This window comes from Urocampus carinirostris, chromosome 9 (genome assembly GCF_059441175.1).
Source record: "Urocampus carinirostris isolate Australia breed hairy pipefish chromosome 9, RoL_Ucar_1.0, whole genome shotgun sequence".
In the NCBI taxonomy this organism is placed as follows: Eukaryota; Metazoa; Chordata; class Actinopteri; order Syngnathiformes; family Syngnathidae; genus Urocampus; species Urocampus carinirostris.
In genome coordinates, this window is record NC_142357.1 from 20,138,480 (window position 1) to 20,282,658 (window position 144,179).

Below are 144,179 nucleotides of genomic sequence, written 5' to 3' on the forward strand. Positions count from 1 at the left end.
GTTCCTAGGCTGAGGAACAAGACCTATGGTAGGTACGGTGTGGTTCAATAGCTAAAAATCCTGAGGCCATCTGCTGCTATCCTCATCAGTGTGGATAAGCATCCCTCAGGTCCCTTTCCTCATGCGGTTAGTCTGTGCCTTGCCATGATCACATTTTATTTATTGTACTATTTATTTTTTTGTTATTGTATTTTGACCATTGTGTGTGTCTGTGTCTTAGTTGTTTCGGGATGTTGGGCAGGGATAAAGGAGGGGATGTTATTATCTAATTTTACGGAGAAAAAAATTTATACAGCACTGAGTGGCAATTTACTGACTGAAAAGTGCTCAACAAAGATGTTTTTGATTGGATTTGTTCATGCTGAAGCTATACTTTTCCCGCTGTTCATCAAATGTGGCCACTGGCATCACGCTACACGATTAGGGTTTACTATGATGTCAATTTAGCTTATTAGAAGCTCTGTCTGTGCAATAGACGGACACATTCAGCATCTTCTTCTCTCGAGTCATCCCTCCAGCTGAGATGGATGTTAAAATACAGATGCTGAAAGTGCTGATTAAGTCATTGTTGTGAACCAACTACAGTCAAGTGCAGCTGTCCATTTTGTGGGGACCACTATTCTTATCAACTCTGGATTTTTTTTTTTTAAGTAACAAAGCTTTGGGATACAGGGTTCATTAGAAAAGATGTTGACTGGAATACATACTGACCCTTTTTGCAGAAAATAATTATCATGGTTTAAAGTTAAGCCAAGATCCTAACTTGTTTTTCCCGCAACAACTGGAAGACAACGCTTAAGTTCTTGTTTATCTTTCGTTACTTTGGAGACACGGGTCCCCAGCAAGCTCAGTGAAACTTGAGTCACGGTCTTTCTGTCTCACCTGACTTCCACAGGAGTACATCAATTAAATGATAAAAGGAAATCCGTGTTAGGAAAGTCAAAGTGTTATAACTTAACATGGTGAAATGAATAATAATCCAGTAATATTCATATTTTACTTGCTTATACTTGTTTGATTTTAGCCATTGGAGCTAAATAAGATTACATTTGTTTGAATCTACAGTAAAAGATTCCAAAAGACTACAAAAAGAAAATGATTAAAATGTTAACAATTCATTTTAACCTTTGTGGTGAGGAATAACCATATACACTTAAGGTATTTTGACCATGGAATATTCAAGTCTTTTGCGATGTTATGACTTTGTCATTTTAACTTTTTATTTATTTATTTATTTTAACTTCCAACCACTCCAAATGTTCAGGAGGACCTTAGCTACGCACACATATCTGGTGTTTAATGCACTCCGTAGTCTATGCTATTTCTGTGATAACTGAAAACTCGAAACTTTTAACAAGACTAATTTCACTACATGAGTTTGGCATAAGAATCTCACTTGTGGTTAACATCCTATTTTTTTTAAATATAGAAACGACATGTGGTCAACAAAACAGCTCCTTCACATTTCTAGTGTGCTTTTCATAAGAGAATATCGAAAGATATATATTTTTTATAGCTTGGACGTTTTTCAAATAAACAAGATTTGCATTCATTTTAGTATAAATGAATGCTTTAATACCTGTTCATCTGTGAGGCAGACGCTCTTAGTTAACAGTTTAAAACACTAATACGTTTAATGTTTTTAATTGTCGTTTTCTTTGGAAACTTGCATCATACTTTGGCGACATCTAGCGGTCTAATGCGGTTGTTCCAAATTGTAAACGTTAGGAAGATCCCACTGAAGAACTACCTACCGGTAATCAAATTGTTACTTTCAAATACATGTCTGTTTAAATGAAGATTGGTAAAAATAAAATATGAATGTTTACAAACAACTGACTAAAATTGTAATATCAAAATTTTATTGTTAAAACGGTAACATTCTCCCCATTTTTTTAATTGACAAAATAAAATCATTAAAAAAAACTTGTTCCGAGTTACAAAGTTACTATGAAAATCACAAAAGTACAAAGCAAGATGTATTCCCTTCTTTGAAAGCATCTTTCAATTACACACTTTTTTCCTAGTTTTTGTATTTCTGTAACAATATACACCAACTTATTTTTGCAGTGATTCTCGGGCACTAATGGAAATATCCCAGTTTCACTACACTGGTCCAAAAATATTTCACACTTTATTAGAAAGAAATTAAATAGTATTTGGTTGAGTTTTCACCTTTTGGCTTAGCTTTACAGAACAAAGTGCAAAGAACATTTAAGACCAAGAACTTAAAGGCCAAATGATATGATCTCAGCAAATATCAATATTTACTTGCCACTGGCCATTTGGATGATGATGTCTCGGGCATCCTGCAAACCTGAGCCGATTTCTGTTTCGCCCTTTTTGACGCATGTTCCTATCAGGAACATCTTGCGCTCTCCCACATTAGAAAGGTCCAGAGCATCGTGCAGGTCGGTGATGCTGCATGCACCCGGAAGATCCTGCAAGACAACACTTGCTGATTTGCATTTTACTAGTAATTTCCTTTTGTTTATCATCGGTGTTGGGACTAACACGTTACACAAAGGAGTTACACACTGAGAATGGGCCTCACAAGTGGTAATAGTTATAGATGAACAATGTCCGAAAGTCCAAAAAGGATAGATTACAGCAAATTGTGCCTAATGCCAAACATGCTAAAAGTGGATCAAAACATGGACAGGTACCAAGAAATAGAGATCTTTAAGTGGTTTAAATCCCAGGGACAATATGCATGTGGACTCAGTGTCTTGGTTAAGTAATTGCTTGCAAGAACTTAAGATTGTACAAGCCAAGAAATATAAAAAGGTTCACTGCTTCCACATCTTGGTGTACAAATTTTCTATTTTTTTCAATATGTTGCTATTTTAAAGCAGTTTTGGGGGGTTGGCTTATATGCGAAGGAGGCTTATATGCAAGTATATACACGGTAACAAACTACTTTCAGAGTAACACACTACTTTTTGGTGTCAGTACTTCCTAATCGTGAAATGAAATGATCTGCATTTATATAGCGCTTTTCAAGTCAATGACTTCCCAAAGCGCTTTACATTGTGCTTCACATTTCCCAATAGCGACCGTGATCTGTGCAGCCATGTAAGGCGCTAACCTGCTTATTGGGGGTATTGGGGTTTCAGTGTCTTACCCAAGGACACTTCGGCATGTAACACGGACAAGCCGGGATTCGAACTGGGATCCCTTAATCCTAAAACGATCGCTCTACCTCCTGAGCTACTGCCGCCCCAAATCGTCAAAATTTTAGAACCAGATATTTCATCCCCAGTGAGTAAGGATTTGGTATCAGTATTGTCACACGCCGCTGCCCGTCGATGCAGAGGTCCAGCTCATCTCTAAACAGCAGGATGACACTTTACATTGAAAAACAATGGAGACATGATGATAAACGTGCTGTATCGGAGTCAGCTCGGCAGGCTTCACCTGCTAATGGTTTAGCTGCCCCTGGAAACTATGGAAAAACAGTACTATCTGCTTCATGTGGGGAAGCAGACTGTTACATCAAAAAACAGCCTGGAGAGGTATGGGTCCCGCCAGGCTGTACTTGCCAAAGACACATCTCAAGAGGTGGTGCCTATATGGACGCAGTTGGTTAAAGGATCCGTGAACCGTGAACTCAGGGGCTTAGCAGAATTACTCTTCAAATGATGTAACTGTAACTCATAACTTTTTTCAGCAACACGCCCAACACTGTTTATTATGACATCATACAACTCACCATTATTATTTTTTAAGTGACTATTAGACTTTTTTGTGCTCAAGACAATGATAAAGTTCTATTTAAAATGAAATGTATATGTATTTGTTTGATAAAAGATTTTAAAGTACCTAAATGGCCAAATTGACAGCAACTGTTGCTATGGTGTTCTCTGGGTTGAGAGCCAAGATAAGGCATTCATTTCTTTTGAGAGTTGTCATCCTCACCTGCTTGTTGGCCAGCACCATCAGAGGCAGGCTGGGGTTAGCTTTGAGGAGCTCGTGCAGTTGCACCCTGGCAACAGCAAAGCGCTGCGGCTTTGACGTGTCCACCACAAACACCAGCATCATCGCCTTGGACATGTACTTTTGCCAGTAAGGCCTCAGTTCTGCTTTGCCGCCAACTGAAGGCACAAGACAAAGCTGTTAAATTGACAAGCAGCCCTCACTGCTACTTCTGAGTTGAGTTTGATAAATACATATATCCAAAATCCAAATTAGCAAAGAACATTTCATTTATGAGTAGATACCGAGATTTATTTGACCACATGATCAATACTTAATTGATTTTGCCGTATTTAAGTTACTGTATAGAGACTTTGGAAAATATATATGAGTGCAATATAGAATCACTTATTCAATTACAGGAAAAAGCTATTAGAATTGAGTATAACGCTTGGTATGAAAGACATACAAACTTTATAAAATCCAACATACTAACATTTGCAGATGTAGGTAAACTTAAATCCTTCTTAGTAAAATACAAAAAAAGTAAGCGCCAACAAATGTTTAAAATCTGTTTCTCTATACAGAGCAGACATTACTTATTTCAGAGGAATCCATAACTCTAAGGTCCAATATTCTCATACAACCTTAAAATTATATTGCACCACATGTTAAGGTATCCATTTATGGGATAATTTAGATGATCTTACAGATCCCAGTAATTTACATTAAATCCAAAAAAAAAATTAACTCAAAAAAATAAAAAAAATCACATACTTTACATACCGGGTGGAAACACATGTTGGCCTGGAGAGGAATGGGTGCCACCAGGCTGTACTTGCCCAAGAGACCACAGGAAATTGTGCCCCTACAACCCTAGTGGTTAAGGGATCCAACCAACCATACTATTTTATCAAGAGTTTCTTTGGGTATTATATGTTGCGGGAGTCACAAGCAATACTACAGTATTATATGTTTAAAAGTCATTTCTTTGTTTTCTAATTTTTTTGGTGGGGTAAGGTTCGGTTTTCTGGTTTTGATTTTGAATAGGTCTTCCCTGCAAGGAAAAAATACAATGGGGGTAAGCACTTAACAACCTCTTCTTCAGACCCCTTTGGGCCCATTACGTATTGAACAGCTATTTTTTGTGCAAATAGTTTATGGTTTCCTTTTGTTAATTCATGATTGATGTTTGTTTTATGTGCTGTAACTAAAAAAGCCACAAAAAACATTTGACAAAAAAATACATACTCTCAAGGAATTCAATTTGCAGATCTTCTCTGTTAATGGAGACGGCGTTGAAACCCTGCGTCGGTTCAATGTCCGCATCGAGGCTGCCAATGGCCAAACAGTATAGCAAACTGGACTTCCCCGCTCCATCCAGACCCAGCACCAGCACCTGGGTACCCTGTGGCTTCCCTGTTGTTGCCTGCTGTGTACAATAGCATAAACCAGATTGCAAATTGTCACAATCATGTGAAAATACTTCATCTCCAATGTTTCAAGTCAAGTCACATTTATTTGTACAGCCCTTAATCACAAAAGTTCTCAAAGGACTGCACAGGTTAAAATTACACCATCCCCTAAACTTAAAACAACATGCCGGCATGTACAAACTCAATACATCAGCACGAGGAATATATGAAACCTTGAGAAGGGGCCACGCAAGTGGTAATCCCCCTTAGATGATGACCAGGGTGCAATAGATTCAGCGTTGGGTAACAGTACACAAATCAGAGTGAACATCAATTAAAAAACAGGTAATATTTAGTAATTTTTACAGAAAGTGCATGACAGCAACAAAACCTCAAGCCTGTAAAATTCGGAAATCAACAATTAATTTAACATTAACAGATTTTAAAAAAATAATAATATTTAAATAATTATTTCCACAAACATTTGAGGTATGATTCAGATCACATATGTCAAAGCCACGGGCAACATGCAGCCCCCGAGAAGGCTTTGTTTTTTTTTCAGCCCATGAGATGATCTAAATTTATTCACTAGGAATCATTGTATTAGGTTTTTATTTCGGGCAGGGGACACCATGAACTGGTTGCCAGCCAGTCGAGCACAGAGAAAAAAAAATTGTGCACCCACTAGGGTTGTAGGGCTTTGGAATCCATCCCAACCGTCTGTGGGAAGTGAGTATGAGACACCCTGGACTAGTTGCTAGCCAGTCACAGAGAGACACACACACATTTTCAAACATATCACACACATTCATTCATCGAAAAAATTTGGTTGGAGTCACCAATTAACATGCAATGCATGTTTTTAGAATGAGGGGGGGAAACCCGAGTGCCTGGAGGACACCCAAGCGAGCACAAGGGAAAACATGCAAACTCTGTGCGGGAAGGCCAATAGCTGGAATTGAAACAAAGACCGACGTGGTGACAACTCATCCATCGTGCCACGCTGCAATTTATTTCATTATAGTTTATGAAATAATTGAAAATTACTATTTCATCTTTGAAGTCATTAAAGTCCACCTTTTACTTAAATAATTAAATAAAAAAGGCTAATGGTGATGCCTGAATAAAACCAGCTTATTGTATTTAATTTTCATGTAATGTGGATGTTTATATCAAGAAAATTTGTCTTTTGTGGCTGTTGAAAACTGAAGATTGCCTACAGGCCCATAAGAATATATTGCTTTTTTTATCTGATCACAAAGTTGTTAAGTTTTTCACAAAACTATAGGCATCATTTTTAATAACTTTGACGTCCGATCAGTCGGGATGTATATTCATTCTTTCATTCGGCCCATCCATCAGTTTGAATTTGGCATTCCTCAATTTTGGTAATTACAAACACGAATTAAGGCGACCGTTTTTTATCACACTGCAGCGACAAAATTAATGTTGCAAATGGGATAGATTATAAAGCTCCAGTTGTACGTTAAGGAAATAAGGTTAAAACTTTTTTTTTTCAGATTCGGGGCGATTATTGTCCTTACCATTAGGCAATTCCTCAAGTTGATATAACCAAAAGCTTCAATAAAAAACAAGCAAATGATCGATGGTAAACGGTCGCTCAAAATATTTATTTTTACTTTGATCCCAATAACTTGAAAGTGTTATTAGAAACTTTGATGCAGTTAGTCGACATAAAGTTTGACTGCTCGTCCCTTTGAGACATCAGCGATATGTGTAGAACGCTTCTGCGCTGGTGGTGACGCCTACCTCGAATACTTTTTGAGCTTCCCTCGCGGAGCTAACACCGTCAACGTGAGCAGAGGAGACATTTTCCTCGCAGTTTTCCGCGTCCACTTTATCCTCCTCTCCCTTTTCTTCGGCAGACTTTAGCTTCTCCTGGCCGCTGTCGTCCGCGTCTCGCGGGCGACTTTCACCGGACTCCCTGGAGAAGAGCGGGTACTTCCAGACGACATAGGCCAGTCCCCCTGCCAAAGCCACGGAGACGCCGAGGACGCCGGCTTCTCTTAAGCCTATCATGGCGTTCCCAAAAACCAAAAAAGTTTATTTTTATGGCATAAATATGTCCATTGAAGTTTCAATGAACCTTCGTTGTCGCCCTCCTTTTATCAACAAGTGGATTACTAGACCGGAAGCGCGGACGTAACGCTTATGTCTTACTTCCGGCTTAGAATTATTTTATTTTTTTAATGTCCGTTTTAGTGACAGATAGCAAGACAATACTGGCTCAAATTAGAAACGTTCAAGTCAAAGTCAATTCAATGGGCAAAATATCGTTTCACACTCTCCCATGGACAGACATTGACAATAATAAACAGCAGATGCACGGAACAGTCTTATCTATCTATCCATCTAACACAAATAAAGGGTAAAAAAGTGCATTTAGTAGTCTAACTGCCTTGTTGATGAAGCTGTTAGTGTGTCTAGAAGTGTGGGAGCGGAGGCTTCTGTATCTCTTTCCAAAGGGCAGGAAGTGCAAATCAACATGTCAACTTTCATGAATATTTTTTCAGCAGACCTGTCAATGTATACGTTTTACCTGCACTGTATACGTTTTATGATCATTTCAAATTGTGTTTGCTATATAAAAATGTTGTACAGGAATTGCATTATCATTATTTTATTTTAAAAAGTCATTGTTGTTTGACTGCTCTTGTCTTGCCCATTTTGCCTCTACTCTGGATCGTTTTGGTCACAGGCAGCAGACGACAACGTCATTGTATGTTGCTAATATTGTCTGTCTTGATGTGAGTTAATATGTGCCGCTTGGTGTTTGTAAGGTTTATTATTTGATTGAATTGTCTTTATCATCACTATCAGAGGATCACAATCAATAAGTGTAGCAAGTGGCTGAGGTGGACAAGTATGCTAAAGTTATGTCCATGTTCATGGTGAAGAAGGAGCTGAGCCGAATCCAAAGCTTTCAATTTACCGGTCGATCTACATTCCTACCCTCACTTCTGGTCACAAACTGTAGCTCATTCCTGAAAGAACAATATTTCGGATATAAGTGGCTGAAATGATTTTCCTCTGCACGGTGGCTGGGCTCTCCCTCAGAAAACGGGTCGGAAGCTTGGTCATTCGAGAGGGGCTCAGTGTAGAGCCGCTGCTCCACCACATTGAGAGGGGCCAGTTGAGGTGCCCTGGGCATCTGATAAGGATGCCTCCTGGATGTCTCCCTTTCTGGGCATGTTCCACCGTCAGGAGGCCCCGGGGAAGACTTGGCACACGCTGGAGAGACTACGTCTCTAGGCCGGCCTGGGAACGCTTTGGGATCCCGTCGGACAAGCTGGTTAAAGTGGCTGGGGATAGGGAAGTCCGGGCTTACCTGCTGCCCCTGTGACCTGATGCCTGATAAGCAGAAGAATACAGATGGAGTGATATTTTATGTATATTTTTTGCACGTTTGATACATACTAGGACTTGTTGTAATATTGACATAAGTCACTGGATATTTAGTCGTAATTATGTGAGTTTTCCATTCATATACTTGAACCATTTTTTAAGTACCACATCATTATCTTAATCAAGTTAATAATTTTGTGGTAGTTAATCCAATTTATGATTATCCACATATTCAAATGTAATTATCCATCTATTCCCTGCTGCTTATCCTTACAAGAGTAGCAGGTGTGCTGGAGCCCGTCCCAGGCATCTTCGGGCAGTGGGCATGGAACACCCTGAACGGGTTGCCTGCCACCAAATAACCTGACGTGCATGTTTTTGGAATGAGGGAGGAAACCCATGCAGGCACGGGAAGAACATGCAATCCCCGCACTGAGAGGCTGCAGTAGCGGGAATTAAACCCTGAACCGTGCATCTGCGTGCTGACCACCCACCCTGCCGCCCTTGTTATTATTTATTTGTATTAAATCTTATCTATTCTCATAACATTTTTTTCAGGAAAAGATCTAAATGTTCTTAATATGTCCAGAGACATGTGTTCTGATTTATCTGTTGCTTAAAGAAAGTAGTATCTTGGGTTGTCCAAACCCCAGAATATGTTATCAGGCATTTATTAATGTATTTTTCAAATCTTAAGCAGGTTGTATGTTGGTTATCAGATTTTTAAAGTTGATCTACATACTTGATCACTCAGAAAACATTTTCGGGTAGAGGTCTTTATGTTTTTAGTTTGACCTTTTGGACCAGGGGTCTCAAACTCATTATAGTTGAGGCCCACGGAATTGGGGTCTTGGTTAAGTTGGGCAAAGTCTTGTTTTCCACAAGTCAAAATAAAGCTGTGATACTGATTCCACTTCTCTTAAAATTACTAAAATAGACTACACAAAATAAGAACATAAACATTAGTAATTAATATTAAAAAGTATTAAATTTATAATTTGCATAGGCCACTTACCTTAGATTGAATTGTGGCCACACTTACCTTAGATTAAATTGTCTTTATTGTTGTTTATAACAGAGACTAGACATGGAACTTCAGGATAGAAACATAATTAAGATTAAAAGGAGAAAAATAAGATGAAAGAATGTCAAGATAAATAGGCGAAACTATTTACAAAATGATCATTTATTGCGTCTTGGTGTATCCATTAATTTAGTCATTAGACAGTCTGTACATTGTCCCAAGTGGTCTTCTGATTTACTCTTGCGTCGGAAGCCTTGAGTCCTATCAAAGCTACCTGCAGTTGTCTGTCTGGACCAATGACTGGTGTGAAAATGGGATTTAGGGAGTTTTTCGTTGAATTGTTACATTAATTATCATAGCCTGCCGTATTCCCCCCCCTTTGGTCTATAAATGATTGTAAGCCATTTTGAAAGAGCACTTGGGAAACCATTATGGCGTTGTGTGCAGGAGCTCAGAATATTGTGTTTAATTTCCTCGATTGTAATAAAAAAACTCAAATTCCTCAGTCCAGTGCTTGTTTTCCCCAGTCTCATCTTACAACTTGGATGCTGATTCCAAAACACAGAGGAAAAGTCTGTCCTCTTCCGGGTTACGGATGATAAAGAATATTTAATGAATCATACCTATACAGCCAATAGATCAACTTAAAATGATTGATTTAAGGAAAACAATTACAATTTCAGTGTTTTTTCTTCAGACTGCCCTTTTACATAAAGCGTCGGACGTTTCTTTTTTTAGATTAGAACTGTGTTGCCATGCAATGTGATCTGAACATTGAGCGAAAGAGGATTCTGAAATCAGGCCCAACAATATAAGACAATGTTAAACATTCTGTATGAAATATAAATTTTATTTCTTACCCCAAAAATACAACAAATAAGCGCAACTGACCATTTCTATTGCTTGTAGTAGCTTTTGTGTGTCCAACTTAATAGGACATTTTCATGGTTTGGGGCTCTCTGAAGCAAACTCAGATTTCTTTGTGTTTTTCTCCGAGAGTCCTTAAAGTGCGGGCCCTCAGTGAAAGCTTTTCAGGCTTGTTGGGAGCTTGCTGCTCAGGTGCTGAGCTCGCCGAATCTTCTGCCGATGTGGTCACCTCCTGGCAAGATCCTCTCCACCTGGGGCCCCTCTGGAATTTCTCAAATCCCCTCTTCTTGATTGCGGCGAGCAGGGCAGCTCGACTCTTTGAGGCACCCTCAGCGGGATCACTTTCCTCCGCAAGCTCGTCTTGCGTTTGGTTTGACGTCTTTTGCTGCCATGTGAGAAACTCTTTCACAACGTCTTCAAGACGAGAGGAAAAGTCCACATGAGTCATGGTGGCCTGGAGGCGGACCTGCAAGAGGGAACAACTTTAGAACACCGGACCAGTTTTAAAAGGCAAGGTGCATTGTTTAAGGTTACATTTTTTCTCTATTAAGTATGTGTTAACAATGCCCAACTGAGTTCAAAGACCCCTTGTGCTTTATTTTTCAATGTGACCATCAAGATTGAATCTCAGGGGACAGAGCATTACACAGCACCGGGGCCCGAAAGGAGAACGCTCTCGAACCTGCCAATCTCTTCTTGGCTCTTGGGATCACTAGTAGACCAGCATTTTCAGAGCGAAGGCTCTTTTTTTCCCTTTCAATGGATTATGAGTCTTTGACTATAACCCTCGTGGCATGCATTTTCATGTTTTCAATAAAGAGAGAGCATTAAAGAGTAAACACTTGGGAGCTCAAATTTCCCACGTGTATTGAAAACATTTCGATGTTCATAACGGCATTGTTATGTGATTTATACGTTATTGGATTAAGGAGCCAACCACATTCTATACACAAAGCGTGCTTTGTACATTATTTGGACCTATAGACCTACATTATGATTCATAATCTTTGACTTATCACAAACCTGGTTTATTTCAATTAATTTTCCGGGATTTTGGCATTATTTTCTTGAGTGCCGTGGAGTCAATTGTAAGTAAAACATTTTGTTGAGTGGCGCCAAAGTCAAAATGTTGTATTGACAATGATGTCGCTCGCAAGGTTAAAACTGTTTTGTAGTTTTTTTTGTATTCTCGGTTTTTTAATTATGTATTATTTTGATTTATGTTTCTAGTGTTTATCAGGGATAATGCATTTCACAATTAGCTTTTTAGAACGGTATGGTTTTATTCTTATCTTATGTAGTTTATCCGTTGCTGCTGTGAGGTCAATATTTTTTGATTGGCTTTTTGTTGTGCCTTTTCTCTTTTTCATGGATGTCATTTTGGTTAATTTCCTTTTTTTATGGAAATGTGTAGTTCATGGATTAAAGCAACAAAAACAATCTTAAGATCCGTTGGGGAGCCAAAAGAGACGGATCTTTTGAGTGACCCGAGCCGAAAGACCCGCTTCTTTAAAGGGAACAAATTTATTTTACTACGACAGAGGGATATTAACACCTCCCTGCTGGGAGGGCGTAAGGTGGGGTGCATTCTTTGAGGAGTCCTTAAAAACTTAATAAAATTAAAATAGGGCTGCTCCATGGGGACTGATGCACAGTGTGCTGTGGAGTCCACAGTACAGTCCGCAGTGCCCTGACTGCAGTATTCCCTCCAGTTATCTTTGGGTCGGCAGAGCATGGCCGTTGGTCAAGCCACAAGCATCTAATGATGCACTCTACCTTTAATTTACTTTAAATAAATACAATTTTATATTGTGCTCAATTCAGTTTGTAAAATACAAAATGGCCAACCATCAATCATTTTAGACATGTATCGGAAAAAACAAATGCAGGGTAGGTAAAACATTTATTCTTTTGTTTCCATGAACATGCATGTCTTAAATTCAAATTCACTAAAAAAAGTACTTCTCAGTTACTGTAGAAATCGCAGTATTACTGACCTCCGCTAGCTGGCCCTTGAGCTGGTGGTAATGGTTCTGAACGTTGGCGATTTCCTCCAGGCAGTCCTCAGTGAGCAGCTCATGCACGGCGGTCGCCCTGGCCAGCATTCCCTGGCAAGCCTCCTCCTTTTCGAGCTTCTTGGCTCGCTGGAAGACCAGCAAATGCGGCATGGCAGTGTACTCCATCGCCTATTAAGAAAGTATTCGCAAACATATATTTTTTCTTAATTAGGCACGTTCAGTCTTACTCCTCACGATTATGCAGATATACTGCAAAATATTTTACACGCCGGGGGTTTCAAGAAATGTAGTCTCAAAAGTGACCCATCTGGCTTGTTTCCTATAGAGATGTGACGAAATTGACGGAAATCAACGCTATAAATGGTGAATCCAGTTAACACAAGATGTGAGGGCGGTTCTGAAACAGACAACGACTGTAGTAAACAGCGATTGCATACCACTTCTGCTTGGAGGTAGGTGATTGTGGCTTTGTGTTTTTTGATGCGTGTGTCGCGGTAGGTATGATTGTGTTTGGGTAACTTCTTATTAGCATCCGGGCTGCTAAGGGCTTTCCAGTTTTGTTCTTACTCCCAGTTTGCTGCCAACAGTTTGTTGTTTAGTTCGCTAGCCAGGCATTGGCACCAGTTTTGCTTGGCCCTTTGGTTTATTCCTGGCCGGCTTCGAGTTTATCACCATAACCGTTGCCTTTTATCGTTATCTGCTCAGGGTTGGCCTAGCTGCATTTTTCTGCCGAGGTTGCAGCCACGTTTTATAGATTGACAAAAAAACAACAACAACAAAACCGCATAGCTGTCAACAGGACCAATTAGTTAAATTTTGGCTGCTCACCTTTTGTTGCACTTTTACTGCATCCACCTGTGACCCAACACCTAGGCATTCCATACAAAAACTACCAAAACTTTGCTTAAAAACACTCGTAAGCCCTTTGACTAATCAACAAATAGAACAATATGGCGATTGGCTTGCTAGGGAACTGGTGTTTCTTCGATAACATTACGGTTTGGGATGACAAAGACATGAGGTCTTCAAATGCATTATCTCAGATATAGATAGATAGATAGAGATAGATAAGGGGAGACATGCAACACAGGTAACAGTGTTACATAATTAGGATGCAAAAAATGTAATTGTATTCTATAACAGAAAAAAAACTTAATTTACATGTATATTCAGTAAAAACAAAGATTACATTTTATTTAAAAGTATATTTACATATACACAATATGCCAATAGATGAATTGTGTATCATATTTCAGTAAGAGCTGGTGGCATATTGCAGCATAGAAATACAGTTGTATGCAAAAGTTTGGGCACCCCTGATCATTTTCAATATTTTCCTTTATAGATCATTGGTTGTTCGGATCAGCAATTTCAGTTGAATATATCATATAGCAGACAAACACAGTGATATCTGAGAAGTGAAATTAAGTTCATAGGACGAGAAAGGGTTTTTAAGGCAGCCAGTTGCAAGTTGTTCTCCTCTGCATCTTTTCTGAAGAGTGGCAATATGGGAGCCTCAGAACATAATGGTTTAGGGCAGGGGTCGGGAACCTTTTTGACTCAAAGAGCCATAAAAGCAAAAAATATTAATTTTATTTTGGGAAAGAGCCACACCATATATTATGAGACAAATTTACTAAATTGCTAAACCCGCGCCCCAGACAAAAGCTTAGTCTTCAGCACATTTATTTTTGATGATTTGATAAAAATTATGAAAAGAGAATAATGCCAGAGCCCCTGTCCCAAATTCAACAAACAGACCACTTTAAACTTGTCTCTTTCTTGCAATTATTCAAGATCGGTTAAACTCCTTTTGACCCTTTTTTTCATACATATTGGTTTCAAAACCAGATGCAAGCATTTATTTTGTAAAAACGTCACAACATTCTAAGAATAGGGAGCCTTATGTGCTTACCTTTGGCGAGAGATGGGAGGGAATGCTTGTACTTTTTGCATAGCTCCACCCATCCCTCCCACTCACCCAATCAAATGACTAAGTTATCTTCCGGTGTTTTGGCGTATTTACAGTTCTGTGGATTCATCATAAAGTATCTGAACACTGAACACAGATTATATAGTGAACTTTTAAATAAAGGATTCTTTAGCGTTGTACAGCCAAAACGAGTTTTTTTCCCCCCTTTTTTTGTGTGACACCTTGACTGTAAATTGTAGTGAAAAACGTGCCCTATATATACTGCGAAGTGTTTCCTTTGCATTTAGCTTTGGTTTGGCTTTACGTGTACCTGAATAGCATAGACGCTCCCGGTTTTGAACAAGATGGAGAAATTTTGCATGCAATCAAATTGGTCTCTGAGCCATAGGTACTCATAGAAAGAGCCATATATGGCTCGCGAGCCATAGGTTCCCGACCCCTGGTTTAGGGGAAGGATACAAAAAGATAGCTCAGAGATTTCAGCTGTCAGTTTCCACTGTGAGGGACATAGTGTGAAAATGGAAGCCCACAGGCACAGTTCTAGTTAAGGCCCGGAGTGGTAGGTCAAGATAAATCTCAGATAAGCAGAGGCGAAGGATAATGCGAGCCGTCAAACTCAACCCACAGACCAGCTCCAAAGACCTACAACATGATCTTGCTGCAGATGGTGTCACTGCACATCGTTCAACTATTCAGCGCATTTTGCATAAGGAGATGCTGTACGGGAGAGTAATGCGGCTGAAGCATTTTCTGCGCACATGCCACAAACAGAGTTGCGTGAGGTATGCTAAAGCACATTTGGATAAGCCATCTTCATTTTGGAATAATGTGCTGTGGACTGATGAAACTCAAATTGAGTTATTTGGACATAACAAGGGGCGGTATGCATGGCAACACAGCATTCCAAGACAAACACTTGCTACCCACAGTGAAATTGGGTGGTGGTTCCATCATACTGTGGGGCTGTGTAGCTAGTGCAGGTACTGGCAATCTTGTTAAAGATGAAGGTCGAATGGATTCCAGTCAGTATCAGCAGATTCTTTCAAACATTGTTCTAAAATCAGTGACAAAGCTGAAGTTGTACCGGGGCTGGATACTTCAAGACAACGACCCCAAACACTGCTAAAATTCTACTAAGGCATTCATGCAGAGGAACAAGTACAATGTTCTGGAATGGCCACCTCAGTCCCCAGACCTGAATATTATTGAAAATCTGTGTTGTGTTTTAAAGCGGGCTGTCCATGCTCGGAAACCATCACACCTAACTGAAGTGGAGATGTTTTGTAAAGAATAGTCAAAAATACCAGAATCCAGACCCTCATTGGAAGCTATAGGAAGCGTTTAGAGGCGGTTATTTCTGCAAAAGGAGGATCTACTAAATATTGATGGAATTTTTCTGTTGGGGTGCCCAAATTTATGCACCCGCCTACTTTGTTAAAGAAATTATAGCACATTTTCTGTTAATCCCATGAACTTCATTTCACTTCTCAGATATCACTGTGTTTGATATATTTAACTGAACTTGCTAATCAGAACAACCAATGATTTACAAAGGGAAATATTGAAAATTATCAGGGGTGCCCAAACTTTTGCATATGACTGTAGTTGTGGCTATAGATACATAATTTGCCGTGGCATAGGAGACCACCGATCAGCTCATGGAATAGTAGTTTCAGCATACATGCCTAGTGATTCTGAATACTGTCAAGAGGTTTGGATCCCCCATTTCGAAAAAGTAAAACTTCAACTTGGACACAAAACATCCCAGTTTGTTGGTTGTAATGTGCTAAAATATAAACTAGAACAGAGCATATATTAACGGTCACGTGAAAGCTCATTTAACTGTATACCATGTGGTTAGAATGAGATTTTTTGTAGGACTAGAGGCAACTACCTGACCTTGGTTTCCTTTAATTCTATTTCAAGGTTTCATTGTTCCTTTATCTTATGCAAAATATGCATTATCTGCACACCTCATCCTCAGTGGGGCCGCAGGGGTGCAGGCAGTGGGAAGGGGACACCCCAGCACACCGCAGGGCACGCAGGGACAGACAACTCACTTGCTCATTCACACCTAGGGACAGTTTGGACTCAACAATTAACCTGACATGCATGCACGGAGGAAACCGGAGTGCCTGGAGGAAACCCACGCAGGCACGGGGAGAACATGCAAACTCAACACGAGGAGGCCGGATTTGGACACTGAACTTTTGCACGCTGTGTGCTAACCACCAAGCTGACGTGCCTATACAAGTAATTGAAAGCAATCAACTTATATTACTGCAATATTAATGTAAAATATTCAATATACTAATTTCTAATAACTGTATTGGATTACATTTCTATAGTAACCCTTCCAACCCTTTATATAAATTTCATGCAGAAAAAAAACCATTTCCTCACATCTTGCATGTCTAAGAATTTAGGATTACCTTTAAAAAGAGCAGCTTCCGGTACACGTAAACCACGTCCAGGTGTCTAAAAGCCACCGATTCCTGCACGAATTTCTGCACGTGGTCCCAGTCCCGAAGAGCCATGCGGATCCGAACCGGACGGGCGGCAAGCTGCGCGTGGTAGAAGGCGTGCATAAAGTAGAGACCCCCCACCCGCACCTGGTAGCAATACGGCGGCAGAAAATACTTGACCGCTGTGTTCATAGCCTGGCGGCAAAAGAGTTTCATTTCGCTCTTGCTGGGAATGCCCAAGAAAATATCTGAGAAGCGGGCGTCCCTCCACAGAGCCGTGAAATGCTCCAGGCGGACCGAGTCGCTTTGCTGGAAGCGGGCCAGGAGTTCTTCCATGTCCTCTGCCAGAGGCTGGTGAAAGTTGTCAGGGTATTTGGGACGACGCATCGTGGGTATGTGTGTTCAAGCGAAGCGTGGCACGGACCTTTTGATACTTTCTGGTAATGGGCGTGTCCCAATTAGGAGCAATCAACTTTTTTAAAGGTATTTTTAGCGCCTCCTAGTGGGAAAGATTTTATTCATTAAGATAAGATAATATTGATTTAAAAATAAGCAAATATCACAATTCACATCTCTTAAACAATTCCTGTGGTGTCTTGGGCCAATACAGCCTAGCAGCACCCATCCCTACCTCATTTTGGGCAGCGGTTGCTTTCCGAAATAAAATACTGGTTTCCATGGTTACTAGTAGCAGGAGAAGTCAATCAATCTGACTCAGGTACAGGATCTCCATCATCCGGTTGCTGTTGTTGTTGTTGAGTCATTCAAGGCGCCTAAGGTAATCCTGGAAGGGGGATTACCTCATGTGCGGTCCCTTCTCAACGTTTCATTTTCCTCATTCACTGAAGAGCCAGATCTTGATTTTATATCGTGTGCCTATAAAACCCAATAACCTGAGAGTTACTTTTCTCCTGTGCGGTCCCTACTCAAGGTTTCTTCATTTTTCTCATGTTGAGGTTTTTGAGTTTTTCCTTGCCCTCATGTAGGTTTTAGATCAGGGGATGGTGTAATAATAGTCTGTGGTTTGCAATAATCTGTGGTCTGTGCAGCCTTTTGAGACTCTTTGGGATTAAGGGCTTTACAAATAAACTTGACTTTATGAGGATAATTAGTAAAAAATTGAGTGAAACGCATCGATTTAGCACAGACTGAACCACAGTGAGGTATATAAAATCAACTAAAATGTGCTGGAAATGACCATAAAATTAATGATTATGCGTTTCCCACTCTAGTTAAAGTACTGTACAGTATTAGGTTTTGGAGGATATATTTTAATTCTTACAATGCATTTGTGCCCATATGCAATTTAAGTTTGTGATTTCACCTACAAGCAAACTAAAGCACCAAAACACTACCTTGCCTTTCTCTTTGGTAGGGCCGAGTGTGTCAAAGTCCCCTCAAACGATTCCCAGTTCATATCAATTGAAAATAATTGTTGCTGCGGGGCCCTTTTGCTGAAGCAAGCTTGGGCCAGGGTCTTTAACATTCAAGTTTCAGTTTATATATTGTTGATGACGATGTAGTTTTCCTTCACTTCTAATTTAGACTGATTTAAGTATTTTTTTAACTGCATGCTATATTTAGTACAAAAATAAAACACATGCAAAATCAAATTTGTTTGCGATTTTTTACTTAAAATTTACAAAGCTTTGCTAAAGATGTATTTAAAAGTAGTGTTGGAGACTAGAGATACCCTGCACTTTATCAAGTAATAATTTGTCAATAATTACTGTAATAATAAATTGTTATGAGCACTGTAATATTGACTCAAGAATTGCTGATAGTGCATATGAGAATGATTATGGGTGTTTATAATGCCCCCAAAAGTTACTGTTTGAACAGTTTGCAGATGTCTAATAAGTCCCTTATTTTTCAGATAAAATAAACTTGGGCTATAGTAAAGTGTGTATTCAACCTATCAGTAATGTTAAATTTGACAAAGCTCTATAAGTTGAAACCATGAATTATCAAAAGAATGACACCCATGATGTTTTTATTTATTTATTCAATTGTATCATTTCAATATAATTTGTCTTGTAACATTGTAACGTCACAAGAAAAAAAAAAAAAAAAACTTGCTGAGATGTGTATTTTCATGTCATCAGTACCCCATCACAAGTCCGTTTCGTGCCATATCCTGTTCGGTCAAAGTAAGACTTAAAGTGGAGGGAAGTTGGAGATTTCGTTTGTTTATTAAAATAAAATTGAATGGGAAAGACAATATTTGAACCGGATAACGGTCCTTTCCTTCTATGCTACCAGCCTCCTTTGCCACTCTTTTTCTTCTTCTGTGGTGCTTTTTTGCGCGTGGCTCCAGACGATGCGGGCTTTTGTTGTCGCGGGGGGACCACGTTGGTGGGGGCTGAGCCGGATGCGGAACCTGGTCGGGGAGATGTTGGGGGGCTGCTGGCCGTTTTGCTTGCATCCCTGGCAGATAAAGAATCCCACATTTAATCAGTACAGCGAAATGAACAACACAAAACATCAAGACCGGCTTCCTTTTGACAAGGGCTGCAACTAACAACTATATTAATATTAGACTCAAATTGAAAATTAATAACAATTAAAAACAGTGCTCAATCAGAGACAGAAATCAATAAACCTCATTCCATTTTTGAGTGGACAGGAAAACAAAAGTATTTAAACACATTTTTATCCAAGAACAGGCTCATTAGCAGCAACAGAAAATAAAACAATTTCGTGCACTTTGTGAAGCACATTCAGTGGTCAACTAAAAAGTCTGTAACAAAATAAATTAACAATTCTCAACAGTTTGATTTTAAACGGTTTTAACGACTGATGTTTGTTTTTTGGTCTTCATCCGATTACTTTCAAATATGATTGTCAGGTACAGTCAGGCATAATGCTCAAATCCAAATGTAATTGTATGGCACTTTTCAGACACTCATATGCAACTAAGTGCTGTATAAAAACATTCAATAATTTACAATAAAACAGACAAGAACATGACAGGGGGAAGAATCCAGGAATGTTGAAATACCTATGATTTCTAACTGTACAAAACATGAAAGTAAGAGTATGCAGGGGAAACATTCACATTTTGTTCGAAATTTTTTTCCAACGCCAACCAGCTCCAACATAAAACATTAAAGACAACGCAGGATATGTTGGAAGACAAACTCGCTCTAACTGTATAAAACATGAAACACACACTCTTCTATGGAAAAATATACGCATATACTATGTAAAATGCATGTTATCAAAACCATATTGGCTGAAACATTACTTTAATCTTACAGAGGGGAGTCGGTTTGTTGTATTCAGGCTAAAATGCTCCCAAACTTTAGAAGTTTTAGTATAAATACTTCATTTTGACGCCGTTGTTTCTGTATCTTACAGCTTGAGACAGAGACGCTACTGCGCGTGAGCAACCCTGAGCTCATGCAAGTCGCCTCGCTCTGTCTGGTGACAATGGTCGAAAAGGGACTTAATTGTCAGTTAACCTGTAAATGTTTATTCGACATTGTTAACTACTCGTTGCACTAGTCTTAACTAACATTTACTTACAGCTCTGACGAGGCTCCTGCCATTGCCCCCTGTGTGCCTTTCCCAATCTGCTCCTTCTTCTTCCCCTTCTTCTTGCCTCGGTAATATGAGCGCTCTCTCATAGGCAGCCACCTCTCTGGGTCTGGGGTGGCTTTGGGGTCATAGTTCTTAGGTAGTTTGCCTTTAAGTAAAAAGAGGAAAAATGAGGCGGTAGGAACTTTAGATTATCCAGCTGGTTTCCAAACTGTTTAGTCATCACGAGTGGTCAAAACCAACCCTTCTTTTTCTTCTTCTTCTTTTTAATATCCCCTTTTCTGAAAAAGAAATATAGATATTGTCCTGGGTTGCATTTTTTGAATCCTTCTTTTTAATTCTTGTGCTTTGCACTCTCTTTGATATTTATTTATAGGTAAACCATTTACAGTGGCAAATAACAAATGGTTACCCTTCTTCTTTAGGAAGATTTTCTCCAGGTAATTTGGCTGCTTTTTTCCTGACGTATGTGGCCCCATGTGAGTTCTCCAAAGCGTCCACGTCCACCTTGAAGGTCATTTTGTCGGCTGAAGGGAGATGTTTGCTCAGGCTGCAGAGCAAATGCTAAGGAAAACACAAACTAAAAAGAAAAAAACAACTCATGCTCGCCAACCTGAAAGGGAAAATGTGATAAGCTTTTGAAAGATACGATTTGGCTTTCTCAGTGTCCACCAGGGAGTAAGCAGAGATTAGCTGCGCCAAGTTGTGAATGTCCTTTGGGTTTTGCCTGAAAAAAAAAAAGAATTAAACTTTAAACAGTTCAAACCCAAAATAGAAGATTACATCTATTATTGGACATGACATTTATTAAGACACCAAAAAACTGTCGTTTCTGTTAAGGCAACCACCAAAAACTGAGTAATTTTGAGAATTTTGTGTTTACGAAAGAATATGCACATACAATATTTGTGTAAGCAATAATACATGTAGAATTTTTGATCTAATTAAAAGTAGTGGATTGGTAAAAGTGGTAATTGGTCTGCATTTACATATCACTTTTCAAGTCAATGAATCCAATCAAACTCAAATATTTTCAGCTAAAAAACAACTAAAATATTTACTTATTATGTGAGTTATATTTACATAGTACATTTGTGCTTTGTGGGTATAAAGCATCTATTTTTGCCCGCAGTATGAACTCACTTCCACAACTGCTCCAGATCACTAATAGCTTCCTTTTTCCGGCCATACTTCAGCTTGAAATTGGCAGCTTCTCGTACTAGAGCCAAGTGGGCTGTTGACTGCGCCTGTGGATGATGATCAGAAGGAATCAAATGACACCACTTTATGCAGGAAAGGAAACAAAACATTTAAGAAGGAACAAACCTGTTCGGACTGATAATGCTCGATGGCTTGTCTGAAAACGTCAATAGCGCCGTCAATGTCTTCTTCATGTGAGTACATCGACACCAAAGCAGACACCTGAAGAGTCATCATTGTGTTTAAACAAGGGTTTTATGAACATGCTCGATAAAGCCTTGAAATGTTGGAAGTCAGACCAGTCTGTGCTTGAGTGGTTTATTACCATGCCTGCTTTGTGCTTGAACTCTTCGATGGACCTTAGTACATCGCAGGCCTTTGTGACGTGCCCTGCGCACCAGGAAAAAGAAAATTGTCATTATCGTACAACAAGCTGCCAAGTGATTAAATACCGATCCGTACCTTGAACCAAATAGAGCTGTGCCATCGTCAATTTGATGCCCGACGCACTTTCTGGATGTTTATCAGAGAATTTCTGCAGACAAAAGAGGGAACTTTTTTTTATCATCTCAACAGGTATCATACTTGTGACCCAAAAACCTGACCTACTTGGAGTAACTCAAGCGCTTTGCTGTGCTGCTTTTCCCTGCACAATTGAGCCACGTGGATCAGGACCGCTCTTGAATGACCCGGGTTTTGAGACTGAAGACTGGAAGCCAGCTTTCTGCACTGGTCACCCTGTTAGATGGCGAAACAAATCCAATTAAATAATATAAAACGAAAACAAAGGACATCACAATGAATTCAGAGATATCTAAACTCACTTGGTTAGTGTACATAGCAAGCAATGCTGTGTTGAATTCGATGGTCTGCAGCTGTTTTTTGGCCAACTTGTATTCAACCCCTTTCGTGTTTGTCAGCTTCACCTTTTTCTTGGAGTCAAACACATTTTGGTCCTATGGAAAAACACTTTCATTAATGGGAAAGTTGGCCTGGAATTGTCGTCTTTTTTATGATCATTCAATGAAATGCTGCTTATAATCTAATGTCTGCTTTTCTGTAACCTTCCAAAATAAAATTAACAGGATTGCCATATGCCCACCTTGTTTATTGAGATGATGTTGTTGGCAGTCACAGCAAGCAGGCCTACATCGGAAGGTCTGAACCAAGCAAAAGCAACCACCGCACATTGAATAAAAACACACAAACTCAATGCAAACACAGACTTTTTTCTTTCCCAGTAGATAAATTAAGCTTACTTGAGCTTGATGACCTGATTGTAGAGCTGTAAAGCCTCATCTGTACGACCCTGCAACTGCATCACGTACGCCATTTGAGAATGGATGACAGCCAGCTCTGACTCTATGTCCTCCTCAGTCATGTCCTGCAGGAGGCAACAGCATTATGACGAAAGGGAAACAAAAGGAGAAAAAAAGCATGGGGAAAGACTAGTACGAATGTAGTAAAATCTGACAAGTAGCTAACTCATTTACTGTAGGAAAATAATACAAAGCCCTAAATGATTCCACAACTGGTATAAATAGCTATCAATTGCATTCTCTTAAATTGGGAAAAAAATGGCATTTGTTCACTGCCACAAGTCAGCAATAATAAATATTAGCACAAATACCAAAGAAAAAAACAACTCACTGAATCATCAGCCAGTGACAGTCGGCAAAGCTCTGAAACACAAAAAAATAAAACAACCTTTGAAACCTCAATCAACTCTCACTTAATATTTTCCCGTTAAAAAATAATTTTATATATATATATATTGATCAAAAGCTGCACCCAGAAAAGGAATAAGCCTGACCTTCAGCTTGTTGAAGTTTATTAAACGCTGCTGTTAATTGACCCAGGCCAATCAACATGCAGGAGGCATTATAGCACAACTCATACGTTGTCTCAGGAAGACCCAAGTCTTCCTGCAGAGTAAAATAAACAACAACAAAATATTAACAAAAGCCTTGGTTCAGCAAAATTCCAAACGAATGTGAGACCCTTAGGTCTTTGAATGCTTACCAATGGAGCCTTGTCCCACTGGCTCATGGCAGCCACGACAGCTGCGAGGTTAGTTTTGCGCTCTTCTTCGTACTCATCCTGGGAATTTCTGATCAAGTCTTTGTAGACAGACTTGCACTCATCGTAGCGCTCAAGTCTATACAACTGGACAAAGAACAAAATATATATGTACTTGCATGATGTTGGTTTTGTTTAGATGCAAATAAAAAAAATAAAAGAACAATAAGGCTTTATTCACCAATTGTTTTCAAATGGTTAGATGTTTTACATAATTTACAATACAGTATTAAACGTTTTACTACATTTCTAACACAAGTAAGTAAGAATAAGAACATTAAATTACAAGTTTATTAATCAGTTAAAGAACATATTTATTTGTGGATAACACGCACCTGTGTATAATACCAACCACTATTTTGATTAAAAATCTATCAAATTTATTACACTTTTCCTTAACTCAAACTTAGCATGCAAGTGAAAAACGTGTTGAGTAAGAGCGGCCATGATAGAATTTCATTTATTGACAGTGCAAATAATGAACATAAAACCAAAATAGATTTGACAATATTAATTTATTGTTCTTCAAAGTCATATTCAAAGAGGTGTTTCCTTTGTCGTGCTTTTTGGGGTTTTTTATTTATTTTCAGGACAACGTTTTGTTTTTTTCAGTCTCAAATATTAGTCGCGAGCATGACAAATTTTAGGCTAGCTACCCGGTTTCCGTATATTACAGCATGATCTGCAACTTTGAGCTTAAAAGAAGGGTCTTATGGAGAACGTTTCCTCATCACAGCCCAAGTTGCCATCTAACCGAAAGATATTGGTAGTTGTGCAAAACAGAGGCCAGAAAAGAAATAAAAAGGTGCCTTGCCTCTGCGCACGTGTCATCAAGAATAACCGTAGTTATTCTAAGATGACTGTAGGTGTCTTTTAGATAGATAGATAGATAGATAGATAGATAGATACTTTATTCATCCCCGAAGGGAAATTCACTTTTCCAGCAGCATCCCTAAGCTGAGAACAATCGAAAATAACTGAGAACAATCGAAAAATAACACGGGGACAAGAAATGTGGTTGCATTCAATGTTTTGCAACAGTGATCACTTATATCTTTGACTGATCAAGCATTGCGCGAAAACAATATAAACCTGACCCTACCGTAACACATTGTGTCTAACCCACCCAAACCTGGAGTTATGTGGTTGTAAAAAATGAATAGATACGTGTTCATGCACAATAAATATGGTACTTTATTATAGTTTCCTGCTGGCAATTTTGAGCCATTTTCTAGTTTCCCTGACGTGCAATTGAATCAAGAAGCCTCACCACTTGACCGTAGAGCTCTTTCAACTTGTCCGTTTGCTCCGGAGCACTTTCAATGGTCTTCAGAGAACTCTCAACTCTGTTCAAACGGTACTCGCAATAGGCTTTCTCAAAAACAAGCTCACTGGAAGAGGATTTTTAAAAAGACAAGGTTGGGGCTACACTGAATGACATACATTTTCAAACGTAGACAAACATTTGATGCATCCATCTCAGATGGTCGTGATTTACCTTCCAATTATCTTGTTGTGACTGTTGATGACATTTAAAGCTTCCTTGAAGGTGCCATTCTGAATAAGGCACACAATTTTACAGTGAAGGGCCGTTACATCATCCTTATTTACTTGCAAAACTGAAAAAAGAGTAGAAAAGGGAAGCATGTTACAAATTATTTGAAGAAGCGACAAAAGTACTTTTAGAGCGCGGGAATGCTTTTAGTGTGTCCAAAAATAAACTACGAGATGTCATGGATTGGACACGTCACTACGATAAGACAACAGTACAGTGCATTATTGCATAAGGATACATCTACATGTCAGGTTACATATATGGAATGAGAATCATATAAACGCAAACACATATATGCAGAATCAAGCAAAGAAAAAAACGTCCGGTTTATTTAGGGCACGTAGCCTAGCCACATGCTAACAGCTGGCCGGGAGTTGAACTACTCACTAGCTTGGAGCCACGGAGCGCGACTGACAGGAGCTACAAGTTAGTCCACGCTCAAGCCACGAGTCAGAAACATGTCCAGTTTCACTATTAGAAATGACACTTACTTTTTGTTAGCGCTTTTAAGGCTCTTGTGTAGTCTCCATTCTGTCCGCAGCGGTTCACTTCAGTCCACAGCAGCGCCGTGGACGGCCCGCTGCTCGCCATCTTTGATGAGTGGACCACTGGAAGCCGGAACTAGATGGTGCACTTCCGGATGAAAACAAACTTGAAAACTTATTTCAGAATAATTTGCATTAAAATGATTTATATTGTAATTGTTGTGTTTGTCTAAAATATCCGCCAACGAGTTGGTGCAATGTTTTTAATGTTAGTCGATTGACGACGGTGTTTCAGTTTTACCAGCTTAACACATTTAAAACCACACCTGACAATTTTACGAATACGTTTTTTTCTTATAAAATGCATACCAGTTTTATGCGAAATAGTTAAGAACAAAACCTTTTTTATTAAAAAAAAAGAACGATCTCGTTTTTGGCTCAATTTGGATCGTCTCGGTCACCGGTAGCAGAACAACATCATTGTTGCTATAATTCATGGTATTAATTCCGTCTTTTTGGCCACACGTTTTTAAATAAAAAAGTGAATTTGAGAAAAATAGCTTTCGATTAGTGAACCTTCTGCTCTGCCTTCCTCACTCTCATACTGAAAGGGAGAGTTTTCAGCCATGTCGGAAAATCACATACATTGGGAACTAATACATCACTGTTGCGATTTAAACCAAATTGTGACAGTTTACATTACTGAGTAAAAACATCTGTAAAACTGATTAATTCTGCGAAATCGTATAATAACCAACAGTAAACTTTCTGCAAGAGGGAATGTAACGAAGAAAGATGCCAAAAAAATGTGTTGTTTATTTGATAGATAAATGGTAAATGGTCTGCATTTATATAGCGCTTTTCAAGTCAATGAAAACCTACCAAAGCACTTTACAATGTGCTTCACACTCACCCATTCATAACACTCACTCACACACCAATCGGGAGTCAGCCATGCAAGGCGCCTACCTGCTTGTTGGGGGCATTAGGGATTCAGTGTCTTGCCCAAGGACACTTCGACATATAACACGGAGGAGCCGGGAATCGAACCTGCAACCTCTTGATCCCAAGACGAGTGCAAAATAAATTTGATGCACAATTTATTTTAGTTTTTATCCTACATGGGGTTTTGGGGTTTTTAAGGGTTATTGATCTATCTTCGTTATTCATTATCCATTATCCGTTATCGGTCAGTTCATAATACGCTTCAAAGCCTAGGAGCCGGGACACTTACTCTCAGCCAAAAGGCCAAGCTAAGGTCCTAGCCCTCAAGCCTTGCTGCGATCATTGCGAATGCACCGTTCCCGGAGGTACTGCAATACCGGGCCGATGCGTGGAGTGTACAGAGCAAGCTCATATTCCATCTCCGAAATGCAAAAATCAAAGATAGTGACTTCATAGAAAGTACACAAAAGGCCAAGCTAAGGACTTAGCATCAAGGCCAAGATAGGACACAATTCTAAAGCCACTAAGGCCAAGCTAAGGACCTAGCTAGTACACTATCCATGGTCATTCTTCCCATGAGTAGCCCAAATAGGTGCTGCATCGTGATTGTAAGAGTTATTATCGCTTATTAAGGGGAACTGCAATCATCAATAAGGGTAACAATTTGCCGAGGTTGCCAGTTATAATAGGCGATATATTCATCCGTTTGGATTCGATTTTGGCAACATTGTTGTTCTACAGCACAGGTGTCAAACAGGCGGCCCGCGGGCCAAATCAGGCCCGTTAAGAGATTGAATTTGGCCCGCGAGACAACACTCAGAGAAGCGCAAGAGAAAAACAAGCTGCAGGTTGAAATATGTCAACTTGATGTTGCCAAAGCCAGGTGCCTCGAACAAAGACGCCGTACTTGTATTTCTCTCTCTCTCTCTCTCTCTCTCTCTCTCTCTCTCTCTCTCTCTCTCTCTCTCTCTCTCTCTCTCTCTCTCTCTCTCTCTCTCTCTCTCTCTCTCTCTCTCTCTCTCTCTCTCTCTCTCTCTTTTCCACCCTTTTCTCCTACTCTCTCTCTCTCTCTCTTTTCCACCCTTTTCTCCTACTCTCTCTCTCTCTCTCTTTTCCACCCTTTTCTCCCACTCTCTGTCTCTCTCTCTTTCACTCTCTGTGTCTCTCTTTTTCTCTTCCTTTGTTGCTCTTTGTTTCTTTCTTTCTCTGTGTCTTTTTAACTTCTTTGGCTCCAACTTCTTTTTTCCTTTTCTCTCTTTTCTCTTTCTCTCTTCCTACCCTTCACGCTTTCTTTTCTCTTTTCTCTCCTTCTGTCTTTATTCTTCTCTTTGGATTTCTTTCTTCCTCTCCCTTTCTTTTCCCCCTCTCTCACGACTTTTTATCTCTTGTTTCTCACATTCTCTCCATCTCTCTCTCTTTCTTTCTTTTTCCTGCCCTCTCTCCTTTTCCCTCCCTCTTTCTCTTTTTTTTTTTATCTCTCTTTTTCTTTCTCTTTAATCTACTAGTCCGTTCCCGACAGAATGTTTGTTCTATCATGTGCCCCCCGAGTTAAAATGAGTTTGACAACCCTGTTTTACAGTGTGGTACTGTATTGCGTATTTCCTAATGGTAGCATTGTCACGTCGGTCAGGTGCAGAAAAGTTCCAATCAGAGGTGCTCTTTCACAGCTACAGACCCTAACCTATTTTAAAGCTCTCGAGAAATGACTATCAGGATGTTATCACATATCTGAATTTTATTAAAACCCATAACAAACGTTAGAGTCGTGGAGCAAGTCAGAATTTCTCAGAAAATCGACAGTCTTTGAATGCATCACGACTGAAACCGATATGTTCCGGGTTCCGACGCAGTCCTGAAGCGGATGCAAGATTGCGAACTGTTGTCATCTGGCCCGGCTGGAGTGTAACGATCCTTTGTCCAGGCGAGATGGCAGGGATTAAAGGTGCGATATTAGACATGTTTTCCCATTAAATAGCAAGAAACGATAAATGGAAAGAATAATCTGTTGCGTTTGCTTGGTGCAATGCGTTTGAGCCTTAAGCAAGCATTTTAAGCTAGTTTCTGTTTTAAGTGTAGCTTAGGGCCGATTGTCATTAGCATTAGCTCACATTGTTTTTCGCCGTATATTTATTGGTGTCTAATTCCGAACAATGGAGTCAAATATTGTTGTAATGCTTAAAAGCATTATCTCGTGTAACGTTGTCGCTTTTTATCAACAATGTACGCCCTGGCCATCGCCAATAGGCTAAAGCTAATAATAGCCTAAGTTGGGCGATTACGTGCCAATGAGGTCATCCAAATCATTGTGTTGGTGGAAAAATGTGACGTTTTGTACATTTAAATGCATCAGTAACGTTTTTTGGTTTATTATTGTCGAACAAAAACTCAGCTGATTAGTCACATGGTATGTAGCCTGGGGGTTCTGCTTATTGTTCAAGGGGCGATCGCATGTTAGGCGTGTAAAACCTTTCTGTTGATGTCATATCAGTCAAAGGTATTTTGGTTATTACCTATGTTTACTGTTGATTTTGACTATTTTTGTGTATTGTCCCCAAAACAATATCCAACGCAGCCTGGTCCTCCTGGAAAGGGGATTACTTTTTTGTGGCCCCTTGATTTTCCTTATGCTGGGGTTTTTAAGTTTTTCCTTGCCCACATGCAGGTTCCAGATCTGGAGGTTGTAACTGTGGCCTGTGCTGTCTCCTTTGAGACATTTTATGATGAAGGGCTATACAAATAAATGTGACTTGAATTGCGACTTTTGTGATTGACAGCAGCAGGTACACAAATTAAGTCAAATTTATTTGTATAGCCTTTAAACAATAATTCTCAAAAGGGCTTCACCGACCATCATTACAATACCCCCCTGATCTAAAACCTACATGAAGGTAAGGTCACATTTGAAAAAAATATATTAATGGAAAAATTCAGAATGAATTGTCATCTTTGTGACAACGTGGGTTTCTTGTGTATATATTTGTCTGAGTTGTTATCTGGAACTATTGTTTAAAAACAATGTATTATTGCAATGTTTACCATTTTTTTTGAGCCAAGGTACATTTTTTTAATTCCCCCAAATCTCAAGCCTTTGGAAAATATTGAAAAAAAAAAATCCTGGCTCCTGTTTCATGTTTTTTCTTTAAAGGTTAAATTATGATGTTGCCTGAATTGACATTTAAAGATTTTGCGATCACTCTGGCACAAAAGGTAACACACATTAATCATTTTGGTAAATAATTGTGCTGTAATTTCTGATGTATCTATATTTTTAACCTGTTTTTCACATTTTACTTTACTTTTACTACTTTTATCTTGTTATTTTCCTCAAAAATAAAAAATATATACTTAAAACACGTAAGAAATATCTACCAGTGAGACAAAAAAATGTGTTACCTGTTTTTTTTTTAAAGTAAAATAAAAACTTACCCAAACTTCCCTAAATTAAGTGCAGGAATTTTTAAAATTTGATATATTTTGTAGTTTTTCCACTGCAATCTTGCAGCTTTAATGAAAAAAAAAAATGTTTTTATATAGACTGTACTACCTCATGAGCAAATAATTTGTTTATGAGAAAGATATCTCCTGCCACCTACCGTTATGAATGAATGTTAAAGTTATAAAAAAAAAAAGCCAGATGAACAATGGAATGTTTTTTTTTTGAAAAGATAGAACTGAGCAATTTTTTGCGGCACACTAGACAAGGTCTCGTGTCAAACCGGTACAAAGTCTTTTCTATGTTCAACATACAATCCAATTTCTTTTCATATACATTTCTAACAGATTGTTCCTCCTTTCTTCTAGCTCTGATTGCATTGTCCTTCGGAGGGGCCATTGGCCTCATGTTCCTCATGTTGGGGTGTGCACTCCCTGTTTATGAGTAAGGAAGCTTTGCTTACATATTTAGTTTATGCTACTTGAGTCCGCTCAAGATGACTTGATTTATTAATAAAATAGAACATTTCTAAGTGAAAAAGTCAACTTTTAGACTATTGCTCAGTGGTGTTATTATGAGTGAACATTAAAAAACACCTATTGCAAGCTGTACTCTGACGACTTTGAATGTATCCCTCCTCGAGCCGTAATTTGCATATTCCTTGTTCAGTACTGATTAGTTTATAGTGTAGTAGACACTCAAAATATGAAAAGTAGACATCAATGAATTTTGAATTTGTAAATCGAACAAGAGATGACTGTAAGGAAACCCTCAAGAAGCAATATTCCAACCTATGCTAAAGGTTCTCCCCAAGCCCTTTCTTGTTATTAAATCTCCTAGGTTACAAAAAGCAGATCAGCCCCAAAAGGTGTGGGAATCAAAGAACAGCAACATGATTGGTTAACAGTGACAATGCTGTAAACAGTGCATAATAGTCAAAATAACAAACAGCCGTGGCATCCTATGCAATTTCTTTTGCAGGTGCCTGATAGTAAAAGCAAAGCTACTGTTTGTTCTTTATTATAGGCACACAGAATAAACAGGTAAAATGTTGCAATGCACCTCTCATACAGTATCTTTTTATGCACAGCAAATACTGGCCGCTGTTCCTCCTCTTCTTCTATATCCTCTCCCCGCTCCCATACTGCATCTCACGACGGGTTGTGGACGACACCGATTCAGCCAGCAACGCCTGCAAAGAGCTGGCTATCTTTCTGACGACGGGTGTCGTCATCTCAGCGTTCGGCCTGCCTATCGTCTTTGCGCGAGCTGAAATCGTAAGTAGACTCGGTCTTGCAAATGTTTAAAGATGTTACCGTTTGCGGTACTGTTGAAAAGTGTCACTGCATATAGTTTCGGACTACAGACAGACCTGATTAAAAGCCGCATGTTCAAATTCAAGAATAAAAATCAATTTTGTCTCCGTACGACCCGCGCTGGTTTTAAAGCGGCAAGCTCAAACAGCCATAAAAGTGAACAAATTCAGGCCCATTCCCTACATTTTAAGCGTGGCGCACACCTGGCGGAAACCACTTGGGGAATTTGGTGTCAACGCCTTTGACTAATGCACACCCGACACAATTTTCAACCGCATTCTCTGTTCTGCTCAGAGTTGTTTACATCACATATTTTCGGATCATATGACCATTCAACATGACCGAAAGAAAACATTCATGAGTGCTACGCCGGTAAAATGTGAGCCCTGTGTTTATAGACAACAGAGCCAAGGCAACCTTACTGTGGAGAATAGTGTCAGATTGCAACACAGACGTGTCTTTTTGTGCTGTTGTCATTGGTGTGCTGCAGTAATGGACCAAATTGTAATCGCTTGTTATCGTTCCTCAAGGATTAAAGGAAACTTCAGCGACAACATTGACGTTAATGATACAAAAAGAGAAGTTTTTCACAAACAACTTCCATTGCTTTTCAATTAGGATTTACGATTTGGGGACTTGTTTTGTGGGTGATAAAGTTGAAACATCATGACTACGTTGTAAATAATGAATAACTCACTCTGCATCTGCAGATGCTCAGCACAGTATTGCATTACATATTTGCTCCTTTTTAATAAAAGCATCAAAAGATAGGCAATCCTCCGTTATGAAAAATGTCCATGTAACGAGAAAAAAATTACTGGAAGTCTTGACCTGATGTTTTTGTTCGTTTTTGCTAATACTGTCACTAACTTTATTGTTTTGAGCTGAGGTGTGTGCCAAATCAGAATAATTTGTTCCACTATAAACCTCTGGCATGAGGCAAGAGAATTGTGTGTGCATGGGTAAGTGTGAAGCACATTGTAAAGCGCTTTGGGAGGTCTTCATTGACTTGAAAAGCGCTATATAAATGCAGACCATTTACCATTTAATATGCTACATACTAATTGTGTTAGGGATATTTATTATAAAATGTGAACATTTGGCCTCCCCTAACTAGTCATATCTTTACATACAAATTGTCTACTTAGAGGTGATCTTTGGATTAGTCTACTTGAACATGTGCAGCACACTAAAAAGTTGGAGAATGTAGAAAGACCCTTGATGTGCAGAGAAAAATACATTTTAAACAATTACCAAAGAAAGAGGACCTCTGCAAAAGCATTGGGGCTTACTGCTGCTTCAAAATCTTTGAAGTTCTTTTCAAAGATGGACACTAGGTGGTGGTAAAGTTCCCAATTACCGTATTTTCCGCACTATAAGGCGCACCGGGTTATAGGACGCACCCCGAAAAAATAGTTCTTGGTCCTATTTTTGACATACATAAGACGCACCTGATTATAAGGCGCTACAACAGGAACGTCGACAAAACAGTCAGATAGTTCAGTCAAACTTATTACCCCCTTAACATTCCCAAAGCTTGCAAAGACGCAAATACGTGTCGAGAACACGTGCGGATGCGGTGTCCGTACGATGTCACTCAAATGCATCGTTCCATCATTCGCAAGGTTAAAGTCTTGGGATCCAAGAAATGCCATCCATTCCTTAGTTTCTATTTTCTTTTTTCCTCGCAACTTTAGTGTATATATGACAATAAACTCTTGGAATTGAGTTTAATTTAAAAATAGACACTCCATTCCATCCATTGTCTGCACCGCTTATCACAGAAACATCGAGTTCAGTCTGAAACGAGATACAGGGATAATATAGAAAGCCGTAGTAGCTCACCGAAGTCGTTGTGTTCATAATAATGTGCAGCCGTGGTCCTCTTATATCCGTGAGTTAAGTAAATCCAGGAGAATAAAATACTTACAAATACAAAATAGTAAAAAAATGCTTTCTGTATGCCGTCAGCCACGTGCTATACGCATTCATCTTTTTCGGCCAATTGCAGGCTTTGTTTTGCCGTTTAAGCCAATGCCAGCCTGTAAATGACAAAAAGGATCCGCCTCTTGACCTCCGAATAACTTTAGCCAATAGTGATCGATTCAACTGATGATTGACACGTCTTTTTGGGCCAATTGCAGGCTTTGTTTTGCCGTTCAAGCCAATGCCAGCCTGTAATCGATAAGAAGGATCCTCCCCTTGACCTCTGAATAACTTTAGCCAATAGTAATCCATTCAAATGATGATTGACACATTGGTTAGCCAATGAAACGCCGGTAAATAAATCCCAGCATACACCGCGGACTACTTGGCGTTCGGGGGAAAATCTAGTCGGCGGCGGAAAGTTAGTTGCAAGACTTTGCGAATTAATATTGATCCATAAATAAGGCGCACTCTATTATAAGGTGCATGGTCAGCTTTTGAAAAAAAATAAAGGCTTTTAGGTGCGCCTTATAGTGCGGAAAATTTGGTACCTCTTATACCAGGGGTGGCGAACAAGTTTGACACCAAAATTTTTTTTTTTTGTGAGAGTCAAAGTGCTACGCCACGCACTGACCAGCATTAGACATAACCTACGCAGATGATTAGCAGTCAGTTATGTGTCCGTAGCAGCATAAAAAAACAAATCTGCCAAATTAATTTCAAAATATTATTTCTTATTTGTTATTAACTCTGATGGATTCAAGTGTGTTTTAATTGGGGAAAAAAAAACTAAACACGAAACGAGGCAAAGAGCCTCAGTATTTGGAAAATATGATGAGGAAAAGAGCCGCATTCTTATTTGCCAAGAGCCGCATGCGGCTCTAGAGCCGCGTGTTCGCTACCCCTGTCTTATACGAATTGTATTTCTCCTGTAATGTTGTCAAAATATACTGTACGTGCATACCGCTGTCGTTTACACAAACTAATACATCAAAGACTTATTCAGTATCACGTTTCCAATCAATGAATATATGTCTAGCATTGTGATTACTGTATTTTCCAGAATATAAAATGCACCTAAAACTCAAAAACTTGACTAAATTTATACAACAATAGTTATATTTGAGTGTGCCGAAAAAAGGGAAACATCTGCTTACGTTTGCAGATTGCCTGGGGGGCGTGTGCACTCGTCTCGACGGGCAACATCGTCATTTTTGCAACCATCCTGGGCTTCTTCCTCGTCTTCGGTTCCAATGATGACTTCAGCTGGCAGCAGTGGTAAACCAGCAGTGATGAGGAGTCTGAACAGTTTTTATTATTGTTAATATTATTATTATTATTATTTTCATCATTATTATAATAATTATTAGCATCATTATTGATGGTCTTATTTTTTGGTCTTTGTTGCTATTATTTATAGTAGTCATTGAAGCTGTGCAATACATTTTGTTATATCCTGCCCTGCTTTTCATTGAACTGACATAAAGTTGTTGTTTTTTTTTTTTTTTTTTAGTTTTTTTTTTTAACTGTTCTTTTCTAGAAATTTGTAGTCCGATATTTCTTCCATGTCATTTATTTTGATGTTTGCGTGTTTGAAGCCAAACTGCCATTGACTACAGCTTGCAATGCTGTGAAAAAGGACATTGCTTGAATGTCTCAGAAATATCTTGTCCTTACAATGTCAATTGATGTTCACATGATTTCCAATACATTCTCTTCAGTCCAACCAGGTGGCAGAGTAATCTCACCCTTTGCTGGTTTTGCCAACTCCTAGCACTCTTTCAACAATCTAAGCAGGGGTGAGAATCACAAAATATCTTGCAGAATTATATCATTTGTTGCAATATTTTGGTGTAAAAACATGCATAAATAACTGATATTCATTCTTGTTTTTTTAATCAACTTTTACGTCCAAATATTAAAATCATTCTATAAATTGTGTCTCTCTTTTGGACATTTGTGGAGATTTAGCGGACTGCGGACGAATGGCGCATACACAGAATCAAAATTCACATAACTTTGTTAATGTTTTTCCACACTTGGCCTGGTTGGCACCGAAAGGAAATAACTGTATTCAAGTAAATGTTCCAAAACAACCGAATTATAATATTTTCTTCTATTCAGATTGTAAAATTTTACCCCATTCCTGGTGTATGGGATTTGAATAAAAATGGGTGCCATATCCGAAGCTTTTTTTTCTGATCAGAAAAAAAGAACCAAGTACAAACATTCAATTATCAAAATCTCTAAGGAAGTTTATCTAATCCATTCATTTTTAAAATGTTATTCTGACATCAGTGATAAACTGAAAGCATTGATTTGACTAAGCATTCCTCGGATGAATGCCGTTCTGAAAAACTGATTTTTTTGTTTTCAATTACTAATACTTTTGATTTGATACAAATGAGCTGACATGATACAATACAACAACTAATATTTTGCTTTTGAGTTTGCTGCTCATAGTCTGGCCATATGTGTTGTGCCGCGATAGCTTGGACCTCACACTGTTACCTGGTAATTGCTTCCACACTGGCATTGTTGGATTCATTTCTTTTCCTCAACAGGCTGATGATCAGTGCTCTTCTATGTCGTTTTTTTATTTTTAAATAAACGCCATTTTGGGGATATCATGTGCGCCCTGTTCATTTATTTGGGGTTTGTTTTACCGTGTTGTCTTGAAGCAGAGGATACAAACTGATCGTTTAGTGTCTCCGGTCTTGTACTGTATTGTAAATTGATTTTAGCTTAGAAGTATTAACTTAAGGATAAATGCACATTATTGGGGCAGCACGGTTGCTGGCTGAATAGCATGTCTGCCTCACAGTTCAAAGTTCCTGGCTTCAAAGTTTTCATGTTCTCTCCATACCTTTGTGGGTTTTCGCCAGTCACTCTGGTGTCTTCCCACGTCCCCAAAAACATGCATTGTCTCTAGGTATGAGTGAGTGTGTGAATAGTTGTCTTTTTCCATTTGCCTTGTGACTGGCTGGCAACCAGTCCAGGGTGTCTCCTCCTCTCTGCCCAAAGACATCTAGAATTGGCTTTTGTAACCCGTGTGAGTACAAGTGGCTAGAAAACGAATAGATGGATAAATGATCATTATTGATAGATACAACAGCCTGGCAAACTAGATAATTCATTTTTAATTAAGAACGACTAAAATCTCCCTAATATTAATGAAGGTAATTGATCAATTTCTCTCTTTTTTAAAATGGGATAGCATTTCAAAGGGACACTGTATAATATTTGACCACTAGATGTTGCTGTGTTGTGTAGTGCACTTGTCACCAACCTTTTTGAAGCTAAGTTATTGGCATGAAGGGCTACAATTTTGATATATATTTCTAAAATAACTTGTTACTATGTTAAGGTTTTAATATTTACAAGTTAAGTCAACCACTAAAACATAATGTCAGTTAGAAATCAAATTTACTAGAAAATCGCAATGACCTGTCATTGGTGAATATTTTCAAAACGTGTACGCAGGCTACTCAGGTATTCTCATGGGGCTGCATTGGAGATGCCATGTTTAGTGCAACCAAAATCAAATGCTAAAAAGTACAAGGAAGAATAAAAACTATTGACTCAAAATAGAATAGTATAGAATAGAATATACCTTTATTGTCATTGTTACAAAATGGGTTAACATATTGTAACAACGAAATTGGGCATGACACTCCAGTTTTACATTCACAGTGAGGTATGAGCCAAAAAGATAAAGGAACAAAGGAAGATAAGGTTATAAAACAAGGGGGATAAGGCTATAGTTATAATTTACATGGTATTTACACAAGAAATGTCGGCATGTGGGATGTTACATACAGTGTTGTCGTGATACCATTGGTATCGTAAGGGTTGTGCAATATTGCATTTGGTGCAAAGTCATCATAGTGCAAAAAATAGTCAGCATATGCATTGGTGCAAACATAGACATCATAGTGCAGAAAAAGGAAATGGTCAGACATTGTGCAAGGTGAGCAGTAAACATAGTGCAGTCAACATGTGCAAGAACATGGACATGAGTACCATTATATTCGTATGAGGTAGTGTTGGCACAAGTTTTCAGTTTTTTTTTTGTGCGGTGTCTGTTTTGAGCAGTGGAAAAACATAGTGCAGACAGCATGTACGTGAGTACCATTTTACATTTGTGTGAGGTAGTTTTTTGCAACAGTTTTCAGTTTTTTTGTGCGGTGTCTGTTTAGGGTGGTAATGGCTGTGGGGAAGAAACTGTCTCTGAGTCTGTTTGTTTTTGCTTTGTGTGACCTGTAGCGCTTGCCGGAAGGCAGCAGGTCGAGGAGGTGGTGGCCGGGGTGAGAAAAGTCCTTGATGATGTTTTCTGCTCTGCTGAGGTAGCGAGAGCAGGCAATGTCCTCCAGACTGGGCAGAGAGCAGCCGACGATCCTCTGGAGCTTTTTCCTGTCTGCTGCTGTGCACCCAGCATACCACACCGTGATGCAGTATGTTAGGATGCTCTCCACTGTGGCTTTGTAGAAGGACACCTGCAGCTGCTGTTTTAGGTTATTTTTCCTGAGCAATCTCAGGAAGTGCAGTCGCTGCTGGGGCTTCCGTACCACCGCTCTGGTGTTTGCAGACCAGGAGAGGTCGTCGGAGATGTGCACACCCAGAAATTTGACTCTCTCTACACAGTCTCCGTTTATAATGAGTGGTGCTGGATTCCTGCCATTCCTTCTGAAATCCAGAATCAGTTCTTTTGTTTTTGTGGTGTTCAAAATGAGGTGGTTTTCCGAACACCACGTTGAAAGTGACTCCACCTCATCCCTGTATGCCGCCTCGTCCCCTTCAGAGATGAGGCCGATCAAGGTGGTATCGTCAGCGGACTTAATTATATTGTTTGTGGGGTGGGTCGGTGAGCAGTCGGAGCTGTAGAGGGTGAAAAGCAGGGGGCTCAATGGTTGGAGAGGAAGTCCATTATCCAGTGGCAGATGGAGGGAGAGAGTCCTAGGTGTGCAAGTTTCTCCACCAGGATCTCCGGGATAATGGTGTTGAAGACTGAGCTGAAGTCCAGAAAGAGCATTCTGACGTAGCTCCCCCGGTGGTCCAGGTGTTTCAGCATGGTGTGAAGTGCTGTGTTTATGGCGTCGTCAGTGGAGCGGTTTGCCCTGTAGGCAAACTGGTGGGGGTCCAGTGTGAGTGGCAGGGAGTTTTTGATGTGCCGGGACACTAACCTCTCGAAGCACTTCATGACCACAGGCGTAAGAGCTACAGGCCTGTAGTCATTGAGGCTTTCCACTGCTGACTTTTTGGGGATGGGAATGATGGTGGAGGTTTTGAGGCAAGGTGGGACGGTCGCCTGTGACAGGGACCGGTTGAAGATGGTGGTGAAGACCCCAGCCAGCGGATCGGAACAGTCCCTGAGTACCCTCCCTGGTACTCCATCCGGGCCAGTTGCCTTCCTGGGGTTTATGGTATTCAGCGCACGCCTAACTTCGTGCTCCTGAAATGTGAGGGAGTTGCTGCTGGTTGTTTGTGGGTGTGATGTGGCTGTTTGTGGCCTTCCAGCTTCAAAGCGAGCGAAGAACTGATTAAGGTCCTCAGCTAGTGAAGCCTCAGCCTCAACAGTTGCCAGGTTGTGGCCTCTGAAGTTGGTGATGTGTTGAAGGCCCTGCCACATCCTCCTCGGGTCATTTACAGGGAAGAGGTGCTCGATCCTTCTTGTGTAGGCTGCTTTTGCTTTCTTGATGCCTCTCTTCAGGTCAGCCCTGGCCACCCCGTAAAGAGCCTTGTCTCCAGACCTGAAGGCGGTGTTGCGGTGTTTGAGGAGGGTGCGCACCTCGCTGGACATCCAGGGTTTTTGATTTGGGTAGTTTTTGATTTTTTTTATATACTGTGACTTCATCCGTGCAGTAACGGATGTAGGATAAAACAGTGTCAGTGAATTGACCAAACCGGACCGCCCCCCTCATTTTTATGCCCAGCTTTTTTGAGGTTTTTGAGTAACTGCAGCAGCAAGATGGCTAACAATCGTGTCAGTGCCGTCAAGGTGAGCCTCATGTAAATTCTTTTTTAAAAAACCTCGACCCAAGAGTATTTTAATTTAAATTAAAGTTTAGTGCCTCCTAGTGATACAAAACGCTTTCAGTAAAAAACAAAACAAAAAATTAATTTGAATACTAGGCAAAAATACACGGATTATCCTACCAATGTTAGTTTTAATAAAAAAAAATTATAGGTTAAGAAATTTGTATTTCTTTTACATAGTGGAATCCATACCTCAAGGTCCCTGCCATGTTTGTCTAGCATCTAGCAAAGGAAAACTAGTGCCACAGAGCACAGCGTATCAGTACTTGACAACAGTGCCATTAAGTGATCAAATAGGTAGGCGCCTTGCATGCCTGAGTCCCTATCGGTGTGTGTGTGTGTGTGTGAATGGGTAAGTGTGAAGCACAATGTAAAGCGCTTTGGGAGGTCTTCATTGACTTGAAAAGCGCTATATAGATACAGACCATTTAAGTTAAGTCAAGTCGTGTTTATTTGTATAGCCCTTAATCACAAGAAGTCTCAAAGGGCTGTACAGAATACTATTAAAACATCCCCTGATCTAAAACCTACATGAGGGCAAGGAAAAACACAAAACCTCAGCATGAGGAAATTGAAGAAGAAAATTATCTTTTTTAATGAATAATATTTTCTTCCCACCATTGTCCCTTTAGAATGAGTATACTTACGGTATACTTGTATGCTTGATGTATACTTAATGGTCAGAGATTACTTTCTATCCGTCTGCTGACAAGGGACTTTTAAGACAGTTTCACAGTACTAGTAATATACTGAAGTTCCTGAATGTTTTTTTTTTTCACAATTACACAATCTACTTATTTCATACATGTTATAAGCAGTGTTAGGTGCCTCACTGAAAAACAGTTATTAGTTACAGTTACTAGTTACTTCATTTGAAAAGTAATTAGTTACCCTCAGATCACTAACAATAAAAAATAAAACATTACTCCGAAGGTGACTAGTTACAAAGAACCCTGTGTACCTTGTGTAGTCCCAGCAATGGTTTTATGTGTAGTGCTTTATTAGCATTGGATTCAAGATGTGTTATTACCTGCCAGTTGTATTTCCCCTTCAGGCTTGCGCAGTCATTTTTTTGCTTTGACAATGGAAAGATGCCGGAGTGCTGTCAAGCTTGTATGCTCGACACAACATGCCCCGACCTTCTGCAAATTTGCAGAACACCTCGGTTGTTAGTCACTTCTTTAAAAAAACTGCGGCCTCAAGACATCCAACTGCCTCATCTCCGTTTGCAGTTCAGCTGACCTTTACAGAGTTCTTGCAACTTTGGGGATCATGTGAAATCAGCGACAGAGTAAAAACCAACAAACGGGCCATGAGGAGGTTTTTCCGAGCACAGAGGGATGAAAACTACGGTCAGGTCCAGTTCTTGACAGCCAAGTGCACGCGTTTGGCTCGAGAAAAAGGTAAGCAGATACTTTATGTGCCTTAATAAGTCAAAGGAGGTTATAAGTGGGTCATGATTTAACTGCGGATACGGGAACATGATTTTAATGTTTAAATTTATAGTGCAGGAGTTTATCGTGCTGTGATTACGAGTCTGAGGTTGAGCTTGCCTTTATGTGGTTGCAGCTGTGTCAGACAGGGAGTTGCTTTTGTCCAAAGAAAGGGAGAAGAAGCTACAGAAGGACTTTCATGCTGTAGCCGCTCAACTTTTTCACATGGAAAAGAACAATGTGGACCTCAGGAGGACACAGGATACACTGATTGGCACCATCCACCAGAAGCAGGTGCAGATTTGTAGCAAAATAAGCCATTTTATTGACAGGTTATATCCAGTAATGTGGAGTGAGCTTCGTGGTGAGGCAGTGTTACAAATAAATAACCCTATATCTTATTCATCATTTGATTGGCAAAGCAGTAAAACAGTATATAAACAGTAGCATAGAAAAAGGAAACATTTTCTAGTCTTACCTTAACTTATAAATTAAGTCTTTGTGCTGCTTCTTTTGAATAAAAGAGGCAAACAATAATACTATCATTAATTCTATTGTTTGGGGAGGTGCGCACCAAAAACAGCATTCTTTGTCTCACTAGCACCCTCTGCCATGAGGCCAGGAAATTGCATGCCCCTATCTACATCTGTAGACGCCTAGCACAGTAATATGTTACATACTGTTTTTCCCTAATAGTCAGGTCAGGTCATGTTTATTTGGATAGCCCTTAATCACAAGGAGTCCCAAGGGCTGCACAGACTACAGACTATTGCAAACTATAGACTATGATTACTCCATCCCCTGATCTAAAACCTACATGGGGCCAAGGTAATAAAAGAGTTAATAGATAGGTAATCCTCCATTATTCTAAACAAGTCCATGCAATGAGAAAACAATGACCAGATGGCTTGACTTATTGGTAGCTTGCTAGTGGTGGGTGGGTGGATCCTTTAACCAGTAGGGTTGTAGGGGCACCAGTCCTTGTGGTCTGTCCTGGGCAAATACAGCCTCGTGGTGACCATCTCTCTCCAGGCCATGGGCTGAGGTGTGTCTGCCAAATCAGAATCTTTGGTCTCCCTATTGCCCTCTGGCATGAGGCAAAATAATTAAATGCCTCATTCTGCATCTGCTCATTAAAGTAGTACGTTACAAACAAAGAGTATTAATAATATTTATAATATAATGGTAAAATTCAACAACTATGAAAAATAAAATCTAAAAATTGTCATGTTAATGAGAAATAACTCGTCCTTTTTCATAATGACATGTGAGGCACTGGCTCACCTGCCTTGTCTGACTTTACGTCACTGGACAGATATGTTCATACACATTGTTTACTTAGAGCTGATCTTTGGGTTACTCTACTTAAACATATGTAATACACTAAGACGTAGAACAAATGGAGACCCCTGAGGTGTGCTTAAATTAAAAAAAAAAAACATAAAAGAAAAATTACCAAAAAAGAGGACCTATGCTAGAGGACTTTGTTACACACTGTTCCTTCAAGGTCTTGGAAATCGTATGCACAAATTGACACTTGGTGGTGCTAGAGTTTCTGATTGACTCTTCTGTGACTTTAATTTCTTCTGGAACCTTTCCAACATATATGTGTAAGCCACTGTCTTTTACTTTAACTAAAATACATCAATGAATTATTCAAAATCATGTTTCCAAGTGAGCCACATATGTTTAGCATTTTGTTAATATTAATGTCACGTTTTAGCAAGACAATGGAAGGAAAAGTGAGCCAAAGATAAGTTCGTTCAGAATTCTCATTTTTCATTTTCAACACAACCATTAAACATGATTTCTAGATGAATGTAGTCTTGAACTATCTAAGGTAAAATGTTTAAACTATTTGAAAAAAAAAATGTTTCCAGGTTGGCGCTTTGCCACAAGGTGTTCTTAAAAACATTAAAGTTTCACATTAACTTGGACTGGTACCACCGAATTACTCATGCATCAGGTTTGGGCTTGCATTGATCTCATTGTCCTTTAGGCGTTTTCTGGAAAAAATCATTTTCAACTGCAGTAACTGGATTCTAGACACTAGAACATGTAGCTTGTCAGTTTTTATAATTAGAATCAATCCATCAATTTATGTGGTGTAATGTATACAGGAACTGGTGGAATCACTACAGCAGCGTGTAATCCTACTGGCAGGTGAGAGCGAGCGCGACGCTGAGCTACTACGTCAAGTTTGCTCTGAGCTGCTGTGCCTCCAGAGCTCCGAATCGCAGCTGCAAGACCTGGTGGAGCAGCTGCATGCCGAGGCACAGCTACAAAACGACACGGGGAGCTTTTGGGAGCTGAACCCAGAAGCCCAATGCAGCGATGCGCTCAATGAAGGCCTTCGGACAGAGCTGCAAAAGTAATTGATCGCTGTGGTTGTTGTTGCTGCGGTACTTCACTCTAAAAACACATCAAATTAAGTAACGTAACATGGACTTAGGAGGTCTTTGTGTTTCACCAGTAACAGGAAGACAACAGAGTTGGAACAGCTTCGTGAGTCCAACAGAATGCTAGAAGGGGAACTGCTAGATTTACGGTTGACGCACGAGAGACAAGTGAGTAATAACAATTGCCATATCCATGGAAGAGCCAGATCTTGATTTTATATCGTGTTCCTATAATACCTAATGACCTAAGAGCTACTTTTCTCAAGGTTTCTTCCTTTTCCTAATGTTGGGTTTTTGAGTGTTTCCTTGCCCTCATATTGGTTTTAGATCAGGGGATGGTGTAATAATAGTCGGTGGTCTGTGTAGCCATTTGATAATCCTTGTGATTAACGGCTATAAAAATAAATAAGATTTGACTTGACTGGTACTGATTAGTGTGAAGAGCTACCAGTATGACATTTCTAAAAAATAAACTTATATGTTTTGTGTTATCCTGTTACCAGGTTGTAACTATTAGAAGTAGGGTTAAAATAAGTACAGTCAACCACTAAATCACGTTTTAAAGACCCTTATTTTAATAATTTCTCATTCCAGTTAGAAACCAATTTTCCTAGAAAATCACTGTGACCCGTCACTAGTGAACTAGTTTCAAAACCTGTCTGCGATCTACTCATGTGCTCATAGGGACACCACGTTGGAGAACCCTGTGATGACGAGAGAGACAAAGAGAACGTGAGAGAGAGAGAGAGAGAGAGAGAGAGAGAGAGAGAGAATAATAGAGGTGTTTTCATTATTTTGTTTCAAAATGTAAAACTTAAATTGATTTAATTTAATTAACTGTATTTTGAAATTTAACTTAGTGTAATTTAATTTAATTTAACGATCAAATCCCCCTAAACATATTTTTCATGACATAAAGCACACTAAATCGCAATAAAGAATAAGGAAAGGATTAGTTTCTACATCGACAATAAGTTAAGCGAGAAAGAGAGAGAATTATAGAAATGTTTTCATTATCTTGTTTCAAAATATAAAACTTAAATACATTTAATTCAACGTATTGTATTTTTTAATTTTAATTTAATTAAAATAAATGTAATTTAATTTGATTTAATTTAATTTAACTAATGTAATTTAATTCAATTTAATTTAATTTAAAAGTGGGGTGCATAGTTTGAGGTGTCCTCAAGAAGTTTGAAATTAAATATTTTCTCTGTATGTGTTAAACATGCCCAACTGAGTTCAAATTATATTTGTTCCACCACGCCTATCTGTTTTTATCTTACTTTTACCCTTAATATTCCGGCCATGGAGCACATTAGGATGGAGGAAAAGAGGCGGGGGGTGTGGGAGAGGAGAGTGATTTCGCGATTTTCTTCTGTTCTAGGATGAAAATGATGAAAGTAAGAAAATGAATTTAAATACAGTTTAAATGCCAACCCAACCCTCAAAATAGACAAACGGAAGAGTTGATTTGAGAGCTTCTAAGAATATCACATACTTGCACGCGCATTATAAGGCGCTTGACGGAATCCGCAATAATCATTCCAGCCAGAAAATGGCGTCAGCAAGTAGAATATTTTGAAGTTACAGACACCACTTTTAATTTGACTTAATTCCATTAGATTTTATATTATTTTAGCCATTGGTGGTTGTCCGTGTATTTGGTGTTCTGGGCTGTTGGTTGGGGGGAAAAGAGGGGGATTTTGTCTTCTTATTGTACACTAAATGTTTTCATACAGCACCTCAAGTTGTTATTCGTTGTCTGAAAAGTGCTAAATAAATGAATTCTAAATTTGATTAACCGTTTCTATCATCGACTGCATTTCCTCTTTTGTCCAGCAGATGTCAGACTTGCTCAACACTGTTGTCTTTATGGACGAGTGACGATCCAAAGTCCAAAAGTGCAAGTGTTATTTGTCTTAGTCAAGCGGGAAGCCAAGTTCACCGTGGAATGATAAAATGCTACATTAACTGTCGAGGAAATCATCGAACATTCCTACGTGTCAAGAATTCTTTTTTAATTCAAACCCGACTGTAAAATGTTCAGACCGATCCATCAAACTACAAACAGTCCAAGATCCAGGATTACTTTTCACTGCATTATAAACAAAAAACAAGTCGCATGCATAAAAAAGGCCAATGAGATCATTAAACTGGATTAAAGAGCTGTTGACTTTTTAACGGTTATTCGTGCAGTTTACAAAAATGAATGACGCCTCTTTTTAGATAAGAGATCTGCTTCGGGAGAATGACAGCAGTGCAAGGAAGCTCCAAGAAACACTGGAGCAGTTTGAGTGGCTTTGTGAGCAACAACGCAACTGGATGGTGTGTGTCAAGAGGTGAGGCACAACCTCAACACTAAAACAAAATCAAATGTTAGCAGTTTACATGTACAAAAATAAATGGATGTCCAAATGTCATTTAAAGTCTTAATCATTTTCTCGAGTTAGCAAATACGCAGGTAGGCGCCTTGCATGGCTGACTCCCTATTGGTGTGTGAGTGTGTGTGTGTGAATGGGTAAGTGTGAAGCACATTGTAGAGCGATTTGGGAGGTCTTAATTGACTTGAAAAGCGCTATATAATGCAGACCATTTACCATTCTTTCATAAAAGGAGTATCGGGATAATTTTATAAACACAAGCATGCACACAAATGTCTAAATGAATCAGTTGCGTGCACAGAGAGACACTAGATGGTGCTGGTAGGACTGCTTTTCTGCCATTCTGTAAAAAGTGCTTTAAAAATTTGTATATGTACCTTGTTCTTCTTTGTTTCTTTCTTTCTTTGTTTCTTTCTTTCTTTCTTTTTTCCTTCCTTCCTTCCTTCCTTCCTTCCTTCCTTCTCCCATTGTGCATTTATTCCGTCTTTCCTTCCGTCTTTCCTTCCTTTGTTTGTTCCTTCCTTCTTTCCTTCTTTCCTTCCTTATTTATTTATTTACTTATTGGTAAATGGTCTGCATTTATATAGCGCTTTTTAAGTCAATGAAGACCTCCCAAAGCACTTTACAATGTGCTTCACACTTACCCATTCACACACACTTACACACCAATAGCGGCCATGCAGCCATTCAAGACGCCTACCTGCTTATTGGGGGCATTAGGGCATCTTGCCCAAGGACACTTCGACGTATAACAACTCATCTCATCTCATTAGCCGTACCGCTTATCCTCATTAGGGTCGCGGGGGGGCTGGAGCCCATCCCAGCCATCTCCGGGCAGTGGGTAGGGGACACCCTGAACTGGTTGCCAGCCAATCGCAGGGCACACAGGGACAGACAACTCATTCGCTCATTCACACCTAGGGACAATTTGGACCGGCCAATCCAACTGAAATGCATGTCTTTGGAATGTGGGAGGAAACCAGAGTGCCCGGAGGAAACCCACGCAAGCACGGGGAGAACATACAAACTCCGCACAGGAAGTTTGGAGCTGGATTTGAACCCACGCAGGAGGTTCCCATGACATGAACTGTGCCGCACAAGCGCTAACCACTTCTCCGCCGTGCTGCCCATAAAACAACTCATTTATTTATTTATTTATTCATTTATTGTTATTGTTTTTTTTCTTTTTACCTTATTCTTTCCTCTCTTTATTTGATTTAATCAAAAATACAAAGATTTGTTTGGAGAATTGTATCATTACAATTCAAATTGCTATCAAGGTGAGGCAATATTAAAACATTTTTTTAATCAAGAAGTGAAAACTTTTAAGAAAATGCGCATAGGCTATTCCAAAAAAGCTCCCTTCTCCCCTTGTTAGCTTTTGCCCACAAAATTGTCTCGTCACGCCACCGATTAGAACAATCGCAACAACATGCAAGGAGCCCTTTGAGACTCTTTGTGATTAAGGGCTATACAAATAAACATGACTTGACATGTATTAAATATTTAGATTTTTTTTCCAGCTTTAAAGACAGTTTTTTGGAGGAGAGGGAAAGTCTGCTTCAGCAAGTCCACACACTTGAATATAGAGCTAAACAAAGCAAGTCATGCGATCACGTCAACCAACAGACTCAATACTGCCCCCTACAGGACCTCAACTGTTGTAACAGGTGTGTAAAGAAGCTCAACCTACTCATATTTACAATCGACTTGTGTTATATCACTCAGAGCCGACCCAAGGCATAAGCGGGCTAAGCGGCTGCTTAGGGCGCTGCAACAACTAGGGGGCCCCCAAGTATGGTTAACTTTTTTGGTGCCAACATTGTCCCCATTGTCACTTTGTGTGTCCACTCAAAAATACTTCTACAGAAATACAACAAAAGTACTACACAATAACTACAAAAGTAAATATCGTATATATTGCCCCAAAACTGGCACCTGATGTATTATTTTGCTTTCATTCAAAAGATAAAAAAGTATAGAATTACTACAAAAATACTACTACAGTAATACTATATTACAACATACAACTACATAATTATTTACTTCAAAAATACGACAAAAAGACAACGAAATAAATATTACAAAAATACTAAAGAAATATGACAAAAATACTACTATGGAAATACTACAACATTTCTACAAAAATATAATATACTAAAATACTGCTTTGGAAAAATATACATAATACTAGAGAAATATTACTACAAAAATACTAGTTTACAACATAAATACTGCAAATTACACCTATAGTGATACTACAAAAATTCTCCCATGGAAATATCACTAAAATACTACAAAAATAAAACTACAGTAACACTGTACAACAAAAATACTACAGAAATATTGCAGATGTAAAAAAACATTCTCGTATGGAAGTAGTACAAGGTACAACAGAGATAGTACAAAAATGCTAAAAAAATAATACTGCAGTAATGCTACAAAATTACTATAATCATAAAACTACTGTAGCAATACAAAAATCCTATGAAAATACCACAGAAATACAAAAAAATATACATTCAAAATAAACAAAAGTACTACAGAAATACACAAAAATACTACTATAGAAATACTAAATAAAATTACTTCAGAAATACTACACAAATAGAACTAGAGTGAAAACAAAAAAAACCTACAGTACTACAGAAATACTAAAAAAAAAAAAAACAACATTAATACTTCAAAACTATATTACAAATGAAGTGCTTAAAACAGACATAATATACATATTTGCTCTAATTGTATTTGTTTCAAAACCAATTTGATGAAACTAATATATTTAACACGGGCGGCTTTCCAGTGTGGAGTTTGCATATTCTCCCCGCGCTTGCGTGGGTTTCCTCCCACATTCCAAAGACATGCATGTCAGGTTAATTGGCCGGTCCAAATTGTCCCTAGGTGTGAATGAGCGAGCTGTCCCCCGTGTGGCCAAATAATGGAGGACCTCAAATCTAATTTTCCTTAGGGCCCTGATATCAGTTAAAAGATGACAATCAAATCTTGTTGCGTTATCCAAATGTGGTTTTCTACAACGTGATTCTGTCCTCAGAAGCAATCCTCACCCAGGGGACATTGATGAAGAGATGAAGATCATGCAAGAGGAGTGCCATAGGCAGGTATGTAAAAGGACTTTACTGTATTGAATTGGTTTTGTTTTTGTATTTTGTCGTTTATTATTCCCTTTAATGATGTAACAACAAATACAACATCATAAAATGAACAAATCAAATGCTTTTATTTTTAAAGTAAAATGATCACGTTGCCTTAATTAGGAGTATAAAGTTGATCTTATCATTAATTTTAGATTTTATTATATTTTCACGTGTTTTGTCAAGTTTCAATTTTATATATCTTACTTTTATAGAAAAAACGAAAACCCTAATGCTGAAAACAAGCAACAAGAATATCCATCCATCCATTATCTGCACCGCTTAACCTCAGTAGGGTCGCGGGGGTGCTGGAGCCCATCCCAGCTGTCTTCGGGCAGTGGGCAGGGGACACCCTGAATTGGTTGCCAGCCAGTCACAGGGCACACAGGGACAGACAATTCGCTCGCTAATTCATATCAAGGGACAATTTGAACCTGCCAATTAACCTGACATGCGTGTTTTTGGAATGTGGGAGCAAACCGGACTGCCCGGAGGAAACCCACACAAACACGGGGAGAACATTCAAACTCCACACGAGGAGGCTGCGGTAGCTGGACTTGAACCTCTGCACTGTGGGGCTGTGCGCTAACCACCCAGCTGCTGTGTCGCCCCAAAAAGAATATGTCTGTGAAATAAAGTGTTGAAAGGGACAGTGTGTAATATTTAGTGCTGTGGTACAAAAACTTTCGATCCGTAAAAACAAACAAACATTGATTTTAATACTAGGCAAACACTATCACACCAATGTTATTTTTTTACAAAAATCACAGTTCAAGAAATGTTGTATTTCTTTTACACAGCAAAATGCCAAATTAGGTCCCTGCCATGTTTGTCCAGCAGGATTTGGCCACGCCGATCTCTGAGACACTGGCCCTCGCTTGCACCAGAAAACACAGTGCCATCTAGTGGTAAAATATTACACATCGGACTTTGATACATTCCGTCTTTTTTTCTTTTTAAAAATATATAAAAATAGTAGTTAAAATCAGCAATACACCTGCAATTGATTTGTATTGTATTCGATTTATTATTTTTGAAGAGCAATATTAAACATAAAAATTATCAAATATAACGCGCTACCTCATGAGCAAGTAAATGGTATACAGTATAAATATATAATAATCAACCGCCACCCAACAATGTGGATGAATGTTCTAGTTACTTCTCTGATCACTGACAGAAAGCACATATACTGAACCATCGCATATTTTTGCAATGGTAAAATTGGGCAATTTCCACTGTCAACTTTGTGTGCCTGAACACACTGGTTGTAAAACACTGTACAGACGCCCCCCTACTTACGTCCATTCGACTCACAAAACAAACAAAAAAAAAAAAAAATTTCGGGATGTCGAAAAATATCCGGACATTGGTGTAAGTTAGATTTTGTATTGGTGCGCCTATTTCGGCGTACAGGACATTACTGTAGTGCTTCTCTACACCACGTGGCGCTGTGAGAGGTCACCCAGCATCCATCCCGAAGAAGAAATCCGGTTTCTACTTCCTAGTTTTTTGTGTAAACAAACTACGTGTACTGTATCTCTAGTGTGCTAAGAACTTTGGCATTTTTGTTGTTTAATATCTCGTGCATCCATTCAATATGGTTGGTGTAAAGTGTAGAGGCGAGCCGTTGCTTTTGAAGTAAAGGTGGAATAAGAAAGCTTGATGCGGTTGAGAAAATGGTCGGAACGCTTTTTTTCGGCCACTTTTTACCACGAAGTCGCCCAACTCTTGAAGTGTATCTTCCAAAAGTAAGTTAAACTCAACTTTATTTATTTTTCTAGAGCATATTTCCTTATGAAATGTTTATTTTTTACTTCAAAACAATACAGGTTACTTATAAAAGGCTTAAACATACTTATATGAACCTTAAACATAGAAAATATCGCACCGAAGCAACTTACGAACAAATTCAACTTACAAACAATATTCTGGAACCTATCTCGCTTGTAAGTAGGGCATCGTCTTTACTAAAACGCTGGCTCCCAAAAAAAACAAACATAAAATCAAATACAAAATCCTCCTCTTCACCTGCATGGCCATTCACGACCTTGCCCCTCTCTACCTCTCCAACCTCCTTAACATTAACAGGCCCTCATATCATCCTCCTTCCTCCATCTCACTATACCCGCTGCCCGTCTCAGCTCCATGGGGAGCAGAGCTTTCAGCCGGTTTGCCCGAAGCTCTGGAACTCATTTCCGCCTGACTTCCGGAATTGTGCTCAGGGTGGCACAATTCCGCCTTTAAATCCAGACTCAAAACTCTTCTGTTCAGACTTGCCTTTTCTTGATCATTTGCCTCACATACCGCCCCCTTTTAACTCTACCGTGTTTCTCAGTAGCCTAGATGGTAGTGTGCCCGCTTTGAGACTGGGAGGTCGCTGGTTCGCGCCTCGGCCGAGACATACCTAATTGGTATAATGGCGGCGCCCTCTGTTGGCTGCGGCTGCATCGACTCGCTACAACGGGTCAGGTGTATCGACATTTCGTTCTGTGTACATTGTTACAAAGAATGACAATACAAAGGAAATTATTATTATTATTATTATTTTAATTTGCTATTCATTACGACCAGTCGACTTTCGCAAAACAGTAGACACAAACATTTTTTTTCGGAATGACGAAAAATATCCGGACATTACTGTAAGTTAGATTTTGTATTGTGTACACCCTTTTCCATGTACAGGACATTACTGTAGTGCTTCTTTCCGCCGCTACCGGGGTGTGGCGGTGCTGTGAGAGGTCACCCAGCATCCAACCCAAAGAAGAAATCCGGCTTCTACTTCCTAGATCGTGTGTAAACACACTGCACTGTATCTCTAGCACGGTAGAACTTTAAAAATGTTATTGTTTAATATCTTGTGCATCCATCCAATATGGTAGGTGTAAAGTGTAAAGAAGAGGCGAGCCATTTTTTTAAATGAAAGTGGAATAAGAAAGCTTGATGCGGTAGAGAAAATGGTCAGAACGCTTTTTTTCGGCCAATTTTTCACAGAGGAGGAAGTGGCCTAACTCTTGAAGCGCATCTTCCAAAAGTAAGTTAAACTCAACTATTTATCTTTATAGAGCATATTATTTTATGAAATGTTTATCTTCTTACTACAAAACACTACATAAACATACTTTTATTAACCTTAAACATAGAAAATATTGCATCTAAGCAACTTGTGAATTTTTTCAACTTACGGATGACCATCAGCCTTTGTACTTGCTTATTATATTCTTGTTTTATTTTTGCCTTATCTTTGTTTGTTACTATATGTTCAATGACCTTGGGTGTCCTAAAAGGCGCTTTAAAGTACAATGTATTATTATTATTATTGTTGTTGTTGTCGTCGTCGTCGTTATTATTATTATTATTATTATTATTATTAAAAAATAATCTTTAGTTTGAATTGGAAATTAGAACTGCATGAATATACATGTTGTCAAAAATAATAGTAGGCTCAGTTCAACTCTTTGCGAATAATTTTAATCATCAAAATTCAACACAAGACCAAAGGTAGTATGTATAATCTTATACATCGATTCATAGTATTTATAGTATATACAAATATGCAAGATCAGTAGCAAAAAAATGTTTAAGAAAAAAAATCATAAAATCGATCACCATTTACCAGAATGATAGATGATTGCCTTTTGGAATAATTTTGATAACCATAAAGTAATTTTGGACATCCAACAAGTCTGCGATTTCGATTTGTACTTTCTTTACTCCAAAATCAATAAAAAACATGGTGGAATATTCAAAAGACAGAAATGTTGGAGTACCTCCGAATTTTCTGTTTGGACAATTAACCGTGAAGAGCAGAAAACAACCCTAAAATAAGTGCGCGGCATTTTCTCAAATAGAAGTTGATTGTCTTTTGGAAGACTTCTTACAATCATAAAACGGCTTGACCTTGGAAAATCTGAACACGCCTTGGTTGCTTGGTTCAGACGCGGAAAAAAAAACCCCAAGATGGAAGACCCAAAAAAAGAAATTTTCCAGAATGTTAAAATAATAAGGCATAAAGACAACAGACCGGTGGAGAATGTCTGGGTTTTTGGTGGTGGGAATGAAATTGAAGTTTCCAAAAAACGTCTAATATTTCAAATTGGGGTATTTCCTGACCAAAACGTGTATTTTGATACTTTGCGGCGTCTGGAATTCCTTAACAGCTTTTATGCTAATGAATGTTTAGCAAGTGAGGAGCACTGTTGGACTGTGAAGCAACAAAGTACAGTAATCTCTCATTTTTCACGGGGTTGCATTCCAAAAAGGACCCGCAATAACGTATATTTCGTTCCATATGTTTGTGAAATGACAATAAAGTCTACATCTGAAAAATAACATTCTTATTCTTTTATATATATATATATATATATATATATATATATATATATATATATATATATAAATGATAGAACATGATTTAGTAGTAGTTTCATCATTTTTAAGTATTATTTTTCCTATTCTACTTTAGTTTTTATTTCTATATAAGAAAAGGATGAAAGACACAGAATTGTGTTTCATTTTTAATTTGTATTGTTTTATTTTGAAACTGGTTGAAACAGGGTTCCTACAGCTGAAACCAAGTTAAATTCAAGGCTTTTTAAGATTTCTTTAATGCACACAATCGTCAAAATTGGCAAAGTAAAAACCTTTGTTAATGTATTTGTCAAATACTGTTACTTTAATGACCAAACCCCATTTAGAGGCTCAAGCGTTTGTTTTAACAAATGAAAGTTTTTTACTTTATGAATGTTTTTATTTTTATTTTTTACAATGAGCTTCTGTACTGTCACATTATAACTTTACAAATAATCTTGCTGCTTAATTGCAGTTTTTATCCCCAAAAAAGTTGGAAATTATTTTAGGACACTATCCATGTTAATACTTCACATCATATTTTGTCACCATTAAGTGGACTTTATTGGAAAACAAAATGTGACATTAAAATTTTAACTTAAAAAACATTCCAAAAAACAGATTAAAGTTTTGTACTTTATAAAGGTTTTTATTTAAATTTGTTTTCATAAATTACTTCTGTAACGTCAAATTCTAATTTTGAAAAATAATCTTTCTGCTCTTTTGCGTAATTGATTACAAACAGGGTTGAAAATTATGTCTATATTTATATATATATATATATAGTAGAATGTCAGTTCTTTGTCAGATCAAGAGCACCTCGTGCATTTTTAATATTTTTATCCTTCTTTCCATGTTTATCTTTTTAATTTGTTTTACTTGCCCTGAAATGAGAAGCCTTCCAATTTTATACTTAAATACACAAGGCGATAAAGGCCATTCATTCGTTCATTCATTCATTCATTCATACAGTCAGTCAGTCAGTCAGCCAGTCAATTATCAAAATATTGTCTCGAGGGCCCTCTGCCAGACCATGGTGCTACTACAAGTTGGTCGCCAGACCAATATTGAGTCGTACAACAAAATGTGGTCTCGAGTCACCCTCTGCTGGATCAAAGTGGTAATACATGCACGTCCTTTCGACGTCACAACTAAATTCATTGCACAATTATTCGCATTGAATTCAAGTGCATAGTGGCGCATAAATCGCGTGACACAATCCTTGATGATAAATTTGTTGCGAATGCATTTAATAATCAATTTTCATTGTTTTTATTGATTCTTTGTGGACGTTGTATGAAAACAAAATGTGGCGTAAAAATCTTACCCTCCTCTAGCATGTGGAGAAGTCCAACTTTGTAGGCGAGAGAAAGCATCTTCCTCTGCCTTTTGTGCTTTTGTTAATGAATGTTCTGCTTCTAGAGAAACTCGAAATTCACAAAGATTTGCTTGTAAATATTGAAGGTTCTTAAAGCTGTTTTACTGATGTGTTCAGCTAACACCGCATTGCTATTAAAGCACAGGCAGACACAGGAAGACAAGGGAGCAGGTTGACTGCAGAAAACAATGCACAATGAAAATTCGTGAGGTGGCTAAACAGCGATACAGTGAGGGATAACTGTACTCTAATTTACTTGAATGTTTTTATATTTAGTCATATTCATTTATTTAGTCATTTCATTCACTTTAAAATAGATATTAATATAAGCCTAATACTTTCTGGGCTCTCCTGTCGGACCTTGTTGCCAATATTTCAAGGTCCAACCATGAGTCAGAAAGCAGCTCGACAACATGGAAGGAAAGAATCCATCTGTTGCTCCATAGAAAGTCAACGGCACCGCCAGAACTTCGGAGACATGTTTCTGTTTTGTCTGCCGGCTGCATATATTTACAAAGAAACAATTCTCTGAAGTCCAATCTGTCTGCAAAGTCGGAGACCCCTGCATGACGCCATGAGCCGTTAATATGATTTCTTTGTAATGTCAGCGGTGGGAAGTAACCTCTGGCATGAACCAACGGCCTCTTATGCTATACAAATTTGGATAACGATACATGACATCCGTTGCAGCCTGGTCATCCTGAAAGGAGGATTACCTCATGCGCGGCCCCTTCCTCAAGGTTTCTTCATTTTTCTCATGTTGAGGTTTTTGAGTTTTTCCTTGCCCTCATGTAGGTTTTACATCAGGGGACGGTGTAATAATAGTCTGTGGTTTGCAAAAATCTGCAGTCTGTACAGGCTCCTTGTGATTAAGGGCTATACAGATAAACATGACTTTACTTAACTTGAAAAAAAGACATCGGCCGCACAAGATTATTTTCAGCATTTCGTCTTAGAAATGTCCTCAGCTTGCCTTACTCATTTTTGCTTAACCTTCATCTTTTTAGGTTCAGGGTTTTTAGCCGTTCCATTCTGTACTTAATGCTATACAGACGCTGCCCAGAACCAGACGTTCTGGAGGATCGTTCGTAAGTTGAATTTGTAGGTAAGTTGCTTCAGTGCTATATTTTGTATGTTTAAGGTTCATATGAGTATGTTTCAGGCTTGTATAAGTAACCTGTAGGCGACTTCCTACTCTGTTGTAAAAAGTGGCCGAAAAAAAGCGATCCAACCATTTTCTCAACCGCATCAAGCTTTTTTAAATTCCACTCTCATTTCAAACTAAACGGCTCGCCTCTTCTTTACACTTTACACCTCTTATATCTCGTTCATAAGTAGGGAAGCATCTGGATTTTAAAAATGTGGGGAGCGCGATTATATCAACAGTAATGGACTACCATCGTATTCGGATCACTGTTGCTAAAAGTAACCAGGCTGTTTTAGAGGAGTACATAGCCGTTTTTGTATCTAACGAACCAATGTCATCCAAAATTACTCGGGTAAACATAGCTCAAAAATTTACACTTCAGTAAGAAATCATTGATACTTGGTTACATTCCACAACTGTATATGTGGAACATTCCTTTCTGCTCCCCCTTCTGTTGTGATGGAATTCACTCCATTAGTGGTAAATACACATCAACAACAGTGATAAATGTGCATTTGATCACCAACGAGCACGTCGTCAGAAGCTGGAGACCAGCGAGCCAAGCGCTAATAGAAGGCATCTGTGTTCTATCTTCATGTCTGGAAAAAAACTTTCCCTTATTATTTCAGCGGGCACACGCATCACACAACTATGAACTAGAAGGTTAGCTAGAACGCTAAGGCTAGCGCATAAATCGCTCGGGCAGGTGATCCGAGGTCACCGTCGCGTCAGACTTATTATTGCGAGCCAAGACAACATGAATTTGGAAAGTGTTATCTTAAGGTCGTATTACGACACCGCGTTCCTTCAAGGGTCACTACGTAAATAAAGCCAAGGAGCCAAGGAGGACTTTTGATTATTTTTCTTTTTTTCTGGACCAATTTTTAACTACGAAGGCCTTGGAGATGCGTGGAAGCAACGACACATAACTCTCAGGGGTTTCATGTCCACTCGATCCCTTATTTTGGTCTTTTAGGTTTAGGCCGGGTGGGGCACAAAAACCCCAGGCACATATTTGCACAATAACTGGAAACAATTCTGACCTTTTTTTATTTTAAAGCTCATGGAGAAAGGTGTAAATCGAGGTGGGCAAACTTTATTGAGTCGTGGGCCACTTTTTAAAACATATGATTGATTTTATTTTTTGTATCTACCAATACAGTCTTGAATCCGTTATACAGGTGCTATAACGGATATATATATATATATATATATATATATATATATATATATATATATATATATATATATATGTATACAGACATCCATATATCCATTATCTTCACTGCTTATTCTTCAGTAGGGTCGCGGGGTGCTGGAGCCCATCCCAGCTATTTTCGGGCAGTGGGCAGGGTACACCCTGAACTGGTTGCCAGCCAATCGTAGAGCACACTGGGACAGACAATTCGCTTGCTCATTCACACCTAGGGACAATTTGGATCGGCCAATTAACCTGACATGCATGTTTTTGGAATGTGGGAGGAAACCGGAGTGCCCGGAGGAAACCCACGCAAGCACAGGTAGAACATGCAAACTCCACACAGGAGGTTCGATCTCATGACCTCAGAACTGTGCCGCACATGCGCTAACCACTGCGCCGCCGTGCTGCCCTGTATTGGAAGTACGTTGTAAATATTAGATAAAGTACTGTCAAACCCCCTGTTACACTTCTTTTATGTATTTTATAAACAATTTTAGCAGAAGCATGGACTAATTTCTCCTCTAGAAGGGTGTCATAAATGTTTTCATATGTCTTCTCAATGTTTTGTCTTTAGACACATGCGTTGTGAACAAGAGCAGCTCGCTGTTTTCTTTGTTGCCTTGCACACTTGGGGAATTTGGTGACCAGGAACCAAAAATAGCAAACAAGTTTGATACTTTATGCCAGGGGTCTTAAACTTTCAGCCTATGTGCAATTTCGGAAAAGGGACTACCTGGGTTTGGAAGGAGATAGTCAATGCTGTTAAACTGAAGCTTAGAAGACAAAGGAAGCATCTTACATGTAACTTTCGGTAAATTTCTGCTTTTGAAAACCCGATTTGGCCAAACCTCACTCAGACCCTACTTCCAGAGGCTCTCAAGTAAATTAAGTTTGATAGTTTAAACTGAAAAAAGAAACAGAGCATTATTTTTAAGTTCATTTCTTAATAAAGAGGATTGATAAACATTGTAATGCGTATGACTTCTAGTCTCCAGACTTTGATCTTTGGGCACTGGAGCCACACGGGTTCTTTGTGGTATGAATCCCAAACCATCTTTCCAAGGCAACGGCAATGACTAATAACCGACGCGGGCTGCCGATTAGCCAATGGCCTGCGTGCTCCTCTCAAGCGGTCTCTGCTGCGCATTTACTGAGGACAAGTATTTCGATTGAGTGCAGATTTTCTTTTTCTTTCTTTTCTTCATTTTGAGATAGAGAGAGAGAGAGAGAGACAGAGAGAGAGAGAGAGAGAGACGCTTACTGAAGGAACAGAAAACAACGGGTGGTAAAATGTTAGCGAGTATGAAAATTCCAGCGTCTAATGAACAGGATTCTTAAACTAACCTGGGCGAGCTCAATGTATCCTTGTTTACTTTCAGATGTGGAAGGAGATATAACGTGAATACAAATATTTCCTATTACAAGTATGCTTTATGTGACAGATAACAGGTAACATATTTTAAATATCAAACAATACATTACGTCATTCACTCAATCAGTGCCAAAGATGCAATTTCATTATTTTCGCCAACAAAATTCCAAAATACATTCATAAGTAACATTTTATACATACATTATACATAGGCAAGATATATATTTTTTTACGGTCTTGTGTGCTTGTTTAAGGTGGTGATGGCCCTGGGAAATAAACTGTCTTTGAGCTTGTTAGTTCTTGTTGTAAGGGACCAGTAGCGCCTACCAGAGGGCAGCAGGTCAATGAGGAGGTGGCCGGGTGAGAGGAGTCCTTCATAATGTGGAAAATATATATCTTGGCTATGTTTAGAAAAATATTTTATTTCTTGGGTTATTTTGGATTTTCATTGCACTATAGTTAGGCTGCACTTAAAAATTAGACACTCGAGGGAATACCTTGTAAATTTTTGTGCATATTCATCTTGACACTCTTTCTATCTTACTTTTTTCTTTCAACCCCTTTTTGCATGTTTTTTCTGGAGTGCTTCCAGTATGTTTAATCTCAAACAATGTTAAATGTAAACAATGTCCACTTCATTTTCATCAATTACAATAAAGACAGTTCTAAATTCTAAATTAGGTACAGCATTTGTATTGAAGGGTTAGCAGTTGTGTGATTGTAATATATAAAATTCAATGTACAATTCCTCTGTAAGCTCATGTGTTCTAGTTTTGAACATATTTCTCTGTAGTGTTCCACATCTGATATCAAAATTGCTATTTCTTTTTGATAGAATGATCACATTTTATTTGTTAGATATGGGTATACGTACTGATTTTTGGTTAACTTATCACGCAACTCATATAACAACTCAATAACATACACATTTTTAAGTGGCTAAATGGTACCAGTTCTGTATGTATATATTTTTATTTATGGTGACGTCCGTGTGACGCGTTGTCACTATTACTATTACTTCAGAAAAATTTGACTTATTAACTGTCAAGAACCGGAACAGGAGGAGGACCCAGATGCGTGACGTTTCTCACACAATATTTATTTTACGGGAAATCGGGCAGTCAAGCAAGTTAACTCAAAACGCCAGTCATTCGGCGATCGTTGGGCGGAAGACATGAGGCAGCAGTTTGGCGTGGAATGACAGGTAGACAGCAGCCGACGAGATCGATACCAATTGCACGAGCAGATATCGGACAGATGGGGTCGATACCGAACAGGATGGGACAGACAGGATTGATAACAGGCACTGCAGACTGGAGTCCAATAACAAGCAGGACGAGATAGAGATAAATGATACTAGGCACTGGAGATTGATAACAAACAGAACAAAATAGACGGGAATGATACCGGACAGGAAACACAGGCAGGAAACCGGACAGAGTCAAAACACACGTCTTGCGGGTGCAGAGGATCGTTGACGGACTGACAAAGGGTGAGTGAGAGCACTGAGCTTAAAAAGGAGGGAAGCCAATCAGTCAACGAGCCGCAGCTGGCGTCAAGCGGGCGGGGCCCATTGGGCGCCATGGGCAACCGTGACATTAACTTATTATGAAGAATTCAAAATATAAGTGCAGAATGCAGTTCATTGAAAATATCAAAGTTAGTAACATACATTCAAGGAAGTCAAATGACAAATTAGCTTCTAAATATCATGTGTCTATTAGATAATTAATGAGCATTCAATTTAAACACCAAGCAATTTTTACTTGGTTTACTCAAATGACCAACTCAATACAAATTTGAGTGTGTTCTAAATGCATTAGTGGTTATCCGAGATGACTGTGTTGAACAGTTAAGTAGTCATTTAGCAGGTTGCAAAAATGACTTTCTACTTTTCATAGTCTACTCGCTAGGTGTTTTGGATTACCTCATTGTCAGAAAGGCTGTTATGTGTTGATTTGTACTATCACTTGTGATGAGATGGCCACTAAAGAGTGTTTGTTGTTAACTAGTGCATGGCTCTTTACAAACAAAAAATATTAGTATCGGTCCTATTCAAGCGACTGGCTGGCAAGCAGTTCAGGGTGTCCCCTGCCCACTGCCCGAAGATGGCTGGAATGGGCTCCAACACCCCCGCGACCCTACTAAGGATAAGCGGTGCAGATGATGGATGGAATGGATAGTTAAAATTGGCTGAAAATATCAATCTCTAGATATGGTATATTGATCTGATCCAAGTACTGTCATGAACCGGAACAGGATCAGGACCCAAATGCATCATGTTCTCACACAAGCCTTTTATTTTACAGGAAATGAGGAGTCATTCAGGTTAGGCAGCGGTCTAGCGTAGAAAGACAGGAAGCCAGAGACAGACGAGATCGATTCCATTTGCCCGAGCAGATATCGAACAGATGGGGACAGGACGGGACAGAAAGGATTGATAATGAAACAGGATATCGAAATTAAACAGGACAAACTGGACGGGAACGAAAACTGGAGGGAATAATAAACAGGAAAAAATAAACGGGAACATAAACGGACAGGAAATACCAACAGGAAAACAGGACTGAGTCAGAACCCACGTCTTGCGGGGCAGAGGTTCGTTGATGGACTGATAACATATTAGTAAGAGCACTGAGCTTAAATAGAAGGAAAGCCAATCTGTCAACGAGCCACAGCTGGTGCTACACTAGCGGGCCCAATTGGGCGCCATGGCAACCGTGACAAGTGCTTGCTCAATTTTGATAATATCGATTTTTGGATTGATGCCACCAACCTTAACCTCTGGCATACAGCTCTTAATACTTTCATACGCCTTAGCATCACAATGCTAAAATAAAACACACATACTGTATCGCTTTTAGGTGCATGCACGCCAAACTGTTTTAGCCCCCATTTTGCGCTCAAATGCAGTTCAACTGTGAAGTCGCTAGCTTGATTTATGCTCGCTTCGTCATCTAAAGTTTTCACCACTTTGAAGTCATCATCCTGGCGTTCATAAATCTCTGACATGATTACTGAACAAAGTGTTTTGGTAATTGACTCTGGGTCGGGAATCTGTTTCCTTGATATTTTTTTTGCTTTCTTTGGTTTTATATTTGTCTGACATGGTGGAAATTTTTGTTTGATATGACAGTCTCTCGGTTTTTCTAGGAGCTTGATGGTGTTTTGCAATAATGCTGACAAAAGATGGGTGGGCGGTTGAATCAGATTGCAAAAATTGTCAGGAACCTACTTGGGGTTGTGAGGAAGACTAGAACAGAAACACTGGTTGGTACAGCAAACAGGTTGTTAATTCCGCTAGGGTTTGATGACTCCTGATTTACAGTTTACAAAACTAATTAAGCACTATTATTATTTATCTGTTCGTCTAATTGTGGCAAGGCTCTGACACAAATAAGGTCTTACTGACATGGGTTTAGCGTGTTGTTTCTTCTTCTTGTTTATCTTAACATTTTGGAGACAGTCATCGAGGGCTGATTCCAAGTTATAAAATGCACTCTTTTCCTAACCAGGTCATGCACCGGAATTTTTTCTTTAGCCTCGCGCCGATTATTTATCAAACTGTTACACGTGAGACAGCATGCTTTGCTGGAATCCTAAATGAGGAAGCTGTTTGCTTTTATGGGAACATAAACTTGCGAGCAGAGGCCACATCGGCACATCTTCTCTATTGGCAGACGTCTGACACACGCCTGTTTCTTATTCCGAGATCCTATCACGCGCATATTTTATGTTTATTGTTTTTGATCATGCTCACTCACAGTTTATTATTTTGCCCTCAGGCAGGAAACCCTATCAACAGATACCAAAAACCTCCTTGAAGATTGAAAAATCTGCAGCCGGGATGCATCTTCTTTTGGAAAACTCAGCGTGGAGTATAGTGCAAGCAACAACAGCAGAGCAAAGTGCCTTTTGGCGGTCAATCACAGTTTTATGATGAAATGTAGTCTCTATAGTCAAACAAAACTGTCATATAATTACATTAGCACCGAATTAGCAACAAGTCTTTTTTGGTCTAGCTTTTTTGTGACAATTAAAACCGAAAATGAAACTGACATTATACTGTGTCTAAAGACAGCTGTGTTTTTTTTACTTGAATTATTCATTCAATTGAAATATCATACAGGAAATTACACACACCAACTTGATATCACCAACATGTAAACATTCACACATGGTATTCATGTGTCCTGGGAAACTTCACATGGGTCACATGTTCCCGTAATCGTCAAATCGTTTCTATCTTGTAATCATCTTCCTAGCAAGGACAGAAGTGCACCTGAGAATGTTTTCGAGTCAGTAAATCCAAAAGCCGTTGGGGGGGCCAAAGAGGAAACAAAACATCTGTTGTGGCCCCTTGAACACAAGCCTCCAAACATCCCACCGCTGCCCCCGGCCCATCCCGAGAATCTGTTACAACTTAACTAATGATGCCATCCAACTCAATTATCACGTCCCCTTCTCTACTTGAAACTCTTCAAACATGGCTTTGATAAAGATTTTCATGCAATGTCTTACCCTAAAAGCTTTTCTACCTTAGGCCACGAGATGATTCATGAAAGCAAAAGATTCCCAACTTAGGAGACTAATTATGAATAAATTGTTGTAATTGATCGACGGTATCGTAAGGTAAAAGTTAACGCACTCCCACCACATATCAGACATAATTGACAACCTATCTAGACAGTTCTCCTGTCATGATTGCTAACTCTGGTCACCTGGAGCAATCATGTGGGCGCCTTCTGATTGGCTGACGCTTCGTTCTTTAGCGCGCTGCGCCCAGACTTCTTCGTCAGAGTATTACGATTGTAACTATGTGTGACTCTCCTGATTGCCCGTTTCGTCTAGAACCCTGTTTACCTGTTTCTGCCTGCCTCCGACCCGACCTGCTTCCGTCCCACGGTATGAACTTCTCTCCAGCCCCGGTAAACTCCATCTGCTTGACTACCGCCCTCCGATTGGCCACCCGATCCGAAGCCTTCTTTCTGGCTCCGCTGTTGACGGCTAACAGCCATCTCGTCTCCCGCAAGCCCTGATCGCTTCCCTAAATAAATAACTGAAACGAATGCTCTGAGGTTTCCTGGTCTGTTCTGGTCTACTGACATCTCCAGCTTTTTAAGCAACCTTCTTCTCAAACCAGTAAGTAGCTGGTTCACCTGTGGTTCTAGGCACGGGCAAGGTGGGCAGCAGCCCGGAGCGGCATTTTTACCATGACACATGGGGCCAGCACGAGAACTTCCCCAATACTAATGATAATGATAGTAATAATAAATGTGCGCCGCACAGCAGTTTTGTATTATCTAACAAATTACTTTGCCTCTTGTCAAATGGGCGCCTCTTCTTTGCAGCTTTGTCACCCCGGCTTGCGTGAAGGTGTGCAGAGAGACTGACAGGCTGGATGAAAGGAGGAAAAGCATAGGAGTGGGGAACAGGGGGACAGCTCCCCTTTGACTCGGTCCCTCAAAAATAAATGGCCGGGGAGGTGGAAGATTCATTGTGTTTCTTTACATAACATGATTTTTTTGCGGCTCACATCTTCCAAATAAGCATATTATTCTCAAAGTGTAGAACCGCCACTTTGCTAGTTAGCTTTGTACCTACTGTCCTAGATATCCTCTACCTGGCTAGTTTCCATAGTACCTTGATACTATTTGGCAACAAAACATAAAGTGTATTAAAATAATTAAAATTATATCAACATAATTGTATTAATTTAAGCTATAAATATAATAAATAAGCATGATTGCAGAGACTTGGAGCCTAAATGCAGATTTGAGCTGGAAATTAAATGTTTTTGAGATTAAGTGTTTGAGGGGTATATTGGGATTGACAAAATTGGATAGATTGAGAAATGAAAGTGTGAGGGACAGAACGAGATTAGTTGTGGAACTGATCAAGCGTGTGGATGAGAGAGTACTCGGTTAGTTTGGACACATGGTGAGGATGGATGAGGAGCGAATGTTGAAGAGGATCTACAGAGCAGAAGTAAATGAAAGGAGACCAAAAGGAAGGCCACGATTGACGGATGGATGGTGTTAAGAGTGCACTGCAGGAAAGTGGTCTAAATCTAGTGGAAGATAGTTGTTGGTGATAGGAATTAGTGGAGAGGTGTTGCAAAAGGATAGTGGGATGTTTAGACGTGTTCTGAGGGATGGGAAGGGCACCTGTATGATGCGGCAGGGGTAAACCAGTGAAAGCTGTTGGGCCCTGCTGTTGAACAGAAGAGTGTCATCGTCACCTGAGTGACATGGCCACTTTCTCTTGTCCCGTTTCATCTGGAGGGACTAAAGCCTGACCAACTTGGGTGCCGAGGTGCTTAACTTGTTTGCGTGTTTGTCCATTTGGGTTGGCCATGGTCCAAAAATATTTGTGTGTGTTTTTTTGCTACTTTTTCCTTTTTTAATTTTCTTTGTTTTTGTATGTGTTTGTCTTGCTGTTGGTCACCCCTCTTGAGGGATTTGACCAGGTAGATAGATAGATAATTGTTATATAATAGATAATGGCCCAAAGTTGCCAGGCTTGGCGTTGCCGGGCATTCTACTTGAGCGAGGTTGTTGAGGCCATGGTTTGTTGAAAACGTGCCAGGAAGCACCGAAGAGCTACATGCATGTACAAGAAAGTAGGTGTGTATTAATTCTGTCGATATTTGTTGGGATTGCATTGGCACGGAACACAGATAAAAATACTTACAGAAGTCTAAAGTACAACTATGACAATTTTCCATAATATTATTTGGGGGTCTATATGTCAAATACAAAAACACATGCACACGCACACTCACACACACACACGCATGCATCTGTGCACACACAAACACACACATGAAAAATCAAGACTTAGATATGAAGCTATAATTACGGTTAAATACGAACATGCAGTATGTCACAAAAGTGAGTACACTTTTCAAAATTCTGCAGACATTTCATTTTAATGTTTAATTGGACAACATTGAAGAAACATTGCTTTGACACAATGAACAGAAGTCTGTGTAAATCTTATAGAGCATTGTCAATTTATTTTCCCCCACAAAAAACTCAAAACATAGCCATTAAAAGCTAAACCCCTGGTAAGAAAAGTGAGTACTCTCTTAAGCACAAGTTCCTGGAGTTCAATATTTTGCATGTTCAAAATAATTTTGTGGAACCGCCTCAAACCTCCTGGCCATCGATTTCACCAGAGCCTCACAAATTGCCACTGGAAAGCTCTTCCACTCTTCCACGACAATATGACAGAGCTGGGGGATATTCAATATTTTGTGCCATGAAGTAGTTATAGAGGTGCGGAATGATTCACATGTAGCTTTACTGAAGGCCTAGGTGTGAAATGTACTGTCCGCTACTGTTTTTTGTAGATCATCTTGATTATCTTTTATGTTATTCTGATGTAGGGGTCTCCCACGACCCCAGTCTCCCCCCAAAATCAGTCATCGCGTCAGTCACATGCAATCCAGATGACAGAAGGACACTCAGCAGGTGATGCAAATATTTTGGCCCGAACAACAACTTCCATTTTGCAATTGTACACTTGGGATGAGCACATTTGAACTCCGGAGGTGGAATAGTTTAAAGTTACTTTTTTTTGGTTCAAATGGATGTAATTTCCATCATAGCCTGGATACCTCTGTGGCATGTCAGGAAGAATTCAAGCAATAGAAAAAAAAATGTAGACTTTACTGCCAAAGCTTCCTGTAGGTCTCAAAGGTCTTTTTAAAGTGTCATGGTTCTTTATTTTTCATTGTGGCCAAGTAAACATACGTGGAAAACAAAATATGTAGCACCTGTTCACGAGATGTCAGCGTGACATACAAGAGGAACCATATGTTGCAGCAGCATGTTATTATGCTAGCACTATCATGTCAAGGTTTGTTCTGCTAAGATTAGTATCTAAACATTTGCAGACAAATACTTTTGATTAAGTAGTCCACAGTTGGCTAATTTATTTGTTTTATAGTGATGGATTGAACAAAAACAGTTAGCATTTAGCTTAACCAAGGTGAAGCCCAAGTCATAGTATTGACATGAAGTCAAGACTAGTGGTGGGCTGATCCAAATATCGGTACCATCAATACGAAGCACGTGCTTGGATAGGATTTATACTATTGTCCTAATGTATGTACTTCACTCTACAACCAAAATCCTCAAACGCTGCTTTTCTCAGCCCTTCACTTACTCACCCGGTGCCCTCGGCCACTCAAGTTTTTGCCTTGAGTGTGTGACTGACAGGCACACTTTTAGCATGTCTCCCTACCTGGGTGCTGCTGCCAGACAGAAGAGAGGGCAAAATCCACATGCCAGCCTACCAGAAGCTAAAACATTCAGAGGCAAACAGGAAGCTCAGCACATGTGGACTTTTTTCAACTACAGAAAAGGACAGCGCCAAGTGTAATTTGTGTCAAAGTGGTTTTCTACTATGGCGACACCTCAAATTTACCTAAACATGTAAAAAAAAAATTCTCAATCTGCACAAAGCAACGGACTGCAAACAAAAATATAAACATGTCACCGTTTCTGAACAAAAACCCGTGAATCAGTTGTTCCTGTGGCAACAGAGCCAATGGGAGACAATTGACACTTTAGTAACATTCCTGACTTTATTTTGGAAATATTGTACTATGGAAGGTATTTTAGTGCTGTAGTTCATTGGTTCTCAACTGGTCTGACTTCAGGACCCACCACTATGACAGGTTGTGACCAAGATCGAGAACAAATGTCCACTTCTCAGTTTTACTGAATGGAAGGATTGAGCTCTTTAAAGCAGAAATATCGTATTGTATTAACATTTATTTCGAAACACAAAAGGACGAGCAAACTTAAAACAACTGCAAGTACCGCATACACCCGTATATAAGCCTACAGCGCATATAAGCAATCACCTAAAACTGCTATAGAATAGCCACATACTAAAATAAATTCAACACATTTGTAAAGCGTGTAACTAAACATCAATTACTTTTTAATTACGTGGTTATTTGAGCCTACATTTTTTGAAAACACTTTACCTTCGAGCAGCGCTTCTATGGCAGACTTGTGTACACCACTCTCTTGTTTCGCGTTGTTTCCTTCTTTGACTTGATCATTTCCTTCCCCTTATCACTAACTTTCTTGGGACCCATTATTATGAACAGAAAAGGGAAATAAAACCAACACAATCACAATGATATGAGATGCAGTCCTTCTCAAACAGGCCTATTGACTGAAAAGGTAAAAGGGATCGAGTAGGGCATTATCGCCATCTTCTGTTAACAAGTCTACTTGACCCTGAATGTTCTTCTTAGCATTACTTTTCCTAAGCAAAGGCCCACAACCCTCTAGAAACAGGTCTGCAACCCACATTTGGGTCTTCGTCCACCATTAGAGAAACACTGCTCTAGTTGACCATGTACTACCGTATTTGTAATTTCTTTACACTATTGCTTTTTGTTGGACCTTCTTGGCTTATGTTTTGGAAGAGATGTAAAAGAAATATATATTTTTATACTGTTAATGTTTGCTATGAAGTTATTTATTAAAATATGAAACATTTTAGTGCCTAAAATCTGTGTGATGTGTTTATTGTAATTATATACAAACTCAAGCAGGAGGGTTACATTTTTCAATGATCATGATACTTACTAGCGAAAATTATCGCTAGCGCATTGTATCGATCGATACTGGCATGTCTTTACTGGGATCAGATCAATACAAAAACTTTCTGTATCGTCGTCCACTCCTAATCCAGACGATGTCCTCTGGTTTACCATCTGTGGTAGCACAATACCGTCTACATGGATGTGCATGAACCTGAACCGGTTTAAGTGGAGGGTGACGGCAGACAGTCACTTGGACCGTCCAGTGAGCAGGTGATGCACGGTATTGAGGTGGTTCCAGTTTTTTAGCTAGGAAAAGTCTGTTATTGTCGTACAGAGGCCAATGTCATCCAGCAGATGTGCACAACCTGGAGCGTTCCCGTTTTAGGACTGTTTACACTGGCCACCCGCTCACAATAGCCACATCGCCGTATATCAGCTAAAGTATGTTGAGTATTCTCATTTATTGTTCCCAGAATCATTTTTCCAAATCATTCAGATGAGTAACCGAAGTCTGAGAACGTTGATAATCAAGACTGTCAGCGGAAATGGATGCTAATTTGTTCATTTTCTTTGACTTGGCAGGGAGACTACAATGGAAAATTAAATGAAACGAATCACATTAGGCTGCTCCTTACATGTCAAAGTCGTGTCAGAGTCAAATGAAAGAATGGCCGATGAATGTTGAACATTTTTAAAATGACTCAAATTCTAGTGAACCTGATTTGAACCTTCTGGAGATCTAATAAAGATAGTTAGTCGTTGGAAAAAAAAAGGGCGGTGGATTTTCTCTCTCAAAAGAGTCTACGAGCCCATCAGTCAGCTGACAGGTGTTATGGTGTAGTCGCAATGATCATGTAACACTTGATTCTGTTGATGCTGGGCGGCATAGCTTGCGGGTGTCACTGCTTGGGGTTGTGGGCTTGGCCTTTGATGTTATTTAATAGGGGTGCCATGACACACAGAAAGAAACTAGCTAAAGACACTCCCAGAGGCCTAAAGTTCTACTGTGTATAATTTCACGAAAGTCAGTTCAACTGTTTCGGCGCCTATAAACCACATACGAGCACACACACATGCACGCAAATCGTCAAGAAGTCTAGATGGATTAAATAGTCCCAGATAAATCAACTGATATCTTATTATGCTTGACAGTAATTTTTAAATTTTCAACAGGCACAAAAGACGAATTTCCTTAATATGAAAACCCCCATAACATTAACATTTAACAGAAGAAGCCGGCATTATTCAATAGTTTCTATTTAAGTGAAAGTGGGTTAAATTTAATTCAAAGAAAGAAAGAAATATGGCAATTTTATATTATTTATGCAACCGAAACAAGGGGAGAGCACAGGCTATTCTCTGTTTCTTCAGAAGGCCGAAACTCCATGCGACCCTTTTAATTAATTTATCATTATTCAGCCAGTATCAACCACCAACATGATATCTACCGGAAAGGTAAATCAAGAAATTATTTCAACACAAAACTGTTTTTGATGCAGGCAAATAATACATGCTCTCTGACACATTATTTAAACAAATTCCTGATCATTTAAAGGATTTGATTGTCTTAACCACAGGTTTATGGATCAGAAATTGAATTAGTACTCCCGAATTTTCTTCGCCGTTCCTGTTTCCTAAGACTGCAAGGGCTTCTGTCAACAACGTCCTATATTGTTTTGTATGATTCAATTTTCCTTGTCATGCAAAAAAATGCAGTGTGTTAAACACATGCATTTTTTATTAGTATGTCTCTACTATTTTCCTTCTGGACGGATCAATCATTATCTATATAAATGAACTGAAAATATGATAATTTAAGGCTAAAATTAAAACATTGCTTCCTTCATGATAAATGCCAGAGACAATATGAGGCTATGTCGAATAATTTGAGTGAGAAACCGTGAGCACTTCCTCCTGGCCAGATAGTCATGACATCATGGGTAGCTCAACTGGTAAGATTCTTTGCTTACACACACAGGTGGGTAGGTTTCATTCCCAGCCGCCAGTGCAAACTTACAGTTTATAGGTACGTCATGGTGGATGAGTGGTTAGCCCTACGATGCAGAGGTTCAGGGTTCAATTCCAGCTTCGGGCCTCCCAGTGCGGAGTCTGCATGGTCCTCTAAAAACATGCATGGCGGGTTAATTGGCTGGTCCAAATTGTCGCGAGGTGTGAATGAATGAATGTCTGTCTCTGTGTGCCCTTCGGCTGGCTGGTAACAAGTTCTGGGTGTCCCCTGCCCACTGCCTGTATACGGCTTGGATTGGCTCCCGCACCCTCGGGACCCTACTGTGGATAAGCAGTGCAAAATATGAATGGATGGATGGTAGTAGAGCCATTGAGAATGTAAGGAAAAAATATTTTTTATTTGTAAACAAAAAGTATATCCTTCAAACTTTGCTTTTGTCAGATAATTGACATTTCTAAGTCACCCCAAACATTTGTACAGTAGTGTATGCGCCTTACATGATGCCCAAAAATGCCAAAAGATGGCGTCATAGCCTTTAATAATTACATTTACTGTTAAAATTACCGCTAAAGAGCACAAATGTCTTGGCTCTAGAGAATTTCTAAGCTGATAATGTCACCATTAGAAATCTTTTAAAGTGACAGTGTGGATAATTTGACCACTAGATGTCGCTGTATGATATAGTGCGACTGAAAACAACGTAACATAAATTGGCAAAATTCACAATCAAAATTCATGGACATATATCAAACAAAAAGTATTCTTCTCGTTTAGTTGCTCACTAGATGTTACTGTATCCAAATGAGTGCTGCAAAGCACAAGGAAAAGTAGAGACTACGGAGATTCAAAGTGACCAAAACACATCAGTTTATTATACAGTGGAACCTCGGTTCTCGACCATAATCCGTTCCGGAACCCTGTTCGTAAACCGATTTGTTCGATCACCGAAATCGTTTTTCCCATTAAAAATAATTAATAAATAGGATTTCTTACCTTTGTGGTGGTCAGCAGAAGGCGCAGGTGGACGGTGGGGAGAGAAAAATCATAAAAGTTTTTCAACCTCTTCCAAAACTTGCGTCCGTTGCTTGCTTATAGCACTCACTCCCTTAGCCACATCACTAGATTTCACAGCCTCCTTATTCTTTAGTATTGTACTGATCGTAGATTTAGCCATGCTGTATTCCCTAGCAAGATCAGACACTCGCACACCTCCTTCATATTCTGCTATTATTTCTTTCTTAAATGCAATCGTTGTACACACTACTTTTCTTTTTTCACCTGTAGCAACTTTGCTGCTTGCACTGACTTTCTTCTGAGGCATAATAAGGGGCTAAAACACCCGTACGCCGCTCAGCATCGCACCCTGGCGTACGCACTCACGCATTACCGGCGTTCGAACTCAATTTTTTGACCGAACAGCGAAGCAAGAATTTCTCGAAATTTTTGGTCGGACTCCGATTTGTTCGAACTGAAAGGCGTTCGAAAACCAAGGTTCCACTGTATTATTTTTTTGCCCGGCAGGAATTGGGCAATAATGTATTGCTGTCTTTAGGTGAGACTCAATTTATGTAAAAAAAAAAAAAAAAAAGCTAATTTTAGGACAGACCATTTAAAAAAATGCACGTTTATATGATAGTTCATGTATTTTTATTCATTTTATAAATCAATATTGTTTTTAAAAGAACTAAGGTTTTTTGTTTTTACCGCTAGGAGGCGCTAAACAAAACACAGTGTGCCTTCAAATTGGCATCAATGACAATGTTTTTCAAGATTTGATTCAGGGCACAACCCCACAATGTTAACACGCTGCAAACAATGGCCGATAATAGCTAACAGCAACACTAGAACTAAACATTGTTGTTGTTTTTTTTAATTGACCGTGTTTTTAGCCACTGGGGGTACTTAATAATACACACTGTCCCTTTAAGAAGAGTCAAGTACTTTGTGACTTTCACTATTTGTTTCAGGGCTCAACCCAAAAATGCTAACATTCTCCTAACAATAACGGATAGCAGTTAGAGCCAACACTAACACATGCCGAAATAAGGAGCTAGCAGTCAAGGATTGTGCATCATGTGTCCAATTATTAGGTCCTAAAATAATTATTTGTTTTTCACATTCACTTTTAACTCTGGTTGTCTTCATTTTAAACGTAAATGACAGTTAATGTTACTCAAAGCATTTTTCACAGCTATCTTTTGAGCCAAAGCACATAGCCAAAACCATTAAGCAAAAACGCAACAAACAGTTTGAATACTCAATTCAAGATGATGTCAGCTAAATTTGCTCTTAATTTTCTTCCCTTGGAGTGAAGTTTGGGCTTATGTAGTTGTAAAGTCAAGATAATTTTCTTTTGTATAAATCACGGTTCACGGATCCCTTAACCACCTGGGTCGTAGGGACATCACTTTCTGCGGTGCCCATCCCTCTCAAGGCTGGTTTTTAGGGTAGGGATTTGCTCCCCCACATGAAACAGATACTGGTTTCCATGTTTACCAGTAACAGGAGGAGCCTCCTGATCTGACTCAGATACAGCAACTTCATCATCTGGTCGCCGTTGTAATACTAGATCCTAAATTACTGGGGAAAAAACTTTTGATTATCATATCGTACAATACACATTGCATTATAGAAATGGCTAAACTACATTTGTCTGACACTATATGTATTCAAGGGAGAAACATGAAGACATACAGTGCATCCGGAAATACAGCCTCAAGTCTTTTTGAATATGATCCCACAAGTTTAGCACACCTATCTTTAGGCAGTTTTGCCCATTCTTCTTTGCAATAAGTCTCAAGTTCAATCAGGTTGGATGGGAGACGTTTTTGCACAGCCATTTTCAGATCTCTCCAGAGATGTTCGATCAGATTCAAGTCTGGACTCTGGCTGGGCCACTCCAGGACATTCCCGGAGTGGTTCCGAAGCCATTCTTTTGAGATCTTGGCTGTGTGCTTTGGGTCGTTGTCCTGCTGAAAAATGAACCTTCGCCCCAGCCTGAGGTCAAGAGCGCTCTGGAGCAGGTTTTCATCCAGGATATCTCTATATATTGCTGCATTCATTTTTCCTTCTATCCTGACTAGTCTGCCAGTTCCTGCTGCTAAAAAACATGTCAAGTCAAGTCAAGTCATCCCCACAGCATGATGCTTTACTGTAGGGATGGTATTGGCCTGGTGATGAGCGGTGCCTGGTTTCCTCCAAACATGGCGCCTGGCATTCACACCAAAGAGTTCAATCTTTGTCTCATCAGACCAGAGAATTTTGTTCCTCATGGTCTGAGAGTCATTCAGGTGCTTTTTGGCAAATTCCAGACGGGCTTCCATGTTCCTTTTACTAAGGAGTGGCTTTCGTCTGGCCACTCTACCATACAGGCCTGATTGGTGGATTGCTGCAGAGATGGTTGTCCTTCTGGAAGGCTCTCCTCTCTCCACAGAGGAACGCTGGAGCTCTGACAGAGTGAGCATCGGGTTCTTGGTCACCTCCCTGACTAAGGCTCTTCTTCCCGGAACGCTCAGTTTAGAAGGCCGGCCAGCTCTAGGAAGAGTCCTGGTGGTTCCAAATGTCTTCCATTTACGAATAATAGAGGCCACTGCGCTCATTGGGACCTTCAAAGCAGCAGAAATTTTTCTGTATCCTTCCCCAGATTTGTGCCTCAAGACAATCCTGTCTCGCAGGTCTACAGACAGTTATTTTGACTTCATGCTTGGTGTTTGTGCTCTGACATGCACACTCAACTGTGGGACCTTATATAGACAGGTGTGTGCCTTTCCAAATCATGTCCAATCAACTGAATTTACTGCAGGTGGACTCCAATTAAGCTGTAGAAAGATCTCAAGGATGATCTGTGGAAAAAATATGCACCTGAGCTCAATTTTGAGCTTCATGGCAAAGGCTGTGAATACCTATGTAAATGTGATTTCTTATTTTTCTATTTTTAATAAATTAAAAAAAAAAACTTTTTCACATTGTCATAATGGAGTATTTTGTGTAGAATTTTGAGATAAGAGATTGAATTAAAACAAATTGGAATGAGGCTGTAACATAACAAAATGTGGAAAAAGTCAAGCGCTGTGAATACTTTCCGGATGCACTGTATACGTTTAATATTTAGTTCAATGTAAATAACATGTTTGGATATTCTTTCAGTTAAGCATAGCCTTTAGTTAAAGTTTTATTACAGAAAAGTAAAAACTGAGATCATTTCATCATATGTTATGATTGAAATCCATGAAGATTTATTTTAAGTGTGTTTAAAAATACACTCTAAAAATATTTGGGTCCAAAATGGTACCATCCCAATACAGTACTTGAATGGGTTGCACCCATTTTTTCTTCAAATGTTTTGGTTGTCTTCAATGTAACTCAGACTACTATAGAATTAAATAATTTAGTGGGATTTAACCAAAACTACTCTTTTTGCAAAATTCTCAAATTTTGGAGGAGTTGTTCCTGCGAAAGAACATAGGGTGTTGGTTCAGATCCAGCCTAGTATGGAGTCGGTCGTTTTTTAATTGAATTGTCTTTATTTTTAATAATAACAACATAGTTAAACATTGTGTGCAACAATATTAGGGTAAATACAAAATAAAAACTTAAAAAAAAATAAAGATAAAAAGAATGTTAGGGGATATGTACAAAAAAATTTACAACACTGAGCGACTGGACTGAATTTTAATAATAGTGCAATACATTATAGTGCATCATAACAATAATGCAATGAAAAGTACAGACGCTGCCCTACTTATGAACGAGATAGGTTCCGGACAATCGTTCGTAAGTTGAATTTGTAGGTAAGTTGATTCAGTGCTATATTTTGTATGTTTAAGGTTTATATAAGTATGTTTAAGGCCTGGATAAGTGACCTGTATTGTTTTATATTAAAAAATAAAACAAATATAAAATAATATGCTCTATAAATAAATAAAGTTTAGTTTAATTTACTTTTGGGAGATGCGCTTCAGGACGTTCTCTTCCGTGTCCGGTCCGACCATTTTCTCAACCACATCAATCTTTCTTATTCCACTTTTGTTTCAAAAGAAACGGCTCACCTCTTCTTTACACCAACCATATTGAATGGAAGCACGAGATATTAAACAATAGAAATGTCAAAGTTCTTAGCACGCTGGAGATACAGTATGGAATGTTTACACAAGAACTAGGAAGTGGAAGCGGATTTCTTTTTCGGGGTGGATGCTGGGTGACCTCTCACAGCACCACACGCCGGTAGAGGTGGAAAGAAGCACTATAGTAATGTCCTGTACTTGGAAAAAGGTGCACACAAGACAAAATCGAACTATGAGAAATGTCCGGAAATTTTTCGACATCCCAAAAAATAGTTTGCATCTACCGTTTATCGTAAGTTGAAGGGTCATTAATAGGGGTGCGTCTGTAGTGCACTACCATTTAGCAGCAAAATAATTCCTAAATAAGTCACACGTCAAATTCGCTCCGGTCATGTTTATTTGTATAGTCCTTAATCACAAGGAGTCTCAATAGACAGACCACAGACTATTGCAAACTACAGAATATTATTACACCATCCCTTGATCTAAAGCCTACATGAGGGCAAGGAAAAACTCAAAAACCTCAACATGAGGAAAATGAATAAAACCTCGAGAAGGGACCCCACATGTAGTAATCCCCCTTCCAGATGACCAGGCTGCAACGGATGTTGCAATAAGAAATAATTAAATAAAATATAAAATATACAATAATTGAAGTGTAATATAAGATAAAAAAAATAAAATAAAACGTCACGGGTTCGTGCACTTGTACAGAGTGGTAATGGCCTTGGAGAAGAAATGGTCTCTGAGCCTGTTATTCCTTGTTATAAGGGACCTGCAGCACCTACCAGAAGGCAACAGGTCATAGAATTTTGTCATCCTTTTTTTGACCCAAATTTGAAAGTTTTTTGACCCAATTGTATTTAAAATTTACAGTGAAATAGCCTATAAACAGTTCATCCACTACTTTATATTTTTGTAGCAAACATCTGAAATCAATTTTCCATCAGACCTGAAATTGCTTTCGGGTGCCAGGGCACGACTTCATCCGCCCACAACATCCACCCCTCACTCCCCGGCTTTCTTTCATTTTTCATTGGGCACATTTTCTTTACAGCTGGTCACGCTTTGGCAGCTTAAAAAAGAAGACTGAGACAGGTTGTAAGGGGTACTGAGGGGTCCTTTATGGTTTTGATGTCAGTAGATCTGCAGACTAGTTTGCCTATAAGACCATCTTTCCTATTGATCTATTGAGGGATCCATCGAGGGCTTCAGTGCCATCCATTGACGGAACGAGGGTGAAATCACTGAATAGCAAAATTGATGGCTCCATTGTTTGATTTCATTCCTTTTTCAGTGCAAGGGAATGACTCTGTAATTTTCGAGTTAACATCTGGGATGCGAGACGAGTCGGATAAAAACAAGTGCTAGAGGAGCAGTTCTGTTTTTAATTAAAAAAAACAGAATATTCTGGGTTTGTGAGTTAAGAGCAAGACTGTAGTTTCACAACTGCACTTTCAGAATGGCTGGCAATCATTTACATAACGGAGGGATGAACAAAGGGGGCTATGACAAAAACAAAACCTAAGTCACTGGAAAATTCCCAAATCCAACCCTCACACTAGTCGTTTGTCTAGACTGAATGCTTCAGGTGGTCCAATAAGATTCAAAGCTAGACCCCCTTCAACAGCAAATCAGAACACCATTTAAAACAATGTAGGGATTGTATAACGACTAGATCTGGGTGTCAAACTCGTTTTCATCATGGGCCACATAAGAGAATGGCTGTTCTTAAAAGGCCTGATGTAACTTATGAATGTAAACAAATGTAATTGAATGGTATGTATAATAACAGTTGCATTGAAAAAAACTGTTGCTGCACTTATATCATATGTCAAAAACCAAATGCAACAAAATCGTCTTAGATACTTTTAGGATACTTTATTTCTCACTTCCACTCATTTGCACTGATATGGAAACATTGCCGTGTAGTGACACTAGTAGTCACGTCGCAGGTATCGTAGTCGACGACCACTGTGGGACATGAAGTTTTTGGTAAGAGCACTCTTTCGACCCTTTATTTTTTAGGCGCTTAGACATTTTAAGCTCTAGCGTGCCAGAAAAAAATAATGTGGCTGCCGATGTCTGGGCCATGATTTTGACATATATGGACTAGATGAATGTATACATTGAGACATCCATGCATTATCCGCTTATCTTCAGTAGAGTCGCGGGGGTGCTGGAGCCCATCTCGGCTATCTTGGGGCAGTGGGCAGGGGACACCCTGAACAGTTGCAGGGCACACAGAGACAGACAATTCACTCTCTCATTCACACCTGGGGATTATTTGGACTGGCCAATAAACCTGACATGCATGTTTTTGGAACGTGGGAGGAAACCGGAGTTCCTGGAAGAAACCCATGCAAGCACGGGGAGAACATGCAAACTCCGGACAGGAAGGGTGGTAGCTAGATTTGAACTCTTGACCTCAGACGCCTTAACAACTCAGCCGCAGTGTTGCCTTACATTGAGACATAATATAACAAAATAGGATGTAAATAAGTTAATGGCTGCTTTCAAATATCCAGAGTATAATCAGGCGCATTTATTACCACAATATGAATTAATTTCTAAATGACTGAAATAATAAAATAATATGTATAAAATTATTAATGTGTATACAGTGCCACATAGTAACATCAAGTCAAAAGAGCACCCTGGGGTCCTTAAACGTAAAGATTTCTTGCTTCTTAATCAGGAAAGAGATATTACAGTGGTAATAACTTTGATAACATCATTTTTTTAATCGCTAATACTTTAAAAAAGACAATTCCTTACGATTTTAACGACATAATAACTAAACAGTTTAATTTTCATTATTTAATTATTAACGGACTGCAATCATTTAATCAAATCAATTGGGCGGAATGCAGAGAAAACAGCAGTTATGCCTCCTTCTGCGTCTAGATGTCGCTCTTGCACCACAGTTTACCCAATACAGTCAGGCCAACATGGTATGCGCTCTGAGACCCAAAATGTGTCTTCAATTAGCAGCCCAGTCAACGGCATTGTCTCAATTGGAATGTCAGCCTTATTTTAAGATAAACGTCTTAGCTTTCTTTTATCTCGCATTTAAGGAACTTCACGAGATAACTACATTTACTTTCTACTCTGTGAATCGATAGCAACTCTTTAAACACTTTCGTTTTTCTTTCCAAACTTTTATCCTGAATCAGAAAAACAATAACATTAAATGCATAGCAGATGGTCAATTAATGTCTTAAACAGCGGAGCGCTAATGTAAACAATAATGGACTGCTAACTGTGGCCACTGCACAATAACACATTGTAGCGTAGAGAAACTGAGGTTAATGAAAGTTAACAATAACAATAAAAGCTAAATTGCAGCAGAACAGATGACAAATCCATCTCCAAACAAAGCACGTTCCAAAACACTAGGCCAACTAAGTTCTACTATATAGGTTACAGTGTGTGATATTTGAATACTAGATTTTGCTGTGTGGTATAGTGCAACTAAAAAAAAATGAGTGCTAAAAAGACTCCGAGTGATCATTTTCCTTCTCGTTTTTTGGCCAGCCTTTTGTGAAAAAAGAAAAAAAAAGAAAAAGGAGCAACAAATAGAAAGAAGCAAGAATAAAGAAGAAATAAGAAATAAATGAGAAAAAATGGGAAAAAGCGGAAAAGCTGAAAATATAAGGCAACAAAAAGATAACAGAACTGTAAGAAGAAAGAAAAAAATAAAGGAAGAATGAAATAAGAGAAAATGAAAAAGAGGGGAAAAAGGAAACAAAAAAACAGTTTTTGTTTACCCGTAGCAGCAAGATGAACGGCAATCACGTTCAGTTTCCTCTAGGTGAGCCTGATCTTATGCCAAACCAGTGGACATTTTTCAACCTACAACTATAAGAAGATGCAGGTTTCTATGTATTTTTCCGAATTATTCATATCAAAATGTGTTTTTCCTTTAAGTAAAGTCAAGTCACATTTATTTATATAGCCTTGACTTGACTTTAACAAATGAATGTGTTTTTCTGCCTCTAGGAGGTGCTAAACAATACACACTGTCCCTTCAATCAACTGCTAAGGCTGGCCAATTTATGGGAAATAATATCCAGAGACTAATAGTTATAAAACCAAGAATGTCAGTACGACTGAAAATAAATCAAACTGCTAACACCAACGCCAACACCAACAAAACTAGTTCAAAAGCTAAGCATGCAATACATTGAAACCAATATGGCTCTAACATACAATAGCTGATTATATAAATCACTTAAAAAAACACAACACGTGAAATATTTTGTGTGCTATCTCATGCTAACAGAGACATGAATGACACTTAAAGACTAATAGCTAGTTGACCTCAAAGGTAAAACAGGAAACCATTGACAATTTCTATTTTCCTATTAACCAAGGCTCCCGTTTTTGTTTTTTTCTCAGGACACAACAGAAAGAGTACACATCACAACTGAGAGTTGCAAATCAGTCATAGTTTTACTAAAATAAATGAAGATTGTTTTCACTTTTAACATGAAAATAAAACTCAATTCACTGCGTTCATTGCTTGTTCTGTCTCGGCTGAGATGTTTGCGCTTTAAATCAGCAGGGCTTGCGTGTTCTTTGGTTATCTATCTGTTTGCAGTGTGTTAGCCGCCACTTAATGTGTGTTTGCTAGCTGTCGACTTGTGTTTGCTAGAGGGAACTGTCAATGAATTAGCTTTTGCCGTTGCTGTGTGCTGATAGCAACAAAACCCAAGTTTTGGTGATCTCTTTGCTTTCAATGACGGCTTCCCTCCTTTCACAAAATGGCCACTGTCATCATTTTACAGAGCTTATATTATAGCTTTGTTTTAGCTCAGGTATTTTGAATTGGGTGTCTGTTTTGTGGTAGCGGTTCCTTATTGGTTTGTGTGATACAGTGCTAGAGTTGTTTTCAAACGTGGTAGTGAGGGAACATTGATGTTGTGTACATAGACATTTATATATTTTAGTCGCCTGTGCGCTATGAATGAGACCGTTTTAGAAATGTTCAGCATCCTGGTAAGTGTTATATTTCAGTCCAAGTGCAAACTAGCAATCTATTTCTATTAGTTTTTTGTTGTTGTTGATGGAAGCAATTGTTTGTGTGCTATGGTTTATTAGACTGTAGATCAGGTTAGCCGGATGACTGACATTTGTACTGCTTCAGTGTTTTTGAAAGCTGAGTTTCATGGACTCATATTTCTTGATGCTTAACAGGCACCCAGGTACGCGTCACAGTCATCTTTAAATAGCATCAGCAATGGCAAAATAAATAAAATATATGAAAATAAGATAACTGACTCTTTAATAGCCATTGACCTAGCAAGATTATTAGTGTTAGCTTAAAGGGACACTGTGTCAGGACCAGAACGGAAACAGGACCCAATTGTGTTACGTTTCTCACAAGTTTTATTGAAGGAAAGAGGAAGGTCTGCGCCCACGATCTGGTATCCGCTGGGCGCGGTAAGCAAGTCGCTTTCACACTTGGACTGTGATCCGAACACGGAAGTGGATCTTCCTTAGCGAGCGATGGCGGTGTCAGGGACAGAAAAACGGGTCGGTAGCCGGGACTGGGAGAGCAAGGTGTTGCCGGGGTTGGAAACGAGTCGTAAGCCAGAATGGGAGAGCAGACCTGGTCAGGATCAAAACGGGTCGTAGCTGGAGACAGACGGGAGCAAGAACGGGACAGTGGGAGTCAGGGTCGAAAAAGGCTTGCCTAGTATTCACTGATGTTCGCAGACGGACTGACAACAGGGGATTGACAGGACTGGGTTCAAATAGTGACAGGGAGCCAATCAGAACCTGTGGCGGGTGGCGCCAAATGAGCGGGCACAGCTGAGTCACAGCAGTAATCATGACACACTGTGTAATATTAGACCACAAGATGTGGCAATACTGTCAAAATTCAAGTGCTGCAAAGCACAAGGAATAAATCAAACTGCACCATTTTTCTTCGAATTTTTTTGCCCAGTCTTTCTCAAAGTTTTTGGAGGTACCCATAGCAGTAAGATGGTGGACCATCATGTCAGCGTCCTCTAGGTGAGCCTCATGTTATGTCGGAATATTAACACATTTCTCAACCCAGGAGTTTTTAAAAAGGCACATTTATAGGATAAATTATGTATTTTTGCCCATTATTTAAATTAATATTATTTTTTTTCACCTATAATATAGCATCACTTAAAAATGGCCCCACCAATGCCAAAAAACCCACCACATTCATGAAAATAGTTACCTGAAAATGTGTGAAAGGAGCTAAAGCTTTTTAAAAAAAAAAATTCTAATTGCCTTACACAGCTCGTCTGTGACTTTGTAAGACAATGTGGGATTCCAAAATGTTCTCTGGTTGAAAAATGGTGGTTAGTAAATACAGCTACAGTAGGTAGTTTGCCAGAGGCACCTGGTTTTGGTGACATGTAGTGGACATATCTAAAACTTCATGTCATTGTTTAGCACAATGGAGCTCATTTTTCTCGTGTGCTTCTCTCAGCATTGTCTCAAAGGCCACATAAGATTACACAATAGACCACATTTGTTCGACGGCTAATGAGTTTGACATTGTGTTTTAAGTAACAACAACAATTTCAGAGTCCTGATTTTAAGTTTTACTATCTAGTTATAGTACACATTTTACAGTATTTTGTGTTACAATTTGAAATGTTTGGTTACCTGTCTTTAACCATAGGTTTTTTTCTCGGGTGTTCAATTAAAACAGGTAGTACTGTGTAGCCAAAACTCCTACGCGTGTTTTAATTTCCACCTGTATGCAACTGTCAACATACAGTTGCATACAAACGCACACATACTAGGTTCCTCAATGTGGGGTCGAGGTAAAGTTCTCCGTCCAAATGATCAACCTTTCCTCGAACTTTGGCACGGTTCCGTAACACAATAAAACAGAATCCCTCAAGCGAAACGACCCCCTTCCCTCTAACTTTTTTTTCAAGATGTCTCCAAAGTCATTTCCAGACTTTTCCAAATCCCGCTCCCATGCCGCCTCAGCTCATCCAAAAGTATGCTTTCAATAAAGCTCAAACGCGATGCGTGGCACAATGGCGGCGGCCACTGTGGCAAGAAATATGTTTGCAATTAAAGAAATATTAATACGCGGGTGAGTCAGTGTTGTTTGCGGATGTTGTCATGGGCTTTGTGCACGTTGCCTGGTAGCGCCAGGGTGGTGAGTTGGAGCCAAATGTGAATTTTTCATTTGCTTTTTGAAAATATATTAATTTTCGACTCAGGTAGATTTACAAATGGTTTCCTAACATCAAGTGCAGGGATAGCGTATTTCGGTTTTTACATACTTCCAATTACCTTTGATAATAAATGTCATGCTCTTTTAAGTAGGAGCCCAGCAGCAGCCACAAATCTAGTTTCATAAAAACAGCAGGGAGGGACTCCAAAATTGAACCTTGCAGAATATTCTTCCATGTGTAGAAATAAAAATATATATGAACAAGTGCCTACAAATTATAAGCCATATAATTAAATAAACATATGAATAAATCACACGTTACCTAAATATATGGCTTGTCAAGTCCATCCATCCATCCATTATCTGCACCGCTTATCCTCCGTAGGGTCACGGGGGTGCTGGAGCCCATCCCAACTATTTTCGGGCAGTGGGCATGGGACGCCCTGGACTGCTTGCCAGCCAGTCGCAGGGCACACAGAGACAGACAACTCACTCGCTCATTCACACCTAGGGACAATTTGAACTGGCTAATTACCCTGGAATGCATGTTTTTTGGAATGTGGGAGGAAACCGGAGTGCCCGGAGGAAACCCACGCAGGCACAGGGAGAACATGCAAACTCTACATGGGGAGCTGGACTTGAACCCTGAACCTCTGCACCTTGGGGCTGCGTGCTAACCACCCGTCCGCCGTGCCGCCCAGCTTGTCAAGTCATGTCACATTTGTTTGTATAGCACAGGCCACAATTACACCATCCCCTGATCTGAGACCGGCATATGAGCAAGGAAAAACTCAAAAACCAATCAGGATTTATAAAAGAAGTTTAGATTACATTTATTTGTGCATTTCTCTTTTTTTCATGGATTTAGTAGTGTATTCGATCATTTATTTAGTTGTATATGTGTATATGTAATTTTTTTGTCATGTATTTTTTCGTGTATTCTGTCGTGTACTTTTTCATGTATTTTGTCATGTATTTTGACGTCTATTTTGTATTTCTTTGTATTTCTATTTTGTTGTTTATTCTGTCTTGTATTTTGGTACTTTGGCCTTTGTCATGGATTTCAGTGTGTATTCTGTTTTTTCATGTATTTTGTCCCGAATCTTGTCATGTAGTTTGTAATGTTTTTTGTTGTGTAATTTGTGACAACAAATGTTAATTAAATGAGGGGGCGTGTCAAACTGGCTGAGCTTTTCTTCCATTGGTTGATGGGTGAAGTATCTGATTCTTTCATCACTATTCAACCAATAGGGGAAATGCTCTTGTCATGAACCAGAACAGGATCAGGACCCAAACGCGTGACGTTACTCACACAAGCCTTTTATTTTACGGGAAATGGGGAGTCATGCAGGTTAGGCAGCAGTCTGGCGTGAAATGATAGGAAGCCAGAGGCCGACGAGATCGATACCAATTGCCCGAATTGATATCGGACAGATGGGTCGATACCGGAAAAGACAGGACAGACAGGATAGATAATGAAATAGGATATCGAAATTAAACAGGACAAACTTGACGGAAATGGAAACTGGAGAAAATAATAAACAGGACAAAAATAGACGTAAACAAAACTAGAAACCGAAATTAAACAGGACAAAATAAACGAGAACAATACCGGACAGGAAATACCAACAGGAACAGGACCGAGTCGAAAACCACGTCTTGCGGGGCAGAAGTTCGTTGACGGACTGACAAAGGAAAAATGAAAGCACTGAGCTTAAATAGACAGAAAACCAATCTGTCAATGAGCCGCAGCAAGTGCCACACGGGCGCCATGCAACCGTGACAGCTCTGGCAACTCGGCTGTCTCCTCATTTGAATAATATTTTTGAATAACAAAATACCAGAAAAAAATACATGACGAATTAAATAAATAGATGAATACATTGAATTTATGTCATATATTGAGGTAGTTTGTGATTTATTTATTTGACTTGTATTTGTAGGTATTCGTTCATTTATACATATATGTATACATATATATATATATATATATATATATATATATATAAAACGGAGTCAGTCGTCCATGACGGATCACAATATGAAACCGGGGCGTTGTCATTCTGGCTTTCATTGGCCGAAAATTGATTATCCATTTAAAGAATAAATATTTGTGAGCCCTAGAGTTCCCTCGCTGCCCTCAGTGTATGCATGTGCAGTAGTGCAAACCCGGAGCTCGCACAGCAAATGGGAACAGCGTGTGTGAAAACATTCCATTCGTGATGTGCGTGACTCAGTATGAAGGAGATCTTATTAGCGTGTACGTTTTGTATACGTACCGATGTTCTGTGCTAGAGTAAATCCTTCTCCACCGGCTGGCTGATGTCTGGGCCAGAAAGACGCGGGTGACATGTTAAGAGAACCATCTGCATCTCCTCCTCCTGCTGCTCCTCCGCCGCCGAGTAACGTTCCCCAGCTCCCTGACGCATGGACGTAGAAAATTTTGAAAGACGATGAGAAAAGCTTTGGCAGTGTCAGTCATTTTGCGCAACGGGGCGCTCTTCTTTGGCCTCGCACACCATTCTTTAGCAACTTTAAATTGCATGACTTCATGTTATGCATGTTATGCTCCATCAGTGACTTGTGATGAAGTTCATGTCTGGTGAGACAGTCAGATTTCCCAAATATATTGACCGACAGTACAGCTTATTCATCATTAGCAACAGTTACGTGTTTTGTTTAAATACAGCATACACAAACTGTAGAAAATAACTTTTAAAATGTTATAATCTTACCCACGCTTATACTTTTGAACAAAAGCATCAGGTACTTGCTAAAAGTCCTTGTTTTCTTTCAGTTTGACACGAGGCATGGAGTTTCACTTTTACCCCTCATGGGGGCAGTAGCGAGAAAAGTGATCCTCGGCGGCCACTCGCTCCTAGTATTTGATCTGTAAATGATTACATTCAGCGTTTTTTAAAAACGAAATCCCCAAATTGTTCAAGTGTTCAAGTTAAATGAGAACTTTTACAACTAAATACATATAACCATTCAATATATTTTAAGTGTTTGTTTCCATGAGGACAGGTCTACCTAACCTACCTCTCCTGACTGCAAGTCACAGTACTCTGTCATGGAATGGTAGCTTACGTTTTCTGCGTGTAAAACGTGTGATTTCACAGACTATTAATGATTTTTTGTATACAAATATCTAAATTTGTTTGTACATGATTCAGATTGAATCGTTTCTTGTACATGATTCAATTGTTTGTTTGTTTGTACATGATTCAAATTGAATCGTTTCTCCGGCGCCGTCACGAATGGCAGCCACTCCAGCAGCTCCCGTGTTATTTTTCGATTGTTCTCAGTTATTTTCGATTGTTCTCAGCTTAGGGATGCTGCTGGAAAAGTGAATTTCCCTTCGGGGATGAATAAAGTATCTATCTATCTATCTATCTATCTAAATTCTGGTCAATCATCTTTCCATGCCCTAACATGAGTGCACTACAAACAAACAAACAAACAAACAAATACACATATAAATAAATAAATAACCCTGCTTGAAAATGTTCTTCATTTTAAGTATAGTCCCTAACCTCAGGCTGGGGCGAAGGTTCATTTTTCAGCAGGACAACGACCCAAAGCACTCAGCCAAGATCTCAAAAGATTGGCTTCAGAACCACTCCGTGAATGTCCTGGAGTGGCCCAGCCAGAGTCCAGGCTTGAATCCGATCGAAAATCTCTGGAGAGATCTGAAAACGGCTGTGCACAAACATCTACCATCCAACCTGATTGAGCTTGAGACTTATTGCAAAGAAGAATGGGCAAAACTGCCTAAAGATAGGTGTGCTAAACTTGTGGAAAGGTGAGAGGAGAGAGAGTGGGAAAGGTGAGATGGCACAACATTCATTTGGACAGGTAAATTTAAAATTAGTTTTACCTGGTTATATCAGTATCAGAAATTATTTTCCCCCCATTTTATTAACACTCCACTTATTGAAACATGAATATTTAGTTTGTTTGTTTGTTTGTACATGATTCAATTGTTTGTTTGTTTGTACATGATTCAAATTGAATCTTTTCTTCCGGCGCCGTCACGAATGGCAGCCACTCCAGCAGCTCCCGTGTTATTTTCGATTGTTCTCGATTGTTCTCAGCTCAGGGATGCTGCTGGAAATGTGAATTTCCCTTCGGGGATGAACAAAGTATCTATCTATCTATCTATCTATCTATCTATCTATCTATCTATCTATCTATCTATCTATCTATCTATCTATCTATCTATCTATCTATCTATCTATCTATCTATCTATCTATCTATCTATCTATCTATCTATCTATCTATCTATCTATCTATCTATCTATCTATCTATCTATCTATCTATCTATCTATCTATCTATCTATCTATCTATCTATCTATCTATCTATCTATCTATCTATCTATCTATCTATCTATCTATCTATCTATCTATCTATCTATCTATCTATCTATCTATCTATCTATCTATCTATGTATCTATTCTCGTTTATCCCTAATAAATTATTTCAGTATGTAGATAAGAACAATGATCCTTAACTGTATCAACATCATCCAATATGGAGGATAATTAATTTCCTTTTAAGGACTATTTTTTTTAGCAAGATAAAAAGATAACTCATTGTAAGATTTTGTCAGAAAGACTATACTTAAGTGAATTAGTTTATATCTACTCAATCAAACAGTTTAATTTGTCATGACTTGATACTTAAAAGTGTTACTTTAAGTTTTGTTCTTATTTTACAAGAAAAGAAGGATAATATATATCATAAAAATATTACGGTAATAGTATTTATATTTAATGTCCTGTGGCAATTTTCCATTATTCTAATTGGTGGTTAAAACACCACAAAATAGAGCTAGTATTGGCACAAATACGATAACTACTATTGATTCTCGAACCTAATCATACTTTGTAATTATGGCTTTGACTTTCAATAACGACATTTTTGCCAATTTTCTGCCAGGTTACAAGCCAATTTGGCAGTTGAACCCAATCCACAGTTAAGTACTTATGTAATTTTTTTAAAACATATTTTTCTTCTTTTTTTCTTAATTAAACAAATTACCTGGTTAATTGAGTACTGGGTCCAGGTTTAGCCGTGCATAACCCAGTCAGTCTTGCCATTCTCCATTAGAAATGAGTCACTCTATGGTAGAAAAGCTCAAATAGCTACCCAAAATTCCTGGTTGCACCGCAGTCAAGGCTGAAGTCTTCTTTTCTTACATGCCTTCACGCTTAAACTATCTGACGTATTTCACGATCATTTTCACTTGTTTAGACAATTTTGCTGTACAGCGGAACAATGCAGGGTTTGACCATGTTTTTTGCAAAAATGATGCCCTTTCACGTCACTCATAATGGATTCATTCTGTCCGAGGGTTGTGTCTCTGAACTTTTATTTTCAAGTCACATTAGCAATACACAAGAGGAATACTGTATGTTTGCATCACAATGAATGTTGGAAATGTATATTAAAGCCCAAGGATATTTCCTTAGGTTTCATTTCATCGCGGTTTGACTTCCTTCAAAGAAACGGTTTGAAGAGGCTCATTTCAGCGGAGTTATTCTTGTGGACCATAAATTCATCCGGACAAGGCAAACCAAATTCTACGCTGTAGCATCTCTTTCATTTCGGGTTTTTATTTAACGAGGCCGTGCTTTTTCGACCTGTTTTCCCGGGTAAGAACACACAGTAGTCAGCATCTGGTTCGGCTTCAGACGTCATAAATCTGCCGCCGTGTTTCCTGGCTCGAGAAAACGCTCCGCGCCGATTTGGAGAAAATTGCCAGGGCAAGCGCCGCATTTGGACTTCGTTCCAGGCGGGGCCCGTGTCCAAGAAAGTCACCCTTGTAAGTCGCAGTGGCAGGCGGGGTTAAACACCGGGGTTTTACCCCGAACACGGGTTATTACCGTATCCAAAGACAAGCGCAAGATCCCTTCCCGACCCCTTGCGCTAGATTCTACCCGTAACTGGCAAAAGGCGGTGTGCCAAAGCACTTTACGACCACAAGCGCCCCGAAGAAAAACAATGTGTTCACGTGGAATAAAGAGATTCTATTCATGCCGATGCGGGCAACTTCAGGTACTTTTGAGTGTCAATTAACCCGGATGGCTCGATGTCAATGGCTCGCGGTCTAGCCCTGGACCGCAAACGGGTTTTTGGGAGATTGTCTCGCTGTGTAAGATGGGACCATTTCTGCAGGGAAGCAAATGGGAGCTGTGGGTTCTGGAACAGGTTCTGTTTCTTTCTAATAAGGGATCTTTCTTCAGAGCTATGCAGTGTCATGAAAGGTCCAATATCTTTATTTTTTTGCATCAGAAATAGGCTCGTCTTGCTCTCCCTTAAGGCCACGGCTTTAGGTTCATTGTATAAATGGGGGCTGTGGGTTCTGGAACAGGTACTGTTTCTTTCTAATAAGGGATCTTTCTTTAGAGCTATGCAGTGTCATGAAAGGTCCAATATCTTTATTTTTTTGCATCAGAAATAGGCTCGTCTTGCTCTCCCTTAAGGCCACGGCTTTAGGTTCATTGGACCGATGTATTATGGCGTCTCAAATTCAGACATAGCAGTGAATAACACGTCTGAAACCGTTGTTGTTAGCATTCCTGTCCATAGACTGTATTTACTATGGTCCTGAATTACATCTATAAAGGATGTTAGCATCGCAGTACACTTCTGACATCATGCAGCCCCATCTAACCCCAAGGATGTGCCTTCAAACAATAAAGCACTAGAACTCCACGTCTTTGTCCCCAACATACTTTAGTTTCAAAGTGATGAAACAAAAGCGAAGAGCTTCACACAAACTTGGCAAGTTGTACTTTTAAACTGGCAAAGTCAACTTCCAAACCTTTCTATAACCCTTTCTCTCTCTGTATTTTTGTGTGAAGGCCCCATAAATGGTCAGAATGCAGATATACGATTTCTGATACAGAAATACTAAAAATACATTTTGATGTTATATATAGATTTTTGGTAAGAAGTTATTTAGAAAGCATGTCTGTTCTCTGAAATAAAAAATAGTCTTTAGAACCATTGCTCCTATTGCTAACCAAAATAGATATTTTCCGTATCAATGAAAGTCCAATTATTTCATTCTTCAATAATTGCAGTTGTTAGCTGTGTCACAAACATCAACACCAACACCCTTCTATTTTTTCAGTACATGATAAGGACAATTACAACATAACCAATTGTCGTGTCCAGCATGGTCGCCGTGGCGACCGGCTGGCCCCGCCCCCTGGGCACCAGCTGAAGCAGATCGCCTAATTTGCGCGTTTGCTTCTTAATGGGGGTTTTGGGTATTGCGGGGGGCTGGTTCATTGCGTTTTCTGTTCTGCATTATTCTGTTCTGTCTGTCTTGAGGAAACCTGTGTTTGCACGTTTTGAGTTTAAACCTGTTTTGTGAGTATTCTTAGTCTGAGTTCCTGTTTGCCTGTAAAGCCTGTTTTTGTTTGTTTTGTCCCGGAGTGTTGGACGACTTTTATTTTGCTAAATTAAAGTATCGGATCGTTAATGCGAATGAGTTCTCCTTTTCTGCCTCCGTTCTGGTCCGGTCTCCTGACACCAATGTGCCACATAAGGCCTTCCAGGCCGTAATTTGGACACCAGTGAGTGACCACGTAATTTTGCTCATTGTTAGTGAAATACATACCTTTCATATTGTATGTTTTCCACCTATTTTTACATTTTTTTTAAACATTTCAAAATGTATACACCGTATAACAATTTTTTATAGGAATAAAATGTAAATACATTTTTATTAAACTTTAGTTTATGGTTTTTATTTCCACATATTCTCTCTTGCTGTGAGTGGATAGGTGCTGTGTTTTGTTAGTAAGTTCTATTATTGCTTAATGAGCGGAATTGCAAACTATAAAAAGGAGATCAATTGGTGAGGTTGACAGGAAATAGCAAGACATGCTAAAACATCACCTGCACTGGAAATATTCTTAGTTTACTCATTTTTATTTAGTTTTGTCACGGCAAATTCACAGCATGTTGGAAATTTCCTTTGCCGCTGACTGAAATGCTGCACATCTGTCAGTTTGTTTACGCAGAAAAGGAACAAAGCGCTTTCAAACGGCTCGCCTCGGCGAAAGCTGGAATGCTTGGGGTGTAAGCTGCACCTCGCACCGGTGAATATTGGCGCTCTGGCAAGACGCAAGTGAGGATGAAATGCGAGTTAGGGTGGGTTGACAGGTTGTCTGATACTGAAATGAAATGTAAGAAGATGCCACTGACCTCCATAAAGAACGCGTCTATCAATCTGTGTTGAGATCAGTTTTTGGCCGCTGGAACGGCGACGTACACTTTTTGAATAAAAGCGCCAGAAAAAAGAAATCAATTTCTGCTAAGGGCCAGTGAGTTTGGATTTCCTGTCAGATGATGTTTAAGGTATTTTGACAAGTTTCGAGAAGCTGGCATCTGCCAGCCACAAATCAAATACAGCAAGTGCGTTTTTTGGGATTGTTCTGCCTGTAAAGTGGAAAACGAAGGGATTTACTTGGCCGAACGCTTCAAGCCAAGCAGGAAAATGATCAGCGTGTGAAAATGTTCCCACGGAATGCAGCACAGGTTGTCTACGTCAAAGGTGTGTGAGCGGCAATTTCACTGTTACGAGCCCGTTCTCGGATCATAATTTAAAATTCTGACAACATTGTCAGAGCAGACGGGTAAAGGCAACTGTGTTCGCTAAAATTGGCAGAGTAAGCAAAGAGCCATGAGCACACTAAACACCATTGGCAAGCGGAATTTGACGTCGACAGCTCTCAAAAACATAAAGTCGTTTTCAGCTGCACTTTATTCAGCTGGACTCCAAGTTGTCTTAATCACATGTTTTTGAAACATGTGACCATTTAAGATGGCAACTACCAACAAAAAAGATTGTGAAGACGAGGACACATTTCCTACTGCTCTGAAAGAAAACAAGAAAGAGGGCGGTGTGGCGTAAAATGTGGTGTAAACTTTATAATTCTAGATGACAGCATCAGGGCAACCATACTGTGGAGAATAGTGCCAGATTGCAACATAGACGTGACAAGTTGTCTATTTGTGTTGTTGTCATTGGTGGTTCCTGCGGTAACAGACCAAATGGCATTCACTTGTCATCGTTCCTCAAGGTATAAACTCAGCAATGTGAAAATGCCTCAGGAGATAAGGAAAGGTAACTTTTGGGTGTCTGATAGATAACCCCCTGCTGCTCAATTTAGATGTAGAAATAGAGAATTTTGCTTGATATGTGGGTGACATAGTTAAAATATTGTGAGTATTTGGTAAATATTGAAAAAAAAAAACCTACTGCTAAATCTTCTATTTTCCACATTTTAAAGGTTTTCCCCAAATTTTAAACATACAAAATGTGAAGAAATAGTACTTTTTTGGCATTAAAACCCTCTCCCTCTGTTTCTATCTCTATCTCCTTTTCTCTCTCTTCCTTTCCATCTCTTTCTTTCTCTGTCATTCATATATATATATATATATATATATATATATATATATATATATATATATATATATATATATATATATATATATATATATATATATATATATATATATATATATACATACATATATACATATATATGTATGTATGTACAGCAAGCCAGCCGCCACATTGTTTTCCATATTAATGATATAAAAAGGCTACGATAGTTTTAAGCAAAGTTCTGGTAGTTTTTGTGTAGAACACTTAGGTATTGTGTCACAGGAGGATGCAGTAATGGTACAACTAAGGGTTAGCAGCAAAAAAAGTGCTAACTTATAAAAAGCACGTGTAGAGCCACCAACAGGAGGCTAACCATGAGCAATAGACAAAATTATATTAACCACAAAACACAGGCCGGAAGATACAAACGAAAAGCCACAATCGCCTACCTACGAGCAGAAATGAGCAGTAAGCAATCCAGGTTTACTCCAATCGTGGTCCATCTCAGAGCTGGCCTTACATGTTGTGTTAATGGGATTTGCCACTTTGAAAGTATTGTGTTCCTTTAATAACATCACACATATACAACAAACATGCCTGATGGGTCAACTTTGAAACTAAATGCCTCGAGTCCCCTGGCATGTAAAATATTTTACACCACATTTACATAATTGTGGGGAGTAACACGACATGTTTTGTGCTTAATTAAAGAAAGTCCGTTTGGGAAAACTTGACTCATTTCTACTCCTGAGAGGTGAAATGATTTCCTGTATGCTCTGCACACTGGAGGAATCTGGCGACCGAGGGCCAAAATGATCATACATGTTTGATACTTGACGCCATTGGTGCCGCACCCTTTTCCTCCCATAACTGCGCCGCACACCTGAACGCCAGAAGCAAAATGCTGTTCACCAGGGGCAGCATGCAATTTTTTTTATCAAAACTTTAAACCTCATCTAAAAAAAAAATTGAGCAAGGCCATAGAAACACATACTTATTTATGCTAACAGAAGTTGCACCATAATAAATCTAAAAACTAAATAACTAGCCATTGCGTTCCGACCAGGCTATCGCTTCGGTTTTGTGTTCCAAATATGAACTAAGTGTTTCCAGATGTCTTTATTTTCGCGGTTTTTGCCACCATTCATTCTTTAGACCAAAATTATAAAGACTACAGCTGAGATCTTGATGGATGCTCCGAATCAGCCGGCCAGTTGAAACACGTGCAAACGCTCCGAGAGCCGAATTGACCTCTTGAGTGTAGGCTCTGACAATAACACAGATGTAGACATTACATCATTCCCGTAAGGGACTTTGTTGTCTCACTCTTGTAGTAGAATGTCACAAGAGAAATGAGAAAGAGACCAACCAACACGACAGGTAAGCTACTAAGATGCCTTCAAATGTGGGGAAGGAGAGCCAAGTCCATGATGCACTTTACGCTATTTATTGAGTCATACAGTATAAGATTACTAACAAGGAATGACGCCACTCATTTGGTCACACCCCCTAAATGCTCATGTCTCACACAAAAACCGCAGAAATTGGCTTTAATACAGTAATAACATTTAGCTGCTTCAAGATGCCATTCCATAATTTTTTTTAGAAATATTATAATTATATAAGATTCATTTATTATCTGAACCGCTTATCCTCAGTAGGGTCGCGGGGGTGCTGGAGCCCATCTCATCTACCTCCAGGGAGCGGGCACCCTGAACCGCTTGCCAGCCAGTCGCAGGGCACACAGAAACAGACAACCCACTCGCTCATTCACACCTAGGGACAATTTGAAGTGACCAGTTGTCCTGACATGCATGTTTTTGGAATGTGGTAGGAAACCGTTGAGCAAAAAAATGAGTAGAAAAAATTTGCAGTTTGGTCAATTTGGGTCTCTGTAGTGTGTATTCTTCCTTGTTCTTTTGTATCACTCTTTTTTTGGTTGCACTACACAATACAGTGACATCTATTGGTCAAATCTTACACAGTGTCCCTTAAATGACTCTGGCAACTGTGCTTGAACTAGGGTGAAGTTGATATAATCTCCATTTCTTAACATTAGAAACAATGATTGCATTTAAAACTTGGTACTAGAACTGATACAATTGAAAAGTCAATGAATCACTGCAGTAAAATTGCATAAAACCTGTTGAATTTTTTTTCAAATTCTGTTGAGGAAAATATTCACAAGCAGTGACTCTCTTGACCCTTTCTTTGCTCATGTTTAGCTAAAGCGACCCTTGCGGTTATGAATCAGTGTTTTGGAATTCTTCCTGTTCACCCAGAAGTTCCTGGAAAAAAAAGTTGGTGCTTTAGTTTCCGTTTTAGTTTTGGGGAAATAAAAGGAAGGGCTTCTGAATTCACATTTGATGTTGCTACCCCTTCCAGTTGTTCTCAAATTATAGGAAGTCCGGCTCTTTTTAGGGAACCGGCTCATTCGGTTCGACTTACTGAAAAGAGACACCTCTTTCAGTCTTGACCAATATGTAAGCAATAATAATGCAAGATTAGGTAGCAAATCAACTACATTTACTAAAATGTGCTATGCTACTACATCATAATAGCCTATATTTATCAAATATAGAGTGAACCTTTACCTCATTTAAACGTTCAAATTGTTATACTAAGCAAACAACACAGACGACACCACACAAAAAATAGAGAACAAGAGAAAAGGATAGAAAGAGAGAAAGAAAGAGGGGAAAGAGAGAGAGAGATGGAGGTACAGAGATGGCCATTAAGAAAGAGAGAGAGATAAGGAGAGAGAAAGAGAAAGAGAAAGCAAAATATATAGAGTAAGAGAGAGAAAGAGAGAAGGAAAAAGATAAAGATAGAGAACAAGAAAGAGATCGAAAAGAAAGACAGAGAGAAAAACATGGGGGGAAGAGAGAAAGGGACAGTAAGAGAGAAAGGGAGCGAGAGAGAGGAAGAAAACGAGATATGAAGCGGGGAAAATAAAGAGAGAGATTGAGAGAGAGAAAGAGAAGGAAAGAGTGAGAAAAGAGTAATGGTGAAGGAAAAAGATGGAGGGAAAAGAGAAAGAGAATGAGAAAGAAAGGGACAGAAAGAGAAAGAGAGAGAGGAAAAAAGAGAACGTGAGAGAGAAAGAGAGATAGAGAGTTAGTGACAGAGAACTATAAAGAGGAAAAGAGAAAGAGAAAAAGCAACAGAAAGAGAACGAATAACAGAGAAAGAGAGGGATGGAGAGAAAGAGCGAGATGGAAAGAAAGAAAGAAAGAAAATGTGATAGAGAATTCAATAGAGAGGGATAGAAAGAAACAAAGTGAGATGAAAAGAGAGAGGAAGAGAGAAAGAAAGATACAGAGGGAAAGAACAAGAGATAGAGAGTGAGAGAGAAAAAGAGAGAGACAAAGAGAGAGAAACAAAGAGAGAGAGCGAGACAGAGAGAGATGGACAAAAAGAGAGTGAAAAAGAGAGAAATGAGAACAAAAGAGAGAGAATGAAAGAAGAACAGAGAGAGTGACAGAGAATGGGTTTTGAAAGGAGCTGGCTCCTCATTGCGCCTTCTAGAGCCGGTTGGTTCGCAATCGACCCATCGCTATAGTCCTCGAGCCTTGGCCCAGGCCAGGAGAGTCAAACCTGCAAACTCAAACAAACAGAGCTAAATGCGTCGGGTGTGGGATGCGGCGGAGAAACGAAATAAGCTACGAGGTGGCGTGCGTCGGCCTTGAGAGTAATCCCGGGAAATTGATCAGTCAAGAAAAACAGCGACGTGGTGGCTAAAAGCTTTTGGAAGGCACTTTATCTCACAATCGGCTGGCTGACTAATAATATGCTAATTTGATCAATATGTTTTGCGGGAGGACGGCTATGAAAGGAGTGACCGGGGAGGTCCTGCCACGGGCGTGACGGCTCAAAACACATTTTTGTCTTTTACAAACACACAAAGGCGGGAACGTTTTCACACGCTCCAGTTCCGCGCGTCGACAAATTGGTCACGTTTATTTTTCAAGCGGCTACCGATTCGACTTCACAAGAAGGGCCGTAAAGCAAAAAAATATCCAGTAGTCCTTTATTTGTTTGAGGTGATCTGGAACCTGGTACTGTATATTTTCACCTCGTGTCGGACGCCTGTTTCGGTGCAGTTGGCCTCAGGTATTATCAAGATATACCACTAAAGCTAATTATTTTGAATTCAAGCAATTTGTTTACCTGTATACTCATCGCTCCATTTCTCACGACAGCTTCCGTTTTTGCGAAATCTAGATCTTCTAGTTGGCTTTCTCTTCCTCTTGCAGGGTTGGGTAGGGTTACTTTAACTGGATTACTTTCAATTACTTTTGGATTACTCCAATACCAAATATACAAAAAAAAAAAGACAAACGAAACTAAATATGAATAAAAGAACTAAATTTTGTGCAGGCTTGGAGAGTAACGGAATACATGGAACGGCAAAAATGATGTTGGCGAGCTGTTTGGATTTATTTTAATTTTTGTTTCTGTCGCATTTTAGGTTAGTTTTGCCGGAGACCAAAGAGATCAAAGCCAGGAGAGAAAGCTTACCACGTGTTGTGAGTCATACTTTTACTTAAAAGTAATTGCGTTCCAGGAGGGTGTTCCTTTGTAGCACGTAAGTCCCAACACTAATCGAAAATGTAAATGGTCTGCATTTATATAGCGCTTTTCAAGTCCCAAAAGACCTCCCAAAGCGCTTTACAATGTGCTCCACACTTACCCACTCACACACTCACATACCGTTAGCAGCGTCAGGCATGCACCTGCTTATTGGGGGCATTAGGGATTCAGTGTCTTGCCCAAGAGCACTTAGACATAGACCACGGAGGAGCCGGAAATCAAACCTGGGACCTTTGACACAACACAATTATAGCTGCAAATGTCAAAATTGTACATTGTGTTTGGTAATTGCTCTAGAAGGCTACTGGATGATTAGAAAACCCTTGTGCAATGATGGCAAAATCGTTTAGCGCAAGCATGTCAACATATGGTACATGAGCTGGATCTGGTCCATTGGATGATTTAAACTATCCTGCTATGAATTTAGTATTTCATAAAAAAATAGTATTTCATATTAAGAAGCAAGTTTTTAGGTCATTTCTATCAAAGGTTATGCTTATTTTTTAGATAAACGCAAATCAAATGCTCTTTCCAGCCACTGAAGGTCAGTGTTGAGTTTTTAAAGCCCGGTGAGTTGTTTCAGGTGTAAAACTATATTTATTCAACTGTTTAAAAAGAAACATCTTACACATTCAATGTCAAACATTTCCCCTTTTTACCTCATTGATTTTGATAAATGCATACATGCCAGCCTTCTAAAATAAAAAGGGGTAGATTTTATTTTGCACTGTATTTTATCTTTATGCGAAAAACACAGTCTCCAGAATATATATAAAAAATGTCTATAAGTATCATGTGCTTCTACCAAAACAGAAATATGTGATTGTTGTACGGACAAAGTCTGTCTCGCTTCAAACTAAAGCAATTGAAGCCAAAAATTCTAGTCTTGGGTCATTATTTATTTATTTATTTTAAAAGCAGTAGTTTTTTTTAATGAAAAAACTATATATATTGGGTATTCATATGTTATTCTATCTTATTATTTGTTGCTGCTAAATGTCACTGCACCCTTTTTATCGCACTATTGTTCCGATTTACTTACAACTTGGGCCAATCTTGTGATGATTGCCAAAGTGAAGACACCTGTGGCAATTGTTTGGCACGCTGGTGCGCGCTCTCTGATTGGCTGACGTTCTCTTCTTAAGCGGTCAGCGCCAAGAGAACGACGTCAGACAGTACTTCTGTGTTCCTGTGTGTTTCGTCAGATTACCAAGTGCCAAAGACTACTCTCCTGTTTTGATTCCTGCCTTCGGTTCCGACCTGCTTCTGCCCCGCGTTTACGATCTACTCTCCTGCCCTGGCCATCGACCTGCCCGCTAAGACGTATTGATTCTGCCTACCTGTCACGGAACTGCCGTTCCGTCCAACGCTGCTAGCGACCGACAACCATCGGCTTCCAACCCAGCTCTGTCAGCTCAATCCAATAAAGATTCCTTTAAAACGAACGCAATTGGGTCCGAGATTCCATTCTGGGTCGTGACAAATCTCCAAGTATTACCTTCTAAATGTTCTCGCTTATTTACAGCTTCTTTATCTTGTATTTTTATTTTTTAGGTCCAATTTATGTATTGTTTTCTGGAGGGCTATATCTGATCTTGGTGTAAATAATGTTCACCGCATTGTTATGAAAGACAATGAAGATAATTTTAATTATAAAACAAACGTTTTGCATGTACCGGTATTTGCATAACCTTTCAAACCCCTTCTGGAAAGTGAGTAACATTTAAGTATTTGCAGTAACACAGTAGGTCAAGAACATCTTGAAACAAATAAATCAAGCTCCGCATTCTTTCGAAGCGCACGACTCACCCCGTTGCCAAGGTTAATGCTGTATAGGGAGGGTTGGGCTCTGGTTTCAATATTTGCCTGTGACCTCAGCATCTACTAGGGTGAGTTCACGTTAGGTCATGTAGGTCGGTCACTTGAAACCTACAGAAGCAACAACAGTGTCATTGCCCCCAACCCCAAAGACACACATCTCAAGAAGATATATTGGGCCTTTTTTTTTAAAACTCAACTGCCAAGTGATGTTGGACGCATTACTGACAAATGTAATGAGTTACAGTTATATAGATACTAAATTGAAAAAGTAATTGCATTCTTCCCCAAATTACTGACACCCAAAAATAGCGCGTGACTTTGAAATAGAGGTAAAATCAGGCCTAAAAAAAATTAGCCCGACCCCACCCTGCTGGTAAATATGGCAAATTTCGGACAATAAGCCGTGACTTTTTACCCAAGCTTTCAACCCTGTGGCTTATGTGGCTAATTTATGCATTCTTTCTAACGGTCACCAGGGGCGACTGAGCAGCAAAGGTAAGAGTGAGAGACGTGGAATATATGTGTCAAGGAAGACAGAAGTTTAATGTGACTTTGCGCTTTATGCATGAATAAAACTAGCATGAACAGACCCTCATCATGGAAAAGGTATCAATCGAAAGGGGAGGGCTAACTATGATATTGGGAATACTTTTACGAATCTGTTTATGTCAGGACAAGAACGGAAACAGGACCCAATTGCGTGACGTTTACCACAAGTTTTATCGAAAGAAAGAGGAAGAGCTGCGCCCCCGATCCGGTGTTCGCTGGACGCGGTAGGCAAGTCGCTCTCGGATTCGGACTGTGAGCCGAACACGGTAGCGGATTTTCCGTAGCGAGCGATGGAGGTGTCAGGGACGGAAAAACTGGTCGGTAGCCGGGACCGGGAGAGCAAAGCATGGTCGGGGTCGGAAACGAGTCGGAAGCCAGAACGGGAGAGTAGACGTAGTCGGGAACAAAAAGAGGTCGTAAGCTGGGATGGGAGAGCAGACGCGGCCAGGATCAAAACAGGTCGTAGACGGAGACAAACAGGAGCAAAAACGGGACAGGTGGGTGTGAGGGTCGAAAAAGGATTGCCTAGTATACACTGAGGTTCGCAGACGGACTGACAACAGGGGAATGACAGTACTGGATTCAAATAGTGACAGGGAGCCAATCAGAACCCGCGGCGGTTGGCGCCAAATGAGCAGGCACAGGTGAGTCATATCAGTGATCATAAAAGTTTCTTTGTAAACAAAAATAATCTGGCGAAAAATATGGATTACAGGAAGTAACATTTCACAAAGCAGAAATTTTTAAGGCGGATTTCTTTTTATCTGTCAGCATCATCGTGTGTTTTGGAATGAATATTTTACGCGTTTGGATTCTATGGACTGTCTTTGATGTAATGAAGCCATTTTTGCTCACATTCAAAGAAGTTGAAGACAGCCAGAGGACGTATTGGTGAGTTACCTCAACTTTATAGATTTCGGGATCTTGTTTTAGACTGATCGTGATGTTTAATGGGTGTATTATAAGATTGTCATTATAACCTGAATCTCAAGAGTTTAAGCTTTCTAATGATATGTGGCATGATATATTTCAGTGACTGGTGACATCAAACAGACACAGATTTGTTTTTCAAAAGTTCGGCGGCCCACCGGCAGGCAGTGGAAGAGTTAAGGGTTCATGGTACCGTATAATATTAAAACGCTTTATGTGTACACTCTTTTTTAGTAAACATCTCATGTTTCAATGTGGGCACATACGGCTTATAGTCAGGTGTGGCTTATGTACAGTATGTAAAACAATTTTTTGGCCTTTGAAAATGTACTAGGTGCGGCTTATAATCAGGTGTGCCATAGAGTCTGAATTTAACGGTAATCTGAGGGCCTGAGCCCGCAGTTTCATATTTTATTTATGGAAACTCGAAAGGAGGAAGGGTACTTTTGGCCAATTCTGCACGGATTTAAGGCCAGCCTTGGGCTCAGTCCCAGGATCTTACCTCCACTCTGAAAGTAACGATCTAGTCACAAATTACCGTACATACTGACATTGAAGCAGACCCCCAAACACACTTGAAAATATCCACATAACAAAATAAATACAAGAGAACCTTAACAACAGCCTGTGTGAGCATTAAAGATTTTATATTTTTCGACCTTTGCGATCTTCAGCGCTTGTAAACTAACACAGCCGAGACACTCCATATCTATTTTGTGTTTTGTCTTCAAACCTTTTTAAGATTTTTGCCATTTCTGGGTAATGTCCAGGCTTAGTGAATTACAAAAATAACTTTACAAAAAGAAAATAAAAAATTCAGAACTCTTTTACCGTAAGTTATGTGATTACGTTTGCCTCATTGATTTCATCATTCCTGTATAAGCAGCCCCTCCAAAGCTAAACACTCCACACCCCTGAACCCCGCCCACGCACTGCCAACCATTTGATATTGATGACACTAGTCATGTTTATTTGTATAGCCCTCAAAGACAGGAGTCTCAACGGGCTGCAAAGACCACAGATGATTGCAACCTACAGACTGTTATTACACCACCCCCTGATCTAAAACCTACATCAGGGCAAGGAAAAACTCAAAAACCTCAACATGAGGAAAATGAGATCTTGAGAAGGGACCGCACATGAGGTAATCCCCCTTCCAGGATGACCAAGCTGCAACGGATGTTGCAATAACAAATAATACACATATATTGTCAACATGGAATGTAGATAATTCATAAGCTATATAATGGAAATGTTAGCCTAGATTTAAACAGTTCCCCTGAGGTTGCAGATCGAATCTCAGGGGGAAGAGCATTCCACAACATCAGGGCCAGAATGGAGAATGGTCTCGAAATCTGCGGTTCTCTTCTTGGCTCTTGGGATTACTAGTAGACCAGGATTTTCAAAGTGAACTATATTTTATTGTGCAGCAAGGCGGCTCAGTGGTTTCCACGTCTGCGGCACAGTTCTGAGGTCATGGGGTCAAATCTACCTGTCTGGAATTTGCATGCTCTCCCTGTGCTTGTGTGGGTTTCCTTCGGGCACTCCGGTTTCCTCCCACATTCCAAACACATGAATGTCAGGTTAATTGGCCGGTCCAAATTGTCCCCAGGTGCGAATGAGCAAGTAAGTTGTCTGTCTCTGTGTGCCCTAAGACTGGGTGGCAACCAGTTCAGGGTGTCCACTGCCCACTGTCTAAAGATAGCTGGGATGGGCTCCAGCACCCTGTGACCCTACTGAGGATAAGCGGTGCGAATAATGGATGGATGGATATCTTATTGTACATGGGATGTTTTTTATAAAGCACTGCATTTGAGTTTCCAAAAAGTGCTATATAAATTTGCATTTGTTGGAATGGCCTATTAAGTGCGTAGTTCAGTGATGTTGAAGGTCATTTTACTGTAAAATATTGATTCATTTTATTTATTTTAAGGATTTTTTTCAATTAAAATATGTGTTCTCTGTTGACTCCTATAACTCATTTACTACTTCCCCGTCCAAATTCTGCTTGTATTTCTAAATGCTAAAACATGAACCAAAAAGCCACAAAACCAGAGCATGAGCACATTTTGCCAGCTCTAATTTTGCAAGGCATTATCGTCAAGTGGCCGTTGAAGCGAGCAAGCTATCGAGACCTCACACAAGCCTTGACGCTCTATTCCACGGCTGCTTCCCATCTCCTCCGCCGCTTATTGGAAATGTTTGCGATTGCGTCAAAGCCCCGCAGTCTAACTTCAGAAGTTAGAAAGACCGTCCATCACTTTACCATCCTTAGATCACATCCTCCCAGTGCAGCCAAAATGACATTAGGCGATTAATCCGATCCAAACTGTACGCGCGGGTCGAAACGCTCTTCGGAACTTCTTGGTTGGTCCTTACGAGCCGACGTTTAATCGTGTCGCACTTACGTTTTTGTTAAACAGAAACAGACGATCCGATCTTCCAGTGATTTTGCGCCCCGGAGTGCCTCATTGCCCCATTTTCTGGAGCACTAGTTATTTTTATGGATCAACGTCATGATGGGAATAACGCATTACAAAGGACTGCAATTACTGTTCTCTGTAACGAGTACTGTAACTTGTTATTAATACAATTTTGTAATTTAACTATCGTTACGACACGGTGCGTAATTACCCTACTTTTTAAAAACAGGTCACAATGTTTTCTGTCCTTTAACCGTTCTTTCATCTCTCTCGAAGGAGCATACAACCCTCAATGTGCCCGCCACTCAAAGCCGAGTACAAAATTTTGGGTGTACGTGTTTTTACATATATACAAAATATACCTAAATAGACTTACAGTGGCACTGTCTCTACCATAGGGTATGTGAATGCTGAATTTCACCCTATTGATATTTTTTCCCCCTTATATACTCGTTTTCAAAAGTATACAATAAAATACTGAGATCAAGGGTCAGTTTATATGTGCATATAATTCATGTTCTTGTGACCTCCTCTCTCTATCCATCCATTATCTGCACCGCTTATCCTCAGTAGGGCCGCAGGGGTGCTGGAGCCCATCATAGCTGTCCTTGGGCATTGGGCGGGGGACACCCTGAACTGGTTGCCAGCCAGTCGCAGGGCACACAGAGACAGACAACTCACTTGCTCATTTGGACCGGCCAATCAACCTGAAATGCATATTTTTGGAATGTGGGAGGAAACCGGAGTGTCCGAAGGAAACCCACGCCAGCACGGGAGAACATGCAAACTCCACACAGGAAGGTTCGATCTCATGACCTCAGAACTGTGCCGCAGACGTGCTAACCACTCATCCACCGTGCTGCACAACAAGATATATTTAAAAATAAAAAATACATATTTGCAGGTGTATAGCGTGCATTTGTATGTATTATTGTTTATTATCAGAACATTTTTTTTTTCCATCTTTGCAACATTGAAAAAATACGCCCAATGCTGGGGCGGCATTAGCTCAGGAGGTAGAGCACTCGTCTGGGGATCAAGAGATCGTACGTCCGAATCCCGGCTCCTCCGTGTTACATGTCGAAGTGTCCTTGGTTAAGACACTGAACCCCTAATGCCCCCAATAAGCAGGTTGGCGCCTTGCATGGCTGCACGGCCGCTATTGGTGTGTGAGTGTCTGTGAATGAGTAAATGTGAATCACATTGTAAAGCGCTTTGTTAATTCTTCATTGACTTGAAAAGCGTTATATAAATGCAGATCATTTAATTTCATTTCATTTTAATGCGTTTGTTACCTCCCGTTTCGATTACTGTAATGCACTACTCTCCGGTCTCCCGAAGTCCAAAATCAAGAGCCTGCAGCTGGTACAAAATGCTGCCGCTAGGCTTTTAACTAAGACAAGAAAGCTTGATCACATTACCCCGATTTTAGCTAAGCTGCATTGGCTACCTGCTAGGTTAAGATGTGATTTTAAGCTTCTGCTGGTATAAATTCAGGCATGGACTTGCTCCGTCATATCCTTCAGATTTAATTTCCCCCTATGTTCCTGTCCGATGCCTTTGCTCTGAAAAAACTAGTCTACTATTCATCCGAAGAGTCAAGAGAAGATCTGCAGGTTTGAGAGCGTTTTTATATTAGTTATATACCCTACATTGCAATCTTGTCGATGCCATCCTTATTTGTTTGTAAAAGGGCATGATGTTTCCTAGTGGTAAAAAAAAGTATTGATTTGAATAAAATACGGTACAGATATTTCTGAAATGTAAATTTTTGGGGGAAGTAATATACTAATTAGATCTATCTGTGGAATCAAGACTACATAGAAGTTGAGTATCAATAAGGATAGAAGGAAAACTGTCCTCAACACAGTTCTGCCCACCAAGATACATGAGCACTGTTATGTCTGTATTTTATTAACTAAATATTTGTACTTTTTTAACATCCCACCACTGCGTGGAATGATCCCAGCACACATGCTGACAGTAAAATGAGCCCGGGCAGGTTCAGATCCGACATCAGTTGTGCGTGGCGAGGATCAGGGCCTTCCGTTTTCTTCCCCTTCGTGTTGTGTGGGCTCGGGAAGACTCAACAGGGGGCAGCGACCATTCAGGATGAAGCTGGGGGGTTGTGGTCACCACTCAATGTGTCCTCTACGAGATGAAGCTCTAGGGGTGCCTGGTGTCTTAGCGGTCAAGTCAAGTCAAGTCATGTTTATTTGTAATAGCCCTTTTAATCACAAGGAGTCTCAAAGTGCTGCACAGACTACAGAATATTTCAAACCGCAGACTATTACACCATCCACAGAACTAAAACCTAGGGCATGAGGGCAAGGAAATACTTGGTGGTGTTTTGTTTGTTACTCCTTAAAGATGAGAACAAAAATAATCCAAGTACTCATCCCAAATCCAACTATGATTTGTTTTACCGTATTTTCCGCACTATAAGGCGCACCTAAAAGTCTTAATTTTTTTCAAAAGCTGACCATGCGCCTTATAATACAGTGCGCCGTATATATGGCTCAATATTAAATTCGCAAGGTCTCGCAACTTACGCAACAGCCGCCGACTCGATTTTCCCCCGAACGTGGAGTAGTCCGCGGTGTATGCTGGGATTTATATACCGGCGTTTCATTGGCTAACCAATGTGTCAATCATTATTTGAATCGATTACTATTGGCTAAAGTTATTCGGAGCCTCGGATTGGCTAGAGGGCCAAAACAAACCCTGCAATTGGCCGAAAAAGATGTGTCAATCATCTGTTAAATCGATCGCTATTGGCTGAAGTTATTCGGAGCCTCGGATACGCTAGAGGGCCAAAACAAACCCTGCAATTGGCCGAAAAAGATGTGTCAATCATCCATTACATCGATCGCTATTGGCTGAAGTTATTCGGAGCCTCGGATACGCTAGAGGGCCAAAACAAACCCTGCAATTGGCCGAAAAAGATGACTGAATAGCAAGCTTGCTAAAGTACACCATAAAGAAACATGTTTCATTAGTCTGTATCTGTAAACATTTTACTCTCCTGGATTTACTACACTCACGGTTGTAAGAAGACCATGATTGCGTCTCATTATTGAACATGAGAACTTAGGTGAGTTATGCGGCTTTATATTTTCCCGGTATCTTGTTTTAGAACAATCTTGATGTTGCTGTGATGAGTTGAATGAATAAAACTCAATTCCAAGTGTTTATTGGCATATGCACAGTAAAGTTGCGAGCGAAAAAGAAAATAGAAAGCAAGGAATGGTTGGCATTTCTTGAATTCCAAGACTTTAACCTTCCGAATGATATTTGAAATGACGCATTTAAGTGACATCGTACGGACACTGCATCCGCACGTGTCTACGACACGTATTTGCTTCTTTGCAAGCTTTGGGAATGTTAAGGGGGTAATCAGTTTGACTGAATCATCTGACTGTTTTGTCGACGTTCCCATTGTAGCGCCTTATAATCCGGTGTGCCTTATCTATGGAAGATATAGGACCAAAAACTATTTTTGGGGGGTGCGCCCTATAACCCGGTGCGCCCTATAGTGCGGAAAATACGGTAACTGTTTCTTTGTAAGTACTTTACTGTAATGCGTTATTAATACAATTTAGTAACTCAACTGTTGTTACTACATGGAGTGGTACTGCATTACTCATTAAATGAACCTTAAAGTACATTGTGCCACTAGATGGAGCCAAATGAGCACAGTGTAGCAGCACGATGAAAGACAAACATGGCGAGTACTATTGATTATGCTATGTAAAATAAATGCAAATTTCTTGACTTATGAATATTTGTAAAGATAAACAATGGCATGATAGATTATATTTGTTTGCCTATTATTCAAATCAAAGTTTTTTTTTTACTGAAAGTTTTTGTACCACGAGTAGGAACTTAATGTATACACTGTCCCTTTAATGAATTGTGACATTATCCTACTGCTGATTTATTGCATCACTCATATTGTCACATAAAACTATCTACTGACAAAGAACAACTAAATACATTTTTGTTGGAACCATCCCCATCTTAGTACAAGATGGCAAAATTTTTCCTCAAGCAAATATAAGGGGTCTCCAACATGGTGCTCATGGGCACCAGGATGCCCTCAAAGGACAGCTGAGGTGATCTGAAAATTGCTCACCAGTGCTACGTAAATGTGATTTTCTTATGAAATAATTTTTTATTGGTTGATTGAGTTTATTTAACCATACTTCCAATAAATAACTTGGGAATAAGTTAGTACCAATACAGAAATAATATAATACGTTGTTATTTTAGACATAGTATCATGCTGGATGCCCTTTGCACTAATTAGTAACAAAAAGTAGCTTCCACTTGGAAATAGGTTGCCGTATATACTTGCATACAACCCAAATTCAGAAATATTAGATAAAATACTCAAATCAGGAGGTCAGCTTATTGGTGCATATTTGGTTGTGTGTCACCAATAGTGAATGGTAGGCATCTCATGGGTAAGAGGGTGTGGCTCATACAGGAGAAAAATCAAATCAATCAATAGGGCAAGCTTAAGCACAAAATATAAAGTAAGTAAATTTTGGCCTTTTGATTTGTAAAATTATTTTTGCAATACACCATACTTGGAGAAATAGGAAAACGTCTTGGACAATTGCCAGAAATGGAGGATACCTTCGGGTGCTTTAAAGTCCAGAGACAAAATTGATATGTTTGTCTTAGCAAAGTGTTAATTTGCAAACTCTCAAGATTGCACACGCCAAAAAATATGAAGGGTCTGCTGCTTCAACAGGTTGATGTACACATTTTCTTCTATTTATTTCATAGTGTGGCTATTGTTAAGTATTTTTTGGGGCTGGGCTACTATGCAAGTATATACTTTGAATTGTAAGTAGATGATTACAGGTAACATGGTGTTCTAATGCTAACAAACAACAGAAAATGCAATCATTGTAGCGCGCACAACCCTTTAAGGGATGGTTCTTCTAAAATCAGCACAGCTCACATAATAGTCATATTTTATATGCACTCTACTACTTTGTAAATAACAGCTTATGTAACACAACTATTAAATTGTTCCAATTTCTAAAATGATACATGAACATTAGCAAGCTGTACTACACAAAGCTTCTTTTTATAATAATAATAATAATAATAATAATAATAATAATAATGCAACAAGAAGGGAAAATACTGGATGGCTTGTCTGGCTGTCAGCTTGATGATACTATCACTAAATCTAATATTGGGGTTGAAATATGCACCAATTAAAAAACCAAATGTCTCAGTATTGTCCTCTGCCATGAGGCAAGATAATTGCGTGCCTCACCCTGCATCTGCACATGCTTGGCACAGTAATACATTCCATACTAATTGTATTGATAATATTTAAAATATAATGTGAAAGCTCAGCGAGTTTGTAAAAGGAAATGCAAAAATTGTGACTTTAACAGTGAAAAATAAACAATTCACGATATCTTTAATTTTATAGTTCCACAATGACAGGTGAGGCGCAGCTTCAAATGCCCTCTCTGACTTTAAAGACACTGACATGCATTCTAGTGTTGAGGAATTTATGACATATTGACCATATTGAAGCATACCACAAACAAAATGCTAATTGTGCGAGAAATTACTGACTGGAAACATAAGGTTGGCGCGGCGGTCCCCGGGGATATGGCTTGAGGGTTGTGTGTCCTGAGGGATTTTGTGTAGGAGCATTGTTTGGTTTTGGGGATGGTTCATGATGGTTGGCTTGGTGTGTTGGAATCACTGAGTAGTGGGGGTGGGTGGTGGTGTTCTTTTGTAGTGGGGGAAATTCGTATTTTTTTGCGGCACGTGGATGCGGCGTGTCCTCGGATCGTGTGGCCGCGCCGGGCGGCTTCTTGTCATCGGTTTTCTACCGGTGGGATCGCTTTTGTTGGAGGCGCAGCAGAATAGCAGAATGCGCGCAATACACAAAGAGGTAAGTATTAGTTTCAGGAGCGAGCAGCAGCAAGTCAACTGCAGGAGAGAGAGTGGGAAAGGTGAGATGGCACAACATTCATTTGGACAGGTAACTTAAAATTAGTTTTATCTGGTTATATCAGTATCAGAAATATTTTATTAACACTCCACTTATTGAAACATGAATATTTTGTTTGTTTGTTTGTACATGATTCAATTGTTTGTTTGTTTGTAAATGATTCAAATTGAATCTTTTCTTCCGGCGCCGTCACGAATGGCAGCCACTCCAGCAGCTCCCGTGTTATTTTCGATTGTTCTCGATTGTTCTCAGCTCAGGGATGCTGCTGGAAATGTGAATTTCCCTTCGGGGATGAACAAAGTATCTATCTATCTATCTATCTATCTATCTATCTATCTACGTATCTATCTATCTATCTATAAGTGTATTGGTAATGTTTTATTCTCAGTATGTGCATATTCCTGCACTTGTGTGCATCTGTTAAAACCACTCAGACATTTTACAAACAACACCTATCTCCGGATGACCTGAACAAAGCCACAAAGTAATGATTAAATTAATAATTAAATACTGCATCCTTATAATCATTGACATTTTTATGTTTTATTTTTCTTTCAAAGACTTTTGCTACAGTTGTTGAGTGTTTCTGGACAAAATGACCGACGGAAAAGATCTTGTATCTAATACCTGGCAAAGAACGACATATAATTTCTATTATACATCCTGGATAGGACCACAAGCCAAGTCTGTAATGTGGAAACTGCATGTGAGCATCACTCATTCAGACCATTTGTGGAAGACCGTGCAACACATACTGTCACGATCTTGCACTCTTGAGTCTTGCTCCTCTGTATGTTCTCACTCTTTGGCCCTCTTGCACTCTTTTGCTCAAACCTTACCTTATTGGGTCACTCACTTCCGGGTGCTAATTTTCTGATGGCACTTGTCTTGATCTGTCTCTCTCCTTTATTACTTTTTTGTCCCCTTTGGTTCCTTGCTAGTCAGCTGTCTGCAATGTCACGTCTTGAGCACTCTTGCCACCGTCTTTTGTTTTTTTCAGTGTACGAAGCCTTGCTTGCCCTTCTGGACCACCTGACGAACTCTTGGACTGTCACATTCGCTGTTTGGTTGTATTGGAACACCGACTCCTCGCCTGGGTTTTGAACCTGACTCATTGAAAACCCAGGCGAGGTTACCTGACTTCTCGTTACCAAACCCTGCCTGAAAAAATGGCCACCATTTGCTGTGCTTATCTTTTTGCTTCCGTACCACCCGAGTAGGTGTAGATGGATGTTATAGATATCTTAATCGACCACAGCCTCACAATTTAACTTTTCAACATGATTTTTCTTTCCAACAGATTTTTATGGCAAGGTTTTGCTTATTGTGATGGGAGAAAGAACTTCCATTTTCAAAAGTCGACAGGACAGCTCAATCACAGAAATGCCATGCCAAAAGGTAAAAGGACCAGTCTTGTTTTTTGCTTCTTAACATTAGCTTCAGACTAAACTAAACTGAAGTGCTGTTAATACAGAATAAACAGAAAGGCTTTGTTTTTATAGCATATGTGCGAGCAGCTGCACTAAATTGTGGCAACTGCCTACATCACGGAAATAAAGCCCCGTTATTGGCATACCTATTCTCCCGTCAACCTTATTTATGACAAAGTTTATGACAAGCAACATTACTTACACAGTTGAGATTGGCACTGGCATGACTTCCCGACATTGGCGACGGCACGAAGGGGGTTCGATAGCGCTTGGACGGGAAAGCAAATTCGCCATCCAACAGCGCTACGTTCTGCAGAGTCCGCAACTTTGCAATCCAAAAGGGAAACGCTACCATTGAAAAACATCTGGGCAGGGAAAATTGGATTAAGAACCTTCCAATCCTTTAACATGAATAGCATAAACATTATTTTTGACAACACTACATGACGTTTTTTTTTTAAATTTGGAACAAATTTGCTTGACCATTCATTTTAATATTTATATAGCTGCCAAAAACAACATGAGTCCATCAAAGGTTAAAGGGACAGTAATTAATACTTAGTGCGTTCTAGTAGTACAAAAACGTTTTATTTATTAATAAAAATGCTTTGATTTGAATATTACGCAAAAATACACAAATTATCATACCAATGTTTAATTTCACAAAAAATGATAGGTCGAGAATTTCCTTTGGTTTGTTGGAATCCCTGTCTGGAATTTGCCGCCATGTTTGTTTTGAGTCTCACTGCTATTTGGTGAAGATCCTGTTTCGTCTGCAACATGGAGATACTACCACGAAGAAACATTTTGGTCCCTCACTCATAGCGTTGACTCCCCGCACCAGTAAGCCAAAGTTCCATGTCAGGCTGTGTCTCTTCGTCCTGTGATATATAGAAAGCTATTTGCTTATTATTTCATACACTCTGTCCATCTCCATTTAACTTTAATCATAGCGGACGTCCCGTGGCTCTCTGAAATCCAATTCCATGTGGTATTCGTTTGAAATACTGTATATACAGTACGTGTGCGTGTACGTGTTGCATTTCATGCGTTGCTGCCACATTTTATTGTATAATAAGTAGACTACAGCTATTGTGGTGTGGATGAATGACAATACGGCCGTGGTGAAAAACATACTTCATGACCATACCGTGAGTCAAGCTGACAGATATATACACAGTGAAGATGGACGTTTTATTCTTATGGCAGGCTTTTCTTTACATTTGTAATGAAAATTTCTAACAGCTGTTTTGAAATGTCACCGTTAGAGACATTTTAATCTGTTTTTGTAATCTTAAAACAACAACCGCATTGAGGTTGCTTCATCCCGTCCTTTTTATTTTTTTTACCTTTTGGGTCAAATGCATGTTCTAAAACTGTTCTCCACGCAAATCCAAATTTGGAACATATACATATGTGCTATCATTATAGAAAAGGGCATATTCTCATTACATACAAATGAGAGGAAATGTTCCAATAACACAATCATAAGGCACAAATTATTTCTTCTTAACTCTGCTTTGGGCCAATTCTGACATCAGTCCATGACTTTATTATTTGCCCCAAAATAAAATGCAGCATATCAGGGTAATGCCCACTGCGTTTTTGTTCAATTATCAATATCTATGATATTAGAAATATTATAAAACATTATTTTTGGTCCTGCCTTTTCACCATAAGTGATTTTTCAATCACGAAAGTTTTAAATGCGAAAATAAGTGGTTCAAAATAGTTGTCAGATTAGTTTAGATGTGTGTGCAAAATAAATGATCCCACGGAATAACAGAAAAAATATTGCTAGGGTGCCGACTTTTGACCCAGAAAACAAGTCAAGATTCAAAATAATAAGTGATAATTTGTAAGGAATTGCGAATAATTGGGTTTATACTTCTGTTCTGTTCTCCTTGTGTGTTTGTGATACACAATTTAGCAGCAGTTTAACTCCTTTTAGAACAAAGTGTCATGATTACCGATGGCGCCAACCGCTGCGGGTTCTAATTGGCTCCCTGTCCCTATTTAAACCCAGTCCTGTCAGTCCGTCTGTGAACCTCTGTTTATACAAGGCAAGCCTTTTTTCGACCCTGACTGTCCCGTTTTTGCTCCAGTTTGTGTCTGGCTACTACCCCATTTTTGATCCCGACTACGTTTACTCTCCTGCCCTGTCTTACGACTCGTTTCCGACCCTGACTACGCTTTGCTCTCCCAGTCCCGGCTACCGACCAGTTTTTCCGTCCCTGACACCGCCATTGCTCACGACGGAAGATCCACTTCCTGTTTCCGTTCTGGTCCTGACACAAAGTGCCTAAGCTCCATATTAATCCCAAAAAGAGTAAAACTGAAAACTTACAATGAAAATGCAAAAAGTTTGACACCACAGCACAAAGGATCGACAAAATCCACCAAGTAATTAGCAATTTCAATGAAATACATAAAAAGTATCTATCAAGGGATATTTTTAGAATCTTTCAGAGGATGGGGTAGGAACCACAACGAAAGGGAATGGCTGTTGATGATGCCGTGTGTCAATGAGAATTTCTAATCTGACTGAACCAATAAGGCTTCCTATGCGACATAACTTCCTGTCTGAGAGTCTGCTTCAAAAATAATTGTGAATAATGACCTAAATTTCAAATAACCTTTTCCAGGTCAGTAGGACAACTCAAAAGGTGTAAAATAAATGCCAATTTAGGGCATGTCAACTCGTTTTGTAAATCCAAGGTTTGGATATAGATTAAACCCAGAAGTATTATATGCATTTTCATGATTTCTGTGGCAAACGTCTCTCAAACATGTCGCACATGAAAATGAAGCTACCCACCCATGTTTTGAAAGCGGTCAATATACATGCCCAACCTCAATATTCCCTTCTTGCACACTTGGTTTCGTCATCATGTCGTCGGGTTCACGGCCGCTATCAGTGCTTGGTGCGGATGAATCATGGAAAATTACAGCAATTATCTCCCGGCCCGGATCCTCTTCATGTTTATAACCTTTCAACCCAAGTTATTGTTCATCGCGTTCATTTCCACCCAAGGAAATATCAATATGGCTTGAATCAGGCCCGAAAATGCGTTATTTGTAATGGCTTGCAGAACTCGACATGCGAGCAGAGAGCTGTGGTGAAATCTTTACCGTTTGTTGGGATTCATGACAGCGATCGCAGCAATCTGGATATCCAATAAATTGTGCAATATATTGATCCTAAAAAGTTGAATCCATTCATGGTAATAACGTATAGTAAAGATGATCGACTTCTTTTTCCCCAGGGTTTCGCTTACATCCAGGCTGTGAGATGAGTACAACCAGAGCTGGAATTGAGGAGTCCAATTGAGGTCTTTATTCAGATTATTCTGGGCAAAAATTAGGTACATAACATAAAATGTCTGACAATCACTTTTATACTAGAAAGGAGGGCTACGACAAAAACCATACTCTTGAGAGAGTGGAAAAATCCCGACTGCACACCAGCCCTTTGCCTAAACTGGTACTGGTGAGGCCTTTTCCAAACTAAAACTACTAAACACTACTTAAAACAATGTAGAGACAGAATAACTAAATGAATATCAGAAAGTCAAATAACTATAATCAAATAAATGATTAATCACACGGTGCATGCATGCATTTCGACTGAATGAGTATAGGGGTTATACATAACTGAAATACTAAAAACTTTGCCAATGAAAAACTCATCCAATTTTCTCTCGATCTCTCGATCTGCCTCTCTCTCTTTGCGTGATCTCTAGATTTCTCTCTCTCATTCTCGATCTCTCTCAATATCTCTCTCAATATCTCTCTCAATATCTCTCTCAATCTCTGTCGAGCGCTCTCTCTCTCTGTCGAGCGCTCTCTCTCTCTCTCTCTTAACCTCTCTCTCTTTCTCTTGATTCCGCTCTCGATCTCTCTCTTTGTCCATCCCTCTCTCTCTCGATCTCTCCCTCGACTCTCTCTCGCTCTTGATCTCTCTCTTGATCTTTCGCTATCTCTCTTGATCTCTCTCTTTCTCATTCAATCTCTCTCTTCCTCTCTCTCTTCCTTTCTCTCTCTCTCTCTCTCTCTCTCTCTCTCTCTTTCTCTCTCTCTTTCTCTCTCTCTCTCTCTTTTTCTCTCTCTCACAGGCCTGTAACATAGTATAATTTAATAATTTCCATTAATATAAATCTGATTTACAGAGATTTTAGTACCTTTATTCATATTTTCTCCAAAGATAACTACTTAAACTGTATTTTTTTTTTTGGTATTATTACATCCGATTAGAAATATTCATCTTGCGTTGCCAGAAGTTCATTTGTTTATTTTAAATGTACGACGTATTTTTTTATACAACTAGGAGGCACAGAAGAATACAAACCTTGATATCCCAAACAAGGAGTGACCACCAAAGTATTTTTGGATCGTAGGTTGTGCTCTTGTTTAAATGTATTGCAGCCACAATAAGGTAAATTCACTTAGCTCCCAGACACCTCCCTCGGAGATTTACCAACTTATCCGAATATATGTTGATGCATGTATTTTTTTACTCTCATTTTTGTGCAGAGCTGCTTGGAACTTCTCGCCCATCCCCAAGGCCATTTTATTCTTCCAAGGCCTTGTGCGGGCCTGCTAATGCAATCAGGCCGAAACACGCTCCTACATAAAATGTTATAAACGGAGTGAGCGTAAAGAGTTATTGGATAGGGATGAACGCTTTCCTTTTGGTTCCGTTTTGGTCCCATTTATTGGCCCGTCCTACCTCCTGATGGTTTGCTTTGTTTGCCATCCAAAATGACGTCGTCACAGAGCGGTCGCGTTCTCCAACGCTGCCGTCATCTCCGTCGCCTACCGGCGGACGACTGAGATTTAATGCGGGGCCCCTAACGTCGTGACAGGTGGATCCAAATAATAGAAGCAGCTGCAGGGCTGCCTGTTTTAATAGGAGTGGACCAAATACCGGACCTGATGGATTTTCACGCTGTCACGTGCTGAGGTGTTTGGTGAGGCACAGTCAGGTTTACAAATACATGAACGTACATCTTATTCATCATCTGATTGGTAGAATAAGAAAATATTGTATATAAACTGTGGCTTAGAAAAACATTTTATTGTCTTTTCTTGATTGAGTGACGTTTAATTTTTTGTTCAAAATCAATAGCTTTGATAAGAAATTGAGGAAACACAAGGAACACCAGAATGGCTGTGCGCCATTGGAGCACCACCCACATTGAGATACAAAATCATTTTTAGGTGGCATTTCCCTTTTCGTGTCATTGGCACATGAGAATGTAAAACCCAAAGACTAAGACTGAGTGCAAAAATGGAGACTTACATCCTGAAATGGGGGTACCAACATCCCAAATAATTGTCTACAATTGCATAAATTAGAAGGGTTTAACCTCATCATGTAAAGAATTCAAAGAGGAAACACAAAAAATGGAGAATGTTTGTTGAAAAGAAGCTGTACAGTACTAATTTTGCTCTATTTTGCTGAAAAAAATGCCTAGTCAACAAAACCAAAAGTGCAGTCGGATTTATTTTGGGTATTTTCACATCTAGGGAAACCTACCTGACTATCTGTGAAAGATGCTGGCCATAGCCCAACTCCTTTTCCCTTTTCTTGGATCAACAGACACACAAACAGAAACACAGACAAACAAAAACAAACACACAGATATCTACATAAAAATATCCCAAAATAAAGCATTATAACCACCCTCACTTTACTCCGTAGGTGATAAAAATCTACTAAGAATCAATACAGACTCTGAAATATCAAATTAGGATTACAAAAAACACCGTCACTCTCTAGGGATGGCTTTTTTGCCGAGAGTCAACACTTTTCCAAGGTATATTTTTCACACATTTTTAAGCTTTAGTTCCAAATTGAGGCCATCTAGTGACTAGAAGTGTATTTACACCCAAGTAGAGAGAAATGAACCTTGAAAATCATGTTTCACAAAGGATATATTTAGATTTTATTTCATATAGCACTTCAGAGCAACATTTTAAGTTGTAAGTCTTGGACATGTAAACTACAAACCAAACCTGCTGTTACAGCAAGTGTCCCGCAAATAGCATTAATGCAGCATAAAACATCCTAGAATAAATCAACATTGTCAATACAAAATGAGCATTGCTCGATTTTAATTTATTTAGTTTGCATAGAATATATATATTTTTTTAAATTTTACATTACAGGGATCGTAAATTTTGCATGATTTGTAGTAATTGGAAGCACTAAATTGAAAAATAACCTTACGGAAAACATTTGGGATGAGGAAGTATCAATGCCAGGTATTGGTGCTGATACCAGTTTTGTTTAAAATAGCATCTATCACCTGGGATAGTAGCAAATACCAGTATTGACTGCTACTCATTTAAAAATAACAAACCTGGAATAAAGGTAAGATTAATTGACATTAGTCAATGCAGCATTAGGGAAAAAAAAATTAGGATTAAAGGTATTACCTTGAAAATATCAGTCATTTTGTGCAGAGGAAAAGGAAATGTATGTACTAATATAGTTCATATGTAGTATAAGTATCAACTGCGTATCTATATTGGAATGAAACAAATGTGATATTGAAAGAAAAAATAGATTCCCTGGTTAACTAATTGCAAAAGTAATTTCCCCCCTGATTTATTAGAAAATGCACAAAACCAAATGAAAGGACATATTTTGGTAAATACTGCTTATACAGTTCACTATTGTTGCTATTCCTAAATATTTTTAAACCAGATACCAAGTATGATACAAACAAGAAGGTCAGTAAAACATTGAACATCTAATTAAAAAAAGAACATATTTCAGAGTGTGCCTTGTAGGCAATTGTTTTAAGAGGGTGAAGATGTGTGAAATAGCAAAACTGTGAACCCAAGCACAACGTGTTTTGAAAACACAGATTAAATTGTGTCGTTGCTTCACATCGAAAAAAAAAGCCCAAGAAATAAAAAAATGGGTCACTTCGGTACTTTCCCCCAATATAGTGGACAGTAATGGGCTTGGATGGCTTTGGTGTGGATGGAGAATGACATCGACGTGGAAGTCTGCTTCTCATCTCGGCCCAGGAATGTCGCTTTGCCACACCAAAGGAAACGCCACACAATGGATGACATAATGTCATTATTTACCTACACTGTGATATTTTCAAAGTTGTTTGCCATGTTAAACTATTCATACCCTGGAAAAGTCACATTTTCTCGATTTTTCCCAAATAAACCTCATTATTCTTTGGTGTTCCGCAGGGTTCAGTACTTGGACCCTTCTTTTCAGCATTTACACACTTCTATTAGGCCCTGATGTTGTGGAATGCTCTGCCCCCTGAGATTCAATCTGCAACCTCAGTGGAACTGGCTTAAAACACACTTCTATTCTATAGTTTCTGAATGACCTATATTTCATGTTGACAATATTTGTGTATTATTTGTTATTGCAACATCTATTGCAGCCTGGTCATTCAAGAGGGGGATTAACTCATGTGTGGTCCCTTCTCAAGGTTTCTTCATTTTCCTCATGTTGAGGTTTTTTCAGTTTTTCCTTGCCCTCTTGTAGGTTTTAGATCAGGGGATGGTGTAATAATAGTCTGTGGTTTTCAATAATCTGTGGTCTGTGCAGCCCTTTGAGACTCTTTGTGATTAAGGGCTATACAAATAAACATGACTTGACTGTGTTGTTATGAGCTATTGCTTGGTTAAAGAAATAGTGTGATATAGTTAGCACCTCATCTATCCATCCGACCATTGTCCGCACCACTTATCCTCAATAGGGTCACGGGGGTGCTGGACAACATCTTAGCTATCTTCAGGCAGTGGGCAGGAGACACCCTCAACTGGTTGCCAGCCAGTCGCATGGCACTCGGAAACAGAACAACTCACTTGCTCATTCACACCTAGGGACAAGTTGGACCGGCCAATTTACTTGACATGCATGTGTTTGGAATCTGGGAGGAAACCTGAGTGCCTGGAGGAAACCCATGCAAGCACAGGGAGAACATGCACAGGAAGGCTGGATTTGAACCTCAGAACTGTGCTGTGGACGTGCTTACCACTAAGCCTGCCCTTCGCCTTATCTAGTCATATAGAAAACAATATTGATTTAAATAATCAGCAAAAATACATGAATTATCATAAACACGTGCTTTTTTCAACACACACAAGGTGAGAAAATAGCTTTTATTTTACATATCACGAGCCTCAAAGTAGCTGACATAATTGTCCGTCATCGTGCTGCTAATAGTACCCCAATAAACCAAAAACCTTGTTAAAGGATGGACAAAAAATAAGTAAAATGGTGCATTTGAGTCACCAGTTTGTATTCTTCCTTGTGTAATTTATGAATCATTATTGCTGCACTTCACCAAAGAACGACCTCTAAATAAATAACAGACTGACCCTTTAAATTTATTTCCATGTGCGTGTGATATTCAAGTAGGCTTGTGTTTTTATTTTTTGGTGGGGCTTTAGTTTTGAAATCTGGGCTCTTATCTTCATATATTTTATGTATTTTCTTCATATTTTTAGCAGGTGCATTTCCTGCTAATCACCGCATACAAAAGGGGGTGCCAAATTCATTTTAGCTAAGGGGCCACATGGTAGAAAAGCACTGTCACACAGGCCTGGACTTATAATTAAATGGCATAAAGAATGTGCCAGGATTGGGGATCTTTTGGAGGCTAAAAACTAAATTATGATTCAGGGTTAGATAAAATGATGATTAAGGTTTTTTTAATCAATATTTTTTCTTCACATTAAGATCTCTTTTAATGTTTATAAACTGTGCATTCGTAAAAAAAGGCAAAACAACAATTGAATTGATTTCCACTACAGTTTATTTAACTCGAAGAAACGCATGTAAAGTGGAAGAGGACAAATATAGGCCACAAGCACTAATTTAACTGAAAAAGATATAACATTCTAAACATATTTTTCTCCTTTTTTTTCTTTCCATGTTTACCTGGCAGTGGTAACCTTGCTGCTTTAAGCGATCTCTAGTTGATAAATGGTAGTCAGCAAATACAGCTACATTGAGTGAACTATATTGCGAGTGCTTTAGTTTTGGCGATATTGTGTGGACTTAATTAAAACTGCAGACCATTGCTTGATGTGATGCAGTTAATTTATCTTGTGTGCTTCTCTCAACATCATCATTTGGGACGGATTCAATCAGTAAGCAGGCCTGTTCTGGATGTTTGACACGCCAGGCATAGCAGGAACCAGCTATACTGCTGGCATATTGTTGTAGTTTTGTTAGCATGTTGTTGTAGTTTGAACTCTTTCAGTTCACATTACAGTATATGTTTCAAACATTATCATATTGATTTCAAAATGACCAATGCAAACTGGCTTTTACTCAGGTCTGAAGAAAGAAATTACCCTCTCATCAGCCACCCGGCTCCGTGTCAGTGAGGCGTTGCGCTTCAGTTTTTGCTGTCTGTCTCCCATTACTTTGCCTTGTGTCACTCCTCATAATGGCCGCTCACATTTGTTTCATCATCTTTCAAGCAGAGTCCCTTCAACTCCCTCCGCTTTATTTCGAGAACACACATTGAACTGTTTTATTGACGTTAGCCTGACCACACACACGTATGATCCTCCAGCTCGGATGTAATGACCTCATGCTAGCACATGCTAATGGAGGACAGTAAATATTGTCATGCCGGTGCCCTCAATTGAAGGATTTTCCTTTTACACCCTCGACACTTGACTTTTATAGTCTAGGACCACACCTGTACCCTTTGGTCCTGGAAATGGAACATGCCAATATAATTGGTCCCTTTGGGTACATAAGTGACACCCAGAGTCTGAGGGACTTTTCACTACAGTATTACGCAGACGGTCTAATTGTTATTTCATTTTTGCTTTAAAACTTTTATGTCATGACAATGCGTCTTAAATTTGAATTCAATATTTCAGCTGCAAAACATAGATGTGAGACATAAACCAAACCACAATAAATAAAGTGATAGTTCCAACTATTTGTCAGACATATACCAATAAGAGCAAGCGTACCGATACCAAGTACCAACACCACTAGTATTTTTGAGACACAAAGACCCAGCTGCTAATGGAAAACAAAATGACTGAAATGATGGCAGTTTTATATAAGTACTTGTATTTGATCTTCCACTTTTGGTGAGTTATTTTTACTGATTGGTAAGTGGTCAACATTGACTGCTATCACAAGTAACCTGAATTCAGTAGCATGATGCTCTCAACTCACTTTAAAGCAACAATATGTATTATTTAGCACTTATAGTGATTAAACAAACTCTGCAATACAATAATAAAACAATGTTGATTTAACTCCTACAAAAACATACATTGATGAATAAATACTTTATTGTAAGCTGCAATAAAGAATTTATTGATTGATTTCTTTCTTTATTTTTGCACTGTGACATGAAGATATTAAATCATTTATTCTGTATCTTTATAGTTTTATTTGTGGTTAGTTATTTGTTATTTGTTGTCACCCTGACCCGAGTGACATGCCCGCTTTCTTGTGTCCCGTTTCATCTGGAGGGACGAAAGCAGGACGAACTTTGGTGCCGAGGTGCCTAACTTGTTTGGGTGTTTGGGCATTTGGGTTGGCCATGGTCCAAAAAATGTTATGTGTGTTTTTTGCTATTTTTTCCCTTTTATTTTCTTTGTTATTGTATGTGTTTGTCTTGCTGTCGGTCACCCCTCTTGAGGGATATAACCAAGGTAGATAAATAGATAGTTGGATAGTTATTTAGATTAATCTGCCTTTTTTTACATCATTGATACTATTGGCCAATCAAGTTACTGTTCTTTCATTTCTACACCCCTTTAGGCCGATCTGCTTTGGGTATCCTTGAACATTTGAGAAAAATAAAGGTCTCTGGGGAGGGTCTTTAGAAAAGGTTGGACTTTCTTATCTGAAGACTTCTCTCCCTGTTCTCCTTGTGTTTTTGTCATGAACTGGAACTGGATCAGGACCCAAATGCGTGACATTTCTCACAAGTGTTTTATTTTACGGGAAATGGGGAGTCATGCACATTAGGAAGCAGTCTGGCGTGGAATGATAGGAAGCCAGAGGCTGACGAGATTGATACCAAATGTCCAAGCAGATATCGGACAGATGGGGTTGATACAGGACAGGACGGTACAGACAGAATCGATATCAAAACAGGATATTAACAATAAACAGGACCAACTGGACAGGAACAAAACTGGAAACCGATATTAAACAGGACAAAATGAACGGGCACAATACCAAACGATAATACCAACAGGAAACAGGACTGAGTCAAAACGCACGTCTTGCGGGGCAGCGGTTCGTTGACGGACTAACAAAGGAAGAGTGAGAGCACTGAGCTTAAATAGATGGAAAGCCAATCTGTCAACGAGCAGCAGCTGCCGGCACACGGGCGGGGCAGTTGGGCGCCATGGCAACAATGACAGCTTTTAGAACATGTTTTTAGTTGCACAACACTATACAGCCACATCTTGTGATCAAATAATACACACCACACCTTTATCGTCAGTTGTGACCGACAATAGGTGGCAAAATGGATTTTTCATAAAATAGGTGAAAATAAGGGGACTATTCTGCCTAATTATTATTCCACAATTCATCAAATAATTACAAGGCCATCAAGGCCCCAACCATTATGCGTGTATCCTAGGGTATTACTAATTTTGTCTGAAAAAAACCCCATAATGATTGTTCAATCAGCGATTTATTACCTTAGTTACATTGTTCAACTTTATCAAAAAAATACTCTTAAAGTAGCATTTTTTTTAAACCTGGATTTATAATTACTGACTTTGAAAGGTATGTCATATTTCTCTTGTCAGACAAATACTGATTCCTATTTTTTTAGTATAATTCATTAGCGATTCCAGATACCTAAAGTAAAAAAACAAAAGTCCCTGTGCCTCTGCCTCTGCCCTAAAAGGCTGCTAATTTTGAAATACAACAGTTTATATGTTCAATTGCAACTCTATTCTTGGTGTACCCCTTACAGTACTTTAGAATGTTTGAAGTGTGTCATTGTTTTGCGAGTCCCTCCAATTTACATCAGAATTCAAAGCGCGCACATGTCGAAACGAAACAAAAGACTTCTAATCAGCCTCATAAGTTGCAACCACAGGCACATCCTCTAACAACCACGACAAACACAGATCAATATCCAAAAAATGTTCAAACAATAAAGATTTGAATCGGACCGTTCCGAACCGATTAATGCTGACTTGAGCTCTTTGTTTGACGAAACCTCACACAAGTCCATAGAGGAAAAGGCACGTCACTTTCGAGTGTTTCCAAAACAGACAAAAGCGTGTTTTGGTAACAATTTCTTCAATGGAGATTTCCTCGACGCTGCCTGACACTTAACATGATAATTAGAACAAGCTCGACGGGATATCAACTTCTCCAATTCGCTTTTGACCTTCATCAGAATTGCGCGGTAAACGACGCAACCCCTGCTGCTCGATGCTCGCTTTTCGGACGGGCCATCTGTTCCCATTTCGCTGGAAAATGTTTGACTTTGATTGCACAAAGTCATTCAGAAAAGTCAAAATTATGTTTTTGTTCTGAGAGCCATTCGGTGTTAAGGCAAGAATCCCACTTTTGTCTTGCATGGTGTGTCAAGTAACTCTCAATTTCAAAAAGTTAAATGCTATTGTAACACAATGTAATAAGCAGTTCTTTTTTTGAATGAAACAACACCGTAAATGTTTCTAATGGTGTGAATCCCTTAGATATTTAAGGTGACATAGCCAGTGATTTTTAAAGCAAGGGTTTGAGCTTGATTAGGGTTTTAGAGGCTTTTTTGGGGATTTCCAGTTATAGATTTGAAATAGAGTTTAGGATCAATATTACGGCTTTTGAAGATTTCCAGGTAGTTTCAAACAAGGGTTTGAGCTTGATATTAGGGTTTTAATTCCTTTTTCATGGTTTCCAGCTAGGGTCTTGGCTTTGTTTTTAGGCTTTTAAACCCTTTTTAGCGTTTCTAGCTAGGATTACAAACTAGGTTTTGGTCTTTATTTTAGGGTTTAAAGGCCCATTTGGAGTTTACAGCTAGGGTTTCAAATGAGGCTCTGGGCTTCAGATTAAGGTTTTAAAGCCTATTTGGATTTGCAGCTAGGGTTTCAGATGAGGGTATGAGACTTATATTATGGTCTTAAAGCCTTTTTAGGGTTTCCAGCTTAGGAAAAGAACTATAGTGTTGGCTCTATATTAGGGTTTAAAGCCTCTCAGTGTTTCCGGCTAAGGTTTCAAACTAGGGTTTGAATTTATATTAAGGTTTTAATGCCTTTTTTGGTTTCCAGCTCGGGTTTCCAACTAGGGATTTGTCAGTATATTAGGGTTTCAATGTAAAGTTTCGAACTGGTCTTTACTTCTTATGTTAGGGTATTAAAGTATTTTTAGGTATTGCTGCTAGACATTTGATAACAGGTTTGGGCTTTATCTTAGGGTTTTAAAGCCTACTCAGGGTTTACAGCTAGGGTTTTAAACTAGAGCTTAGACTTCATACAGTATTAAATCAAGTCAAGTGGCATTGATTTGTATATGTCAAAGTTATATATTAATATAACTCCATTGCTGGCAAAAATATTCAGGCTGAGACATTTATTTTAGTTGACAACTACTGCGCAAATGTAGTGAGCCCGGCCCGGCCGCCATCTTGCTTGGTCGCCTAGGCCGAACTGGCAACATCCGGGTCAGTAGGCGATGTTTATTGCGTGGTGAATGGATGGAGTCGCGCACACATATTACATTATATACAATAGATAAACATTAAAAACGTATTAAAAACAATGGAATTAGACTGAAAACGTAGATCTTTGAAAATGTGACAATGTGTGTGTGTGTGTGTGACGATTACTTGCATATTGAAAATAGAAAAACAGGTTAAACAAGTTGATTTCACAGCATAGGAGTCTGAGAAATATACAATTAAAATTAGCCTACTTTACAGTATAACACTTGATAACAGAGAGTCTCAAAATGTTTTCACTGCTTGAGAAAATAAATTATATGCTTTAAGTAGTTGTATACTGTCATGATTACTGATTCACCAACAGCCCTAGTCACTGATCGGCTCCTTGCCACCTTTTAAACCCCCCGACTTCCTGTTACCGGCGTCCGATCGTTGCTAACCTTCAGCTCCCGCTAAGGCAAGCCTTCCAAACCTGACTCCCTGTTTTTTTGACTCCCGTAAGTTTCCTGGCTTCGACCTGTTGCCGTTTGATCACGTCTCTGCTCCTGCGCCCCGGTAACCCGACCTCCTTTCCCTCTTCGACACCGCTATCGCTCGCCAGAGAAGTGCCACGTCCGCGTCTCGAGCGACCTGCTCCCCACAATCAAAGATCACTGGATCGTGGGTGCCAGCTTACGTCTCTTTTCAAATAAAACTAAGAAACTAACGCAATTGGGTTCCGGTCTCCGTTCCTGGTTCCTGACAGTATACTACATTTGACGCAATGATGATGGCTTTTTATTTTATAAAGAGGTATTTTGGTGGAGATGAACTTCACAAAGCGGATAATCTTTGTTACTGTGTGCCAAAGTTGTGTTGTGTGACAGGACACATCGTCAAAATATTCAATGAAAGAGTCGTGATATCTGACTTTTTGGGGAGTGCTCGATGTCTTAGTACTTTTTTTTAATTAGATTGTCGTGATTACCTAACCGGAGTCACCTGAGGTAATCAGCTGGTGTGCTGGAACGCGATCTCTTGATTGGTGGAAGTCTACTACATAAGCTGTCAGCGTCCAGAGATGGACGTTCGAGTGTCTTCCTCATTTCCTGAGTTAACCTCCAACATTCAAGGTACCACAAGTCCATGTATATTCCAAGTCTGATTCTCGTTGCCTGACCCCTGTCTGTTAAAAGTTTACGATCTACTCTTCCGTCCCGGCCACCGACTTACCTGCTACGTTTCGCCACGCGTTATCACCACGGAGTTGCCATATCGTCCCAAGAGGCTTTCCACTGCCAAGGCTCGACGTCCCAAGCCTGCTCCACCGAATCTTGTCACAATAAAGCCTTTAACTGACGCTATTGGATCCGAGTCCTTGTTCTGTTCCATGACAGAACACTCGAACCAAAGCATGGATCCAGCGACAGTTCGTCCCACCTCTGAGAGATGCGGAAATGCCGAACAGGAATCCGCGCTACAGCGCCTACAACACACCGAAGGCGCAATACAACAAATCGTCCACGACGTATCCACACTAGTCCGGCAAGTACAACGTCACCAAGATTTTTTTGAACAGTACGAAGCTTCCCCGGCAACACGAGCACGAGATCCAGTTCCGCCCCTTTCTGATCAGGTCGGCAGTGTTGAACCACGAGTAGGTTCGCCAGAGAGATTCAGTGGAGAGCCCGCCCAGATCCGCCCCTTTCTTATAAATTGCCGACTAATTTTTGATCTACAACCGCGAGCCTTTGTGAACGAAAAGGCGAAGGTGGCTTTTGTGATAAATCATCTGACTGGCAGAGCCCGCCTTTGGGGAACGGCAGAATACGAACGAGGGGCGACAGCATGCACCTCTTTTAATTTGCTTAGCCAGGAAATGATTAAAGTTTTTGATTCTGGAGCCTCATCAGTCGATGCTGCTCGTTCAATCTTGAACATTCGCCAGGGGAGACGCTCCATTGCCGACTATGCCATTGACTTTCGCACACTAGCAGCCCAGAGTCACTGGAACGAAGAGGCGCTGGTCGACGCCTACCTCCATAGCTTGTCCGGTTATATCAAAGACGAATTGGTTTCCCACGCTCCTCCGGTAACTCTTGACAATGCTATCGAACTGACCGCCCGGATCGACCGTAGGGTTCAGGCAAGACGCAGAGAGAGAGAAGATCCCAGACAACCCATCACCCGGCAAAGTCAAGACATTAGTAAGATACCGAACCCCCCAACCCATTCTACCGCACCTCATGAGATGATGGAGGTGGACCGCACCTTTCTCTCCGTCGAAGAACGCCAGCGAAGGCGTACCGAACGGCTATGTTATTACTGCGGCGGCCAGGGACATAGGGTGGTCAATTGCCCGTTAAAAGCCAACGCTCGTCGGATATAGGGGACATCCGATTGAGCTCAGCTTTATTATCGTCCCCCAAGACTGATAGACCTGTTCTCCGGGCAAATCTCATTATTTCCGGTACATCTCAACCCTTCCATGCCCTCATCGATTCTGGCGCCGAAACAAATATCCTGGATTTGTCACTCGCACACAAGATGGGGATACCTGTTGAAACCCTTCCTAACCCGGTATCAGCTCGGGCTTTGGATGGCCACCTATTAGGCACCGTATCTCAAATAACGGAACCCATTGAACTACAGTTGTCTGGAAATCACAGAGAGAAGATCCGATTTCACTTACTTCACTCCCCTAACCAACCCCTTGTCCTGGGTCATCCTTGGTTGGTGCAACACAACCCCCATTTCGACTGGCGCACTGGGTCGATACTTGAATGGGGCATGGACTGTCACCAAACCTGTCTGCAAGCCGCTCCTTACCCAAATCATCCTGTTTCCACGAGGGCTCCACCCAATCTGTCCAAGGTCCCAGCCTGTTACCACCACCTACGGGAGGTCTTCAGTAAAGCTAAGGCCTCTTCCTTGCCCCCTCATAGACCTTATGACTGCGCAATTGATCTCCTGCCGGGGTCTGCTCCTCCTCGGGGCCGCCTCTACTCCTTGTCCATTCCCGAGAGGAAGGCCATGGAGGAGTACATTTCCGATGCCTTGGCGGCTGGTATCATTCGACCCTCCTCTTCTCCTGCTGGGGCGGGGTTCTTCTTTGTGGGAAAAAAGGACGGGTCACTCCGGCCCTGTATAGATTATCGGGGCCTTAATGAAATCACGGTTAAAAATCGCTATCCCTTGCCTCTGCTTGCCTCTGCATTTGAGCTTCTACAGGGGGCCACGGTCTTCACTAAACTTGATCTGCGCAACGCCTACCACTTAGTCCGAATCCGGGAGGGTGATGAATGGAAGACGGCATTCAACACACCCAACGGTCACTACGAGTATCTGGTAATGCCGTTCGGATTAACCAATGCTCCAGCTGTTTTCCAATCTTTGGTAAATGACATTTTACGAGATGTGCTTAATCGTTTTGTTTTTGTGTATCTGGACGATATCTTGATTTTCTCAAAGTCCCTCGATGAACACCGAAAACATGTCCAGCTGGTTCTCCGTCGTCTCCTAGAGAACTCTTTATTTGTTAAGGCAGAGAAGTGCGAGTTTCACGCCAAGACAGTCTCGTTCCTGGGCTACATCGTGGCGGAGGGGACCCTTCAGATGGATCCTGCCAAGGTATCAGCAGTCACCTCTTGGCCTGTCCCTGAGTCTCGGAAAAAACTCCAACAATTCCTTGGTTTTGCCAATTTCTACCGGAGGTTCATCAGGAACTACAGTTCGGTGGCAGCTCCCCTCACGCTTCTTACCAGTCCTAGAGAGCCATTTCGGTGGTCTTCCGAGGCTAATGCAGCTTTCAACCGTCTAAAAACCCATTTCTCTACGGCCCCCATACTCCAGGTACCGGACCCTGCACGCCAACTGGTAGTGGAGGTGGACGCCTCAGATGTGGGAGTGGGTGCTGTCCTGTCCCAGCGGTCGGACAAGGACCAGAAAATGCACCCGTGCGCCTTCTTTTCCCGGCGGTTGTCCCCGGCCGAACGCAACTACGACGTGGGGGATCGTGAGTTGTTGGCCGTCAAGCTAGCCCTGGAGGAATGGCGGCATTGGTTGGAGGGGGTAACGGTGCCGTTCATAGTTTGGACTGACCACAAGAACTTAGAATATATTAGATCGGCCAAGCGGCTCAATCCTCGCCAGTCACGTTGGGCCCTGTTTTTCACCCGCTTTAACTTCACTCTGTCCTACAGACCCGGATCTCGGAATGTGAAACCCGACGCGCTGTCCCGACAATTCCAGAGTTCCAATGACACACCTCAGGGTCCCGCAACGGTCCTTCCAGCTTCCTGTATGGTGGCAGCAGTCTCCTGGGATATCGAGTCCCGAGTCAGAGAGGCGATACCCGATCAGGCGGGTCCCAGCTCCTGTCCCGAGGGTCGACTATTCGTCTCCGAACCCTTACGGTCCGAGGTCCTCCAATGGGGGCACAATTCTCACTTTTCTTGCCATCCGGGGTCGGCTCGGACTCACAGTTTCTTGTCCCGACGCTTCTGGTGGCCTACCATGGCCAAGGACGTTAGGGAATACGTCTCCGCCTGTCAAGTGTGCGCCCAGAACAAAACATCCCACCAACGTCCGGCCGGTCTGTTACATCCACTTCCGGTTCCCCGCCGCCCATGGTCCCACATCTCCTTGGACTTTGTGACGGGGTTGCCAGTATCCGAGGGGATGACGACTGTACTAACTATCGTGGACCGGTTCAGTAAGATGGTCCATTTCGTGGCACTACCGAAGCTCCCCTCCGCCAAGGAAACTGCATTGATAGTCCAGCAGCATGTGTTCCGCCTCCATGGCATCCCTCTGGACATTGTTTCTGACCGTGGTCCCCAGTTCTCATCCGCGTTTTGGAAGGAGTTCTGTCGTCTGTTGGGTGCCTCTGTCAGCCTCTCATCAGGGTTCCACCCTCAATCCAATGGTCAGTCTGAACGAGTGAACCAAGATTTGGAAACGGCACTTCGCTGCATGGTCTCTAGTGAACCGTTGTCCTGGGCTCGGCAATTGGCATGGGTGGAATATGCTCACAATTCCTTGGTTAGCTCATCCACTGGAATGTCCCCCTTCCAGTGTGTGTATGGGTACCAACCCCCTATGTTCCCTAGTCAAGAAGAGGAAGTAAACTGCCCGTCAGCTACGGCGAATGCACGTCGCTGTCGGCGAACTTGGGCTCGTGCTCGGGCCACACTCCTTCGGGCAAGCAAGACTCATGCCGTTGGGGCTAACCGACGGAGGAGTCCTGCTCCGAAGTACCAGGTGGGCCAGAAGGTGTGGCTCGCATCAGCTGATCTTCCACTGAAGGTTGAGTCGAGGAAACTGGCTCCTCGGTATCTTGGCCCATTTCCTATAGTAAAAATTATCAACTCCTCAGCAGTCCGTCTCCGTCTACCAAGATCTATGAGAGTGCACCCCACGTTTCATGTTTCCCGAATCAAGCCCGTCAGCCAGAGTCCGTTGGCACCCATTCCACCTCCTCCCCCAGCTCCACGCTCCTTGGACGGGGAGCCGATCTATACAGTGCGCCGCCTGCTCCGCTCCCGACGCAGGGGTCGGGGCTTCCAGTACTTGGTCGATTGGGAGGGATATGGTCCGGAGGAGAGATCATGGATTCCCAGCAGGCAGATCCTGGACCGATCTCTTGTGGCAGAATTCCATCAACTGCATCCTGACCAACCAGCACCACGCCGTGGTCGTCGTCGTAGGTCCGACGCTGCTGCTCTTCCACCGGCAGACCCACCCGCTACCACCCCTTCAGATGCGGACGAAGGGGCCTCTATCCACTCGGAAGAATTCTGAGGGTTCATCGGACGACCTCTGGGCCCTCGATTTTTGGATTATTGGTGATGTATTTTGGGTTTTGGGGAATTATTTGTAACTGGCCTGTGATTTTGTTTCCCTTGGATTACCGGTGTTGCCATGTGACGTGTTTGGATTTATTTTTATTTTTCCCTGGGGGACTTCTGGAGCCGTCCCTTGAGGGGGGGGTTCTGTCGTGATTACCTAACCGGAGTCACCTGAGGTAATCAGCTGGTGTGCTGGAACGCGATCTCTTGATTGGTGGAAGTCTACTACATAAGCTGTCAGCGTCCAGAGATGGACGTTCGAGTGTCTTCCTCATTTCCTGAGTTAACCTCCAACATTCAAGGTACCACAAGTCCATGTATATTCCAAGTCTGATTCTCGTTGCCTGACCCCTGTCTGTTAAAAGTTTACGATCTACTCTTCCGTCCCGGCCACCGACTTACCTGCTACGTTTCGCCACGCGTTATCACCACGGAGTTGCCATATCGTCCCAAGAGGCTTTCCACTGCCAAGGCTCGACGTCCCAAGCCTGCTCCACCGAATCTTGTCACAATAAAGCCTTTAACTGACGCTATTGGATCCGAGTCCTTGTTCTGTTCCATGACATAGATGTTGTAGCTTCACTTGATGAATGATTATTATATTACTGTACTGTGAGAATGGCTCAGACAACAATTCAGAGAGAAGAGTCCAAACACTTATATGTAAAAAGGATACGCCCATCCAGAAAGAATGTGCTGGAATTGGAGAAAAACACCACATTGACTGTGTTTTTAGTCAGGAATTGGCATTTTAAGAAGCTTAAAAATGTTATTTTGGCCAGATTTATCTCCTTTACAACAAAGACTTCCACAAGTTCCACTAGGTTATGTCAAGCCCACATTGAAGTAAAGTGCACCAAAATGTGGCTCTCAAGCTAACTCTCAGGTATGGGTCTTGGCATTCCACCGGTCTCAAGTCAAAACATGGTGGCGCCATGCATTCATAAAACACAAGCACGAAAGGTCCGCGTCAAATGGCTATTCCAGACATTCGGTCCAAGGTTTCAGTTTGAAAAGGGTTGGGGAGAGAATTTTCGAGTGGGACGCAAGTTTAAAAGTCCAGCGAGGCAAACTTGTGGTTACTTGAACCTTTCATCAGGCCAGAGCGGCGAGTTCGCCAACTTGCAGACAGGATTAGACACTGACTTGCTCAGTTGGGACGCCAAAAATGTTAAATTCAGTTAAGTAAAAGTAAAGAGGTACTGGTCACACATATTTGCTTGTTCGTATTGAATGAGCACAACAGTGCAAATTTAGAATAAAAAGTTGAGAATAAACCAGGGTTTTTCAACCAGTGTGTATACAAGAGTGCTGTAAGACCTTGTCTGGTATGCTGCAGGAAAATGTCATTTTTACAAACAAAGGTAAGTCATTGCTCAATATCATTGGATTCATCCAGTGTTAGACAGAGTAACTAGCATTCATCTAAACCAGCTGATTCCTTTTTTTCTTTGTATTTGTTTTCATTTGTTGCTTTGGCTTTAGCCTACTCCCATTCACCACATTGATAAATTAGTGATTTTGTTTGTGCTGTGCCTAAATAAAAAGTCACAAAAATACATGATTTATCTCCTCATGAGGTAGTACAGTATATTTATTTTTTGTTCATTTTGAGTCAAAAATAATTTACGGCATCCGCAATAGTAAATACTCTTGCCTGTTTTAGAGAGAAAGTGTTCATCATTTAACACTGATAAAAAAGCCTATTTAAATTAAAAAAAAACTATTTCTTTAAATAATAATCAAAATTACCCAAACTAGCATATAAATGTGTATTTTTTAAAATACTTGGCGGTTGAGGAATTTGAATTTATTTCACATAGTATGAGCCCCATGCGTGAGAGCTGCCATCATTGTCCACCATCTTGCTGCTACGGGTACCCAGAAAACTAGCAAAAAAAAGCTAAAAAAAAAAGAAGAAAAATGGTGCGATTTGGTCACATTGAGTCTCTCACTGGAACTGAGCTGTCCAGAATTTTGCTGTTCGATTGTGTATATCACATTCTTACTGTTAACAAATTGCCTCAAACAGAATGGCTAAGTAGGTCAATCTTCTTATTGGATCTGTTTTCGTAGTTGATGAGCTCGTCTTCCACTCCTAAACTTCTTCTTTCTGATTCTGAACTGTGTTCCAACCTCATATTAAGGAAAAAAAATCCCTAACAGTCCAATCTTTTCTTTACCCTTCTGATTTTGGAGTCTCCACAAAAGCCACAAATCACGGGGCCATGCCTCCGGCTTGGACCACCCGTCCTCAGTGCGTACCTCGCTTGAAAGGAGACATGTTTTATCATAGACGCGCCAGAGATAAAACTTCAGCCGACCCTCTAATAATGTGAAGCAATGTGTTTTTCTTGTATCCTGATCTCCTTATTAGGCCTGAAAAGAAACAAGACCCGAAGACGAGTGTAAATCATCCCAATGGGAAGTCCCAACATTGAAATGGTACGTTCTTTCTTTCCACTGATAGGTGCAAATATCTTTCATGCAACAGACTCAACTCTTTCTGATAAACTTTCTTTGGGAGGGAGCCAGTTGACAACGATGAGGGCTGTGGTTGGAGCGGGAGGGTCAAGCAGTTCTTGGTGGACGATGGCCAAAAACAGAGAGGGAGAACAAAGTGCATAAACAATCACAGCGTAAGGTAGAAAAACAATCAAGGGACTCTATTTAGTCTGAGTTGAGTGATAGAGTACATACACTGCATTTTTTATAAGACAACAGAGGGATAAAAATATTGATATTGGCCACCCCAAAACCAACACTTCATCTCAAAGAAGCTAACACTGGCGTGAGGTCTGTACACTCCCCTCCTGCAATATTTGCTTTATGTTATACTGTGTATAGAAACTTTACATCATTACAGTTGCATATTTTTCCAGTTTAAATTGAAAAATAAACCTATACTGCAGGCAACAGTACACATTTTTAGGGAGGGGCATCACTTTTCAACATTTTTCATATATTTTGCTAGTTTTAACTATATTCTCAGGAGTCTGTCTTCATCTAGTGATACAGAACAACAAACAACCAATACCTTAAAGCCCTGGCATCCTCAGCAAACTACATTGCAGGTGTGAGATTGTGGAAACAGAATCAATTATTAACTTTTTATCGTACCCATTTTGGACCCCAAAATGACTTAAGCAGTTTATACTATTGAAAAGATAGAATAAAGACCAATACATGATTTACTTAACTGTGATAGATAATACAATGTGCCCTTAAGTCACTTTGGAAATAAAACACAACTGAAGTTATATAATTGCAACTAAATAACTGAAGTTGTGAATGAAGACATTATATAAGCGTGAGTAAATAAAGACTATGTCATACAGTATTTCAATATTACAACACGTTTCACCTATTACCCGTGGCGGACTGTGAATTCCACACCAAGGCCTTCAGAAGTGCTACGTTGAAGTGAATAGAACCATCAATAACTACTATATGGCCATAAAAAATATGGTGCAACTACATAAAAATCATAAATAATAACCTCATAAAAGTTTGACATTATTTATGGATATAGTCACAGTTCAATCAGAAAAACATTTTTTTATTCGTGCACAAATCTTCTTCCTTCTTCCTCAAGAGTATTTCAATTACTCCATGCGTTTCAGTTCCATCAAAAATAAGCTTATGCTGAAAGTCAAGCCGGTCCTGTCACATTTCTAGCATAGGTTTTGAGCCGATTTAGGGCTGAAAATGTCTAATCGACAAAAGCACTGGAGACGGATATCTTTTTGTTCACCGATTTGCTGTGATAATTCCGTCATCGCCCCCTAGCCAATCATGGTTTGTGAAACCACTGACATTTACTAAAGCCTTCTAGAGGGGCCTGGTTTCGTGAACTCCAAACCTAATTGGCTTAACTAACAGTGTTATCTTAACTTATTTTATGCCTCAGGGCATGCAGAATTGATTGTGAAGGCCTCTGGGTAAATGTCTGAAATATGAAAGCAGACATCTAAAAGCAGCGCAAGCAGCAGGGAAGCAATGAAAGGAAGCTGAAAAACAATTTGGAATTATTTTACAAGTATTCATGGACAAAATATAATCAACATCACATGATTTAGATATGTTCTAGACTAGAAGAGAATGCCTTCCGGACTTTAGCAGCCCACTACAGCCTTATACATGTATTTGTCCGTTTTTCTGTTATTAGCTGTTAACTCTCTCGTGAAAATCTTACTTTCTTTTACACATTTCAAGGTACAAATGTAAACCGTGTACAATGTTTCCTCCCTTCTTCCTTTAACTGCTGATAGTTTGCCCTATTCTCCCTTTTCCCGTCTTTGGTTTGCTTTGTCCAGAAACAACCGAGAATGATGTAGGAAAGTTTGGCTCGGAGATGGTGACATATCCCCACCCAAGCCTTCTCAATAACGACGTAGAGAGAAATTTTTGCGAATCAGCAATAGTGTATCCTGCAGTTACGAATGACGAGAAAGGAATTAAAAAAAAAAAAAACAAGAACCTTTCAGCACTTTAGTTTGAAGGAAACATGTTTAACTTTTCTTCACGTGGGCTTAAGGCACACAGGAGCACGGCAACCAAAACAGATTATACTAGGGGCAGGCAGACCTGGGAATTTCAGTATGAATCCGATTCAAGTAAATACATGGTAGTATTGATTAATACTGATCCAATAGTTATACGTTTTGCTTGGAAATGTCATTATCATTGTATATTAAAACCCTATCCCTTAAGTTAGTTTATGTTGACAATGAACTCAGCACAACACTTTTAGGCACTACAAATATTTCATTTCTTATCAAATAACTTTAAATTTTAACAGGTTAAGAAAATAACAGTATCTCTAAAACAACTGTTTTAGAACACAAGCCAAGACAGTCAAACAATAAAGAAGCAATGTATCAAAATTAAAGCTATAACAATGTAGTGATGTCAACAGCCCAACCCAACCCATTTTGAACTTGGACAAACAAACAAAAATATAAATAGAATAAAAGCTTTAATTCTACTGCCTGGCTTTGCCAATGGTTTGCAAATTGCAGCGTTTCCTGGTTTTTATTTCATCAGAATAAAGGAGATAAATAAAACCACAGACAATAATTAAAATGCCAATTTCAAAAGGAGGATATTATTTACAATGTTTAGGTTGTCATGCAGGAACAAGACCGTGTTTACTGAGCAAGGTTTAAGTGATGTTCTCTGCTGATCTATCCTGCACTGCGCTAAACACTTGCTCACTGCTGCTGCTGCTGGTTGTCGGTATGTACAGCACCGATCAAACCAAGTAGTCAAGTTTGGGGTTTATTTGGGAGTTTATTCTTTTGCGTGGTTTTTAAAAAGGAAACAAGAGAGCAGCGGTGAATGAAAAATCCCTAGCAAATACATAAAATAATAAGAAAAACAGCGCTCGGCCTGGCCCGGCCTATCCCAGCTTGGGCCGGCCCGACATGGCCAGAATTTCGGGTCGGGTCAGGTTATGCCGGGTTAAGGTTCGAGTTTAAGATCTTACGTCTATTTGCAGCGCACAATATGTTTAAACGAAACTCATAAAGTGTAAATGATCTAACCTTATAATCTAAAATACTTTAACTCTATAAAAATAAAATACTTTTGCAACAAAAAATGTACAGAGCTAAAGTCAAGAAAGTCAAAACAATAAATCAACAAAGTAACAAACCGACTTTTTTGGCATTTTTTGACAGAGTGACATGATTTTCTTCAGGAACGGGAACATTTTTCCATTTTTGATTGCATCTTTCTGTAAGGGTGAACATATTTCATGTGTTTATGTAAATGTATCTTGTTGCCAAGGCAGCAGACCACTTTACCACACAAATGACACCTGGTTTACTCCTTTTTTGTAGTTGATTAAAAAGTACACACTGCTTCCTGTAAATCTCTCTAGCTTCAGAGAGGGGTGGGCTCCTAAATCGGGCCCTCTCTTCTGCCTGGCAGTGAGAGGTGCTAAAAATGTGCCTATCAGTCACACAAACAGGGAGAGAGTGGGCGAAGGCATTGGATTGGAAAGAGAAGGGCTGTGCTACTACATATAGAAGCTGCGCTTTGAAAGAATCAGTTTGAAGGGTGAAGTATCGATCCGAGGATAATAGTATCAATCCCATTCAAGTACTTGCTTAGTATCGATACTATCAATATTTGGATCAATCCTCCCACTCTTAACCACAACCAAATGAGTTAAGAAACAGGAACGACAGGGTGTCTGCTGCGTGAGCCTCACATCACATAAATATCCTCATTATTCGGTTGCTGACAGATGAAGTGCTATTAAAAAAACAACCCAAAAAATAAAATCAAAGGACGATTAAGGCTGGGTTGGCTAAACTGTCAGCGTTCGTTTCCCGTTCAGTCGCATGGCCCTGACCGTTTCATTTCCTTTTCTGTGCAGGTAAATCCTGCCTCCTCCCTCCTCTCTTGTTATTACAGGACCAGTTTTTAATATTCGTTCCTCAAGATAAGGCACATTTTTTTAGCCATACGTACTTATTATGGCTTCTGAAAGGTTTTAAATGACATGGCTCCCAGTGGAGTGTGGGGAGAAAAACTTTATGAAAATATGTCGCAAGTTTGTCTTTGGTTTCAGAGGTACCATTAAAAAAATGCTTACTTGAAGACGGTTTTGAACATTTAGGGCAAATGTAACGTTAATTACAGATCCCCCACAGACAGCATAATTTTGGCAATTGGATTAGGGTGAATACTTTTTTCCATGAGAGGAAATGCTAAGGTGTGAAAATTTGAAAAGTATTTTATATTTTAATTCCAAAAGAGGTGGCCTGTGATTGGCTGGCGACCAGTTCAGGGTGTCCCCTGCCCACTGCCCGAAGATAGCTGGGATGGGCTCCAGCACCCCCGCGACTCTACTGAGGATAAGCGGTGCAGATAATGGATGGATGGAATCCAAAATAGATCTGACATATTATAGCGTTTGTCGATTTTGACAGCCTTCTATGCTTATGAAAATATAAAATCTAAAAATGGCAAAGCTATTATGGAGGAGTGGCCCTGCCATATGTATGAATAAATGTATAAGTAAATAAGCCAGGCGGCATAGCGGATGGGTGGTCAGCGTGCAGCCTCACAGTGCAGATGTTCAGGGTTCAGCTATCGCAGCCCGGTCCAAATTGTCCCTACGTATGAATGAGCGAGTTGTCTGTCTCTGTGTCTCTTGCGACTGGCTGGCAACCAGTAAAGGGTGTCCCCTCCTTACTGCCGGAAGCCAGCTGGGGATGAGCTCCAGCACCCCTGCGGCCCTGCTGAGGATAAGCGGTGCAGATAATGGATGCCTAAATAAAACATAAAATATATGCCATATAAATAAACGAAGACATACGTGAACCACGTAATACCTAAATATTTGACAAACTGTAGATCGAATATATTCATGTATTCATTTTATCTTATATTTATTTTGTTTTTTAATTTCAGTATTTATTTTGTTTAGTATTTTGTCCCGTACTGTATCTGTTGTTTATTTTGTCCGAATTTTGTTGGAGATTTTGCCAGGTATTTTGTTGGGTACTGTATTCTGTCATTGACTTTATTTTGTTGGTTATTTTGTCAGGTAATTTGTTGGGTACTGTATTTTGTCATTCACTGTATTTTCTATGGTTTTGTGTTATATATTCTGGTGTGTATTTTGTCGGTTACTTTGTCTGGTATTTTGTTGAGTATTTTGTCGTGAATCCTGTCAGATATTTTGTCGGTTATTTTGTCAGTTATTTTGTCGGTTATTTTGTCGGTTATTTTGTCGGTTATTTTGACAGTTATTTTGTCGGTTATTTTGTCGGTTATTTTGTCATGTATCTTGTTGTGTATCTTGTGTGTATTTTGTTGTAAATTTTGTGGGGTATTTTGTTGTGTATCTAGTCGTGTATCTTGTTGTGTATGTTATTGTGTATTTTTTGTGTGTATTTTGTCGTATATTTTGTCGTGTATTTTGTCATGTAGGTAATTGTGTATTTTGTCATGTATTTTGTCATGTATTTTGTTATGTATTTTGTCATATACTTTGTCGTGTATTTTGTTGTGTATTTTGTTGTATATTTTGTTGTGTATTTTGTCATGTACTTAGTCGTATATTTAATCGTGTATTTTGTCATCTAGTTGATTACGTATTTTGTCGTGTATTTTGTTATGTATGTCGTCATGTCGTTTATTATGTATTTTGTTGTGTATTTTGTCGGGTATTTTGTCATGTAATTTGTTATGTATTTGGTCAGTTAATTTGTTGTCTATTTTGTTGAGTACTCTGTTGTGAATTATGTCGTATATTTTATTTATTTATATAGGTGTTAATTTATTTATATGGCATTTTGTCGTATTTATAAATGTATTTCTACATATGGCAGGATCGGTCCTCCATGACCTACACACATACAACTTGTATTCAACCCACTTAAAAATGGAACTTTTATATTACATTTCTTCCAACGTAAACTGAGAGGATCTTTTATTTTATTTTTGGACTTCAGGGACACACAATATTTTGTATGGCAGATCATCCAAAGTAAAGGCAGCAAAACATAACACAGCAATATTTAGACTATGCACTTTTGTATCCAGTACAAACAATTACCATCATTTGAGAAACCACCTAGCACTTTTACTGTATAAAGGTTTTATCCAAACTAAATACAAGTGCATCCAATCTACATTTTGCATGTATTGTAAATGTCACAGCTTGAGTTTTAAACCCGTGGCTCCACATTGTTGTCGCTGACCACAGATTTCCACTAACTTCCTTGCAAGACCTCATCTAGACTTCCTGCTGCCCTTGGAATTTGCTGATATGCGGCCGTGTCGCCTTTGCTGATAGGCAGTGACAATAAAAACAGAAAAACGAAAGGAAAAACCACAAAGGTTCATTGAGGCGGTGGCTTTAACCGCAGATATATGATTCACGTAGTCGGTTTGTGGTGGAAACCTCAGTCAGTGCCAATCACCCCTCACTTCCTTTGCGTTTTCTTGTCTACTATGGCTGGAATTGACACAAAAGACTATGATAACCCCTGACCCAGTCAAATTTGCTCTCATAGCAACTGTTTTTTGTTCCTTTGGCCGTTGAAATTAGAACAAAATTTAGTGTTATACTTATCGGTAACAAAATGCACGCGGATATGTTAGTTGTGGAGTGACAATGACTCTCAGGGCGTTGCGGAAGCACAATGCAGTAACAAAGATTAGAGCAATCCAGAGAGGACTTTTACGTTTTGTACACGGAAAGGAAAGTCTGGCAGCGAGCCAAGAGTATCTTGTATGCCAGAGGCAACAACCGTGATTCAAAAGGTAGGCGGAGGTTCGGTTTTCCGGTAGCCCCAAGAAGCGAAGGCGGCAGTCCAAAAGTTCATCAGCAAGTACTCGTGATCCTGAAATCAGGCAAGAGTTCGGTGCTCTGGAATAACAAAGAGCTATAACATGAGTGCTTGGGACCTGACCAGAAACTAGCGACTGGCTAACTAGCAAAGAACCAAAGGTGATGATGTATCAATAAGGGTAAGAAAAATTGGACAATAGCTATGAGGAGGAAATGAGTGAGTGACCAAATTAGATAAGATTGAACAACATGGCGAGGGAGAGACAGAGAACATACAAAGAATCACAACTCAGAATGCAGGATTGTGACAATGACATGTTAGCAAAGGTTGCCAACCATTCCTTAAGCTACAGAATGGTTCTGTATATGTAATAGGATGCATTTGGACTTGAGTTATCAAGGAATGCATGTTGTTCTGTGATATAGTGAAAGACAAAAAAAGTCCACTATAAACATGATATAAATGATGAATGACACAGTGCTGTTCACGTGACAATTTATGTTACCTATACCAATGACTGCTCTACTTGAAACTAATACACAACTCTTGACTTGTCATTGATACAGACACCATGTACATATATGGTGAGTACTAAAATGCCCTTCCCTCTGCAAAATAGTGTCTTCTGATTTACTATGCTTGCTAGCTATACATATTGCTAGCAATCGATTTTTCCCATCCGTCCACTTTTGTTGGTGCCAACTAGCATCAATCCAGCTAGCTTATGCTTCCAATGGTGATTTAGCAAGGACAGTAGATTAGTGATTCAAGAAGTCTTTAGAAGCAACTCAACACACTTGAGCTGTGCCACATGATTTTTGTCTTCACCTGCACATATCGTAAATTAAGCATAATTTCCAGAGTAAATCGGTCACAATCAAGCCTAAAAGTTTTCACAAAATATTAATTTGTTGATGAAATGATACTATAGTTAGCTGCCACAACTGCATTAGCGTGATAGTCGGTTTACATTTCATCTAATCTTCGTATCAACCTTACTTTCTGCTACAGACTTGGCTAGCTCCTGTGGCTAGCCAAGAAATCACTTTAACTGACTTTACAGTACATAGTTTAAGCTTTATCCAATCTCTGGTTAGCTTTTTACAGTTAAAAACATTCTCTAACGATACCTTGCTAAGAAACTTAAAGTGGAATTGTTTCAAAGCTACTTTATAACCTCCACTAATTTACTTTAGGTGGGTTTTCCCACATGAAAACAATTCATTCTGGACTGCTGTATTCAAGTTACATTTACCTAAATAGTACTTGGAGACACTATATCATACACATTGCTGCATGGTGGCCTTTAGTGTCCTTTTACTTGTAACAATCAGGGGAGGCAGGTAAGGCAAAGCGTCACCTGTCATCATGAAATATAAAATAAAATTTAATATATATTAGATGTTGGAGTTATTTCTCACATAATTTCACAATCTTTGGATTTTCTTTTTCAAATTTGATGGATTTTCAAACTTTGTTATGGATATCATCTAACCAAATAGTATGCAGTGTATCATTGTGCTGGGCGTCTGCAGATGCTGAGGGAGGCACACAATTCTCTTGCCTCATGAAAGAGGGCGATAGTCAAGTCAAGTCAAGTCATTTTTATTTGTATAGCCCTAAATCACGAAGAGTCTCAAAGGGCTTCACAGATTATTACACTATATTACACAGAGTATTTTTCAGCCGACGAGAAGAGTAGGTTATTCGTATGCTATGGAGTAGAAGTGAGTTTTAAGCTTAGATTTAAACATTTCCACTAAGGTTGCAGATCGGATCTCAGGGGGAAGAGCATTCCACAGCACCGGTGCCCGGATGGAGAACGCTCTCGAACCAGCAGAACACTTCTTTGCTCTTGGGATCACCAGAAGACCGGCACTCTCAGATCGTAGGCTTCGGACCGGGACATAGGGGGAAATCAGATCTGAAAGATAAGAGGGAGCAAGTCCATGTATAATTTTGTATAATACTAAGAGAACCTTGAAATCACATCTAAGGCTAACTGGGAGCCAATGCAGGTTAGCCAAAATCGGTGTTATGTGATCGTACTTTTTTGTCCTAGTTAAAAGCCTCGCTGCGGCATTTTGTACCAGCTGAAGAGACTTGATTCTAGACTTCGGGAGACCAGAGAGTAGTGCATTACAGTATTCGAGACGAGAGGTAACAAATGCATGAATTATAATTTCCGCATCCGACTGAGACAGTATTGAACGGATTTTGGCAATGTTACGAAGATGGAAGAAAGCGGTTCTAGTCATTTTCTTTACATGCGTTTCAAAGGATAGATCAGGGTCAAATATGACACCTAAATTTTTAACTGAGTCACTCTGTGTGATGTGACATTTGTCAATGTTCACAGCAGACCACTGATTCTGATTTCGCGCACACCTCAGCCACAGACGGTAGAATTTATTATAGCATTAACAAGGTAAGAGCAAGTCAAACCAATCAGTCATTTTTTTCCTGTTGCATGGACTTTTTTTATGATGGAGGATTACCTAGCTAATGATGCTGTAATTCAAAAGGAACAGCGCATAGGTTTAATTCATCATTTAAGGTATGTCAAAGTTTTTCCTTCTATGCTACAGTTTATATATTGCTTTCTTGCTCTGCCAATGAAATGACGAATCCGATGAAGGTTCATTATTTGCAAATCTGATTGTGCTTTACCGGACACGAACCTCACCGCATGTCACTACCTTTTGCACTTTTAAAGGTTATAGATATGGAATGTAGTTTTTACATTTCCGTCCCTGCAGACAGCCATTTTCCTCGTCAATTCAATTTAACAATGTCTTGTGGTTCAGATGAAAAATGCAAATGTGAAAATCAGCCCTATGCTCAGCAGTGGTTCAATCCGCAGCCTCTCCTCATTGTGACAAAGTGCCCGTCTCCTCTCAGGTATATTTCCAACCGCCACGGGGTGCAGCGATGTTGCGGCCCCGACAGGTGGCTCACAGCTGATGAAATTGAAACCCGAATCCTTCTGGCTAGTCTGCATGAGCGCCGCTCTGAACCTCCAGCCGCCCACGACAAGGTAAGTCCAAGCTCCCTCCTTCCCGTGAATGATGCAGAGTCAATTCCCGGCGGCGGCAACTGGATACGGTAGCAAATGGAGCGACGTGGAAGAACTGGGACGGGTTCACGCTTGCGTAGAGTTTCAGGTGTTGTCGACAGCTTGCTGGGCGCCTCAATACGTCAGCAGCAGGATTCCTGTTTGTTTTAGTTGCGGGTGGGTGTTTTTTTCCCAGGGTGTTGTTGTAAACCCCCCTCCTTTACTGTAAACCCAACGTACTTAGGATACTGATTGAGAAAATGGTTATAAAATGGCGAAGCAAAACTATCACTTGCGTCAATCTTATGACCCACGGGCCAAATGTTGCCCGCAAGATCATTACAAGTGGCTCGCAAGACGATGCTGGAGAAGCACGAGAGAAAAATGTTGCTGCAGTGTGTCAAACAATGACTTGCAGTTTTCAACAAGTTCACTGGATGTCACCTCTCACGATATGGAATGCCACCTACAGATAGCCTGGCAAGACACATCTGTGCCTAATCTCTCGAAACCAGATTGTGATTACCCTGACTCCTTATAAGGACTGGCTGTACAAAATACTGGGTTAGGTCATCATAAACATCAACATTACACTGTTTCCAGTTTCATCCAAGTTTGTGAGATTTTTGTTTATGTTTCTAGTTCACACCTTTGTTTCATTGTTACTTTGTTCCTGTGTTTTGTTATTAAATACGATCTTATTGAGCACCCTATCATGGTTGCTGCTTTCCTGCATTTGAGTGCTTGTGATTTTGTAACAGTTGCGGGCCACTGTAGCTGTATGCTGACTGCTAAAAATCAACCAGAAAACATTGAAGAAACCCACCCTAATGTCATTTTTCTTAAAGGTGCTGTCTCGAATTTGAAAGCTGGTTACTCATTGTCATGTTACTATCTCCTGGCTTAAAGTCATGATTCCAGCTCATGCATCAAGTACGTGCTTTTCTTAGACGAACTCAAAAATACTCTTTTTTTTCACCTTTTTGGAGGATTTTGCTTGGCGTTTAGATTGTATTTGAAACAGGTATTCTCCTGTCATGATCACTCATTACCCTCACCTGTGCCCGCTCGTTTGGCGCCAGCTGTTGCTTGTTGCCTGATTAATTACCCTCCTATTTATACCCAGTACGTCTGTCTCTCCCTGTCAGTCTGTCAGTGAACCTCTGCATACGCAAGGCAAGCACTTTGACTCTGGCTCCCGTCGGTCCAGTGTTCACCCGTATACCACTCGTCTGTTCCTGATTCCCCGTTTGGCTCCGGCTACGACCCGTTTTTGACCACCGACCACGCTCTGATCTCCCGCTCCGGCTATCGACACGGTTTGTCTGTTTGAACCCGCTACGATCTCCTGCTCCGGGAGATCCACTTCCGCATTCCAACCACGCTCCGATCCCGTGAGCGGCTTGCTTCCCTCGTCCAGCAAATACCAGATCGCTGGCGTTTGTTTTCCTCTATATCTCAATAAACTTGTGAGTAAACGCTGCGCATCTGGGTTCTCCTCCTGTTCTGGTTCTGACATTATCCTATACTTGCACTTTCCATGCTACAATAAGAAAAACTGTGATGATGAGCATGAAATCACTAATAAATATGGAATCTAACAGGAAAGTTGTCACATTCATTAAAACATTTTCATGAAAAAAAAGCAGTAAAACTTTTAAGTCATTAAATGCATCATTTAAATTAGCCTTTCTATGTTATTTTCATCACTTTTCTCTCTGCATGAGTTTTCCGTAGTTAAATAAACTGTCGTGGAAAATAATTCAATTGTTGTTATGCTTGTTTTATATCAAATATACAGATGATAAACTGTTTTAAACATCTTTACCTCTTAACTCTGGGGTTGCTAGAACATTTCATTTAATTACAATAACGGCAATCTGTTGATAAACCCTACAAGAGATAAACCTAAGTGAGGGAAAAAAATATTGAGAAAAAAAAATAAATGATTGTTTTATAATCAAATCCCACATCTCTGAATCAATTTAATCGTTAGCCTCTGAAAAGACCCCTAGCCCTAGAGCAGGGGTCGGGAACCTTTTTGACTCAAAGAGCCATAAAAGCAAAAAATATTAATTTTATTTTGGGAAAGAGCCACACCATATATTATGAGACAAATTTACAAAATTGCTAAACCCGCACCCCAGACAAAAGCTTAGTCTTCAGCACATTTATTTTTGATGATTTGATAAAAATTATGAAAAGAGAATAATGCCAGAGCCCCTGTCCCGAAATCAACAAACATACCACTTTAAAATTGTCTCTTTCTTGCAATTACTCAAGATCGGTTAAACTCCTTTTGACCCTTTTTTTCATACATATTGGTTTCAAAACCAGATGCAAGTTGTTATTGTGTAAAAACGTCACAAAATTCTGCAAATAGGGAGCCTGATGAGCTCACTTTTGGCGCAGACGGCGTAGGGCGAGAGATGGGAGGGAGTGCTTGCGCTTTTTGCATGGCTCCACCCATCCCTCCCACTCACCCAATCAAAAGACTAAGTTCTCTTCCGGTGTTTTGGCGTATTTACAGTGTGTTCTGTGGATTCGTCATAAGGTATCTGAACACTGAACACAGATTATATAGTGAACTTTTATATAAAGGATTCTTTAGCGTTGTACAGCCAAAACGAGTTTTTTCCCCCCCTTTTTTGTGTGACACCTTGACTGTAAATTGTAGTGAAAAACGTGCCCTATATATACTGCGAAGTAACGCTGTAATACTTAGCTTTGGATTGGCTTTGCGTGTACCTGAATAGGACGAACAACTCAAGTTTCAATAGGTTGGAGAAATTTTGCATGCAATCAAATTTGTCTCTGAGCCATAGATATTCATAGAAAGAGCCATATATGGCTCGCGAGCCATAGGTTCCCGACCCCTGCCCTAGAGGTATGGCACACTTTTATGCCATTAATCCTCTAGTCCGGCCCCATGTGAGAATGTTTTATCTACCATGTGGCCCCGAGCTAAAATAAGTTTGACAGACCTGCTCTATATGAATTGTCTGTTCATTATCTTTTATCAAAATTAAACATTAATAGTTTTATTACACGGTCAC

The 144,179-nt window shown here is 39.8% G+C and overlaps 4 protein-coding genes and 2 pseudogenes across 6 annotated transcripts; 2 read left to right on the top strand and 4 right to left on the bottom strand.

The window, feature by feature from the left end:
- Positions 1-1,840: 1,840 nt before the first annotated feature.
- On the bottom strand, positions 1,841-7,500 carry arl9 (ARF like GTPase 9). Of its 2 annotated transcripts, none has more exons than XM_088344832.1 (4): positions 7,101-7,500; positions 5,167-5,344; positions 3,919-4,094; positions 1,841-2,441 (listed from the first exon to the last, which is right to left on the bottom strand). In XM_088344832.1, the coding sequence occupies exons 1-4, from the start codon at positions 7,368-7,370 to the stop codon at positions 2,268-2,270; spliced, it is 798 nt and encodes a 265-aa protein (XP_088200958.1). In that variant the 5' UTR covers positions 7,371-7,500; the 3' UTR covers positions 1,841-2,267. The 2 variants fall into 2 exon arrangements, with proteins under 2 accessions (XP_088200958.1, XP_088200957.1); XM_088344831.1 differs by having other exon boundaries at positions 5,167-5,347; positions 7,101-7,498.
- A 3,049-nt stretch (positions 7,501-10,549) lies between these two features.
- Positions 10,550-17,461, bottom strand: LOC148359546 (snRNA-activating protein complex subunit 1-like; annotated as a pseudogene). The gene is made up of 3 exons (XR_015851327.1): positions 16,971-17,461; positions 12,585-12,773; positions 10,550-11,053 (listed from the first exon to the last, which is right to left on the bottom strand). The product of XR_015851327.1 is annotated as an snRNA-activating protein complex subunit 1-like (transcript).
- Positions 17,462-18,999: 1,538 nt separating this feature from the next.
- srp72 (signal recognition particle 72) lies at positions 19,000-26,028 on the bottom strand. Its single transcript, XM_088344833.1, has 19 exons — positions 25,869-26,028; positions 25,321-25,441; positions 25,093-25,213; positions 23,766-23,909; positions 23,557-23,668; positions 23,394-23,425; positions 23,003-23,127; positions 22,846-22,903; positions 22,568-22,699; positions 22,353-22,481; positions 22,206-22,278; positions 22,069-22,133; positions 21,870-21,965; positions 21,687-21,790; positions 21,193-21,270; positions 20,956-21,093; positions 20,787-20,824; positions 20,532-20,691; positions 19,000-19,430 (listed from the first exon to the last, which is right to left on the bottom strand). The coding sequence occupies exons 1-19, from the start codon at positions 25,966-25,968 to the stop codon at positions 19,259-19,261; spliced, it is 1,998 nt and encodes a 665-aa protein (XP_088200959.1). The 5' UTR covers positions 25,969-26,028; the 3' UTR covers positions 19,000-19,258.
- A 1,122-nt stretch (positions 26,029-27,150) lies between these two features.
- LOC148359548 (U2 spliceosomal RNA) lies at positions 27,151-27,315 on the bottom strand (annotated as a pseudogene).
- Positions 27,316-28,608: 1,293 nt separating this feature from the next.
- On the top strand, positions 28,609-36,112 carry leprotl1 (leptin receptor overlapping transcript like 1). Its single transcript, XM_088344834.1, has 4 exons — positions 28,609-28,749; positions 30,609-30,684; positions 31,331-31,517; positions 34,648-36,112. Exons 1-4 carry the CDS (start codon positions 28,734-28,736, stop codon positions 34,762-34,764), a joined length of 396 nt encoding a protein of 131 aa, XP_088200960.1. The 5' UTR covers positions 28,609-28,733; the 3' UTR covers positions 34,765-36,112.
- Positions 36,113-40,830: 4,718 nt separating this feature from the next.
- On the top strand, positions 40,831-62,369 carry LOC148359550 (uncharacterized). Its single transcript, XM_088344107.1, has 8 exons — positions 40,831-40,921; positions 41,088-41,245; positions 43,072-43,322; positions 43,431-43,518; positions 45,580-45,692; positions 47,258-47,404; positions 48,787-48,853; positions 62,120-62,369. The coding sequence occupies exons 1-8, from the start codon at positions 40,831-40,833 to the stop codon at positions 62,156-62,158; spliced, it is 954 nt and encodes a 317-aa protein (XP_088200233.1). The 3' UTR covers positions 62,159-62,369.
- The last annotated feature ends 81,810 nt before the right edge of the window (positions 62,370-144,179 follow it).

Bases quoted from the DNA above. Each gene is read 5' to 3' on its own strand.
- arl9 (XM_088344831.1), bottom strand. From the start codon at position 7,370: ATGATAGGCTTAAGAGAAGCCGGCGTCCTCGGCGTCTCCGTGGCTTTG. The intron at 5,348-7,100 runs GTAGGCGTCACC...TATTGTACACAG, and splicing joins AAGCTCAAAAAGTATTCGAG to CAGGCAACAACAGGGAAGCC. The intron at 4,095-5,166 runs GTATGTATTTTT...TTGTGCCTTCAG, and splicing joins GCAAATTGAATTCCTTGAGA to TTGGCGGCAAAGCAGAACTG.
- srp72 (XM_088344833.1), bottom strand. From the start codon at position 25,968: ATGGCGAGCAGCGGGCCGTCCACGGCGCTGCTGTGGACTGAAGTGAAC. The intron at 23,426-23,556 runs GTCAGGCTTATT...TTTGTGTTTCAG, and splicing joins TAAACTTCAACAAGCTGAAG to AGCTTTGCCGACTGTCACTG. The intron at 21,271-21,686 runs GTGAGTTCATAC...TTTTTTTTTCAG, and splicing joins GATCTGGAGCAGTTGTGGAA to GCAAAACCCAAAGGACATTC.
- leprotl1 (XM_088344834.1), top strand. The intron at 30,685-31,330 runs GTAAGGAAGCTT...TTTTATGCACAG, and splicing joins TGTGCACTCCCTGTTTATGA to CAAATACTGGCCGCTGTTCC. The intron at 31,518-34,647 runs GTAAGTAGACTC...TTACGTTTGCAG, and splicing joins TCTTTGCGCGAGCTGAAATC to ATTGCCTGGGGGGCGTGTGC.
- LOC148359550 (XM_088344107.1), top strand. From the start codon at position 40,831: ATGAGGAGGTTTTTCCGAGCACAGAGGGATGAAAACTACGGTCAGGTC. The intron at 40,922-41,087 runs GTAAGCAGATAC...ATGTGGTTGCAG, and splicing joins GCGTTTGGCTCGAGAAAAAG to CTGTGTCAGACAGGGAGTTG. The intron at 47,405-48,786 runs GTGTGTAAAGAA...TTCTGTCCTCAG, and splicing joins GACCTCAACTGTTGTAACAG to AAGCAATCCTCACCCAGGGG.